This window comes from Neofelis nebulosa, chromosome 13, assembly GCF_028018385.1.
Source record: "Neofelis nebulosa isolate mNeoNeb1 chromosome 13, mNeoNeb1.pri, whole genome shotgun sequence".
Taxonomy (NCBI): domain Eukaryota; kingdom Metazoa; phylum Chordata; class Mammalia; order Carnivora; family Felidae; genus Neofelis; species Neofelis nebulosa.
In genome coordinates, this window is record NC_080794.1 from 75,912,948 (window position 1) to 76,015,401 (window position 102,454).

Genomic DNA, 102,454 nt, shown 5'->3' on the forward strand with positions numbered 1-102,454 from the left:
TCTAGGGAAGGTACCATTGAATAGTTCAACCCTCTCAGCATCCCAATAGTGGCAGAGAGAATTCCTATCTTATTGCCTAACCAGCCAAGACTTTTTCTTTCTTTTAAAAGAAACTGGCCTTGGGGCGCCTGGGTGGCGCAGTCGGTTGGGCGTCCGACTTCAGCCAGGTCGCGATCTCGCGGTCCGTGAGTTCGAGCCCCGCGTCGGGCTCTGGGCTGATGGCTCGGAGCCTGGAGCCTGTTTCCGGTTCTGTGTCTCCCTCTCTCTCTGCCCCTCCCCCGTTCATGCTATGTCTCTCTCTGTCCCAAAAATAAAAAAAAAAAAAAAAAAGAAACTGGCCTTTTTTAACTAACTAGATTTTTTTTTAATTTAACGTTTATTCATTTTGAGAGACAGACACACACACACACACACAGTGAGCAGGGGAGGGGCAGAGAGAGAGGGAGACACAGAATCTGAAGCAGGCTCCAGGCTCCGAGCTGTCAGCACAGAGCCCGACGTGGGGCTCGAACTCACAAGCTGTGATATCATGATGTGAGCCGAAGTCAGACACTTAACCTCCTGAGCCACTCAGTCATCCCTAACTAACTAGAATTTAAATAAAAACTTGAAGCTAGTGGCTCAGTTGGTTAAATGTCCGACTTTAGCTCAGGTCATGACCTTGCAGTTCGTGGGTTCGAACCCTGCGTCGGGCTCTGTGCTGACAGCTCAGAGCCTGGCTCCTGCCTCGGATTCTGTGTCTCCCTCTCTCTCTGCCCCTCCCCCCGCTCACCCTCTGTCTCTTAAAAATAGAACATAAAAAAAAAATGTTCTCCTTGGAAAAATTAAAACAGTGCAAATAGGTCATAAATTTTATTTTCTGAATGATCCTGATTGCAGCCACCTTGCTAGACGCTCTACTCCTGTTGTTAATTTGCTTTTCTGGAAAGGTATTTGTAAATAATCAGTCTTATTTCTTCCTTTTGATATTTGTGCTAGTACTTTGGCATGTCGTTTTGCATTGTCTAGGGACGTCCAGAATAATGTTTTAAAGAGTAGTGGTATCTGTTTCTGGACCCGAAACAATCTCCCATCATGATGTGTTATTTTTGTGGATTACTTTATCAGGTTAGGAATACTTCTTTCTATTCCTGGATTACTAAGAGTGTTTATTAGGAGTATTGAGATTTGTGGTATGCTCTTCTGTTTCCTTTGAGATGATGTTCTTTTTCACATTTAATCTGTTCATATCATAAATGGCCCATCAGTATAGTTTTAATCGTTGAACCACCGTTGCTTCCGTGGATAAACATGACCCGGTCATGCTGCATGATTCTTTAAACACTGTTGAATTTCACTTGCCAATATTCAGGGTTTTTTTCATTTTTGTCCCCCAAAATGAGATTTGGTTTTTCTTTGGTGATTTGTGTTGGATTTTTGGTATCAGAACTACGCTAAAACTTTATAAAACGGAAAAGACATACTCCTGAAACTTAAGGGCCTTTTATGTTGTCTTTTTATTAGTGATTTCAACGAGCCAGATTTTGTCCTTTTTGAAATAAGCGCATTCACGCATGGAACTTTTTGCTCCTTAGGCAACCTTCCAAGTATCGGTCCGTTTCTTTGCCCCAAGAATGATTTAGGAGTGTGTTTAACTTCCGGGCGTATTGATTTTCGGTCATGTATCTGCAGAAACGATCATACAGGTTTCCTTTGCGTTCTGTACACAGTTACACTGCGAAAATCCTTTTCAGCCTTACTGACGCTGGGATCACACTGCCACCAGTTTTTACTGGACGTATTTTCAAGTGTAGTAGGTAAATAACCAAGACGTTGCCCCCTTGAGGCAGAAGTCACCAGGTACTGCCCCAAATAATTCCGTGAAATAACAAGGAAAAACCCAAAATACAATTAACGTTTTATTAAAAAAAAAAAAAAAAAAATCGAACTCATCACTTGGTAAAGGGCACCAAGCGTATATAGCACAAAGAAAATAAATGCCCTGGGATTAGAAAGACTGTAGAAATCAGAAGAATTTTAGTTCTCAGGAACCAGTGTTAGAGAACTCTGATTGATCACCGCCCCCCACCCTGCCCCCGAAACGAGGCAGAAATGACAGATGAAATGTTTCAATCTTTGTTAACAACAGACGCATCAGAAGAGAAGACACAGAAGAACAGCACTGCCAATTTTAAGAGGAGAGAGAGTCACCCCGAAACAAAATTCGCCACCTTCTTCACGGAAGGGGCCTGGACATTATGCAGAACTTAAATAACTTTTCCCTTAAAAATGGCCTGGCCACAGGACGGAATCTGTAAACGCTGGGTCATCTTTTCTCCTATGGTAACGTAAAAAGTCCGATCTCAAAAAGATACTTTCAAATCTCAAAAAGACACTTTGCGCTGTTCTAAATTACAGGATTTTAAACATTTTTTCCCCCTATATAATACAGCATCACTTAACATTTTATTTAAAAGCAATTGATTCAGGCCTGCTTGAGGCTGGAAAAAAAAAAAAAAAAGTCCTGAACTTAGTGGGGACCTCACCTCAGCTTGGTCCCAAATATTCTCCCCTGTTCCTGTTTTTTCAAAAAGCATGTCATGGATGGCTTTACACAGGTGATATTGAGGCTGTTCAAAACCACGGAAGACTGAGTAGGACTTGCTAATGTTGGAGAGAACACACTTGGATGAGAGGTGACAGTCCAGAGTACAGGTCTTCTCGGTCACCAAAGCCACACGACCAGTGGGTCAGGGTCCTGCTACCTTGATTTCTTTCCCACCAAAGTCTCACCATCAGAAGCTTTTCGCTACTTACAAAGCTCGATACAGCAGTTGGTGAAAACTTCAAAGCAGAAACACAGAATACACCTGAATACAACAATGGATTATTTCCACTCAGTAGACTTAGGTCTCCAGAGAAGCCCTCTTTTTGTTGTTATATATTATTTCCTTTGGCTCTGAAGACAGAGCCTCCTCTTAGTCAGTGTTCTCCACCTGTAGTACCATAGTCCTTTTTTCTTCTGAACAAAGACTTTAATGAAGCAGGATTGTCACCAAGGTCCACGATGGCAGGAAAAGTCTTTAGATGAAACTCGTTTCCTAACTTGTTCCTTTCTTCTCCCATTCCTAGGGTGGCAAATACCAGCACCACCACCCGCCCCCCCGCCAAAGAAGAGAGTTAGTTAACATTGTTCTGTGTATATGGAGGTTGCTACGGAGGGTAAGAAGTATTTTTTTTGAAGCTTAGAGGCATTGGAGATGGTAATTGTTGTCTGTTCACAGTTTGGGGCACACGTTAAGAGATTCGGAGACTGTGGCACAGCGGAGCATGCTGGGAGTGAGGGAGCAGAGCCTCACGTGCTCATGTGGATTTAGGAGTTAGTCATCGGTGCATGTGCCCCCGAATCTCTCTGGCGGGTAATCAGGACAGAAATAAGGAACTGAGTTTGCCACCAACAAAGGCAGCTCGGGGCATGTTCTTTCGTAGGCGGAAGAGACTGCTAACACTTTAGCCCTCAGGGAGAAACACAGCAAGGGCACTCTGTCCTTGCTTACACCTTACCAAGCCCTTGGCCACCAGCTGGCTGGGGGGCTTTAGGCAAAGCCTATCACCTGTCCCTTCGGTTTTAGTGGCAGAAGGCCTTTAAGAATCACTGACTTTCTGACTTGGAAACTCGCCCGTCACAGCTTGTCTCTGAACTCAGGCTATCACCCTGGAATCTACTGGATAACCAACGGGTGGACAGTTGCAGGATCAAGGGTCCTCAGGCTGTGACCGGTAAGAACGTTTGGACCAAGTGCCCGAGCCTTTCTGGTTGCTCAGGGCCGAAGACGGAGCCAAAGGCACAAGGAAGCCTCAGCCCCTGCGTGAGAGCCAAGGGCTCAGAGCTGGCGCCCAAAGCGGGGACGTGCTACCCTAGGCAGACGAGGGACCCCGCCTTAGTGACAGTTCTGCCGTCCACGGTGGCCCCGCAGGAGGCTGGGCGTGACCGCCGCTTACCTTCGCTTTCTGGAGGACCGTGCCTTTGCCCGTGACCATGACCGAAAGAGGCCTGTTCTTGAGCGCGGTGGCAGAGTTGACCGGGGTGCAGTCTGGGGCAGGGGTGGGGGTGGCAGCCTTGGGCTGTGGTGGCGAGAGGAGAGCGAGGCCTGAGCCAAGGCGGGGCACGTGACCCGCCTCCCCCAGCCCCAGCCGCGGAGGTCGTGCAGGCGGCCGAGAGGAACCCCGCCGCTCACCCGGGGGCTCACGTTCTCCAGGTGGGTGGTGTCCACAGTGGTGCCCAGCGTCACAGGCCCGGCCTCCGCCTTCTTCAGGTTGTCCTTCACCTCCACGATGTTGAGCTCGAGGTCCACACGCCTGCTCTCCTCGATCCTGCACTCCTCGTCGATTTCCTTCAGCTTCTGCTCCAGGCTGGCCAGGACTCCCTTGTCTGCAGAGAATTTATCCGGCTTCAGGGGACAGAACCCCAGTGGAGACAGAACCCCGGTGGATGTGGCCCACAGTTCTGGCTCCACCACTCAGGGTTGGGGCCTGCGTGAGCATTCCGCAGAGGCTGGGGAAAGCTCTGGGGGGCAGAGAGCTCTGCCTTCATAACAGGGCATAAGTCAGAGGCCAAGGTCCCTTCTGGTAGGTTCTTAGCAGGTATCAAAACTGAGGGCCCCTATTGTTATAGCCACTGCCCAGGGAGGGAGAGAGCAGCTTTATTACTGACTCTTGGAGGATGCCTGTGCTGTTCCCACCTGCCCCACACAGTCCCCTCAATCCTGCTGGCACTCAGGGCTTCTCTAAGCCGAACGGAGTGGTGGTCCTCAGCCCTGCTACTTTCTCAGTCCTGTTTTATTGTCACCCTAGAGTTCTCAGATTGGTGCGGCAGCACCAAGAAATGCTGGCCTAGGAGCTCACCGCCAGGGGGAACGACGGTGCCATGTGTGTTCAATAGAGAGTCCTGAGCCAGCAGCCACTGGAATAACTTGGCCCTGTTTCCAAGTCTAGGGTAAGCGGCCACCTGTCAGCCCTTGTCAGAGGACAAGCAGTCACAGGGGCCACTGTTTAAGAAAAAATTCACGGAGAAAAAGCTGACAAAATGTTAAAGATGTTTTTGGAACCGGAGTCCTCGTTAGCAGTCAGTATCGCTATTTTGAGAATTACTTTCTTCAGGTCTGTGACTTACTAGCCTAAGATCTTCAGGGGTTACTTGCCAGAATACAGTAAAAGTTTTCTCCTACCCAGAAAATCCCCCTAGAAGAGAAAGGGCGGGGGATCCCCGGTTCTGCACCCCCAGCCCGGCTTGCTCTCCAGGTTTACAAGGACTGTGGCCAGTGCGCCTCTGGTCACGCTTGTTAGCGCACGTCCCAGCTCCGTAGGAAAGCCAGCTACTGTCTCCTTACCCCTGTGCGCTGGCAGCCAAGACCACTGGACCTTTGAAACCAGTAGTGCAAATTGATAGGTTAGGGGCTGCCTAGGGTTGGGGGGGGAGATAGGGAGTGACTGCTAATGAGTGTGGGTGGTAAAAATGTACAGATCTGTACAGATACTAAAAATCACTGACTTGTACACTGTAAATGGGTCCACTGTATGCTCTGTGAGTTGTAGCTCAGTAACGCTATTCTAGAACAAAGACAGTGGATGACTTTGGTGGAGGAGGGTCATGGGGGCACAGTCACATGCTAAGCTTCCCAGGAGTCTCTGGGTTTGTCCCCAGATCTGCTCAGGCCAGTTGTGTTGGTTGGTGCAAGTCTGCAATTTAAATAGCAAATAAGCACAAAGATGGACTCTATGAAAATGACGTAAGTGCTTCGGAAAGGTCCTATAAAAGGCAAGTTTCTAGGAAATGGCTGCTGACTGGTGGGAGGAGGATCTAGAAAATCATCTACAAGGAGATTTCCTGGCAAGTGTCTTAAGTGTGTGTTCACTGTAAGGAAACGAAGTCTGGGGGCGCCTGGGGGGCTAAGCGTCTGACTCCGGCTCAGGTGACGATCTCACGGTTTCTGAGTTCACACCCCACGTCGGGTTCCGCCCGCTCAGCCCAGCGCCTGCTTCCCAATCCTCTGTCTCCCTCCCCTGCTCGCCGGCTCTTTCTCTCAAAAAATGCAATAAAGAACTAAAGAGATCAAGCCTGGACATGATGGGTGCCGCGGTGCAGGTGTGGTTAACACAGGAAAGGTGACCTGGGACTCCCGTTGGCTGGCCTACACCTCGGCCAGAGGCTTTGGCACTCCATTACAAGAGGGAACTTTTTTTAGTGGCTATTCCTGAGAGCGAGACAGAGCACAAGCGGGGAGGGGCAGAGAGAGAGGGAGACACAGAATCCGAAACAGGCTCCAGGCTCTGAGCTGTCAGCACAGAGTCTGACACGGGGCTCGAACTCAAAAACTGTGAGATCATGACATACAGCCGGTCACTTAACTGACTGATCCACCTGGGCACCCCAAGACCGAATGTGCTTTCAGTGAAAACAAAACATGGCGGCCTAAATATGTAGTTTTTAGAGATTTCCTCCTCCCACCGGGTTTTTCCACTACCTCCTGGTCCTGGTGACGGCAGATCGGAGGGTCTCTGGACAGAATAGCAACACTTCAGACAGGATGGGGGAAGGGCCCGGCAGGGGAGCACCCGCCTGCACCAAACACCGATGTGGCGAAGGCTCACGGGCCCGCAGGCCCGGTGCACGGATCCAGATTCTTCCCCCGGAAGCCCACACCCCTCCACCTGGGAGGCCCCTTACCTGTGCATTTTAACAGGGTCTCTCTCAGCTCCCGTTTCTCTTTCCGGAGCTGAGCCAGGTGCCCCCGGATTTCTTCCTTCTTCTTCTCGAGCCTCTCCTTCTCCTCTGTGTACCGCTTCACCTCGGCTTCTGTCCTATTCTTGCCCAGTTTGATCTCTACAGACCCACAGAGGAGAACCCCCAGGTCAGCCAGGCTGGGACACAAGGGCCAGCCCAACCCACTGTGCAGGCTCAGACACAACCCGGCCTGGCAGGGACAGACAAGAAAATTGGGCCCACGCTTTCTTTGCGGTGTGACTTTGGGCAAGTCCCTTCACCTCTCTGAACCTCTCCTTCCTCGTCTGAAAGGGAAGGAACTGGACTAACTTCTGCAAGCCACTTCCAGAACATTCCACGCTAATCTAGCACAGGCACCTGCAGTGGTCACCCTCAGCTTGTCCTTCACAGGCAGGCTGGCCCCCGCTGGGGGGACGGCCGTAGTGTCGGGGCAGCTCGATGGGAAGGAGATCTTCTGCTGTTCAGTCTGGATTTTGACTGTCGTGAGTCTCACGGAAGGCTCTTCAGACTCCGGACTCTCCTGCCGCGCCTGCTTTGGGAGAAGGCGAACACGGCTCAGCCGGCCCAGGGGCCGCGAAGGCGAGGCCGGCCCACCTGCTAGAGGACAGGCTTACCTGCAGCTTGGGGTTCTCTGGAGGCTCTCCGAGGGGCTCATCTGGGGCAGGGCCCGGGTCTGCAGGGAGAGCCTCGGCTGGGGGGTCCAGCTGGGATGGCAGTGGGGAGTGGGCCCGGGTCTGCGCACTGCTGGGGCTGTGCAGAAAGGACTTGACAGGTGTGAGGTCCAGGTATACTCGGTCTGGCGGGGGCTCGCTCAGAGCGTCTGTCACAGGGGCGGCTTCAAGCGTTTCCACCTGCAGAGGAGAGACAGGTGGCTTTCACCACGGCCTCTGCTCCCCGGGGCTGTGGAGGGGGCACCGGACCCGCCTCCTGTCCCTGTCCCTGCCCCGCGCTGAGTTCACAGAGACCCGCCTCCTGGGGAAGTTTCCACTGAGCTGGACTTACAAGGCCAGGGTTTGAGCCCTGGATTTGCTGTTCAGGAGGTGGGAGACCCAGGACATAGTACCTACTGCTCCTGAATCTCCTTTCTGTAGAGAAAGGGACTAGCGGTGCCTCTGACCAGGCGGTTAGGATTCAGTGACAGAATCCGCAGAAGCCCTTAGCACAGCACAGAGTTCAATGCCCAGGAACTGGAACCTGCTGTCACTATGACTATTCACCATCAGTGTGGGCCTCAGCGGTTAATGGTGTCGCTGCTCCTGATCCCGACGCCACACGTCCCACCCCTCATGCTGACCGGCGTGGTTGACCAGCTATGTTAGCTGGACCAGTCCCCAAGCCAGGTACGCTGCACAAAAGATGGCCTGATTGCACTAGGTTCCTGCACACTGCAGGTGACTGGGAACCTGCCAGTCTTAGGGACAACCTGCCGATCTCTGACACTGAGGTTTGGTGGGAGGAGGAGGGGAGAGCCCAGCCTGTGTCCTTACCATGGCCGTCAGCTCCGACACTTCCACGTCGTCATACAGCATCTCCTGGCGGTCCTGGCTGGGCAGGCCATCGATGTAAGTGTTTGGCTCTGAGAACTTCCTCTGCATCAGTCTGGAAGACCCGGCAAGATACAGCAAGGGGAAGATCAGGGCAGGGTGGCCCAAAGCCACCCATCTCAAAGGACTTACGACAGCAGCCCAGGCCAGCTACGTCCCCCTCTCGGTGCCCAGGAAAACGGATCCCGTTGCAGCGGCTGGGCCGGCTCCCGCCAGAGCCACCTCGGCATCCTGACCCGGGACCGCTTCTCCCTGAGCCCAGTCTGCTTGTCTGGAAAGCAGAAGAACGAACCCTGCATACTGCGGAGCGAGCCTATCCCAGCAGGGGAGCCAGGACGAAGTGCTGAATCCACAACAAGGAAAGGGGACGGTCAGGAGAGGCTCCGACTCTGCCCCGAGGAGCTGGAGAGCGTCCATCCAGGCCAAGGGCACGTGGCTGCCCCCGGCCCAAGGCCTGGCTCAGCTCCTAGCTCTCAGCTGCTCCCGGGGCCCGGGGCTTCCTGCTGCTGGACAGAACGGGGCTGACCCGGAGTCCTCAGCTGCCGCCCTGCCCGGCGGAACAGGCCACCGGAGGCCAGTCTGGGCCCCAGTCTTGAAGCGTGGCTGGGAATGGGAAAGCGTGAAGCAGAAGGCCCCTTAATACTCACAGCAGAGAGGTTTTGGCCGCACTCACGATACAGGACACCCTGTCGGCATCCACGTAGTCGTAGGTGAATTCCTCCGGGTCTGTCTTGGAGCCTGACTCAGAGAGCAGGAGGCCTAGCCAGTGGCCCATTTCCTCGGACGACTTGGCCTGCGGGGGAGGCCGAGAGGCACGTGAGCAGCGCTGGAGTGTGTCGTCCGGTGCCCAGCCCTCCCGGCCCCGATGCCTGGCCGGGCAGGGCCCCGGAGAGAGCCTGGGGCCATGCTCCCCCACTGCCACTAGCTTCTCTCATCCCTGTGAGTCCAAATAACATTTCCTGCCACTGGGGATAATGCCACCTCAGTGACGCTGTGGACATTTGTCCCGAGTATCAGATGTGATTCACACATGTGTATTTCTAGAAGGCCAAGGAGCCCAGAGAGAACGATTAACACCATATGCATTTAAGGTCGACACCTCTATTTTATCAACGGTTTGTCAACCTAATCCACACATACAAGACTGAATCCCTAAGACATAACAAAATTTGCATTTCATTTCCAGTTTTACTACAGTCTTCCCAGAAAGGTTCTCTTAAATACCTTTCTTTATACCAGGTCGGCTGGCTCTAATAAATAACTAAATAAATGCCGGTGAAGTTGGAGCCTGTTTTTTTTTTCCCCCCCCCAGGGGACAATGCATTCTAATCAAATATGTACACTGGGTATCTTTTAAAATGCCAACATTGCTTCTTGCCTTCCCCTTCTGTCCTTCCCCGACCCAGCAGCTGGAGGAGGCATCTCGAAATCCGAACCCGAGCCCGCCCCCCTCCCCTGAACGCTTTTGTTCAGGGCCTCCCTTTGTATGCCAGTGGTTGTACCTCTGAGGGTCAACCCTCCCTCCCTCCCAGCCTCCCAACCCCGGCCTCCCCGCCACATGCAGGCTTCTGCACACATCACAGCACCCCCCACCACGGCTTTCCAGCAACTGTAAGTAATCCACTGGGTAATTCGTTGAATAACACCCCAGTCTCACGCTAGAATCCAAGTTCTGTGACAGCCTGTCTTGTTCACGATGTAACTGTACTGAGTAGATACCCGTCAACAGGACAGACGGGTGGATACAGACACGCTTGTCCCTGGGAAACAACCGGCGGAGCTTTTAGCCACCAGAGGGCAGTATTGGAGCACAATCTGGACGAAGACCCCGGCGTAAAGGACTAGGTGACCAGGGGTGAACCACGGGATGTTTCTTTGCGTGTTAAGAAGTCTGGCTCGGACCTGCCCCTGCTCAGTGCAAGGCATGAGGTCACCTCTTATTTTTGTAAATGTAACAGCACATCACACAGAGGGTGGGGAGTGGGAGAAAAGGTATCACAAACCTCGTTCTTGCCCCAGATAAGCCCTAACAATCGTCCCCTCTATGTACGGGGCCCCATCTGGTGATACACAAACCAAACCCACTGCGAATCCCCAGAAGGTTTTTCAAGCAGCTCAGGGAGTTATAAATACTCCTCCTGCCCTCAGGGCAGGAAGTAACTCATTGTCCCTTTCCTATAACACAACCACTCTGAGGTCAGAAAGGGAGTAGACAATTTTTTTTTTTTTTTTTTTAAGCGCAAAGAAGTAAAATGCAAGGGAGTAAAAATAACGCAGGGCTAGGCTGCATCTCCGAACAGGATGACGGTCCGCAGAGCACAGCAAACAGCCCGGAGCCCCGCACCCCATCGCCCACCCCCGCGGGCCAGTGGTACCTCGAGCTTGGCCAGCTCCTCGCCGTGGTGCAGGATGCGGAAGGAGTAGAGGTGGTCGGGGCTCGGGTCTGGGACCACCTCACAGCCCAGCAGGCTGACGGGCTGCTGGGCCACCTTGCTCCGGTTCCGGTCCAGGTAGAAGTGCAGGTGACTGTCCCTGACGGAGCACCAGCGGGACTTCCACTGGCTGTTGACCAGCACGTTCAGGTAGCCTGCCGGAGGGGACAAGGGTGTCCGTAGCTGCCACCACCTCTGGGCCTCCTAGAAGCTCCCCCAGAACCTCAGTTCCAAGACCTGTCGCGCCTCGCAATAGGTCTGTCCCGAGGGCAGCGAGCCGTGTCGTTGACTAGAGCAGGCGGGCGGCGCGGGGGTACAGGACGGGGCCCCCTCACCCTCCTACCCCCACTGGCAGCCGCCCTCCTCACCGCCTCTGGTCACTCAGGCCACGTGCAGGAGGGTCCCCGGCCAGGGCCGCCTCGCTGCAGGTGCCGTCACGCGCTGACCTCCACAGCCCTAGTTCCGTCACCATCCCCGACGGACAACCTTCCCATCACTGGGCCTCGGCTGCCAGGTCCTCCTCCCTTCTCATCCTCCCCAGTGCGGCTGGCCTTGCTGGGCCCTGCCCCGGTCCTGCACTCTCTGCGAGGCCTGCAGAACCCCTGGATCCCAGAGCAGTGAAACCTGTTTCCGCGTCAGCCTCCCCAAGCGGACCCTGGGCTTCTCGAGGGCACGCAGTCTGCCACCTTCACCTCCAGCGCCCCGGGCGCGTGCCCTGTGGCCTCCCCACCAGGGAGCCCCTCTCTCCGTGGGCCAGCAGAGGCGGCCGGCGCTGGGGTGCATCCGTCATGCAATCCTTTATTGTTCTCAAATGGTTGCAAGTATTGGGTTCCGCTTCCCGAGGACACGCCTTCCCCCTGCCTTCCACTTGGACATATACGGAGCTGACACCATGGGCCAAGCACGGCCTTGTCCCCGGGGCTATAGAGATGAGTAAAATCCAGTCCTCAGGACCCCCTGCACAGCCCGTGGACCTCTCTCTGGGCTGCTCACCTTCCCAGAGGGACCGGCTTACAAAGCGGATACCTCCTCCATTCTAGAGGATTGGAAGCTGTTCTGAGCCCTAACTGGGCTGAACTAAGCCACGCGGCAGGTCACGGAGCCTGGCCACCCTCCGGCCCACCCAGTGCGGGGCATACAGTGGGGATCATGAGTCCCTCAAGGCCACGTGGACATAGCCACAAGGACACCTGCAAAGTAGAGGAATCCAAGGCCAAGCCCTAGGAATTCTGGCTCATCCAGGCGGTGCCCCCACTTGTCTATCACAGTTCTCTGGACCACAGAGAACTCTGGGTCAAGAGAGCAGGGAGCCCAGATGCCACATCTTGAGGAAGGGAACAGCTATGTGCTCTGGCACCCTTCCCTAGCCACAGGGGACAGGAGCGTGCTTCCCTGCTGAAGGGACTTCCAGCAATAATCCAGTCACACCTCCCAGTGGCTCAGTGAGACCAGGCTTTTGGGCCAAACACTGTGCCCCCTGAGGCTGCAGGGGCTGCAGAGCTGGGCCACTACCCGGTGCCCTGGCCAGAGAAACAAGAGGCTCCAAAGGTGAGGGCCCCTCTGCTGATTTCCTGCCCCACCCGTCTACTCCGCCAGCCTCAAAAACCACAACTCAACTGGGACTCAGGAAAGGAGCCCAGCGCTGGGACATGGGTTCCATGAGGAAGAGGAAAAGGCCTAAAGGTGGATCATAATGGCCTTCAGGCTCCGGAGTGATCGCAAGGAGTCCCAGGTTGGGAGCCAGGACAGAGGCCAGGATGTTTTCTGGGAAAGGCCTCAGTTTCCTCAAGGCTGAGAGGGGAGGAGAGATGACGTCTATGAGCCTAGCAGCACCCATAACATCCTCTGTACCCTTCTGTCTCTCCCTTAATGGGGTCTCACTGTCCCCATCTCAGAATCCTTGCTCGTGCCCAAGGATGCCACCTCACCCTGTTTAGCTCCTGCCCGACCTTCAGGGCTCGGGCCTGATCTTGGAGTGGGAGAGGTTCTTTCCCTGGGTCCTTACAGCTATGACAATGACACAGCGTGTGGCTTAGGGGTACGAAGCCACCATCACTCCTGCGCCGTGAGTCGTCAGGGCTGTGTCCTCCCCCTGCCCGGTCCCCTTCCCCTAGCCCTGCTTGCCACGCTCCTTCAATACTGATCAAATAAAAAGAGCACTGGGGAGACAGCAATCAATTACCAGCACTTCTGCAAAGGACCCAGCACTGCAGCAAAGACAGAGTCTGGTCAGGCATAAGGAACGGCCTGCAGCAAAGGTAAACAGAAGCCAGGAGCGACAGGTTCGCCATCGCCCAGAAAGGTTTAAAGCAAGACCGAAAATCTCTGCCTGGGCCGTGACAGCGGCCTTCGGCTACGGTTCTTACTGGATGTCTCGAGGGACCTGTCCGGAGGCTCCAGCGAGGTAGACTTCTTCCTGCCCAGATTCATTAGGTTGCTCAATTTGAGGCCAGTAGAACATTTCTTCTTGACTGTCAAGATGAGAGAGAAACCCATCAGCACGGCACACGGCCCACCGAGGCGTCCCGATGAAAGACAGAAAGAAGACCAGACCCGTTCCCGCTCCCTCTGCCCCTCCCTGCGTTCGGGCACACACGGGTTTGCACTCACACGCGCGCCTGCCCCCCCAAACCAGGATGCACGGCCCAAAGTCAGGTGCCCCTAGAATCGCACATTCATGAGGGGCCCCCCCCCAGCTCCTCTCACAGAACATGTCAGCCCTCGAGAATCTCCGCGGACTCTTGGCTCAGAGAGATTGGGTCCGGGGTTAGCAAACGAGAAGACATACAAGAATATTCCAACCCCAGCAAATTCATAAAACGTGACCTCAACGAGGTCGTCTCTCTCTTTTTCCCGGATTTGTCAGCTGTGTTATTTCCAGGCAGTTTATAAGCTGGAGGCACGTTGGCAGCAGCTGTCCCAACCCGTTAGGGTTGAGCCACACAGCCACGTCTCACGGCGTGGGGTCCCATCCCCCCTCCCAGGGCTCGGCTGAGGGCTACAAGCGTTGTTACCATCTTTGGCCTCTGGGACCTCAGGGTGGCCATCTACGGAGCTCCCATATTCCGGGGCTGACCCGTACTTCTCCGTTACATCTGGCTGTGGAAAAGAGGGAGACAGGTGAGCCATCTTGTCTGGGAACGGTTACCTCAGGGATCGCGGTTTAAGGGAAACCAATAGATAGCTTTTGGGTGTCGGCTAGAGGTTCCTGTGGAGTCTGGGTCACCGATGGGACACTGGCCACACTTCCCTTGGGCCTTCTGGGGGACATGCCTTCACCTTCCCTTTTGCTGCCCCATCCCAGAGACCCTCCTCTACTTCAAGGCCACCACACATTCAAGTTTACAAGTTCTCAAAATGCTATTCGGCCTGATGCAACAGCGGCCCCGTAGCCAGCGTGAAAGGCAGGTGGCCAGCTCTGGGGCATCAGAGTTGACGTCCCGGCCGAAGCCTGCTGTCAGGCTGGGAACTATCCAGACAGGAGCGTGAGCAAGGCTTTTAAGAACTGACTGTGCGGGGGCGCCGGGGTGCCTCAGTCCGTTGAGCGTCCGACTTCGGCTCAGGTCATGATCTCGTGGTTCGTGAGTTCAAGCCCCACATCGGGCCCCGTGCTGACAGTGTGGAGCCTGTTGGGAATTCTCTCTCTCTCTCCCTCTCTGCTCTTCCCCTGCTCACTCTCTCACTCTCAAAAAAAACTAAAAAAAAAAAAAAAAAAGAAGGGACTGTGCCACTAACACATCACTAACACATCAGGCTTCAGAGAAGGGCCAGCTTGCCTGCACAAGTTCAGACCACGATTTGAACCCTGGCTGGAACGCTCTCCATCCAGTGCTGGTGCTTGACTTACAAGCCTCTCTGGGCCCTGCGGTACATGTGTTTCAAGAGGGATAACATCCCCATCTACAGCCCTAGGGCTGCTAGGGGACTAGAGACTTTCCAGAAGGGTGTGCTGGCCGCCGCTGCTGTTAGAATGTGAAGCACTCAGAATATTCCAACCAAGCTTCTCCCAGAGAACCACTTCCTCCAGACCCCTGGGTAACAAGCTGAGGGTCTCCCAACCAACGGGACTGGCCTCAGGCGGTGGCTCGAGGACTGACATACGTGACCGGGTTACTCCATGAGGAATGGCCGGTGCCTTCCCGATGAACGGAGCGCCTCCTCCCTACTCGAGCCATCCACGTACCCTCTGCCCTCTCCCCTGCCGGGGCAGGGCCCAGGGTGAGACCCAGCAACGCCGCTCTGTGCACACCCGGGCTCCGGGGCACCTACCTGCAGATTCTTGGGGACACGGAATGGGAAGCCTCAGGCGACGGCCCTCCCCTCGGCCAGCACTTGGCCCTTAAACTGGGGCCCCACAGCTCCGTGCGAATGAGCAACAGAGCCCCTCTGGCTGGAATCAACCCAGGACGGTTCTCCCAGCCCGGAAGCTCTACTGAAAGTAAGTGCAAAACAAGGGCCTCATACCACGAATTTCCCTGATTAAGAATGGAGGGCACGCTGACCTTTGTTCCAATCGGCTTCCTGCGCCCAAGCAAGAAAACATTTCGGGTTTGTATCAACTTCCTCAGTTTTCCTGCCAACCTGGGAACCACTGCCCTTATCCCAGCATCGTACGTTTCCCACTCATGGGGCTGAGGTGCGAAAGCAAAGGTCTGTTTCATGCTTGTAACGTTCACGGAGGAGAAACAGGACTGCACTCTCCTCCAGGCAGGACAGAGGCTTACTTTCGGGCCGCTCAGGCGCTGGGCGTCTGGGGTGTACTGATTTCCCTCGGGTGCTCCTTCTGCAGGCAGGCCACTCACCTCCTGGATGACCTGAAGGAAGAGAAAGCCGTCAGCGGAGTCGCCTGCTGGCCGGTACTCACAGCCAGACGGCAGCTGGAGCCCCTGGAGGCGACAGGCGACGCACAGTTTCCAAGGGACGGAGACCCTGCCTCTCACCCCTGGCACCTGGCCCGTGACCGGACAGCCTGCGGTGGGGGCCGCCCGTTCCGTGGGCCCACTCCCCTGCAGACCCCCCCCCCCCACCACGTTCCGCTGGTGGCCGCTTTATCGCAAAGCCTAAAGATGCCCCAAGCCGCCAGCCCTCAGCTCTGCCAGCCCCCTTCCTGCCCTCATCTTGGGCAAGATGGGCCGTTCAGCCACGGGTCTGATGAAGAACTGCCCACCCCCCCCACCCACCCCCGGCTTTTCGGGAGCCATGGAGCTTGCTGCAGAGAGCCTCCACGCTGCTCAGGAAGCAGGCCTGCCAATGGCCTTGGTTCGGCACTGGCTGTCCATCCAGACTCACCTGTCACAGTCCACCCCCGCCCCCCGGAAGAAGCCTTTTAACTGGGGGCGAGGGGGGGTGCTGGGCTGGGGGAACCAGGGTCAGAGGCGGCTCTGGCCACTCTCAGAACCGCTGTTCTGAGCCCGGAGCCACCTGGGGGATTTCCAGAGGGTCAGCGCCCCGGGCAGCCACCAACAGCCCTCTGGGCTCAGCAAGAGTACATTCAGAGACCCTCCCTTTTCGGTGGCTGCTTAGAGCAGTTTATAGAGACAAGTTCAAAATGAGAAAAGCCGAAGAACAAAAGGAAGAAGGGCAGTGGGGACGGGGGAATACACAGCATTTCTCGCCTCTCCCATGGACTCCAGTTCGGGACGCTGGTCCACACGGCAGACCAAACGTGCAACGTGGTGCCGTGGGAAGAGGGCAGCACCGGAATCGGCCCGCCAGCTGCGTGATCACGGGCCTAAGCTGCAGTCACCACGTCTGTGGGATGGGACGACACCGACACCACCGGGCGGCTGTGAGGACTCGGTAAAGGACTCGGCACAGGCCAGGCACGTTCATTACCATCCTCATTAGCTGGGGCCTGGATATGCGGACCCCTTCGCAGGGGAAGCATGCTAAGCCTGGAGTCCAGACTCGAGGGCTTCTCTGGGGGAGCCCTGCCTTGTGCTTTCCTTTTCTGGGGTTCTCATCCCACATCTGCATTTCCCGTTCACCGCCACCTACTGTCCCTACAGCCAGGCCCATCTCTGTGCTCACCTGACCAGGGAGGAGAAGGGCCTCTGTGAAGGCCCACAGAGAGGCTGTGCCTTCTGAAAGTATTCTTGTCTTTGAAACCACCGGCAGGGGTCTCGAGATGAGGGCATGAGAGTTGGGAAGGGAGGCTGGGGTCAGAGGAAGAGCAGGTGAGTGTGAGCAGTCAGAGGAACAGCACTGGGAGCAGGAGTAGCATGTGTGTGTGTGTGTGTGTGTGTATCTGCAAGTGTGTGTGCATGTAAGTATTTGTATGTACATGTGTGGATGGGGTAGAAGGCACCTATGCTGAGTGCCCCTACACTGGACATGCATCAGTGTGGCTGTGATAGAGGAGGTGGGGAGGGAAGGAAAGAGGAAGGGAGGGAGGGAGGGAGGAAGGGGAGAAGGGGGGAAGGAGGGAAAGATGGAAGGAAGAAAGGAAGGAAGGGGAGAAGAAGGGAAAGGAAGTGGGAGGAAGGGGTGAGTAAGGGGGGAAGGAGGGAAAGAGGGAGGGAAGGAAGGAGAGGGAAAGGGTAAGGAGGGAGGCAGGGGGAAGAGGGGAAGGAAGGAAGGGGGAAAGGAGGGGGGAAGGAGGGAAGGAAGTAGTGAAGGAAAGGGGAATGAAGGGAGGGAGGGAAGGAAGTTTGGAAGGAAGGGGGAAGGAGGGAAGGAAGGAAGGAAGGAAGGAAGGAAGGAAGGAAGGAAGGAAGGAAGGAAAGGAAGGAAGGAAGGAAGGAAAGAAGGAAGGGGAGAAGAAGGGAAAGAAGGAAGGGGGAAGAGGGGGGTAAGGGGGGAAGGAGGGAAAGAGGGAAGGAGGGAAGGAAGGAGAGGGAAAGGGGATAAGGAGGGAGGTAGGGGGAAGAGGGGAAGGAAGGAAGGGAGAAAGGAGAGGGGAAGGAGGGAAGGAAGTGGTGAAGGAAGGGGGAAGGAAGGGAGGGAAGGAAGGAAGTTTGGAAGGAGGGGGGAAGAAGGGAAGGGAAGGGGGAAGGAGGGAAGGAAGGAGGGAGGGAAGGAAGGGGGGAGGGAAGAGGGAAGGAGGGAAGGAAGGAAGGAAGGAAGGAAGGAGGGAGGGAGGGAGGGAGGAAGTTTGGAAGGGGGGGAAGAAGGGAAGGAGGGAAGGAAGGGGGGGGAAGGAAGGAAGGAAGGAAGGAAGGAGGGACCTCTCTGGCTCTGGTCTCACCAGGGGTCCTGCTGGGTCTGGAGATCCCTCTGCAGCTGTGGGCCCCTTCTTGGTGCAAACCTCATACCTTCTGGAATTGTCATGCTTATTTTTCATATGGGGCAAACCAGGCTTCATCATCACTAGGAGCTGTACCGTGTATCTGTAGGCAGAACTGACCAAGGCCATTTGTGATGGTAGAATACAGGGCTGCGGTCACACAGCACCAGGTTTGAGACCGAATCCTGCCACTCACTGGCCAGGTGACCTCGACTGGTCATCTCCCTCTGAGCCTTAATCACCACCCCTGTAAAATGGCAGTATTAACATCGCCCAGCACCCCCCGCCCCCCCAGTGTGGTTAGGTGGGTTAAGTTTGCCAAGAGCACATGGCCCATGGTAAGTGCTTTACACGTGGCTGTGCTGTTGATTCTTGCTTAATAAGGAGGCTCCTGGTGCCTCTCTAGAGGCCAAAAGGCAAACGAATGTCCCCGAGGGCCCAGCTCCAGGCCCGGCAGCAGGGTGCCGTGATCCCTTCGTTCCGAATGATGGCTACCACCTGGAACACGGAAGCCCTGGGAGTTTGAAGGACTGTAGATCCTTTACCCTTGACAATGGCCATCCCTTGTAGAAAAAGTCAGGGAGGCAGAACTGAGGAGCCCCCGGGGAGCCCGCAGGGGAACAGGCCCGTGTCTCCCCAGCCCAGTGCCACCCTCACCCTGAGCCACTGCTCTGCTTGGTCCCTGCTCTGCAGGCCGAGCACGATCACATCGGCATTCATGGGCGTGATCTTTAGCTTGTGCTCCTTCTTCCGCACTTGCTTCTCCTTGTGGATGACGCTGCTGCCCACCAAGTTCACGTCCAGCTGCGGGCTGTGGTCCTTGGAGGATTTGTAGCACTAGAAGGGAAGAGAGACGCCCTGAGGCTCTGCCAGGCCTGGCGGGGTTCCGCAGCGGAGGGGCCGCAGGCACAGCAGGACCCCCGGGACCTGGGCGCTGCCCAGCAAAACCAAAGGTGCGGACCCGTGGCCTCGAATATCAGCAGCTCTTGTTCTCGGCACCAGAGTGACCAGGCTGATTGTCTCCCCTCCCACACCCCTCCTCCTTGCCAGTCTCGCCCAGGGATGCCCCAGACCCCGCTTATCCATGCTGCTCGAAGGTCCTTGTAGGCCTCAGCTTGCTCCTAAAAACATCCTCTGTAGCCAACTCTCATACTTCTGGCTGGACTCACTCACTTCCCCGCCTGTCTACATTTCTTGCTTAGCGCCCTCAGGAAGGGGGCCGTAGGGAACCGAGACTAAGCTTCGTATCTGCTTAGTTCAGAAAATGATGTGTTAGTGAAAAAACACGGGGACTTGCTTCCCCTCCCAAAATACTTGGCCCCTCAATTTGTCACAGGTATAAAGGGCATCCTCACGGGGCTGCTGAACAGGCTTACCAGAAAGAACATCTGCACAGAATCGGGCATGTTGTGAGTGGTGAATTAAGGGCACTTATAACGATTCCAAGGAACTGCAAATTAGGACATAAAACTGTGAATTTTAATTTAGAATCACAGGAAATAGGGCTGTGGTCAGAGTAACAGCTTCTGATTTCTTTAGGGGTTTTGTCTTATAATCAGTAATTCAAAATACTGTGACTTCTGAGACGATGCCTCTCATTCTAGTGCCGCACAGGTGAGTGCAGTAGCCAGAACTGGGGCTGGGGGAGTCCTGACCGTGCAGCAGGGTGGGGTCAGGATGTGAGGAAGGAGCCCTCAGGCCGAGGGGACAAGATTCCTGGAAACCGTCTACGGGATGGGACTGGGGGCAGGGAGTGGTAACCCCAGCCCCCTCTGAATGACAGATGAAGGCTACTAGACCCTTTTAGTTGAGATAAGGCACTTTCGTTCACGCAAAGTTCTGCACACAATTTTGGGTTAGGAAGCGGAGAAAGCCTCCAGACATAAAAGGCTCTGACCGCCTAGTACCGGGGTCCATCTCCCCAACTCCCCCAAAGAGAAAAGACCGGAACACAATGAGAGACCCACTGACCAGGAGCCTGGTGTCCTTGACGACGCATAGCTGCTTGGCCCACTGTCCCAGCCACTTCTTGCGCCACAGGAAGGCACAGATGCGGGCGTCGCGCATCAGCTCGATGCCGGCCTCAGGCGACGGCCACTGATAGGGGGCCGACTTGCCCTTGCTGTTTTCCTCTTCGTCGTAGGACTCGTAGGAGCTGCTCACTGCCTCTCCGTCCTCTGCAAGGAAGAGCCACGGGGTCACGGACCCATCGGGCAGGGGCCATTCCAAACGTGCTCCGTCCAGGAGGGAGGGCAGCAGGCAGGGGCGGCCAGCGGCCTCCAGGCCGCAACGCACCTGCCTCTCTGTGCCCTTGAGCCAGCCTGACAGCCACCGACCACAGACCTGGGCAGGCCTGGCCCCCAGATGTCCTCAGTGAAGCTTCCTGGATGCTGCTTCTGGCCACAGACACGTAACTAAAACCAGGAGTCTCTCCCTTTTCCTCCTCAAATCTGTCACCCCAGACTCCGCAGAAACCTCCAACAAGACACTGCCCACAGGCAACTGTTCGCACTTCACAAGGCCAGTGCCCCCCCCCCTCCACCCCCCAGGGCCTGTTTCTTCACGTAAAGGAAGAAGCAGGGGGTGAGTCTAGCAGCAGGCATTCTATGGGCCACAGGAAGGGCTCACCATCTGAGCCCAGGCTGGGCACATGCTGAGCCTCCCACAGCCACCTGCCCAGCGGGGCCTGCTCTGTCCCTGGTCTTGTCCTGGGATTGGGGGGGGGGGGGGGAGGGGGAGGTGGGCTATAGCTTCTTAGGGTGAAAGAAACCGCAGTCGGAAATGGCTCTGTGGGGAAGGCCGGCCGGCCCCCTCAGTCACAGCCCTTTCCCAAACCCACTTCCAGCCTCCCCAGACTCTGCTCGCTCTCCCCCACCCACTGCACACCTCCCTGCACAGACAGCCCCTTCTGCTGGCTTCCATTCCTACCCTTCCTCCGCCTCTGGCGACCAGCCCACCTCACACGTGTGTTCCGTTCAAGAGAATCCCCAAGCTCACCAAGCACAAACTGTTCGATTCTGTACACGCTCCACGTGCCTCAGTTTCTGTCCTCCCCCCGGACCCTGTGAGAGTTGCTCTGTTCTCTAGGCCTCGCTGTGCTATTCAAGATCAACAAAAACTAGGTGAAGGACAAAGTCAGTAAAACCCCAAAAAGCAGGACACGGAGAAAAGAGAATCTCAGGATCTCTGGTGCAATCCCTGCCTCGGCACGCAAATCCTGTCTGTTGGAATCTTGGTGCTGCGCTGGCCTCTGCTTGATTTCCCCCCTGGATGGATACCTCCTTCTATTACTGGGTAGTGATAACAGAAAGTCAGGCCGCTATCTACTCCCCCGGGACTTCTACAGACATGCTCTGGCCCTTTGCGTCGCAGTGAATACACCTCCTCTACCCTCCCCCTGATCCCCTTTGGAAAAAAGTCAGCCTGTGGGCCCATAGCCTTCCCTTCTGCAGAAGCCCCTTCTACTCTCTGCACAGCCGGGGTCCTACGTACTAGGAAAACAGCACCACCTCTGAATTAAAACATAGAAAAACGGAATGAGGCCACGGCCACAGTTATTCCAGCTCCAATGCCAATGAAAATGTGCTTTACTATTCCTAAAAACAACACCGTCAGTATTTTAACACCAGTCTTCTTTAAAAGCAGTGTGGTACTACTCCCTTTCACATCGTCATAAAAACGTGGCACAGTTCATAATTTCACACCTATTAAAGAAGCAAAGATTGAAAGCCGTGGCGTAGCCAATGGGAGAGCCGAACTCTCCCACTGCCGGTAGGAACATACAGGAACGCAGGCCTCTCAGAAGACTACCCAGCAGCTTGTTGTTTTGTTTCAAGAGCCGTAAAAACACCCATGCCCTTTGACCCCCACAATCCCAGTCCTGGGAGTTGATCCTAGGAAACTAGTTTTTTTTTTGTTTTTTTTTTTTAAATAAAGAAGCGGAGGGTGGGGGAGGTTACATGCGCCAAGATATTAAATCCAGGGCCATTTACAGTCAGCAGAAGGAGAGCAGGGAGGTGGGGAAGCATGACTGCATCCACTCTGGAGCATGCCCTGCGACAATAATCAAGGAGAACTCTGAAGGCCAGTCCTCAGCCCAGTAAATAGGATCTAAGTAAGAAGGCCCAATTAAACTGATATGTGCGAGATTTTATACCCACAGCTCGGTACTGAAGGGCAACAGGGAGAACTCAAGATAGCTGCTTTGACCAGGTGGGAGGAGCAGGGTGATTTTACTTGAAAAAAAAAAAAAAATGTCCTCATGGTCACTGCGGCATTATCTGTACAATAAGTGAAGTAAGAACGATACAATGTCACTGGGATGCCTCCTTCAGTAGCAAAACTTAATAGAGGGAGGCCTCCGAGTTTAGCATGAAGAAGCGGGCCGAACCCCCTCACTGGCTGTGCTTCTGGGGTCCCCCAGGTGTTCCGTGGAAAATTCTAACACCTGTCCATCCACTCCGGGGCGGTCTGCGGAAGCTGAGAACAAACAGCAAATCACAGTAGCTCAAACTACCTGCAGCCGCACCGGGGGAGCTTGGGGCAAATGCACCGTAACTTCCTTTATCTCTAAGAGCGATCATAACACGGCCGTGAACGTAGGGCAGTCTTAAAGGAGGTACTTGGCTTCCAGGGGTCACGGGACGAACAGGAGTGACAGGCAGGATGCTCGGACGATTCCATCCCATTTCTGCACCCCTGGGGGGACCGCGCCCCAGCATGTGCTGCTGGAGGTTTTGGGGAACAGAGGGCAGAACCACCACGCGACGTTCTGGTCCTTCGCCCACGCATGCGGATGCCAGCTGTGGAAGGCCGAGTAAGTCTCTCCTTCCGGAAGGACGACACATGCCGTGCACATGCAGGACCCATGCACAAGGCCCATGCGCAGGGCCACCCTCGGGGCATGCATCCTATTCCCTGAGAGCCAGGCAGCAGGCACCAAATCACTGGCATTCAGCTCCGGGGACAGGCAGTACCCAAGGTGATGGTGGCGTAAATGACTCCGTCGGGCACCTGGACCCATCTGGGGATTCCAGTGGGCGAGAATCCACCACAGTGACCTGTATGAGATCCAGAAGCACAGAGAAAGGCAAGGTGGAGAGACACAAGCTGAAGAGAGGGACAGACCCAAGCGCAGAGGGTGACACAGAGAGACCCAGTTGTCCACCACAAGCCAGTACTTCCCCACTGGAGGGGTGGGTTCTCAGGAGAGGCCCTGGCCCAACCCAGGACATCTTTCCTCAGCACCTTCTCACCCAGAGATGACCACGTAAGTACTCGTCACCAGTGGGAGGTGCGTAGAAGGCCCCTCTGGCTGGTACTTTTAAGAAGCACGTAGGAATTCTCTGCTGTCTCTTTGCAGAGGATTCTCTGGCCTTAGAGGGTGGCTGAGCCCACACTGGAAGGCGGCTAAACTACCTGGTGAGCAGTGATCCCCACATAGGACAGTTCACGAGAAACAGACGTGTACTGTGTCACCATAACCGGGAAGGGAGGTTATCTGCTCCAGCAGCGGCCAGGTCCCCCACACGAGACATTACAGGCCAACTAGCTGATGTCTCGGGCAAGGAGGCCTGACCCTCGTATCTCCTGCACAGGCCATCAGGGCGCTTACTAAGCTGTTACTCGGAGAGAGGCACCTGCCTCATCAGAGCCGTGTGCAGACAGTGCTGATGAAGCAGGACAAGAGCCCAAGCAACCGCTCTCTTGAAGGAAGTCCGCAAAATGGCTGGTGGCCAATGAACCAGGGCAGGGGGGCAGGGGGCCAGAGGTCACTCCTCCCGGTGTGACCAGCACGTCTCACCGCTCAAACAGGTGCAGGGGACAACAAGCAGGAAGTGAGGGCAGGCCGGCTTTCGTATGCCGGTGACGCCCTCCCTTCGCGGCCCGTGTGACCAGTTCTCCCCAGGTCATCCCCGGTCCTTGTCCCGGCACGAGAAGGACAGGCCGTCGGCATTCTTCCTGTGCACCTTGCTGTGTTCACACTGTCCCCACAGGGACGCCCCGGTCCCGGCTAAGACCAACCTGAATTCACAGTCGAGACACAAACCCCGACAAGCTCGAGCCCACTTGTTGATGACGAGGTGTGTGTCTGCCCCGCAGACAGGCCCCCGCGAGTGTCTGGGAGGCAGGCCCCGGCTGGCACGGGCCACACCCCGGAGAGCCAGGCTTGCGAGGCTAGAGGTGCTCGTCACGGTGAGTCACAGCTTCCTCCTTCCACACGCATGGGGATGGCCGTGCCGCACCGTCGGCTTTGCTCTGGAATCACAGCCCCGCCGGAGACGTGGCAACACCCCACACGCTCAGCGGGTTCAAGCTAAGTGATGTCCGCCCACAAACCAGGAGAACAAAATAACCTCCATCCAAACAGGCCCTCACCTCCCACACAGTTCCTGGGACCGGAGGCAGTAGGTGAAGTGTGGAGAAGGATCCGACGCGGCTCCAAGGGACCCGTCCCATGTGATCTCTGGTCCTGTTCCTTACGGAGCCGACAACACCCCTCTCCAGCCAAGTTCATTCCCACCACCAGGGACCCTTGCCTCTTACATCCGCAAACTGCTTTGTGCTCTCAAAGACCTTTCACTTATCAAGGAAAGGAGCAGATTGAGGTAAGAGGGGGGAGCGAGAGGGCCAGAGTCCAGCTGCTCAAGTGAGCAGGCCCATGATATTCTTCCTTCTGGAACTTTTGGGGCCTTTCTGTGCTAGCGAATCCCTACGCCAAGAGCACTTTTTTTTTTTAAGTTTATTTATTTATTTTGAGAGAGTGAGAGAGAGCATAAGCAGGGGAGAGGCAGAGAGAGAGAGAAGGGGACAGAGAATCCCAAGCAGGCTCTGCACTGTCAGCGTGCAGCCCTACGTGGGGCCTGAACTCACAAAACCATGAGATCAGACCCGAGCCAAAACCAAGAGTTGGACACTTAACCAACTGAGCCACCCGGGCGCCTACCCCCTCCAGAGCATTTCTGATCTGAATCTCCCAGAATGAGAACCACTGGCCAAGGCCAGAGGGCTCCAGTGTGAGTCCTGCCCCTATGGCACAGGTCACCTTAATTCCTAAGTTAGGTCAGTCACTAAGTAACCCTCCAAAGGCTTGCAGTCTCATCAGAGAGAAGCCAAAGTCCTCACCATGACTGGCTGACTTCTTTACCCTTGTTCCAGCCACACAGGTCTCCTTGCTGTTCCTTAAACATGCTGAGCCGCCCCCCCCCCCCGCCCGCCTCAGGGCCTTTGCATGTGCTACATGGTCTGGAAAGTTCTTCCTGGAGGTCTCTGCCTTCCCCACATTCTATTTCATTCAGGAATCAGCTCCAGGTCATGCTGTCAGAGAGGCCTTCCCTGTTTAAAATAACACCTTCTCCTGCCCCAATCCAGCCCCTATGCTTTCCATCCTAACACTGTATTGTCACCTGACATGCCCCATGTTTATTTGTTGTCTGTCTTCCCTCACAGAATCTAAGGGCTGTGACTCTGGACTGTCCTGAGCTCTGCTGAGCTCCTGACTCCCAAAAGCATGTTTGGCACACAGAGTGAGCACAGTTAACTATCAGGCCAACGAAGAGCCCCAGAAACAGCTCTGGCTCGGCCAGACCACATTCCCGTTGCTTACACGTGTGCCTGGACCGACCCACCTCTCCTCCATCACATTTCTGTGCCAAAGCCAGCACCACCCAGATGGGAACGGCATCAGACACAGGAAACCAGCTCACCGTGGACCATCCCACGCCTCCTCGCAGGCGGCCTGGGTCTGCTGGGAGCTCTCAGCTCCCCACCAGAGCAGAGGCCCAATGCTCTGTGGCCAGTTCTCAATTCAGGCCACGCTCTCTGGGAACAGCAGCCCAGGCTGCCCGCGGCTTCCAGCACCGGCATCTGTGCAGGAAGTGACTGGACCCCCTCCGAGTCCCAGCCCTGGCCCCGGGGTGTACCGTTGAGTGATGTGTCGTACGGCTCGGCCTCTTCATAGTAACCCTCTGGAGACTCAATCTTGGGGACGGAGAGTTGCTTCCGCTCTGGAATCTGTGGTATGAACAAACAAAATAAACATACTCAGATATGATACACTGAGAACAACTTGGAATTAACCCTCTGGGTGGAAGGAGGGGATTCCAGAAGAAGAAGAAAACCGTCTGGTTGGACTTCAAGTCAGCTGGGAGGGAGAACGTGCAATGAATGCCATGGCTCCCGACAGCCACCACGTCCGCTGGTCTGCTCCCAGAGAAGGGCTGTGGGCGCGTGGCTGAACCCCGCGGAGCCTCAGCTTTCTCCTCTGCAAAATGAGGCTCAAATCCGCCCCCGCCCCAACACACACACAAAATGGCCTTGTGTACGTGATATGGAATGCATACAAACATCCAGATCGTGTCAGGCCGCTGTGGCTTCTAAATAGCATCTACTTTCGAAAACGACAAGGGCTAATCAAGTACACACGGAGGAAGGTGACCTGGGTTCTAAATCCTGAACTTTCACCATAATAAGTCCGACCACTCGGATGGATATTGGGTGGCTCCTGTGTCCAAGCTGCAAGGGAGACGTCCGGATGTCCCGGAGTCACTCCTGACAAAGACTTCGCCAGGTGGTGGATGTTCAGGGCTCCCGCTCACGTGTACGGTGAGTCATGTCCTCATAGACATGAGGGCATGAGGGCGTGAGGAGCATTTACCACCACCGGGAGGACACGAGCTTTGAGTGGAGTCTCAAAGATGACCCTGAGCTTCTTATGTGGCACGAGCACGACTGGGGAGGAATAAAGAATATACCCAAACGTGCAGAAACGTGGAGCGTGCAATTCTGTACTCCTCCATTATTCTGTACTGTAAATGGTTTGGGAAAGCCCTTGTGCTGGGCATTTGGGGAACTCCGAATGAAAGCAGTAGAAAGGGGTGGGGGGAGACGGAAGGAGGGCGGCCAATGGAAAGACCCCACACGGCCCTGGGAGATGGGCCTCTGGACCTCGGAGGACTCCCTGTCCTGCCGGCAGGAGAAGGGGAGATCTAGAAACCCCTGCCTCTGAAATGAGCTCATGAAAACGAGGGACTTATCGCAGAGATGGCTCCCCAAGTCTTGGCCCCGGAGATGGTGGGAGAGCGGTCAGCCTGGGCCGGGGTCCCCATGGTACGGGACTTGGCGTGGGCTGCGAGAGGGTCCACCCCCCGCCTCCTCCAGGGCAGAGCAATGATCCTGCGGCTGCTTCACCAAAAGCAGCATTCCAGAGCCAGGTCCGGTGTGGCCTGGCACCTCATATGGACTCTGGAGTGAATGTAACTTGGTTGCAGTCAGGGCTTTAGGACTCTGTAGATTCAACTGACGGGATGTGATGGCCTCTCCCTCACCTTGCCTCCCTATAAACGAGAATAAACCCAGGGTTGTCTTGAGACAAACCGTGACGGTGTTTCCACAATGCTTAGCCCCGTATCAAACATGAGGAGGCTGTCACCGTCATTGTCTGGGGGCCGTCCACGCCCTGGGGGGGCTGCAGGAGCCGGGTCACCGAATCACCATCCAACAAGCTGAGGCAGGTCTGCACGCAGAGGGTTGGCGAGGCCAGGCCAGAGTGTGGGTCCAACTCTGAATCCTAAATTCATCCGGCCTCACATCAAGAGAGCGGATACAAGATCCAGAGGTAGGCCTCGAGCAGCTTCCAGCACCCCCACGGGTGCAAGAGGCAGAAAGGTACAGAGCATGAAAAGAACAGAACGTGCTCTTTTCCGAAGCAGATCGGCTGCTGCCCTGGGCCCGCAGATGCGGCTGTGAGTGGCACCGAGTCAGGCTCCTTCCCGAGGGCAGGCCAGGCACGCTGCACCCGGTAGCTGCCAGCGGATGACCTCTCGGGTCTGCTGCCACAGCCTGGTGAGTTGTCTCTGCTCGTCTCGGCCGTTCCTGGCCCCTTGGTCAGTTTGAGAAAGGGCTGCCCGAGACCCAGCCGTGGTCCTCGAGAGCCAGCTTCCTGGGGTCCGAGGGGAGAGCATCGCCTCCCCTGAGAAGCAGCAAGGTCCCTGCAGATGGGTCCTGGAGCTTATGTTTCCTAAGCTGGCCTGGCCCCCGGCTCCAGCCTCCAAGAAGCCCCATCCCCATCAGGTGATGCTGGGACCCTTCGCACAGGGAGGGGGTGGGTCCCATTTACGGGACAATGCCCGGGGGGGGGGGGGGGGGGGGACGAACCTTTCTTCAGAAGCCCCTCAGGGGTCATTCTCACCACGTGGGTCCTACTGTCCTATCTGGGGGCGGACTACTAGGGAGTGTCTCCTGAGAGTCTCCCAAGCCTCTCCCTGTAAAATCCCCTGTAAATGGATCTATGGGGAGAGGCAGGAGAGGGAGGTGGTAGGAATCCAACCTCCAGGGCTAGGGTTTGAAACCTGACATGGCGCACCCCAGCTGTGTGTCCCTGGGCAACTTACTTGACCTTTCTGTGCCTCAGTTCCTCCACTGCAAAATGGGGAGAGTAGAAGTACCTGTTACATGGGGCCACTGCAAGGATTAAACTGTGCCCAGCACTATTATCCAATACGTATGCATTTTTACCAACCTAAAAAATACAAACGTATCAGTGAAGAGAGAAAAGTTGTCAGCATACACGTTCAACAGAGGAAGAACGGCCGTATCCTAAGGAGACAGAGGAGACCTCTGGGGTTGCCCAGGCTTATGCCCAAGCTCAGCCCTCATTAAAGAAGATGGTCCCTGCCCTCAAGGCTGCTGGGGCAAAATATAAGCCCTTGAGTCAAGTTACAGGTTAAAATGATTTGCACAAAAATTCAGAAGAGAGTCACATAATTACACAAGTATAATGACCCATTTTCTGAAGTCAGAGGAGCAAGGGAGGCTGATTTCTCAGGGGAAGAATAGAGAATGAGAATAAAGGGATAAAGATAAGGGACCGTTAAAGTTCATCATCATCATCATCATTGTGATGGTGCAGGTTTTAGACACTAAACTCAGGCGCAGAAGAGAGGTGACTTCACAACCTTCAGAAGGCTCTGAGAATTCACAGGAAGGGACAGGAAAGAAAGCCACCCGGCTCAGCCAGATTTGCCAGAGGTCTACAAACTTCTCTGTAAAAGGCCAATAATACATTCCTAATGGATCGGCAGGTCACTTGAGGGTCGCTGATCTCAGCTGTTCAACTCCGCCGTCGCAGAGCGAAAGCATCCAGAGATAATACATAACTGAGAAAGCGTGGCTATGTTCCAATAAAACTTTATTTACAGTAGCAGGTGGCTGTGGATTTGGCCTGGGGGCCAGAGTCTGCCAGTCCTGATTTAGAGTAGACACGAGAGCTGAACGTGAGCAGGGGCCCGGATGAGCTGAGGTGTCGGTCTCTGTGCTGATGAGCAACCTGCCCCAGCGGGCACTGTCGAACATTCCCGGGACAGGACTAGCAGATCCGGCCAGCCCCGGCTCCCCAGACCGACCGTGGCAACGTCCTTGTGTGGAGTAAGCTGCTTCCCCCGTAGAGTAACCCACTTAAGACCAGCGCCAATGCATGCTCAGGCCTCAAAGGGTGGCTGGGGTAGGGATGGCTGTGCTGGCCGGGAGCATCAACGAGGCCAGCACACGCTTCTCCTACGGTGACCGCAGCACCTGTCTGGGCGCAGAGCAGCGGGAAGTGCCACGGCTGCCTGAGTCACTGGCCGCACCCACGAGGTGTCCCCGGACCCCTGGCTGCCTTTTCCCTTGCTATCCACGGACTCTGCGGGGGTGGAGGGGGGGACCCAGGCCACCAGAGAGGGAATCAGGGCGTCCTGAGCCTGCGACAGAGGCCACGCTCCCGGCCCAGCCACAGGCACTGAGGACCACAGGCAGACGTCCCGTCTCTGTCTCAGCCATCGGCAAGCCTGCGGGACTTGCCGCAGCTGTTGGGACGAGTGCGGCCTGACTAGTTTCTCCCAACAACCTGGTCCCAGACGCTGCGTCTCCCGGCCCACCGCCATGTCTCCAAGGCACAGATTTCCAGAACAAGGCAGCACCACCCAGTACTTGCCTGTGAGGCGCTGACTGCTGACAGCCTCTCCCACCCGGTGTTGGGCCACAAACTGCTGCCCCAAGAATGGCAGAGCCCAAGGCCCTGGCCAGAGTCGGGCGCTGAATTCCGGAGAGGAAAGTTCCAGCGCCAAGCAGCCACCTCCCCTCCCCCCACCCGGCGAGCAGTGCCTGGAGCACCCCAGAACACCACCGCATCTCCCACTGGTTAGACTGGCGGCAGCCGGTCAGGAGCAGAGGCCCCCCCTTCTCCCGAGCACTGTGGCGGAAAGTGAGGAGAGCCCGCAGCTGGAAGGACCAGAGACTACAGCCTCACTCTGCTGGAAAGACGAGCTTAAGTCAGGCGGGCCTGCAGAGTGGCCTGGAAACCAAGAACCCTCATTCAGGTCTTGGCCCCGCTACCTCCCAGAGGTGGGCCCTTGGCCGATTACTTTAACTGAGCCTCTGTTTCTTCATAGGAAAACAGTGACCAAAAATACGCATCTGTAGATGGATGGTGGGGAGGCCCCAGTTTGTGTCCATCAGGGCGCCAACGGCCCAGGTGTGGCAGTCACCCACTTCGCAGCGTAGTGGGGACAGCAGGGACTCAGGCTCAGGCCATCAAGTCTCACTCAGCCTGAGATGAAGAGTCCCTGCCAGTTGGTGACGGGCGGGGGGGGAGGGGGGGGGGGTTGGGCAGGGGGGGTGCTTCATGTACAGGGAGACTGACCCAGGTATTCCGGACATCCTCAGGAAGGCACGAATGGAGAGGGCCAGGCTGCGGTCCGGACGCCCTTAGCGGTGACCTGGGCCCACAGATCTGTCCCTGGATAGCACCCTGGGAGCTCAGTGACCATGGGAGTCACACAGCTTCCTGCTGGCACTGAACCCAGGACCCCACTGTCCCCCAAACCCTTCCCACTTCTTGACCCCATGACCCTGCTACACATAGAAATCCTTCCCGTTTCTCACCTCACACCTCTCTAGAAAGCCTCCCTGACCAGGCCCTAGACAGGGAAGAACTTGGGTTCAAATTCTGGCTCCACCATTTCTGTGTGTGGGACGTTCAGACGCTATTAACCTGCAAATTCTTGGTTTCCTCACCCGTAAGATATGAACACCGCTACTTAACCTCCCTGAACACCAACGCAGTGTGCCACGCGTAGCCTTAGCCCATCAAATAAGACAATCTCAGGAGACAGAGATTCACATTCTTTTAAACACCGGGAAACAGAGGGCCAGAGAGCTTAAACAACTTGCTCAAGACCGAAGAGCCAGGACCTGGTAGATCTGGGATCTGAACCCAGGTCTGTAGGGTTCCATGATTCATTCCACTCATTCATGTGGCCTACTGTGTGCACGTGCCGGGCAGGAAGCAATAAATGAGAGACGCTGTCCCTGTCCTACGAAGCTTACGTCTGGTCGGGGAGGCAAACAGTACAAAGACCACTTCAGTGGTGGCAAGGGCCACGGAGGGGTAATTGGCCCTGGGGTAGACGGTGACTGGGGTGGGACAGAGTTGGGGTGCCTCATGCAGCAGGTCGGGGCAAGTCTGTCTGTGAATGTCTGGGAGATGAGAAGGCAGCCACTGGACAGCCAGGATCCAGACAGTACAAAGTCCCTGAGGCAGCACTAAGCCCGTGGTATAATCCAACGGCAGAAGGGAGACCCGTGAACAGCAGGTGCAACGGGGCTGGAGATGCAGCTGGGCCAGGCTGTGTAGACCGTGTAGGCCGGGGGGCCGGGCTAAGGAACACGGATGTTTTTTGCCTAAGCTCAATGAAAGCGTTTGGCCGGTCTGAGGCAGGAAGTGCAAGGCGATATGATTTACATTTCCAAAAGTTCGCTGTGGCCTGAGCCGGTGACCACAGCTCTACAGGGCCCCACTCACATGGTGCTGGGCAGAGCCCGGTGGAGCCTCAAACACTTGGTGGCATCCAATAAAGGCAACGCCCTGCATCTCCCACTCCCTTTACCCTTAGCGTCCTGAGTACCGTGGCCCTGGGCAAATGATGCCACCCGCAGGCAGGCGTGCTTTTGTTCTGTCTCTGTGTCCCAGTGCGTCGCCCCGTGTCCTGCACACGGTAGGCGCTCAGAAAACACCAGATGTTTGGTGAACTTGACCCCTGTGAGAGCAAGTGGAATTTCATGGGGCCCCAGTCAGGAAATCAGGGGTGTTGGACAAACACTTACGATCTTGGGTGGCGGGAGGTCTGGAAGGCTCTTCTGAGGGGCCAGGGAGTGCTGGCCAGGCTCCCCGTTGGGCAGTGGGTTCTGCTCCTCAGGTGCTGTGGGCGGCAAGCAGGGGGAGGCTTCAGTGAGGGGTGCCCAGTGTCATAGCAGGTGCGTTATCCGGGAATGTCTGGTCACATGTGCCATGAGATCTATTTGAGCAGGGGCTAATTACCCACGAGGAGGTCCCAGCAGCCAATGTTGTTGTTTTCCTTCAAGAATAGGGTGCAGTGGTGTCCCAGCCACGGGCAGATTCCTCAGAAGGAACTGGTCTGGGGCTTCTGGCAGCCTCCACACCCTCTCTACTACCTGCCCTGTGCCAAAAATGGCCTAGCCACAGAGATTTAGCCAGTCGAGAAGCTGCCCTGTGGTCATTATACGGAGCAGCTCTCAGCACCAACCCTGTGATTATGGCTCTTTCCACCCCAGTTTCCCCAGAAGGCAAATGACCCTGGGCACTGTGGCAGCCTGCGTGTGGATAGTTTCTGCTGAGCCCCAGGCTTGGCGGTGAAAACATGAGGCGGAAAAGCCACAGTGGAGAACTTGGCCACCAACTGTGTGTGCTTTTAAGGATAAGGATCCAAGGGCCCTTCTGAGCCTGGCCATTTCAGCCAGGGGCCCAGCTAAGTCCAGGACAGGCAGGCTCAGGCAGATCTGACCTCGGGGCTTCGGTGGCTGGCACCTTGAAGCCCAATCTTTAACCGGACTGAATGCTTTGGAGCACTGCGTCCCGACCTCTTGCTAAGCCTCTGCATTTCAGTCACAGGCTTGGGAGTTGAGGGATGGGGCTTTTAATCTCCTCTCCTCTGCAACGAGGCAGCTCTACAAACCTCTGGACCTCCCTAGGGTCCTGCCAGACCCACTCCTCAAGGTTTTCAGAGCAAAGGAGAGAGCAGAAGAGTAAGATACCATGGAAGACATACTATGGCCTTCCCATGTAAGATATAAAGTTCTGCCAAGAGAGCACCTTTGAGCAAAACTTTTGAAGGTTAAGGCAGCTGCAGACATCAGCATTTCCATTCTCTACCATCCACCCCCCCCCCCCCCCATCAAGTCCAGACTGCGGGGCACCTAGGTGGTTGAGTCGGTTAAGCGACCAACTCTTGGTTTCGGCTCAAGTCCTGATCTCACGACTCATGAGTTTGAGCCCTGCATCGGGCTCCATGCTGACGGCGCCTGCCTGGGATCCTCTGTCTCCCTCTCTCTCTGCCACCCCCCCCACTCACTCTCTCTGTCTCTCTCAAAAAGAAATAAACTAACATTAAAACCAATCCGGACTTCTATCAAAGATATAAAGCTGGGGTGTGGAATCAGCACCAAGGCTGCTTTCCTAGAGCATCGGTCTGTGACTTCCTGTTTCTTGGGATGCTGTTGGGGAAAAGCTGAGAGACTTCAGGGGCCAGATTCCTTGTCCACGAATGGGACATGGGACCTTTAAGATTCAAGGAGGTGGCCTGATGAAATATCCCAAAATACATCAACCCAAAATACCATCAACTAAAATGTGACTGCCAGAAATAACTCCACTGGGCTGTCTGGTGCTGGCTGGGAGGAAGGAGGGGCGGGACGGGACCACAGCTTGTGCGCCCCCCTCCCGGAAGCTGGCCGCACCACCAGTGGGCTTAGCCTGTACCTTTGTCTTGGGACTCCGCATTCTGTGGCCTGTTGACGGTCACTTTGTTCATATAAATGTACTCCTCATCGGAACCTGCAGCAGGAGGGTAGAAGACAAAGGTTTCATGTGATTCCACGATGGGAAATGGCTTCTGGAGAGAAAGAGCGTCCCCCGAGAGACACTGTCATTAGCCTGGGTTCCAGGAAAAGCATACAACATTCCGAGTTGATTGAAAGAGTCCATTATAGAGTTGACAGATTTCCAAAAACAGAAAGGCCAAGTTGCTGACTGTTAGGTTTTCAGCCTGGGGGTGGGGTGGTGGGGGTGGGGGAGGGAAAAGATGGGTCCAGAAAGATAGCTTCAGGAATAAAAGTCTGAAGTGCAAGGGTACCCGCACCTCAAAGATCTGCCCCGTATTTCACCAGGCAGATTTCTCTGGGTTTCCTAGCATTTCATTTAAACTAAAAAATATTTCATATCCATCATTCTCACTCTAGTCTGGGTAACTCGTATGGGCTCATCAGAGTGATGTCTTTGTAAGACAGGGCACATTGAGGATCTGAACATTTAGCTCGCAGGCCTCTAGGTGGGGTACCAGTGTGGGGCCGAGACCCCCAAATCGCGAGCTCTGGGTTTGGAGGGGTGGGTGTGCTGGGAATTGAAAGTGGAGCCCTGCCAGGCACCTGCTCTACCCTGTAGATTGTACCCTGCAACAGCTCGGCCCTTCCCTCTTTTAAAATCATTTCTGTGTAGGCGACCTTCCCAGTGCCTGTCTGGACAGAGAAATGTCAGTCTCCTGACACCTGCTTAGTTTCTTGTGCCCCGAAGACCCTTTCTTCAGAAGACTGCACAGGAAGCTCATTCTAGTGCTTCTCCTCCTAGAATTCCACCTGCATTTCTCTTTTGCCCCTTAATTTGCATTTCCTAGAAACCCGTGGCTCCGGTAGTTGGAGACGGCGTTACCCAGCCAAGGGACCCAATTCAAACCCCTGGCGAAGGAGGCAGTTCCGTGTCAGATCCGCCCAGCCTCCAGCCAAGAGGCCTGTGAAAACCCAGAGGAACATGGGGAGGATACAGCCAGCGGGGTCTTTTGCCATCAGCCTGCCGGGTCGCCATCCTGGTGCCCAGCCCTGCCAGGACCCGTCAGCAACATCACCCCCCACCGCGGCAGGTTATGGGAGGGCACTATGAGATCTAAAAGTAGTCAGCCACAACCAGTATACTTCCACTGACTGCGACCCAGAGGGGCCGGGTCAGGACCTTTTCCAGAGAAAAGCACCCAAGAAGAGTGTTCTGCAGGGGCAGGCGGCAAAGCTCTGCCGTGAATGGTGCCATTCTGAGCAACGCAGCTAACGCGTGTGCCTTGGTTTTCTTGTCTGCTTGGGATACTATGGAAAACAACTGTGATAAATATCACTTGTTTTTACCTAACTCTGAACGCTTCCAAGAGTACACAACTCTAATATTAGGGAACTTGAAAAAGTGAGCCCTATAACTAACAAAGATTACACATGACAAGCCTAGGGGCGCCCGGGTGGCTTGGTTGGTTAAGAATCTGACTTCGGCTCAGGTCATGATCTCGCAGTTCGTGAGTTCGAGCCCCGTGTGGGGCTCTGTGCTGACAGCATAGAGCCTGCTTGGAATTCTCTCTCTGCCCCTCTCCCACTCACATGGATTTGTCCACTCTCTCTCTCTCAAAATGGATCAATAAACTTAAAAAAAAAATCAAAATGAATGAATTACTAGAGAGTGTGTAAACTGGCACAGCCGTTTTGGAAGCAATTTTAGAGGATAATTTAAAGTGTTTGTATTCTTGGGGCACCTGGGTGGCTCTGTCAGTTAAGCATCCAACTCTTGGTTTCAGCTCAGGTTGTGATCTCACAGTTCATAAGTTTGAGCCCCAAGTTGGGCTCTGTACTGAACAGTGCAGAGCTTGCTTGGGATTCTCTCTTTCCCTCCTCTCTCTCTCTCTCTCTCTCTCTCTCTCTCTCTCTCTCTCTCAAAATAAATAAACTTAAAAAAAATAGTGTTCATATTTTTTTCCTTAAAGTGTTCATATTCTTTAACCCAGCATTTTTCCACTGCCAAAAATTTGTCCTGTAGATACACTCTAGCATGTAAACAAAATCTGACTTGAGGATGTTCACTGCAATATTGTAGAAGTTTTTGTTTTTTTTTTTAAATTACGAAATGTAAATGTCACTAATGGGAGGCTGGTTGAACATCACTGTTCATCTATCAGTGGACACCTACCCAACTGTGAAAAATGACAAAGCAGCTCTATGTCTGCTGTTTACAAAGATATCCAAGACTTACAGTTAAAGGATCATGTTTCAGAATAGCAAAAAGAGAAAAAGTATGTGAACTGTCAGCACATGGAAATGTGCACAGGCAACGATTCTAAGTATAAAAATAACGTAAAGCAGAATACAGAGGCAAACCACAACTACATAAAAAAATTCAGATGACGCTGATAACGATCAAAATAGGAATCGAAAGAATGTAAATAGCTAAATGTTCATTTTATGTTCATTCCTTTTTTCTTACTGTTGACTAAGCCCACACTCCTGTTAAAAAAAAAAAAAAAAAAAGGCAAGATATTGCTGTCATTGTTTTAACTGTTAGATTCTGGGCAGGTGCTTTCTCCGCAAGATCGTGACTTGTGCACTGCAGAGAAAACTCGCACTGGCCTCTTCCCGAGGCCGTGTCTCCTACCCTGGGCACTCTGCTGCGAGCCATGGTTGGCTATGGTTTGATGTTCCAGGGTTGCCAATCCAGGACCATCCAGGTAGGTAAGTAAGAGGCTCCCAGGACTGTCTGCAATCCTAGGAAATGCCCAGTGAAGCTGGCCCTGGAACGGGAGACTGCTGAGCTGTCCCATGTCTGGGAGGCAGTAGCCTTAGGTTGGAGAATTTCCTATCATTCCCTCATTCATTTGCAGAAGTGCGCTGAGCACCTGCACCGTGCTAAGTGCTGGGGACACAGCACAGAATGAAATAGAAGACACTGTCCCTCTCTTTATGAGCCCAACAATGGAGAAGGGAATAGACCCTAATGGGATAGTCAACACAAGCATGTGGGAAATGACATCAGCATAGGTAGGGCTGGAAAGGACAGCTGACTGTGCTCTGAGGAAGTGTGTAACTTGTGGGAAATGACCCCTGTGGCAGGGGGTAGTCTCTCCCAGAGAACTGGGTGGGGGTAGAGGGGAGGCACACGGACCCTCTTTGCTACCATCGGACAGATAGAACATTGGCAGCTCTTCCTATCAGAGGAGCAGCCCCCAAACTCTCCCAGAGTCTCCGAGGAGGGCACTGAGGGACCCATGACACTCTCAGGTGAAGGCAGGAATGAACAGCAGGCTCCTGATAAACAAACTTCATTCCCTGCCGTGACCTCACCATCCAGATAAAAGGTAAAGAGAGTAGAAAATTCTTATTACAGTCATACAGTAAAAGATCAGAAAACCCAAATAGACAACTTGAAAAGTGTAAACACTCTCTCTCTCTCTCTCACACTCCGTCCAAAATGTGTGGGAGTAAACAACAGCTCAGCCAGTGTAGACCACAGACTATCTCAAAATGATCAGCCTGCCTCCACCTACAAGTCTCATCAAGCTGAGCTCATTTTCTGGAACATACACAGCAAGACATGCCCGGGAGGCTGAGAAGGGAGACAAATGCTTTGATTTCAGGGGGGCTTTGGATTCTGTCCTGCGTAGCACAATTACTGTGGTGCAGATGAATCTGGAACGTGGGACAAGGAGGGGAGTAGAGCGGTTTGGTCCCTCTGCCCGGTCTCAAGCCCTGGTTCGGCCACTCACGGCCATGTGCCTTGAAGAAGTGACTCTCCGAGCCTCGGTTCCCTCGTTGAGAAGATGAGGACAACAACTCTCTCCCTGACCCGGGATGGGGACTGGGTGGCACAATCCATGTCATTTCATATATTAAGCACCGTGGTGGGGCAGAGTACGTGCACGGCAGACGTCAGCAGCTGTTATAATCACTCTGCTAGCCGAGAGAGCGCACAGACGACCAGAATGGATCTCAGCCTCGAGAGCAGGAGTGGGGAGTGGTAGCCACAGGTCCCCGTAAGGCCGTGCGCACGCTTCCGGTGGTCTGAGCGGTGCTCTGTGGGCAATTCACACTGGGCGCCTCCTGACCGGTCTCAGCAGCCCCGGCGGCCCTGCGAGCTACAGAGACCAAGGGCAGGGGGAAGGTCTGACTCTATCAGAGCAGAGCACACAAACACCTGGGGTGAAACAAAGGTCAACCTAGAGGAAGCTACACAGCACATTAAGCCACAAAGGGACCCCACCCAGGGGGCCCTGATAGAGCTATGAGAACCAAGAACCACTTGGTTCTTGGGACTAAGAAGAGGATCGGGATGATGGTGAGAGCCCGTCACAGAGGCGTCTTCCCATTCCCAACGGAGGTATCGTCTATCATTAGACACGCTCAGGTCAGAGCACATCTCGACAGTCTGGGCACTGTGCTTCTTCAAGGTTTGCATCGACGGCTCCTGCCGCGGGGTGACTCATCTCTAACTCGCCGGCTTTGTAATGTGGATTTCCCACCTACCACCTTTGATGTGCCGCTCGCCAGCACTCACGCAGGCCAGCCGACACTAGCCACGGAGCCAGGAGGAGCCTGGGAACCAAGGGTGGCCTGGAGAGTGGCAAAGGCCACACATGGGGCTCCGGGAACACACCTCTCCTGGAAGGCTAAGAGAGCTGGGGCATGCCGGCAAAAGAGAAGGCTGCTGGGCCTACAGCCACATGCCTCAGTTTTATGACTTCTCTCCCACTCAGAGCATGAAAGCCGGTTTCCACAGGGAACAAAGAAAAGGAAAAGCGACCCTGAGACGTAACCTGGCGGATCCAGGTTGGACATATGGGAGAACTTCCTGACGGTGATGGCTGTAGAGGGTGCACTTACTTCCCTTCTCCGGGGGGGTGGGGGGTGGATTTGGGCTGCTTCCTGCCCCGAGGCAGACGGTCCCTTACTGTCCCAAAATATCACTCCCAGTTCTCAAACATCCGATATAGAAATAGACTCAACTAAGCTGTTAGGACTTCACGAGAAGGCGTTTCCTGTTAAAAAAGAAAATCTGAATGTACTAGAAATGAAACCACCATCACCATTCTCGTGCAAGAATGTTAGAGCAGCCTTACTATTTGCAATAGCCCAGGCCCAACAACACAAAAGTCCAGCAACAAGTGAATGGACAAGAAGATCGTGGTACATTCACAGACTGGAGCACTACTGAGTAATGGAAGCAACAAACTACGGACACAGCTCATAGCACGGACGAATCCCCTGAGCGCAAGAGGCCAAACATAGAGTACACACCCTACGATTCCATTTATATGAAGCTCTAGGATGGGCAATGCTAATCTGTGGTGGGAGAAATCAGAACAATGGTTGCCTTGGGGTGGGGGTTCAGGAATTCACCGAAAGGGGGCAAGAAAGAACTTTCTGGAATGATAGAAATGTCCGATGACTTACTGTGGGTGGCAGGTACACAGGTGTACGCGATTGCCAAAATTCACTGAATTGAAGGCTTAACTGAGATCTATGTATTTGATTATGTATAAAATGTACCTCAGTAAAAAAGAAAAAAAAACCAACTATGTACTCAAGGTCAAGGTTCTATGATCTATAGCCTTAAAACCATGTTTTCCTCTGGGCCATATGATGCAGGGAAGGGATTTAACCTCTCTAAGCCTCAGTTTCCTCACCTGTAATAACAGCACCCACCTCAGAGGAGTGTCTTAAAGATGAAACAAGTTGATGTGTGTGCAGGTGGGTGATGTTCAACGAAGCGTTGGCTATTATTATCACAGTTTATTATCCCTTCTCTGCTTTGAATGAGTAAGGAAAAGTGCTTTGAAAACACTTTGTTTAAAACCTCACTCAGGGCCACTGTGCTGGGTGTCCGGAGATTTCTGGACTCTCGTTCACGTCACATCACTCCTATGCTATTGCTAATGGGCTGAATTACGCAACCCCCCCTTCATATATTAAGTCCTAGCCCCCAATACCTCAGAATGTAGGAGGAGAAAGTGTCGTCAAAGAGGTAACTAACATTAGGGGTGCCTGGATGGCTCAGCAGGTTAAGTGTCTGACTTCAGCTCGGCTCATGATCTCGCAGCTTGTGAGTTCGGTCCCCGCATCAGGCTCTCTGCTGTCAGCTCGGAGCCCGCTTCAGATCCTCTGTTTCCCTCTCTCTCTCCCCCTCCCACCCCCTCTCCAAAAATAAATAAACATAAAAAAAAAAAAAGAGGTAATTAACATTAAATGAGGTCACTAGGACGGGCCCGAAACCAATATAACTGGTATTCTTTCTTGTATGAAGAAATTTGGACACGGCCATGCACACAGAGGGAAGATGGTGTGACGGCCCAGAGAGAAGACGGCCATCTGCAAGGCAGAGAGGGAGGCCTCGGAAGGAACCGACCCTTCCCGACACCTTGAGCTCAGGTTCCCGGCCTCCCGAACTCTGAGAAAACATTTCTGTTGCTTAAGCCACAGAGTTGGTGGCTTAGGCCCAACTCCAAGGCCCCCGGGCCACACTTACTGCTGTTTTTGGTGTAAAGCCGGAGGAGCTCAGCCAGGCCACTCTTCTTGACCACAGCGGTGCTGCTCAGGTTCTCTTGGTCGAGAATCTTGAGGAAGTCATCCAGCTCTGTCAACAGCTGCTCCAGGGCTAGAGACAGGAAGGAGAAGAATCTGTTACAGCAGTTGCCTTCTCTCCAAAGGCCCGGCTCAGAGGGGCACCTCCAGATCCTGCATCACCTCGACATGCGCCCTGTGGTCCTGAGGGGGAGGGGCTTGGGGTAAGGCCTGGAAGCACCTGGCGTGGGGGGGTGGGGGGTGGCAGCCAAAAGGTGGTCCTGGGGAGAGGAAAACAGGCCCTTGGCTTTGAGATGGATAACCTTGGCTGAAGCTGCAGGCCTACCGTTTGCTGGATTGACAGCGGCCAAGACGGCCCAGACAAGCCCATCGGGCCATGTGAGTCTGGAAACAGGATTTGCTTCCTTGAGAAAAGTTCAATCAGGACGGTCCAGGGCCTGGGGAACTTGAATGCAGGTCAAACCCATAACCATCAAAAGAAATGCTGTGGTTGGCCCAGTTGTTGATCCCTTCCCCAAGGACAGGGAAGCAGAGTCACCCCGAGGAGACGAAACCGTGAGTACGCTGTCCCCACGGAATTACGGGTGATCCCTCAAAAGCCACGGTTGTTGGGCAAACAGAAAAACAAAACCTTCCTGAGTTTCTTCAGTAACTAAGTCACCTCAGCATTGAAATGGAGTCCAGCATCACTCCCAAGCTGGCTGAGGGCTCTGGTCCCACAGATCAAGGTATCAAATAGGCTCCCACAAGGACCCCCAGGGTAGAGACACTTGTCATTTCTAGCTGGAACCACCTTGCAGAGATGACAGTGCAGAGGACAACAGTGTAGGAACAGGGCATTCACCATTGTTGCTATTATTGCTATTTGTGATCTAATTTCTATTAAGAATAGGATGCTGCGTTTGCTGATGGGGTCGTCACCTTGGCTCTCCTGCCCGGCTGGCTCTCCAGAACATGCTCAGGAATGACAGCCAGTTCCTTTTTTTTTTTTTTTTTTTTTTAATATTTATTTATTTTTGAGAGAGAGACAGCATGTGAGCAGGGGAAGAGCAGAGAGAGAGGGAGAGACAGAATCCAAAGCAGGCTCCAGGCTCCGAGCTGTCAGCACAGAGCCCGACGTGGGGCTCGAACTCACAAACTGTGATATCATGACCTGAGCCGAAGTCGGACGCTCCACCGACTGAGCCGCCCAGGCGCCCCGACAGCCAGCTCCCTAAGGCTCTACTCTCTGCTTTCCAAACCTGGCTGCACTGGGTCCCCTGGAGGGCTTTAAACAGTCCTGATACCTGCGGTAGCTGGGTGGCTCAGTCGGTTGAGCGTCTGACTCTTGATTTTGGCCCAGGTCATGGATCTCACAGTTCGTGAGTTCAAGACCCAAGTTGGGCTCTGTGCGGACAGCGTGGAGCCTGCTTGGGATTCGCCCCTCCCCTGCTTTCTCTTTCTCTCTCTCCAAAATAAATAAACATTTTTAAAAAGTTTTAAAAAATCCTGATACTTAAGGCACACCTCAGATCGATGATATCAGAATCTCTGGGAGTAGCACCCAGGGGTCAGCAGTTCTAAAACTTGCTAAGGTGATCCCGATGTGCAGCCGACGTGGAGAACCGCGGGTCTACTGGCAGTGACAGGGGCTCCACCTGAGGGCCCTGCTCCCAAACACAGAAGCCAAGAAGCACTACTTGTCTTTTGTCACCTGCTGTGGGAACTCCGAGCAGTCACGCAATCTCTCCCAGCTCCTGTCCTCATCTGGAAAGTGGAGAAGACCACACAGGCCCTACCCATTTCACAGAGTTGTTGGAAGTGACAAAACCTGTGAGCTCAATGAGAGGACTACATCTGTCTTACGTCTTTGGCACCTAGCACTGTTGTAACTGTTGAATGAATGTTTATGGAATGAATGAATGAATGAATGAATGAATGAGTTCACTAGGTACCTACTAGTTCACAACAAGTTGAAGAGATAAGCATCATTATGCCCATGTTGTACAGGTGGGCCCGAGGGCCCAGAGAAGGCCCATAAGGTCCCACGTGGCCCACGGCAGAGAGCTCATTTGCTGTCTGATTCTTAAGACTGAGCTCTTGGCAACGCTCGACTGGATGTTTCTATCCACGTAGCGCGTTCTTCCAGCATCCCCCAAAGGCCTAGCTCCCCAGAAGTGAATAAGAGCCGAAGATTATCCCCTCACCCCTTTCACTAGAAAAAGAAGCCGTCGTGCTCTCCCGGTTCTAAGGGAGAGACACGCAGTCTCTTTCTGGTCCGACACCCGCACGGATCTCAGTGGGGTAGTAGCCTCCGAAACCCATCCCTGCAAAACCAAATTCCCTGGAATGAGCGTTGCTATCGCCCGTGGGAGAGCCGGAGGAAGGGAAGGGGGGGGTGAGGATTTGCTTGTTTCAGGGAGCGGCAGTGACAGCAGTGCCGGCGTGTGTGGCTGTCACATCAAACACGGGGGTCAGCCAGCTCGCCCACGCGGGTGTGCACCGCCTGGCAAAATCAGAGACCTCTCTTCCCGGCAGGGGTACTCGCAAAGGAAAGTCCACCTTGCCAAAGCCGGAGAAGAAAAAGCAGAGAAACCTTCACTCTCCCTCTCAGGGTCCTGGTAAAGGATGAAGAACCGAGCAAGAACCACAGAGGTCCCCACGTCCACTCCTCTCTGGCTTGGCAAGAGCCGAGTGAAGGTAAAACACAGCCAGCGGCCCCGATGCCGCATGTGGTCAATGATGGCTCAGCTCATATGCTTAGAGGCGAGCTGGAAGGTGGCCCTCATCTCTGCCAGTGGCGCCGTGGGTACCTGGTGAGCGCCAAGATGAGGCAAGAGGGAAGCCATGTTTGGGTGGTCCTGTCTGGGAAAGAGCCCTCGGCCAACAGCAGAATCTCTTGCCCCATTCCTGGGTATTGGGAAGACCACCACAGTGGGTCTCCAAGAGGCCAGAGGCTTTTGTCCGGGTCACTTAAAACCGATTAGACTCTCAGCGGAGCAGAATTTGAAAGGGCAGCAGCAAGGGCCCCCAGAGTCCACCAATCAGTAAGGATCAGGTGAGACCCCAGGGTGAGCCCAGCACTGAGCTGGGCCCTTGGCCTAAACTACCCAGGAAATTAAGATGGAGGCCAGGACAGTGTGGTTCTTGCCTTCTGCAAGCTCACAGGCAGAACAAGGCCAGCCCCAAGACTTCCAGACCAAGGCACACCACCAAAACTCCTCGACAAAAAGTGCGAGAGCAGGTCAGACAAGAGTCCTAGGCCTGGAAGGCTCCTGGGAAGACGTACAGTAGGGTAAGGCCTTAGGTTGTTTTTTGTTTGGTTTTGAGTGCTTTCTGAACAGCTATTCATAACTTTCCTGTTGGCTGCAGGAACTCAACAGGCCAAAAAGCAGTGAATTTGAAGAAGTCCAGACTGAGAGAACAAAGGGCAAATCTGAGGAAATGACACCGAGCCTTGAACTCAGCTACAGTGGTTGTGGAAAAGCCAAGGGGCCATGCAAGGCAGTCAGCATCTTGAGTTGTGCTTTTCCTGACCTTCTGAACCCTTCCAGGCTGTGCCTGCCGCTACTTCCGCTACAGAAAAGAAAAAGGCACTAAAACTCAAGCATGGCTTTGGTTTCACATCCTCAGCTATTCCCCAAAGCTGCCCGATTCCTGGAAAACAGCTTTAGTTTGTTTCCAAGCAAGCAAACATGTACGGGGCCAAAGGGTAAGAAGGTCGTGCCTGCTTCTGAGGAGACAGAGTTGACTTGAAAGGGGTCCCCAGCCTTTCCAGGAGCTCCATGTCTGGAGAGGGGGTGCCCAGGGAGTATACCAGGGGAGAAGAGAAGAGACTCGGGAGAGTCCCCGAGGATCAAGACACAGACTCTAGGGTTATCTGCAGGAAGAATATAGAAGCGGGTCACTGAGGATGCAGAGGAGTTCACGGGGAAGAGGCAGAGGCATTTTAGGAAAAGGGAAAGAAGTGCTCAGAAGAGCCAAGTGCTGGGGGCGCCTGGGTGGCTCAGTTGTTTAAGTGTCCGACCTCAGCTCAGGTCATGATCTCCCAGTTCGTGAGGTCGAGCCCTGGGATGGGCTCTGTGCTGCTGACATCTCAGAGCCTGGAGCCTGCTTCGGATTCTGTGTCTCCCTCTCTCTCTGTCCCTCCCTCACTCATGCTCTTGCTCGCTCGCGCGCTCTCTCTCTCTCTCTCTCTCAAAAATAAAGATTAAAAAAGAAGAAGACCCAAGTGCTGAAAGCACATGGAGTAGTTGAGAAAGCACAAGTCTGTCTGTACACCAGGGCACAAGGAGCACGGGAGCAGGGGGCGATGGCAGGCTCCGAGGCCAGAACTGCCGAGTTCGATCATGCATGCACACCATAAAGCCTTGATCTGCTTCCCTAAGGAGTCAGTGCCTTACCCTGCAGGGCCTCTGGAAAATGCAGCGGGAAGGCCATGCACATTGTTCTTCCAACAGGCCAGAGACAGAATAACCCCACAGACAGCGGGGAGGACGGGGGACCGCGGGAGGAGGCACTGAGAACGACAAGGGTGTGATGACCTAATCACAGCATCCAGGGGCCATGCAGGACGCCGCACCCCGCCACCTCCAATTCTCCCAGCTACCCCACGAGTGCACAGCATGGGCTCCTGAGGCCCGTATCTATAGTTAGAGGTGGCACGGGGGCTCAAATTCAAGTACGTCTTAAGCCCAAAGCGCATGCTGTCTGTCGTCCCTTGGCTGTAGCCATTCCTAAGTCAGGGAGGTTTATGTAGGTCATGACCTCTGCATCCTGTTCCATCATACTGGGCAAAGGGGACGGGGGGAGGGGGGCAGGGGACTCTAGATAATATGTAGAGGCAATGGGACCCGGTGATAATTCCATTAGATGAGGGACTTAAGAGGCCCTGAGTGACTGAGAGTCAGACACACAGAATGCCATCAGACACACAGACTTGAGGACACTGTAGTGAGACACGCAGTGTGGTCTCTGCCACAGGAGAACACACAGGCACGGCTGATGGGTGGTGGGGCACCAAGAAAGCATTCTCCTCGAAAATGGCTATGCTAGGTGAAGGGCAAGCACCAGGGTTGAAGAAACGCAGGACCAGGAACCCGAGTCACAAAGCCCAGGATGTCATTTCTGTCTCTCTCGGCATCAGCCTTCAAGGTCCATCCAGGTCCCTTCTCTACACAGCAGCCCGTGACCAAGAGCAATCAGCTTCTGCCTCCTTGGACTCCTCACCATCAAAGCCAGTTGTTCATGGTCATCTCCTTGTATGCCCAGTCGGTATCCCAGGCGACGCACGAGCTCTTCCTGGTTGAGGGTCAGCCTTTGCAGGTTCAGGGCTCTGAAGAGGTGCTAAGCACAGCAGAGGCCAGGGATTCTCCTGTGAGCCTACCCTTTCAGGCCCAGCTCCTGGCTCTTAGAAATAACAATCAACAAAAGCAGGGCCCTAATTTGTGCCAACCCTGCTGACATTTTTCAGCCCTCAGAGCTGGGAGGAATGTGGCCATTTCATTGAGGCTCTGGAAGGCACCCATCCCGTTTCCCTCCCCGTTCCCCCCGCCCTCCCCCCCCCCCCCCCCACTCCTCAACACTTCTCACTTTGGTCTCTCTCGTCCTCCAGCGGAGGGAGGGGAAAAAATAAGTGTGTTGTTCATTCTGGAAACTGTAGGCCCTTGTGCAGGCTTTCCATCCTGGCTCTGTTAAAGTTCAGAGTTGTCTGCTCAGGGTCTGACAAATCATCAATAAGATTCTTGTTCAGGGCTTCGAAGGCCCACGCAGAGCTGGGAGGTTCAACTGCTCGATTCATTGCCCTCGGCCATGGCCAAGCTCTGCCTCCAGATGACCTCCTCCCCCGGTTTTTCTCATCTTGAGGCAGTCTTGCCTTTTGGTCACTAGGTTCCCAACCATAAATATCTTCCCAACACACCGAAAGAGCTGCTCCTCATGGTTCCCCTGCTGTTTCATGCACACATTTTTATTTATTCAGCTGCATTTGCCGAAGACCCATGATTGAGCACGATTTTCCTTCCAAACATGAAACGAAACAAACCTATTCTTTAAGTAAAAAGACATGCATCCCACTCTCTACCCTGAACAGTTCCCAAGATGAAGCCACTGGGCATATTATCTGCATGAACCCAACTGCTAAGAACGTGGAAGACGTTTCTGTGATGAGAGAGAACACCATGTCATTGCAGCAGAGGGCAGACAATGGCAGGTCAATTCCTCCTGATCCCAGAGAATCCTCAAGTTCTCAAGAAGGAGGTTTTGGAAAATGTTCCCTTTCGTTCCACCTAAGAAGGGACACATCAGGCCAACGTCTCCTGCCTTCAGAAGAGCCAGCCTTTGCCAAGTACCTGCTGTGCTTTTCTTTTTTATGGTGGCAAGAGACACATGACATAAAATTGACCATTTTAATCACTCTGAAGTGTACAAATTAGTGGCATTAGGTACATTGACAATGCTATCCCTATGGATTTGCCAATTCTAGACATTTCAAATATACACAGTCAAGGAACATGGGGCCTTTTGTTGAATGGCTTCTTTCACTGTGCACGAACAATTTCAAGGTTCATCCGTGTTGTAGCCCCTGTCAATATTTCATTCCTTCTTTTCCCCGGAAACCTGCGTAGCCTTTGAGGTCTGAGTCCTTTTCCTTAATGGAAGGCATTTGAGATTTGTCTATGTTGTTGCATGTATGAGAAGCTTGCCCCTTTTGATTGCCGTGTGATATTCCACTTTATAGACGTCGGAAGCCCGAATATCTCCCTCCATGTGTCCATAGGTCTCCTCTGCTGCGTGCTTCTGCACAGACATGGCAAGTTCCTGTCTCCTGACACCAATGTGTGCTCTTGAAAGCACCTTCCTGCTGGCTTGAAAGGGTATGCCTGCTTTCGGTACACTTCACAGACGACCACTCAGGGACTCAGATACAAAAGGAAAAGCAGTGATTGTCAGCAATAGCGGGACAATGGAATCACCTGGGGAGTTAAAAAAAAATTCCTGATGCCTGCATCCACCTCCAGAGATCCTGCTGGAATTGCTCTGAGTGTAGTCTGGGCCCCAGGAGTTTTTAAAGCTTCCCAGGAGATTCTAATGTGCAGCTAAGGTGATAAACCACTGAGATGGAAAAAAAAATGTGATTAATGCTTCATAAAAAGTCTTTTTACATTATATGTTTGGATAAAAACACACTTCAATAGTGTTTCTATAGGACTCGATTCTGATTTTACATGTAGAACTTTGCAGAACTTTCTAGGTTGATTCCTGGTATATAGTCAGAGATGTTTGAAAATACCTTCCCCCCCCAAAAGTCTTTTCCCTCCTGGACAGTAAGGATGTGGAAGGCAAGGACCACCATGCCTATGTGTTTACCCATTGTTGAACTCAGTTGTTTATCACTGAGGACCAGCACCCAAAAGATTCACAGGCCACCCCCGTCATGGAACAGCGTCATGGAGCAGCGTCATGGACCACAGTTTCTCCAGTGTAAGAAATACTCCAGGAGTTCTTATCTCCATCTTTAAGAAACGGTGGGGAGCGGCAGGCACCTGGGTGACTCAGTCAGTTAAGCACCAACTCCGGCTTGGGTCACGATCTTGCAGTTCATGGGTTTGGGCCCCATGTCGGTCTCTGTGCTGACAGCTCAGAGCCTGGAGCCTGCTTCGGATTCTGTGTCTCCTCCCTCTCTGCCCCTCCCCCGCTCTCTCTCTCTCTCTCTCTCAAAAATAAACATTAAAAAAATTTTTTTTAAAGAAACGGCAAGGAGGAGAGAACTTTGCTTCGTTTACTAGCAGTGTGCAAGAGCTGCCCCTTGCTGGGCCTGATGTTCCAGGTCAGCTTGTGACCATTTTTGTACGATCTGCTTTTTCTCGCCTATCTTGGAGTCTCATCACTTAGAACACTTTCCCCGAGAAGAGGCCGCCCTCTGCGTTCCCGGGTTAGTTGGGCGGGCTGGAGACACGGGACACATGGTCTGCTGCAGCTTGCGTTACTGGAAAAACAACGCGAGTTGCTTGCTCACCGGTGACCTCTCAAATGGAACGAGCCTCCCCAAGAGCAGAATTCCAGCCCCAGCCATGGAGCCAGCTGGAACCGGAGCTGCTTAGTTAGGGCCCTTCAGAAATTCACACAGTAACAGCCGAAGACATCAAACAGGGCAGAGCAAAGCAGAGACGCCCGGGGCCTGCTGAGGGCCACTCCCCCCCCCCCCCCCACTCTACCTCAGTCTACCCAAAGCACCACCTGTCCCGTGAGCCCGGCAGCACATGGCCGGTTGGCCATTGTCCTTTCTTATTTTCTATTTGTCCCATGAAGGCAAGTCCTCTGTCTCCAGTGAAAATGAAAGCCCTCTGTAGTAGCAGCTACCTGGCTTGGTAATGCTTTACTCAAAGTCAGTGCTTGGAAAACATCAGCTGAGCACAAGGAAAGACAGACACAGACAGACGTACACACACGTGCATATGCAAGCTAACGAAAACTCCTAAGTTGCCTCCTGCAAAAGGGTCTGGGCTGGTCTGTCCAGGAGGCCAGGGCAGAGGGCTCTCCGATCCCTGGCCGTAATTGCAGTCCCTGCCCCGGGTCACATAACATCTCTGGAATGACCACCCAGAGGCGGCCCCTGGCAGGTGATGGGCTGGGAGCATATAAGGTGTCTCAGTCCCAGATGGCGCCGTGGAGGGAACACTTCCTCAAGGGTGCGGGTAGGAAGGACATGGAGGCATCCGGGCCCCCCCAGGGACCAGGAACCCGGAACCCGAGCTGGGTCCCCAGGGCACTGCAGCAGCTCAAGAGGGCAGGGGCGAGACTCGCCAGGTTCTAGCAGCCACCAGGGTCCGGGCCAGACAAAGAGGCTTTGGGGCCCGGGGAGGGCTTTGTTCCCCAACCCAGTCAGGACATTCCTTAAATGCAATCTGCCAGAAGAGTGGCTTCATTCAGACTTGGCGGAGGCCAGTTGTGTGGGTGGGGCGCAAAGGTTCAGGGGGGGTGGCTCTCTGCGTGGCAGGTCCCACAGCTGGTACAAACCACTCCAGTCTCTGAACAAGAGGCTGTCAGGGGTCACCCAAGGTCACACTGGAAGTTTGGGAAGTACTGTCTGACAGAAAAAGAAGAAGGCTGGAAAGGAACAGTGGTTATCTGTCAGTGGAGGGGTTATGGGAAGGTTCGCGTTCTTCCTTTCCATCCCCCTGTTCGGCAAAGCCGAAGAAGGAGTTGTCACCCGGAGAGAAGCCACGGCTACGGCAGCTGCCGTGCTTTTGGTTCACTTGCTATTTGTATGAGAGAGAAAGGACACAAACTAAACATGTAGAGAAAGAAAAAAAAGATTATCCTCCATCCCGATTTCCTGTTTCTTTCCAGCATTTGGCAGAAGCAATCAAACACCATCGGACTGATATGTTGAGAAGAAGCTGTATCCTGTTCAGGCCTCTGCCTCCAAGGAGGTCAAAATCAGCCCCAGCAACCCCAAACCACCACCATCCCGGCCTTGGACTTGGCAGGAGGCTGCTCCCCCCGCTTCCCCCCCCCCCCACCCCCCAGCCGATTCAGGCCCATCGGCCCACACAGACAAGAGCCCTGCCTCGAGCTCCAGGCAGCTGGGCTGGGGAACAAAGGCCTCCCAGCCCCTCAAGTTTCTTTGTCTGGTGGCTCCCAGAATCTGGAGTGTCTCACCCTTGCCCTCATGCTCCTGTGGATTCTCTGGGCTCCTTCCTGGTCCAGAGGCAAGCAAGTCCTTCCGGCCCCTCCCACCCAAACCATGTTCCAGATTCAAACTGCCCAAGTCTTAGCTCCAAATCTGGGTTCATTCCTGGCTTCACTATACACTGGCTATGTGGCCTTGGGGGGCTTAAGTAACTTCTTTGGGCCTCAGTTTCCTCATTTATAAAGTGGGGTTAATAATAGTACCTACTTAACAGGATTTGTGTAAAGATCACAAGTAATCCCATCAAGTGTGTATACTAAGTTCAACATCAGCTGCTTAATAAAATCTAAATTCCACCAATAAGATGGATACAGAAAGCCTCCATAAACATATCCCCCCAAACCCCCCACACGGACATACACACATGTTATAATTTTAGTAGAGTGGCTTCAAAAAGGTGATTGGAAATGTCCCTGATTTTGCGGGACTACTAAGCCATGTCCTCACGGAAGGTCAGCAGGGGCTTCTGGAAGGTGGAATTTGGGTTAAGCCCCTCTGGAGAATGACCTCCCTCAAAACACACACTGCTGAAAATAAACAAGTGAATGTTTTCAAAGCTCCTACGGCTGCCCAGCCCAGGTCTCAACAAGTTCAAATTGATCCCAGTAGCATACAGGGAGGAGAGTCAGTGCCAGGCTGTGATTTGAGAGGTAGCTGTCAGGTCCTTCCTTCCACTCTCGGTCTGTTTTCTAACCCCTCCCCCACCCCCCCACGGGCTGCCATCTGCCTGCCTAGACAGCCAACCCAGTTTCCTTTGGGCAAAGGAAAACAAAAACACTGCCTGGGGAGGGATAAACCATGAGCCTGTGAGGTGCGTATCTATTGCACTCCCCCGTTCCCTAGCATCCACCTGCCCTTCTTATTTGTACCCAGTTCTCCTTTTGGAAACCCCCTCACCCAACTGTATTTGTGGCTTGGGTAAGACCAGAACCCCCACCTCTACTCCATGGGTAGCCATATGACCCTGGACCCAGCCAATCAAAGCACTTCCTGCCCCCAGCCAGTGACTGACTTCAGGATGGCCTCATGACCAGAGACAAGCCAATGGGCATCAGCCTTGGGGCTCTCCCTAGGCAGTGCCCATCTCCCTCCTCAGGCTCCCTGATCTGCTAGAATGTCAACCCCAGGCCCCAGTGGCCACCTCTGGGAACAAGCCACCTGAGAAGGAAAACAGGGACTGGAGATTCTGAAGAGAACCTTTCAGCCCAGACTCAAACTAACCTTCCCCTTGTAACACTCGGTTATGTGTGGCAAGGCCATCCCATTTTTTCATTAAGCCAGATCAAGCGGGGGCGGGGGGGGGGGGGGGGGGGCGGGGTGGTCTCCTTTGCTGTCAGACGGAGAGTAGACTACCGCAGCACATATCTGGATGCTGGAACCTGGGCCAGGCAGAGGAGATCTCAGGCCAAAGCTGGGTCACACAGTAAATACCAGAGCTCAGAATCAACAGGTCCTTCTGGCCCCAAGCCTGGAGTTTATCCGGAGTCATCTGAATCTACTTCGCATTGGTAAAGATTTGCTTATTAAAGCAGACTGTCCAGAAAGTGAAATTCAAAAACATTCTAATGAAAGCAAAGCATGGAGAAAGACCCAGGAAAAACAAAAAAAACCAAACACCTGGAGAAACCTGAGATAAAGTGTCACCGAGGCCTAGGGGGAGGGCAGAGGGCAGTGAACACAGCTTCTGATGGCCTTAGGAACAAGCTGGAGTGGAAACCTCCACGCCTCACTCCCCAGTGCCAGGGGCCAGACCCAGAGGATCAAACAGCTAATGAAATGGGTGTGGTGCGATTAAGTTATGAGAGAGCCAGGAAAAAAGAGTCTGCCTAAAATGGTCCTTAATATTAGGAAGAATGGAAGAGCAAAAGTTCCACACAAAGGAGCAACTTTAACAAAGCCAGCAGATCTGAATGGCTGTCTAGCTAGGCTAACATCTCCAATGGACAAGAACCGACAGTCACACAGAGAGCTGTACGTAATACGTGAACCCCGTCGACTCGGAAGCAGTCCCTTGCAGGGGTTAGGAATCAATAAGGAAGGAAAATTAATTCTTTTGGCCCACTTAATATTCTTCCTCCCTTCTTTTGGTAATGGGAGGACCTATTCCATACGGTTCGGATTTGGCTGACCCCACCTTAGCCACAGGGGGTAGGCATGTGCCTGAGGACTGGCCATCCTTCAGGCCACTGTGATGGATTCAAGCAAGGCCAGAATTTTCCTCAGGATTTGCTCTACGGGCTTTGAGAGCAAGAGGCCTTTCTTTTCTTTGGATTACAAGCCATGAGGATATATACTGGGAGCTGTAGGAGACCACTCCCCTTTCCAGTCTGAGGGTAAAGCCAGTGTCCAGAAGGGAACAAAGCTGACCACCAGAGAAAGATACAGGGCCCTACCCACTTTGCTAGAGTCCCTAGGTCCAGCCGTGCCCGAAGCTAACTTTGCACCTGCTGACTACAACTGCATGAACCAATAAATTCCCTTTTCCACCTAGGCTGGTGTTTACTCATTGCTGACCAAAAGGTCCTCATTAATATGCAAGTGAAGTTTGAACAAATGGTGGCTCCATGTAAACCACCCCTTTTATAAGGCACACCTCAATTCCCCAAAGCCGTAATTGTATGGCTCCCTTTGAAAGATCCAAGCACAAAGCCTACTGGGCCAGGTAATTTTCTTGCATGACCCACATGGTGCCCAAACCACCAGAAAAACTGCTGACAATGACCAACAAGACACTGAGGGCATGGCTGTGACGGTCCTGGTAAAACCACAGAGGAGAACAGCCAACAGTGAGGATAGAGGGTGGGAGGGGGGTGCTGCCACCCCGCCAGGAGCCCATCTCCCCTCTCTTTTCTGACTGGCACTTATGTCCTTGTGCTGGTCTCCATGGTCCCCGGTACGAGGCCCACAGTGGTGCTTTTCAAACTGTAGGCATGACACTTTAGCGGACTTTGCTGTCAACTCAGTGATTTAGGACATATAGCTTAAAAAAAAAAAAGTAGTATAAAATATCAAAATGCATTGCATCAAGTAAAGGAGTGAAATCTTTCATAAAACCTTTGATTTAGGGGTCTGTGTGTGTGTGTGTGTGTGTGTGTGTGTGTGTGTATTCCGGGATACACATTTCTTACCATGGTCACAATAAAAAAGTTTGAAAAACACGACTACAGACCCACGATCTCTTACCTGAAACCTGCAAAGCTAGAGGTGTTTTGAAATTCGGTGTATTTCAGGGGCACCTGGGTGGCTCAGTCGGTTAAGCAGCCAACTTAGGCTCAGGTCATGATCTCATGGTTTGTAGGTTTGAGCCCCGCATGGGGCTCTGTGCTGATAGCTCAGAGCTTGGAGCCTGCTGTGGATTCTATCTCCTTCTCTCTGCCCCTCCCTGGCTCATGCTCTGTCTCTGTCTCTTAAAAGGGAATAAAACATTAAAAAAGAAGAAGAAGAAAGAAAGAAAGGAAGAAAGAAAGAAAAATTAATTCAGTGTATTTCAGACTCTAGAAAAGGAACATGCCACATATGCCCCAGCAGGGTCCAGACAAACACTCAGGAATAAAACACATTGATATTTCTACGGCAAAATGCACAAATACTCATACTAAGTGGGCTTGATAGATTATAAATCGTCTCACATCATTTTGGATCCCTCCAAATTAATTTGTGTCAACCTCACACACAAAAAAATTTCTGCCTTTCCAAGTTTGGGGATTTGGGAATTGAGGAGAAACGGTGGAACTTTCTTGGGATTCCTAGGATCCTTTTCCTTCTGTGGCCTCAAAACTGGCTTTTAATTGTCTGGGGTTGTGTGTGTGTGTGTGTGTGTGTGTGTGTGTGTGTGTGTGTGTGTGTTTAAAAAGACCTCACGGACAGTGGCAAACCCACACTAGCCGTTTAATGAATTAATGCAAAGCTGCAGGGTCTAAGAAACCACAGGGCTGTGGGCAGGTAGGTCTTTTAACCAAATTAACTGTGCTTCTACACAGAACTCACTGACTTTTGGTCTAAAATGGTACTGCTCATTCTTTGCTACAAGCCATATGTGGCTACAGAGCATGTGAGATGTGGTTAGTCTGAACTGAGATGTGCTCTAAGTGACCGAGTGTTACTTCCCCCCACCCACCAAAAAGAATGTAAAATATCTCAAGAGCGTTTCTTCTTTAAATATTGATTGCATGTTGAAATGATGGTATTTTGGATGTACTGGGTTAAAAAATATTCTGGAAATTAACTTCGCCTGTTTTTTTGTTAAAAACTTTAAAAATGTAGTTTAAAATTATGTATGTACCTTGCTTTCTATTTCCTTCTTTTTTTTAATACTTTTCTTTAATGTTTATTTATCATTTACTTTTGAGAGAGAGAGGGAGCATGAGCAGGGGAAGGGTAGAGAGAAGGGTGGAGGGGGAGGGGGGAGGGGGAGGGGGGGAGAGAGAGAGAGAGAGAGAGAGAGAGAGAGAGAGAGAGAGAGAATCCCAAGCAGGCTCTATGCCGTCAGCACAGAGCCCAACGCGGAGCTCGAACCCATGAACTGTGAGACCAGACCTGAGCTGAAATCAAGAATCAGACACTTAACTGACTAAGCCACCCAGGTGCCCCTTGCTTTCTATTTCTGTTGGACAGCACTGGTCTGACCCATCTGTCACAGACTCAGAGCTTATAAACTCATGAAACAACTCGTCCTCTGGATGGACACAAAATTCGCCCAAGTCACACAGTGAGTTTGTGGAAGGCTCGATTTCCTGTGTCTGCCCAAGGCTTTCTGAAACCTAAATTGAAGCGGTTTTGCATCCTGAAGAACACAGGAAGGAATACGGGTCACTCTTTAATGAGAGTTCCAGGGAGCCGTGGCAAAGGGCTTGGAAAAGGTGGAGCCCTTCTCCGTGTGCTGGTTGTGACTGATTAAGGTGAGAGGGGCAGCGAGAGAGAAGTCCTCTCTCAGGAAAACAGCCATGACCTGGACGAAACAGATTTGGATACTCGGTGCAGGCTGTCCTGTGTTTACCCGAACAAGGGCCAGTTATTCATCACACAAATGTTCTGAACGGAACCCTTGAAGCTCTGTTCTACAAACAACGTAAAGGCATCACCGAGTGTTGAGTTGGATCACTCTTTTCACGTAATATTTCAGCCAACATTTGTCAAAAGAAACTGCTGATGTAGGATTTCCGACCCTTCCAGGGCATTTCAGTTTTTGAGAACATTGTAGGTTTGCATTTGGCTCCTTACTCCAATCTCCCTCCCCACCCGCCCCCCCCCACCAAGCCGATCTCAAAGGGACCCCCCTCAGCTCCTCTCCTCCCTGCCCCACCTCCTCTCCCTACACCAACTTCTCCAACATTGTGGCCCCCGTCCTGAACACTCCGGAAACTATCTTCAGCCACTTTTTCTCTGGCATGACCGAGTTCTCTAATGCAAGAGCCATGCACACCACTCTCTCTCCCTGAACTAGTATCCCCTTGACCCTCACACCAGGCTTTCAGGGCACCCCAGTCATGGTCACTATTTCAGCCCATCGATGTGCCCTGCCTCATCCCACCACGACCCTGGCTCTGTCTACCCATAACAACTGTTCAAAAATATTTTCCTGGTGCTAGCTAGACATCTATCCTCTTTTTAAAGATGTACTGAGCACCGACTCTGCTAGGGTCATGCTAGGCAAAGCAGTGCAGAAGACAAGCAGTTAGATCCCTATTTCCAATTTGAATGTATCCACCAAACTCATAAAATAAGAATGCATGTTGCAACTGTTTGCAAGTTAATGCGGAAGCATTTCCTTTTTTCCCCCTCAGCTATGGTGTTCCTAATGGAGGATGCTTCTTATAACCCACGGCATCTCAGAATCAACCTCCTTCCAATCATGGTGATGTTTACATCTCCTCATAGGGAGGGGGCTGTTTGCACCACGTTATGTTTCTTTGGACGACGGCTTACTTACTCATTTTTCAAGTCCCTTGCATGCTAAAATTCCAGCTGTTCAAACCTCATACCAGATTTCTAAGAGCACAAGCATTGCATCTTGGAGTTCATTCTGGGCACCCCCTCCTGTACCTGGTACGGCACCCAGCCTGGCACAGGGGCTCACAGATTTGACCAATGCACACGGGGTTGGGGTGCGGGGGGACGGGTAAAGAACTCCCCTCTTCCAGCCCACGGTTCTGAAAATCTCTGCCCTTTCCATTCAGAATTGGTTGTTGGGATCCCATTTGGAATCTCCAGAACAATCCCAGCTCTGAATCCCAAACTTGGTTCAGGAGTGGCTCACCTAGAAGTGAGGCTTAATTAGAAAAAGCTGGAAATAAAGGAGTTTTGCCTTCCCATTGTTCTGAATGTCATTTGGCATAAAGTAAAGCAAAAGTACAATGAACTCTAAATTCAGCAACAAGGATTAATAAATATTATGGTGGGTCATTTTCTACTGAAACTTAAAACTATGAAGATAGAATTACAGTTAAATAAAGAACACAAAATGCTATTAATAACAAACCAGTAAAAGAGAAAGAATACACACCAAAAGAGGGAAACTGCTTTTATTACGAATAAAGTCAGCCAGATGACTGACAAAGTTTATCACGGTGAGCTCTTATAACAAGCCTATAGGGTAGATACAATCATCTCTTAGATTAGAAGAAACAGACTCAGGGAAGTTAAATAACTTGGCCAAAGTCACACAGCTAGTAAATTCAAATCTGAATTCAAATCACTCTGACCCTCCCCCCGAATACCTTGCTTGGCCTCTCTTACAATTTCTTCTTTCACGTCTGAAAGTTTTTAAGTAAAAACTTAAGTAGTTTAAAGAGTTTTTAAGTCAAACTTCAAAAAAAAAAAAAAGGAAAAATCCAGTCATTTGGCAACAGAGCCTAGCAGAGAGAAGACTTATCTAAAACAGTACTATTTGCCTAGTTTTATATATGAATACGGAAAACTCTGCGAGCCCATTTCCACCCTGATTGTTATCAATACAAGTTGCCAGTGACCAAATCATATCCTAGGAGAACAGTAACACAGTAAAAGAGAACAGTAAAAGACGCAGGAAATACATTTAACCTACAGCAGGTACGGAGAGCACTATGTTCAAGTCTCTGGTGTGTGACACTTAGTTGTCCGACGCTTGACAAGTTCACCAGTAAACCCTGCACCAGCAATTATTTTGCTATTGCAATCAAGCATGGGTGGCCAAGTTGCAAAATGCACCAGCTTTATTACCGGGTCTCCCGTGACTTTTGGTTTTACAAAGACTAAATGCTTTTGAATCAAGTTAGGCGACAGAAAATCATCTGCCGCTCGAATGTATTTTATGAATCCTGTGTATAAACATGCCTTACACAGCTCATCGCCAACAGCCGGGAAATGAACGGTGGCAGAAAAGGGACCAAATGGACATCCGTGGGCCAGCACCTCGGAGGGTGGTCACAAGTCCTCTAGAAATGAATCCACTTTCCTGGTCCCTCAGGGTTCATGGGGAGAGTTACACCTGTTAATGGAAGGGTCAAGGAAGGGGTTTGGCTGGCAAATGATGTTTTAATCAAAGCCTTCCTCTGGCTATCAGAAGTAAGTTTCAAACAAGTGATCTGTTGGCTGAGCGTGGACTTGGTCAAAGAAACCCAAACAGCTCTCCCTGCACTGTAATGAAGTATTTTCCCCATCCTTTCTTTCGTTCATTTTTTAAAAAAGGTACAGACATGCTCAGGGCAAGAGGCAAAGGTAGCCAACTGAAATTCAGAAACAGAAAACAACCGTCTCACCCGTCTCTTTCTGGTTTTCATCCTTGGACTTTTCACTCTGTTTCCACTGAGAATGCCTTTGCCAAGGATACCAAAAAAGGATCATATATGTGACACCTGCTACCTTACTGAGCTAGGAATGAGCAAATGCCACAGAGATTATACAATGGTTAGTTTTAGGTGTCAACCTGATGGGCATATCAGATGATCCTTTCTAATAAATTTCTTCCTATGGATACGGACAGACAGACAGACAGACACATCCTATTCGTTTTGTTTTTTGGGAGAATGCAGACGAGGACACAGAGCTTTTGCAAAACCAGGGAGATATCCTGCTCCATTTGAAAGACATTTAGAAAAGGGCAAGAAAAATGTTATGTGTTTGGGAATTAAAACATTTAACACTACTGTCCTGAAACCTAAAACCTCCTAGGTACTTTCCTAACCCAAACTTATTCCAACAAACAGAGTTCAAAACCCCACAGATCTGGACAGTCTCATCGGTGTTGAGGCTCAAAACTCCTCAGAACTTTGGACGTGCATTTCCTTTTCCAAGCAAAATTTCTCCAACAGTAAACATTTCTTCCATTTACACGTATTCTATTCCTGCAAAATCACAGGACCAAGTGTCAGGAAATGAACCCAGACAGAAAATGGTACTGATCCCAGTCCAGAAAGATCAGTGAGACAATGAGATTATTCCCAAGCTCCTGATACCTGACGTTTAATACAGATGCCTACCCTCAAGGAATTCTGTCAAACATTCAGCTGAAGGCCCACGGACAGCAGCCACCCGAGAAAAGCACTCCCCTCTGACACATGATATCTGAACACAGAGACTCGGACAGCTCTGGTGCAGAGTCTGCGGACTAATGGAGCCACCTTGACTTCCCTCCGGCTCCTAAGAGGTCACATCCTAGGGTGGGGTATTGCCTCAAGCCAACCCTGGCACCGTGCCTCCCATCTGCCTTTCTTTACCAAATATTTACGGAGCACCTTCTTTACCTTAGACCCTTAGACCTGACCACTAAATAAAATGGGAAAAATGGGTACCACTAAATAAAATGGCCCTCTTAGAATACAGATCAACACGCCTCGCTGTAAGTTTATAGTGATGTTAGCTTTTCTGTACCTTTTGGATGAACCAAAACAAAATTCTTGGTATTCTTTTTTTTTTTTTTCATGTTTATTTATTTATTTTGAGAGAGAGAGAGAGAGAGAGAGAGAGAGAATGAGAGAGCATGAGCAGGGGAAGGGCAGAGAGAGAGGGAGAGGGAGAATTCCAAGCAGGCTCCACACTGTCAGCACAGAGCCTGACATGGGGCTGGAACCCACAAACCCTTAGATCATGACCTGAGCTGAAATCAACAGTCAAGACACTTAACTGACTGGGTCACCCAGTGACCCAGGTGAATACCAAATTCCCTGGTATTCTTAATGTTCTAGTATACTGTGGTTCTCCATGTATGAATGGATGGGAAAACAAAAAAACCCTATGCTTTTCTACAGCTGTTTTCTTATAACATTTTTCTTCCACTTATGATGGCGGGAAGGGGAGCAGACTAGGCTACCTCAAAATAAGCCACTTTGGCATATGGATGATTTTCAGTTAAAGTTACTTAAGAAAATGGCAGGTGCAAGAAGGACACTCTGACCTCCTTTGTCCCCCGCCTCCCCCAAAACAGGAAATAAATCTCCCGTGTGAAGGCACCTTCCCTATGCCATCAGGGTATAAAGCATCCTTATCAAAAAAGATAGGGGAATTCAAGGCCGAGAAGGCTGCAAAAACAAACTTTGTTACTTCTTCATTAATTTGCTGCCCCAAGCCCAGCCCCTTTGTCTTGTCACAGGCTCACAAGTAACCGCTTCTTTGTCTACAAGGTAGGAGAGCTGCCTGCTCACTTCTTTGAGCCTCATGTTTCTATAGGCTCCTGTTCATATGACATTAGATTTGTTTGTCCTAACCCCTGGTTCCTGTGAATTGACCTTATTTGGAACTGGATCTCTGAAGATGCAATTAAAGACCTTGACATGAAATTATACTGGATTTAGGGTGGGCTGTAAATGCAATGATTGGTATCCTTCTAGGAGAAAGGAGGGGGAGGGGCGCCTGGGTGGCGCAGTCGGTGAAGCGTCCGACTTCAGCCAGGTCACGATCTCGCGGTCCGTGGGTTCGAGCCCCGCGTCAGGCTCTGGGCCGATGGCTCGGAGCCTGGAGCCTGTTTCCGATTCTGTGTCTCCCTCTCTCTCTGCCCCTCCCCCGTTCATGCTCTGTCTCTCTCTGTCCCAAAAATAAATAAAAAAAGGTTGAAAAAAAAAAATTAAAAAAAAAAAAAAAAAGAGAAAGGAGGGGGAGCTGTGAGATACAGAAACACAGGGGAAAGGGTCGTGTGGGGACAGACAGAGGCTGCAGTTCATGCTGTCACAGCCAGGGAAAGCCAAGTGCTACCAGGAGCTGGAAGAGGCGAGGACGCTTCTCCCCTAGGGTCATTAGAGGGAGTGCCCGCTTTGCCGACACCTTGATTTTGGAACTTCTGACCTCCAGAACAGTGAGGGAATAAGTTTCTGTTGTCTTAAACCATCTGGCTGGTAGTAATTTGTTACAGCAACCCTAGGAAGCTAAGACAGCCCCCCAAAACTCATGGATCGAGAGACTATTTGTACACAGCTTTAGGAAAAAAACAAAGAGCCAGGAAGGAACAGACTTCTAAAAGATTAACCTGGTTGGAAAAAGTTTGATTTTTCCACCGGACTGCAAGAATCTGATTAGATTTAAAATCAGCCAGGATAAAAACTTCTTCATTTAAGAACATTCATTCTGGCAAAAGAGAGCCTTACTTTTTGCCATAAATAATTGCGAACAACTTTCACGAAAAGCTGAGCGGATTGTGGGCCCAGGGCCCAGGGCTTCTAGGCGGGGACCAGACAGGTGCAGCGAGGACAGCTGCACAGAGCCCATGGGAGGGGAACATGCCCAGGCTGCCCTCTGCCAGGCTCCGCCCCCCTCACCTGGTGACAGTGGCACTTGAGCCTCTCACACACTGGGAGCGGTCTTGTGGGAGTAGGTTCTAGACACAGGAGCAGCAAATTGGGAAAACGGGTTTCTGGGAGTCAGGGCGAGGCAACCCTGGGAACACACACCAGACACAGAAACTTCCAAGTTGCCTCTCTTGGAAGGTCCCTTGGGCCCACCAGCTTCCACCCGGCGTGCAGCCTGCTGCGGATACACCGCACGCGTCCCAGAGGCCAGTCAGGCCTGCTGTCTACTGCGCCACTTTATGGGAGGCAGCGCCCCGGGCCACCAACGGCCCCACGCCATACACACGAGGCTGACCTCCTGTTCGTTCTGAGTCCTGGCCCTTCCGGACCCGTACTCGCCACACGAGCCTCCGACCAGCACCGCTAAGCGCAAGGCACTAGCGGGGCCCTTGCCGAACTTCGCTGCGTTTCACTGAAGCCTCCACAATCTTACCAAAAGAGAGGTCATTAACCAATATGTGAAGTGAAGTCACTTTACGAAGCTTACAGAAAGAACCGGAAGCAGCATGAAACCAAAGCCCAGCGCTTGGGCCTGGCGTCCAGGGCTTTCTTCCCCACAGCAGGGAGGCCTTCCGTGCTTCGTCCAGAGCGGGGTCTAGGCCTCCAGGGCTCAGCCTGTGCCGTCCACACGCTGAACTGACAGGGCTGTCCCGTGCTGGCCTGCTACTCAAGGCATTCTACCCATGCCCTTTCCCCAAGCAGAACCCAGGCCACGCCACTGACTTGATAATGAAGCCCTTTCTGAGCAGCAGCTGTTGCTGTGGGCCTAATTAAAGGTTAGGGAGTGAGAACCAAGCTGTCAACTTCCATTCCGTTCTTTGAGACCCTCTCCCCTCGCTGACATCTCCCGTGCAGGCTGCTGCTTTGTGAAACGCTCAGTCAGGTCACAGCTGTGACAGCTGCTGAGGGTTTGCCTCGGGGCTCCTGCTGGTGCCCAAGTCGGGGCCTGGGGGAGATCCTGGCATCACCGTTCATGTGGCCAAGACCCTCGGGGCCTGTATTAGTGTCCTAGAGAGGCCATAACAAAATACCATGGACTGAGGTGCCTAAAGCAACAGGAATGGAGTCTCTCCCAGTCCTGGAGTCTAGAAGGCTGAAATCAGGTGTCAACGGGGCCATGCTTCCTGGCCTCTTCCTGGTTTCAGTGGCCTTCCTGGTTTGCAGCTACAGCACTTCAGTCTCTGCCTCTGTCGTCACAGGCATCATCCCTGTGTGTCTCCGTATTCAAACCGCCCTCTTCTTATGAGGACCCCCTACCTTTACTGGCTGATAGCCCACCTTAATCCAGTAGGACCTCATCTTAACCAGATGACGATCCGCAAAGACCCGATTTCCAAATAAAGTCGCAGTCGGGGGATTAGGACTTGACCGTATCTTTTTAGGGGCCACAGTTCAACCCCCAAGAGGGCACATGGCAGGCCACACAAATAAATCCTCTTCTCTGAGCCCTCACACCTGTGGCCCCAGCACTGAACAAGACCCTCGCTCCGCCCGTGCAAGGGGTTGAGCTGACCTACCGGGCCGCCTACAGAGCGGCGGGGTGGGGGGTGTCCCGCTGGGTCCCCTGGCTCGCGCGTGGGTCGTGAGTTTTGTTATCTATTCCCCAGACCAAATAAATCAGACCGTCTCTTGGGTGAGGCAGGGGGTCCACATTCATGGAGGTTCTGCAGCTGATTCAAATGAGCAGACAGGATTAAGAGCTGGAGTCCTGGAGTGCAAACTAATCGAGTCATTGGTGCAAGAGAGGTGATGAGTCCCATACAACCAATGGCTGACACTTCTCTGCAGTGTGTGTCCTGAGGTTCCCTGACTCTTCTCCTGCCAGTCCTGAGCCATCAAGACTTGTTTGAGACCTTCCTCTCCTTCCCCCCAACTTCTCCCTATCTCCCCAGCCCGGAAGGTTCATGAGGAATATTCCTTTGTGTCTGTCTTGATCACCATTTCCTCAACGTGCTGAGTCCTGCCAGCACACAACAGGTGCTCAACACGGGTTTGTTAAATGGAGGAGCGACTGAATGAATGGACGTAGGCACCGAGAAGTACATTTTGGAAGGAGACAAAGCCACATCAGGAGGGTAAGTTGAATCCTGCCATCTACCCAGGAGTTCATAGTCCAGAAGGTGGGACAGGCTCCTCCAACTCACCACCCCACGACTCAAGTGACAGCACATTAAGTCTACATAATGCCATTGTTTGGGGGCAGAAAGGGGAGTGACAAGTGACCAGGGTAATTAGAGAAGGCAAGATGGTATCTGGACTGGACTTCGGAGGGTCTGGAAACAAGGAGATGGGACAAAGACAGTGTCCCAGGGGGACGTGAGAGCCGGGAGGCCGCCAAGAGGGAGGGGTGGCTAGGGCACAAGCTGCAGCAGCAAACACCCAGGATGTGACTCCTCCAGGGTGAGCAGGGCGGGCCTGAGAGAGCCCTGCCAACCAGGGGAAGAATCCCCAGGTGAAGTCATCCAGTTGGCACTAGGGAGTCATGGACGGCTTAGAGCAGGAGTGATGACAAAAACAGAATTACAGAAAAGTTAGCTGCCTGGGGTGTGTGTGATGACCCAGAAGGAGGGAGACCAGCCATGTGAGCCTACCTGTTCTAGCCCAGACACACATTCAAGTTCACAGCTCTGACACAGAGGCTGGGCATTGGGGATCGTCTGGTGAGCCCTGAGTACTATCCAGAAACTCCTAACAACGTATTTTACAAGGCTAATGGCCTCAAATCATGACCTCAACACTGTGGGCTCTCAACAGGAAGGAATTCCCTCCTCCCTTTTTCGGTACAGATACCTATTAAATCGCTGACCATTTTGGCCAAGAAATTTACTGACTTCGAGCCCTGCTTGACTCTCAGTAACCTAACAAGGCAATGTCATACAAGTAAAATGTGCAGAAGTATCTAGGCATATATATTGTTCTCTTCCATTCCCAAGCTAATATACAATCCAGGAACCTCCCCCCCACCCCACCCCCTGACCACCAGCATAGCCATGTAGAACTGCCAGGGAGTCTAGCTGGCACTGGTATTTTCGTTATCTCTGGGCACCAATCTAATAGCGAATATAAATGAGGCAACAAATGCAGAGTCATAAGGTAGCCATCTAGACGATTCAGGATAGGCTCAAAATAGTTTTCAAAACTAATACTAAAATGAAAATATAAAATGTAAAATCCTCATCGGGAAACAAATGATATCTAGGGCCCAGTCTGCGGAACATAACCCTTACGTGTGATTTAGAAAAGCCTCTACAATAGGCTTCCAAGGAAATGGTCTCCATCGCCTGCCACGCTCCCCGCAGAGCTTATGACCCTCACAAATGCTTTCCAACCAGGTCCATCCAAACCCAGCTACCATGATCAGCGTAAGGGGAAACCTGTCCTTGAGCATCCTCAATTTTCTGGATGCTGATCTCTATCTTTGGGGCTGAAACTGATGAGACAGGTGAGCGGGTTCCCAGCAGGAATGTTAAGTGAGCAGATTCGTGAATTACCATGAAGAGCAGAGGGTCTCAATTCCCAGTAAGAAGACCCAAACTGTTAGCAAAAAGGGAAGGTACTCAGATGCTCGTGAAAAACACAAACGGAGACGTCTGGGTGAGGATTCTGTCGAGAGGAAGCACACAGTCCTCGAGTGGGGAGGACTGTACAGGGTCCTCAACTCCCAAGGACAGAGTGATCAGCAGTGGAAAGGCAGTGCAGCCTTTGAACAGGTCACTTCTTGGTGCCCTGTATATCACCTAAAGGATTTCTGAAAATGTTCACAGAAAACCAAAACCCAAGCGGAGAGAAGGGGAAAGAAAATACACCCCCCCCCCCCATCCAGGCTAACATTGTAAAGGATGTGAAATATGAGCTCTGTCTTTCAAGGGAGTCCAAAAAAGTGAAGGGAGCGGGTGGGGGAGGGGAGAGGCAATTCTTCTTATCTGATCAAAGGGAAGATATCAGTTCTTCAGAAGGGACAAGCCCTTTCCAGATATTAACCTGTAAGAGGAATCCCTCACATGTGACAGATCAAGGCTGCTTCGGTGTTCTTTCACACGAACATTTATCAGCGCGGCTACGTAGGTCAGCTTAGATGGTCAGGCCACACCGTGCCCGTGAACACGGTGTGTGAGGTGACGGCCCACACATCACTTTCTGGCTGAGCCAAAAGGGAAACAGAGCTTTGGGTGACTTCCCATCTGTAACAGGAGTCTTCTTGACAAAAGGCAAGAAGGCAGGACACCTGGTCTGTGCCAGGGTAGGACACCGTCAGCTGTTTGCAGACAGACACTTGGGGATTTAGACTCGTCTCACGCCAACCTCGTGTTCTCTGGGAACATGTTACAGACAGCAAATTTCGGAGTCCGTTCCATCTCCAAAACGCCAGGAGAAAAATTACCCTGTGATTCGATCCATCTGTCTATGGCGGCTGTCTACAGGGCACAGCCCTCCCCGACTTGAGTATGGGCCGCCCATACAGTACTAAAGGACAGGATGTGGCTGTGGGCAAGAGCTAAATGTGAAAGGGGTTGTTTGCAGGACAGCCAGGAACCGACCAATAAAGAGGCCAGTCCCCGAAGCAGCTGATAACAGAAGGGCAGAGGCCACGCTAGAATGTAACCTCCAGTAAATCACTGTTAATTGCCAGGGAGAGCGGAATGAAGGCTCTGCCTGAACTTGCAAGTTTATTTCAGGTTATTCCAAAGCCTTCCCGGCTCCTTGGCAAGGAGGCGGAGACGGGCAGAGGGGGTGGAAGAAAGACTGCTCTCCACCCTTCTCTAACTGTGGGATAATGTTTTGCAACATCCAAGACAGCAGCGGACAGCTATGGGAATGCACACACGCTTAATGCAAACAGTAAGTTAACTCCATCTTCCCTCCCTTGCAGGCCAGGCCCAAGCACCGCATGTGGGATAATCAACTACAGGGCCACGTAAATGTACTCCCGCGTGCAGACGTGGAGCAGGGATGATAAGAAGTGAGTCACCAGGAGGAGATTCTGCGAATGGCTGCTGAGAGGTGGGATCGCTGATAAGAGGACCGGGAGGCTTCACCTGCCCCGAGGGGTCGACCGCTGGGTCACTGATACCAAGATTTCCTGACCAGCCCAGATGGAACAGGGACAAAATCCTATCTTTCATGAAACTGATTACGGTGGCTGGCAACTGTAGGCGGGCAACTAAAGGCGTTTCTTGGCTGGGTGTGAAAAATCACTCTGATTTTTTTAAAAACTTCTTGTGAAAAACTTTAAATGGAAAATTGCAAACGTAAAAAGTAGAGAAGAGTAAAAAGAAACCCTCTCCCCCATGAACCTACTGCAGAGCACCATTGGTTATCAGATGGTCTGCCATTCTCTTTCATCTCTGCACCCCCCCCCTTCTGAAGTACTCAAAACAAATCCATTGGAAATACAGTAAGTTTATATACTGCAATATTCATAAATGCCTCAAAGTGTCTCTAGCTGATAAAACCTTTTCACACTAATGCAAAACCGATGATCATACCCAACAGAATTAACACCCCAAACCACACTGTCCGCTTATTTGGGGGAGCCTCCTGCCTAGTTGTAGTAAGAGGGGGTAGTAAGAGGAAGAGGAAATACTGTCTTCTTTTGCGGCCACCAAGCAGGGTGACCCCGGGCAAGCTGATCAACCTCCCTGACCCTTAGCCTTCTCACTACTAATAGAAAATCAGAGACGTCAGTTTCTCAAGTTTTATCTAAACTCCAAACACTTCTATTCTCAGGTCTCCAAGAGTCTACGCAGGTTAGCTATAATATTGCCTATAAGTCACTTTAGTGCTCTTCTTTGAATAGTGTTAAGAGATATGTGCACGTAGGTTAATTTAAATCCACACTCCAGGGTGGGAGCTAATGTTTAAAGTAATCAGATTCTGGGGCGCCTGGGTGGCTTGGTCGGTTAAGCGTCCAACTTCAGCTCAGGTCATGATCTCACGGTCCGTGAGTTGGAGCTCCACGTCGGGCTCTGTGCTGACAGCTCAGAGCCTGGAGCCTGTTTCGGATTCTGTGTCTCCCTCTCTCTCTGAGCCTCCCCCGTTCATGCTCTGTCTCTCTCTGTTCCAAAAATAAATAAGCATTCAGAAAAAAGATTTAAAGTAATCAGATTCTATACACCACAGGCTACTGGTTAGTTGAAAGACTCCAATCAGAAGTCCACACCCCAGAGGCAGCGACTGCCAGGCTTCGGATATGTTTATGGATGCTAAAATAATTTCACTGCTGAAATCAGTGGTGTTCAGGACAAATGGAGTGGCTGGAAATCTTGTTCCAGCACCTGTACCCTGGCATGGGGATGTGAGAATCTAGGTAAACCCAGAAGCCTCTATTACCATCGAGAGTCATACCCCGAGCCCAGAAATGCAGCATAGTGCTCACACACGTTATTGGAAAATTCTGTGGCCTGACCCACTATGGTAGCTAAACACTGCCGCTGGTATTCTCTTGTGCCTGCCTTCAGTCAGGTGCCCGCTGGGGCAGGACACCTGAACGCCAGAGAGCTGCGGCATCATCAGGCCCAGGAAACAGACGGTAAGATTGTCCTTGTGTCTGCTTGCTCACAGATGTCTGGGGTGCCGCTGAATTCAGTCAGAGACTTGCTTTCACTTTAACATGAAAATGGGGAGGAAACTGCAGGGAAGAGGCCTGTGGCCACTTCTGTATCTTATCATTGGAAGCCTCCAAGTTTGCAAAAGCACCCTTGGGGTGGGTATCTTCCCACTGCAAAACTTTTACGTGCATTATTTCCCTCCATCTAGAACTCCCTTTTTGTCCACCCCCCCCCCCCTTCACTGTAAATCCTTTCCATCTCTGAAAGCCAGGTTCAAGTCCTGCTTCCTCCAAAGAGCCTCCTCTAGCCACGGAGACTTAGGTGGCAGCGGGTGATATAGAACGAGTCTTCACATTTCCCAGGACCATGAAATATATTTTGGAGTATATTTGGAATATTCAGGAATACTGGGAGTATTCCTGTGGTGGGCTGGTGTCTCCTCCAGGGAGAGGATACTCTAAGTACATGGCCACTAGCCACTGGCCGGTTCTGCCTCATCTTTCCCCATTTGCTACTGGGCAGAGTAGCCAGAATAATGCTAAAAACTTTTCTCAGTCTGGCTGTCAACACACTCAGTTCTCAAAGAAGAAAGCCAGGTGGGTTTGTGCTGAGGAAGAAAAGGGAAGAAAAAGGGCAAGGATTTGGCCACCATCTTGGAAAGAAGCAATTCAGCTCCGTGGGGAATAAGCAGATCGCAGGATAAAAGGGCTTCTGGTGTGGGTAGTTGTAAATGCTGATTCTGAAGAAAGCAGACCGGCAGGGCAAGACCCTTCATCAATCAGGGGAAAACAAACAAAAAAATATGATTTACCAAGGTCAGAATTTGGGCCACGGAAAATTCTCTTGTGTTTACTTCATTTTTTTTTTTTTTTTTAACAGCACAAGAACAGAGGGAAGATGGTTTTGGGGGGGGGTGGGGTGGGGGGAGGCCCTATTATAGCTCATAAACCTAGTGAATTAAACAGAATGCCAGCATGAGAGTAATATTGGTGAGTTCTACTATATTTAATCAGGGGAGAGAAAGATAAGATGGAATGCCTCTCCCCATGAGAACCACTACATTAACTTCTCCCCAGCAAGTCACATCCTGTAGAGAAAGTTACAACAAAGATTTCTTGCCTTTAATTAGGATAAAACAACAAAATTCTTGACTAATTTGTTCCAAATTGAAGTTTCTCCTTGGGCTCAAGGAGTAATGTTTTAAGAGTGTATAAAAGCTGTTCTGTGGAGAATCTCAGGACAGCTGGAGAGTGAAACCCTCAGAATGACCACTGGGCTTCTCCTTACGACGCTGGACAGTCACGTGGGCAGGCCCCAGCGCCTCCTGTGACCCTCCCTCCCAGCCCAGAAGCCTCGGGCGCCATTTTTCATTCCAGTGGGTTCCCAGATTTTCCCTCTGTAAACACCAAGCCCAGCCCCAGGCTGACTTGCCATTGTTTGTCCCAGAATTTATGGCTCAGATAAGGGAAGCCGCACAGGGCTGGGTGGGGTGGGAGGGGCAGGGGTTGCCATAAGTGAAATACCCCAGTATTTTCTTTTGCTTTACTCTCCATATCTCCACGTCCAGAACAGGCCGAGGGTGACCAGCTCCGGAAGCTTTCATGATGCCAAATACCTTCTCAATGACTTCTTTTGTGCATTTCCTTCTATTTTTATTAACTTAAACTTTTACTGGGAAAATAGCATACGTGCACATGGTAAAAATATACCTATATGTGGACATATGTATCAATCGATCAAACAAACAGCAGTACAAACAGGCAATGAAAAATTTCCCTCCTGGGACGCCTGGGTAGCTCAGTCGGTAAGTGTCCAACTCTTGATCTCCACTCAGGTCATGATCTCACCATTCGTGAGAACGGGCCCTGGGTAAGGCTCCGGGCTGACGGCGTGGAGCCTGCTTGGGATTCTCTCTTTCGCTCTCTTTCTGCCCCTCTCTTGCTTGTACACGCATGTGCTCACTCTCTCTCAAAATAAATAAATAAGCGTTAAAAATATAAAAACAAAAGTCTCCCTCCAGTCTCAGAACCCCCAGCATCAGCCCCTTCCTCCTACTGTCAATGGATTGTGTAGCCTTCCAGGAATTTCCTATGCATAATATTCTATATAAAAATAGAGAGAGAAAAACACAGATTAAATCTTACACAAGTAAGCTCATGTGTCTTATAGCCTTCTGAACCTTGTTATTTTCACTTGTCCCTTGGAGATACACTTTGGGCACCATATGGATGTGCCACATTCTTTTCACCAGCTACCTAGTGTTCCACTGAATGGACGCAATAGACCTTTAAAAAGATATCTTGTTTATAAGATGTGACATAGTCCTTATTTTGCAAAACTACATTACAGGAGAGGCATAGTAATGAGGAAAGCCTCATTAACTCTCCCTCCCCACCCCCCCTCTTAAACTTTCAATCCTAGCATACTTCGAAGTCTCCCTGCCCCACAGGCTGCCCGAAAGGACAACGCTGGGACATTCACTCTGGCGGAGACATCAGAGACTGGAAAGGTAAAGGCCAGGCTCCCAGAGCTCTGCCTCCACTCCCCAGTCTCCCTCTTAGAAGGCTCCAGGCCTTAGGGGCGCCTGGGTGGCTCAGTCGGTTGAGCATCCGACTTCGGCTCAGGTCATGATCTCGCGGTCTGTGAGTTAAGCCCCACGTCGGGCTCTGTGCTGACAGCTCGGAGCCTGAATCCTGCTTCGGATTCTGTGTCTCCCTGTCTCTCTGCCCCTCCCCCGCTCATGCTCTGACTCTCTCTGTCGAAAATAAATAAACATTAAAAAAAAAAAAAAAAGAAGGCTCCAGGCCTTTGTTACCGTGGTTACCTGCCAACAACATGCCTCCCCCACCCCCGTGGCCAAGAGGCGAGATGATCTGGCCCCTTCTCTGCTGGTCACGCAAGACTTGGGTCCACAATAGGCAGAGATGCTGACTGGGACCCAAGACCACACCTGCTTAGTGTTGTAGAAGATTCAAAAGGCAGGAGCCCCTGCCCTCATGGCGATCACCTATCGTGTCCAAGAGTAACACAACACAGTCCCATCGATGAGGACCAGGTCGCACAAACACCACATCCGCAATCCCCTCTCGCCGGCCTCTCTGTTGCCTCAGCATTCCGGGCTCCAGAGGACATTTTGTTGGCTATTTCACAGACCTTAACATGCCCTCCCCTAAATCTCCCAGGCAACATGACCCTAAACATCCCAGCTAACGTTACAGATTTGAAACGGCTGCACATTATCATTGGATTTTTCTGAAACTTGGTCATTCGAGCAGAAAGGGAAAAAGCGTTTCTGGAAACTTTCTCCATGAGACAACAGCACAGCTGGCTGACCCTCTAGCACGAGCCATGATGCCGCTGGCAAACAGGATGACAGTCGGGACAGTGGTCTCGTTTGGGGAGCTGCAGATGTGCTTGCTTCCCCAGGGGGTCTCCACAGACACCCAGCTGAGCGAGGGAGAGTCCCAGTGGGTCTCACGAGACCCTGTGTGAGGCTCCCTTTCCCCAGCCCTGGCCTCGAAATAAAGGCGGATGCTGCAAGCCTTGGCTTTGGTGAGGCCGCTCTCCCTGTTTTAGGAGCAGCAGGATTTGCTCCAGATTTGTTCCCAGATTTGTCTTCAACTGCTCAGCATTTACACGGGAGCTGCCAGAGTCCTGAACTCACCCCCTCACTGGATGATTCTAGAAGAAAAAAAATCCTGCAGCTGTTTCAGCTTCGCTATCCTTGGAAAGACCTTCCAAATAGGAGCTGGAAGGGGCCCAGGGCTGACATTGCATCCTGAAGGAACTCTTTCCTAGACAGATTTTAAAGAACTAGGTCTGTGGGATTGGGGGGGGGGGGGCGGTGGAAGGGGGTTTGAGCAGGGGTGTAGGGTGGGTGGAGGCAGGGTTGAGGGGAGGCGGGTGGGTTTAAATCCCTCAGACCCAAGGTGTGGCACGTGGGGAACAGGAGCACGCCTCGTGCTGTGGTTACATGGGAGTCTGTCGCGAGACCAGGCATTACTTTGTCCGGTGTTATTTCAGGTTCACTAGAGTCTCTGAGTTAACCTAGTCACTCCAGGCATTACTAGAGGCTGCTGTCTCATCCTGTAGGACAGGAGTCAGCAAAGCGAACCACTGGCCAGACTGAACCCACCACCTGTTCGTAGACGGTTCTCGAGCTAAGAATGGCGTTTACGGTTTTAAGTGGCTGAAAGAAAAGCCAAAGAATAACATTTCATGACACATGAACATTCTATGGGATTCAAATTTCAGTGTCCATAAATAAAGTTTTACTGGAACACAGCCAGGCCCGTTTGTTTACATACTGTCTATGGCTGCTTACACGCTACAGTAGCAAAGGTGAGTCACTGCCACACAGACCATATGGCCACAAACCCTAAAATATTTACTATTCGCTCCTGACAAGTTTTCCGGCCCTCATACTAGAGCAGACCAATAGGCAAACGTGAGGATATAATGTAGGTACTTCGGTAACAAGAGAAAACACACACGTCCACAAATTTTCTTTTGACAAAATTCAATAGGATTAAGAATAAACTGGAAAGTTTTAGAGGCGAATAACATTTTTGCTTCACCGGGGTTCAAAGTGAGTGTTCCCTGTCATCCAATTACTTGCAAATGTCCATCTATTAAAAACCATTCTTAGCTTGAAGGTCACTGGCCTGTACAAAAAGGGAGGGGACTTCAACTTTCTGATGTCATATTTCAGTCCCATAAGAGTTTAATTGGGGACAAATAGAAAATGTTTAAGTTGGGTTTGGGAGCACGAAATGTCACATGGCCAAACGTATGGCTCCTCCCCACACCCCTACGAAAGTCCCCCTCTTAAAGGAGGCCCCCACACGAAACCCTCCGAAAGGCTGTGAGATCGTCTAGAGGAAAGCTCGTGTGTTCACTGCATCACAAGCACCCTCTGACTTGTGAAAGCAACCAACTCACAGAGAGCATCAACCGCGAACCAGGCCTGCGCTCAGATCTGGTGAAAATGGGGTAAGGGTGGCGAGTGCCATACAGACATGTGAAAGCTCGTCTACGCTTACGGGCTTTCAGCTTAGAGCGTCTGACGAGCATCTCAACGGTCTTCACTGGATCCCACAGATGCAAATTTCTTTCAATGTAGGGTAGAGACGGTTCAGTTTCCCTTACTCAGAACTGAAGAACCTCTATGATCATTGCTCCTCTTGGAAGAGGATTACAGCAATTACCTAACCCAAAAACCGCAAGGACGAACATTTTGAAACAACCACACAGGCTAAAACAACACCGCACATTCAGACCGATAAGGCGGTTGCCGGCCTTGTTATACCCAGAACTGTCGACACTCAATTAAAAACACACACAACAACTTCAATACTATCCAAGGGGGTAGAAATACTGAGGACTTAAGAACAGAGAAGCATGGGAAGAATAAAAGACCACCCAGAGAGAATTAGCCAGGGACTGAGAAGCCAGTGGAGCTTTCAGGCCTCCCCAGAAGTCACCACCCACACAGCCAGGAGCAGTGGGAAGGAGATGGTGGGGAGACCCCAGGGGACTGGGCTTGGCACATCCTTCACCTGCTTTCCCAATGCAGGGAAGGCAGAGGGCCGTGTAGTACTTTGTTGTCTCAAATCCAGCTGAAAACTTGGTGTTTTCAAACATCACTAGGGGGCATTCTACAAGTCAAGGTCATAATACACATATAAAATGTCCTTTGGCCTGCAGTTTACTAATTCACACTTACCTCCCTCCATCCTACCCTCAGACTTTCCAAATCAAAAAACATCTCCAAACAACCAAATGTGAAATGTTGGGAACTCCATCTTAACTAGTACATAAAGAACTATCACACCAGTTTATTTTTTTTATTTTTTTTTTTTTTAAAACGTTTTTTATTTATTTTTTGGGGACAGAGAGAGACAGAGCATGAACGGGGGAGGCGCAGAGAGAGAGGGAGACACAGAATCGGAAACAGGCTCCAGGCTCCCAGCCATCAGCCCAGAGCCCGACGCGGGGCTCGAACTCACGGACCGCGAGATCGTGACCTGGCTGAAGTCGGACGCTTAACCGACTGCGCCACCCAGGCGCCCCAACACCAGTTTAGCAGATAGAATATTTTACCAGGTTATGAAATACCTAGCAGAGACACTCCCTTTTCTAAGACTCTTCAAAGAGACCAGTATCAAGGCAAAGATCAAATGGGGCACAATACACAATTTGTTGCTTTCGTTGTTATCGATGTTTAAAGTTTATTTTTTTATTTATTTTGAGAGTGAGTGAGTGAGAGAGAGAGAGAGAGAGAGAGAGAGACTGTGTGTGTGTGTGTGTGTGTGTGTGTGTGTGAGCAGGGGAGGGGGAGAGAGAGAGGGAGAGAGAGAATCCCAAGCAGGCTCCACACTGTCAGCGCAGAGCCTCACGGTTTGTGAGATCGTGACCTGAGCCGAAATCAAGAATTGGGCGCTTAACCAATGGAGCCACCCAGGCACGCCACAAAGCACAATGTGTAAACTAGATTACCCTGGGTGAAGTCCAACCAAAGACAAGGACATGCTTTTCAGAAAGAAGCCATCACTATGCCCATCAAGGTGTGGCAGATGGGAAAGACACAAACATCTACTGGTTGCTGTATCAGACACTGTAACATACACTACAGGTAGTTAATCAAGAGAATACAACTTCTACATCAGTGACCCATGCGGTCTACAGAACCAACATGTTGGCAAAATAACAGTTAATGGATAGAATGGTGATTGGTATCGCTTCTCGGCCTTTTGGCTTAGATCAAGTGTAGAATGGTGATTGGTTCTCCCCCATGTGATGGTGGGATTATTCAGTAATTAGTGAGCTCCCATAGTCCTCTGATACAAAAGTGAATAATGTGCATTTCTCCCCTCAAATGCCTTAATTTCAATTCTGTGAGACAGCGATGAACCAAGGGCTGGAAGAGCGCAGAGAAAGGTGCACCTCTCAGCCGAAGAGGCTTAAAGGCACAGCTGGACGGAATACGGAAAAGACTGGAACACCTACGAAAATCAGAGCCCTTTCCAGGGGAAGCTGAGAAGGCTTCTATGAATAAATATTAGAAGTGTTGTCACTGTCTTCACTGTATCCCTAGAGCTCAGGAGATTTAGGATGTAAATGAATGCCTTCTAATACAATAGACTATAATTTCTACACGAGAAACAGTCTCTCTCACAAAGCAGTGTTGTCTTGCTTTTCCTGAAAATGTACCATCTTCCGGACTGTCAGAGACCTCTGCTTCTAAGATGATGCCTGAAATTAAATTAGCCCCCAAAGACCAAAGCTAAGGGCCTGTGGGAGGAGAAGGAGAAGTCATCCATTTCCTAGCTTCCCTAGACCCTACCACTCAAGAAGTCCCTAAAAGGACTGATGGAGTAAAAAGTTTGGTCTCCAGGCCTTGCCTGAGACATTGAGGGTGTCTGGACCAAAGAGCCCCAGACACAGCGACCATGAAGATGCACCTGACCCTGGCGTGTCCTGGGCCAAGATACGCACCAGATGGAGAAGGACTACCCCAGCGCCTCTGCAACGGTGATGCCTGAAACAATACCCGCAAAACCAGAATCTCCAAAACCAGGTCATACTGACCCAGTCTAAACATCCTATTTTCCCACATTAAAAAGTGAAGAACAACTACCCACCTACCCACTGGAAATAGTTACAATTTTACAAAGGGATTCCCATAAAACGAATGTCTTTGGGAGATGACAGAAGGAAGAAGAGACAGACAGACGTTTTCTCCTTTGGTGGAAGTTTTGAGATATTGAGGCAACTTTGCATTTTGATTGCCATTTCCAGGCAAAATCCTTTTGAGATTTCTTGTTCCTCAGGGGTTTACTCCACATTCCTACAAGCCAACACTTCCAGGGTATCGCATCATGCTCTCTTAATCCCATAACCCCCAAACCCCAAGTGTTTGATGAAATCTGACAAAGTGAAAGTTAAGTAGGTCTCTTCCTTGAGTAAATCGGTTCCCTTGCCTTACAACTCCCTGGAGGGTGGCAATCAGCCAAGGTCAGGAGAGTGAGTCTGCCTGAGAAAAGATGATGATTTCATTGGTTGAGACTTTATGAGGCTTTGTATGTTTTATGTGGCAAATACTTTTGCTATCCTTTTGCAACGGGGGGAAAACAAAGCAAAACAAAACTCCATCCCTGGCAGGGATCTTGAGTCACACAATCTGGGAAGAGAACACAGCCAAAGTCCAACTCCATTTCCCCACTGTCTGGATTCTCAATGGCAAGTTAATGCTGGGGGATGACCACATTTATGTGCAAGAGGCTTCCACTCCCAAGTGTGGGGCTCTCCTCAGAGGGCTCACTGATCATGGTCATTCTACTGTGAGGGAGCAGACACCGGCTGTAGGGGAGACCCTAGGCGGACTTTCCCACCACATTGCCTTGGACACTCTGTCCACTGACACACACCCAAAAGCACCTGACCCAGAACTTTCTGAAAGACAAGCTGGTCTGTCTTCTTTCTGTCTTAGGGTTGTCCATCTCAGAGACTTGGTTTCCTCGTGTCTACAATGGGGATGAAAAACTCTATTTACCCTCACAGAATTAAGAATGAGGTAACATGTCACAAAACTACAAAAATTAAAGCAGTCATGTGAGCAGGCAATGTCATGTGAGTGGGCAAGTAGATCAACAGAAAAGACTATATAGAATAGGACCTAGCATATACAATGATTATGATAAAGACATTGAGAAGAAAAGATTGAAAAACACTGTTGCTATAATCGTATAGCCATCTGGAGAAATACACACTTACTCCCTATGTCATACCTTATGAAGAATTACAGATTGTTCAAAAACTGAAAACATGAAAAACACGATCACAAAAGCACTAGATGAAAATATAGCTGATGGGAATGTAAAAGGATGCAGCTGCTTTGGAAAACAGTCTGGCAGGACTTCAAATCATTAAATATCAAGTTACCACATGACGCAGAAATCCTACACCTAAGTATATACCCAAGAGAAACAAAAACACGTCCACACAAAAATTTGTATACAAATGTTTATGGTAGCATTATTTGTAACAGCCAAAAAGTAAAACAACACAAATGTCCATCCACAGATAAATGGATAAACAAGTTGGGAATGCAAGCTGGTGCAGCCACTCTGGAAAACAGTATGGAGGTTCCTCAAAAAACTAAAAATAGAACTACCCTAAGACCCAGCAATTGCACTACTAGGCATTTATCCACGGGATACGGGTGTGCTGTTTCGAAGGGACACATGCACCCCCATGTTTATAGCAGCACTATCGACAATAGCTAAAGTATGGAAAGAGCCCAAATGTCCATCGATGGATGAATGGATAAAGATGTGGTATATATATACAATGGAGTATTACTCGGCAATCAAAAAGAACGAAATCTTGCCATTTGCAACTATGTGGATGGAACTGGAGGGTATTATGCTAAGTGAAATTAGTCAGAGAAAGACAAAAATCATATGACTTCACTCATATGAGGACTTTAAGGGACAAAACAGATGAACATAAGGGAAGGGAAACAAAAATAATATAAAAACAGGGAGGGGGGACAAAACAGAAGAGACTCATAAATATGGAGAACAAACTGAGGGTTACCGGAGGGGGTGTGGGAGGGGGGATGGGCTAAATGGGGAAGGGGCACGAAGGAATCTACTCCTGAGAACATTGTTGCACGATATGCTAACTAATTTGGATGTAAATTTTTAAAAATAAAAATTTTAAAAAATGGATAAACAAGATATGTTATATCTATACCTATACATACAATCAGATATTATTTGGCCAACTTAGAACCTTGAACATATTATGTCAAGTTAAAGAAGCCAATCACAAGAGTCTGCATATTATGGGATTCCACCACAGGAAAGTCCAGAAGAGAGAAATCTATAGAAACAGAAAGTAGATTAGTTTAGTGTTTGCTCAGGGTTGAGGGGGGAGGGGAGCTCTAAAATTAACTGTGGTGACAGTTGCACATATCTGTGAATACACTAGAAACCAATGAATTACCCACTTTAAATGGTGACCTGTATGGTATGCGAATGAGATCTCAGCAAAGCTGTTTTTTCAGAAAAAGGAAAAGGATTTTTAAAGTATAATTTCAGAGAGAGACTTTCTAAGTCTAAGCAAAATTTAGGGCCATAAAAGGAGATAAATTTGACCACACACGTACAAAAATTCTACTTTGGAAAAGTAAACATAAAAGCAATTCAAGAGACAAGAAACTGGAGGGGGTGGGGTGGGATTTGCAACTCATATCCTAAGGGTTAATTTCCTTAACACAGAAAAAGACCAACAACACAACAGAAAAAAAAAATGCATTATCGTATGAACACAGATGGCTTTTAAACATACAAAAGGGGGCGCCTGGGTGGCTCAGTCGGTTAAGTGTCCGACTTCGGCTCAGGTCACGATCTCACGGTCCGTGGGTTCGAGCCCCGCATCGGGCTCTGTGCTGACAGCTCAGAGCCTGGAGCCTGTTTCCGATTCCGTGTCTCCCTCTCTCTGACCCTCCCTTGTTCATGCTCTGTCTCTCTCTGTCTCAAAAATAAATAAACATTAAAAAAAAATTTTTTTTTAAATAAATAAAAAAATAAACATACGAAAGGATGCCCAACTTCATTTATAGTCAAAGAGAGAGAGAGAGAGAAACTTTGCAAAGATACCTTCGCCCATTCTGATGGACAAAGATGACAAGGTATAACCACATTAGATTGACGAGGGGGGAGGGAAACAGACACCCTGAAACTCTGCTAATAAGGGTAAAAAGAACACAACTTTTGGGGGGACATTTTGGCACTAACTAATCAGACTGCAAACGCACGTGCCCCTTCAACCCAGGGATTCTACGTGCAGAGATTTTATGCCGCAGACCTCCTTCGTGTGTCTGAAATGAGCTCCGTGTAAGGAAATTCATGGTGGCGTGGTTTGTTACAGCAAAGGCCTGGGAAACACGGAATGTTCGGCGATTATACAAGTCGCGCCAGCTCCACACACAGGAAATGCTAAGCAGCATCATGGAGAAGGCAGCAGGTCTATCAGGAATGAGCTCCAAGAAACATCCTGAACTTAAATAAGAAGGTTACCAGTGACTGCATTGCGTCTGGGGAAAGGGGGGGGGGGGGGGGAATTGCAGACACACACGGGGGCTTGCAAATGGGCTCTTTCTGAAGGCTACTTGAGCAACTGGGGCTTTTCTTCCCCCTAAAACTTGATACCATTGGGGCTGGAAAGGAGGAGAGGGAAAGGAACAGGAGGGGAGGGGAGGGGAGAGGAAGAAGGAACGGAAGGAATGGAAGGAAGGGAGGGAAGGACAGGAGAGAGGGAGGAAAAGGGCAGAATCACCGCAGAGGAAGAAAAATATTTGGATGAATATATCTTTGACAGATATTATCACCAAGGATGGAATTCTAGGGATTTTCACATTCCAGGTTATAAATTTCTGCCACAGATGCATATTTTATAATAAGCATGTACGGCTTTTGCCATAAAAAATACATATAAAATTACTACATTGAACTCCTTACAGAGTGAAATAGCAACGTGTAGCTGTTGTTTACGCTATTTTAAAGGATTTAAAGGAACTCCCCTGGGAGAAACCAAAAATAGCCAAAAGGAGAGAGAAAAACACTTTGCCCAGTTGACCCAGGCCAGCTTGGAATGTTGACCTTTTATCTTTGTCCTAGAAAGTCCGCAGGGACACAGAGAGGGAGAACGGACCCGGGACTTGGTGGAAAGAGGGGATTGCGGCTGCTCAGCCTGAGGCCAACGGCACAGAGACACCTCTCCCAGCTGTAGCCTAGCCCTGGGGCCAGAAGTCCTCACCGGCTCTCCTGACCACCCCTGCTCACCTTCTCTTTTTCTCCATCGGTCCCTCATCTCCCTGAGCCATTCAACAACACAGGTGTGGCAACCGTGCTCCTATAATGACTGCAGAGGGTTTTGCAAATGTATCAAGGAGAAGGGCCGTCATGCCGTAAGTCAACTTCTAGAAGACGGTATCTGAAAGGTGGACTCATTCACTCTGCTTATTCAAGGCCTGTCCCGGCAGCCGTGAATCCCATCCTTATCGCTGCTTCTTGCTGCCTTCAGCCTCTCTAACTCCACGGCCATTTAGGGCCTTCCTTGCTGAATCAATGGCATCTTGTCTATGATCTTGACTCCGCTCCAAGTGATGAACCAACTTCACTGGGAGCGTCTGCTGAGAGCTCTCTGAGAAGGGCCATTGTTCCCTTTGCACTTGTCCAAAGCCTCCATTTAGGGACGGCTGTGACTGTGGACGGAGGACATTCATCACTGGGAACATTTGCCAGCAAATGAGAGACAGCTGTTGGGCACGAACGGCGTGTGGCCGAATGTTGCCCGCGGTGAGATTTATTTCCCAAGGGAGGACCCCCTCACTTATCTTTTCTTCCAGACTGTGAGAAATGGGGAAAACGCTCACCTTCCCCCTCCCACCCGAGAGTCCACATTCGTGCCACTACTCGCGCGGTGCGCACGGTGGCACGGGGGGCACACGGCAAACAAGGCCCCCTGTTTGCTGGGGAAGCGCCCGTCTCCGGGCCCGCGGAGAGGAGCGCTGGTCATGCAAGCCACGCCCGTGTGGCTGGGGACTGCGCCTCGCCTCTCTCGAGCCTCCACGTGCCCCCCAGCAGCCCTGGGTCCACACTCCCCGCGGAGACTTCTGGACGCTCAAGGCCCGGCGGAAAGGAGGCAGCTGGGAAACCGGGCAGAAACTCCTGGGGATCGCCAGGAACGAAGCGAAGGGCCACCCGCGTGGCACACGCCGCCCCGCCGTGCACTTTCGGAGCTATGAAACCAGCCGTGGGGACCAGACAGAAATACGGGAAACAGAGACCCTTGCGTCCCGCATGGGGGATGAACGGCTGGGGCCGGAAGTGATCAATGAACGCGGGCTTCCGGGATGAGGTGGGTGTGACCGGAAGGGCAGAGGGAAAGAGCGCCCGTTTCCCGTCATAATGAACCGGGTGAGCAAAGGCCCGGCCGGCCCAGCAGGGAACACGCTAGGGAGGCAGAACACCTGCAGCCCAGGCACCCAGAAAAGCTCCCTTTCAGGGAAGTCTGTTTCATCAGGCTGGGGCTCCGAGACAGCCGAGCGTCAGCCGTGAGCAAGGCCGGGGAATCTTCCTCCCCGTTCCAAAGGGCCACGCCAAGACAGCCGGACTGCAGCCTGCAGACCCACACTGCACGTAACATTAGATCAGGCATGGCTGCGGGTCCCATCTGAAGCCATCTGAGGATGGCGATCATGTCTACTGCCATCGGGCTAGACCACGCAGCAGAATGTGCTCCAGAGTCCAGCGGAGCTGGGTTTGGGTCCCACCGCATTGGCGGTGAACTCGTGCTTGGGCTGCCTCTGGCCTCGAAGTCTGGCTTCCATTTCCTCCATCCACAGAATGAGAATAACATTTACTGCTGGATTCCTGCCTCCCCGCCCCCACACCCAGTGCTGATTCTGCAGGCCTGGAATAAGATGAAAGTGTCTGATGGAAAAGCTCTGGGAAGCCTTTTATTAACATTCTTAGCTCAGCCTAGCTCAGGGGAACGAGTCCCTGCATTCCAGGGGACTTCTCCCCCCCCCCCCCCCCCCCCCCCCCGGGGAAGCAATGCCAAGAATGTCACTGCAAGATTCTAAGAGGGTTTTCCAGTCAGAACCCTCCCAGGTATTCAGCCACCCCAGGAAGGCTACAGGTGCCTGGTGGAGGGTGAGAGCTGGTACCCACAAGTTCTTTAGGGATGAAGAAGTCTTCAGGGACCCCGGAGTCTCTAGGGATTGAGTCGGATGGTGAGAATAAAATGCCCAGGGAGGGATGCTGCAGCTGGGCCCAGAACACAGTCACTATCAAACACGGGCAGCAAAGCTTACCCTTGGCTCAGAGTCTGAAAACCCACCTTCCGGGAGAAACAACTTCCTACTCGGTGGCTGTGTGACAGTTACATTCATAGGCTCAGGCCCTCAGTCACCCCAGGAGGAGAAGGGCTGTCGCGACGCTTCTGGAAACACGACTCTCCGGGATATTTGCAAAGGTAAAAAAAAATGGCACATATGTTGAAATAAAAAGTAAAAGGTAGCAGCATTACTGTTGTTAATAATCACTCTTGATTCATGACGATCCACGTAATATCAGGCAGACAGCAGCTCAGGGCAGGGAAGATGAAGAGAGTCAGGGTACGTGAGTTGCGGGGGGCGGGGGGTGGGGGTGGGTCTCTTCCCCAAACAGAGGTAGTGCAGGAAACCAGGAGAGGGAAGACGAGTATGGCCCAAGCAGCCCAGCCCTTGCCAGGCAGCAGCTCCCCAGAGGCTAGGACGTCCTTGGGCCCGCGGGGACCCCACTGTACTGGGGCGTAGCAGCCCGGGATGATTCAGCTAAACACACCTAGCAGCGAGTGTCTCTGAATAGATGTTCTACAGGCCGTGTGGGCACTGGTCCTGGGACACAGAGGGCTTACCATCCTCTGCATGTTGGGGTGGGCACTCTGGAGTGGAAGGGTCCACCGCCTGCAGGGGTGAAATGAACTTCACCAGCCCGACCGAATCTCTTCCTGGGACTTCCGTTGACTGCGACCCTGCATCTAATTGCTCACCTCATCAGCTACGTTCAGACATGATTCCACCCAACTCTGGGTTCCCATGGCCGACAGAGCCTGCCTTCCGGCCATGAGTACCTCTGCATTGAAAATTAAGAACAGCAACGACGAGGGGAGCACTGTGGCCTTCCCTTCATCTGCGATGCGATTCCCAACCCAACACTGAAACGATCACCTTTTACACATGTCCACTTGTCTGCCTAGCTTTTCACCGATTCTCCCAACAAGCGGGGGACGTGCGTAGAGCAGGGACTATTCTAGATGCGGACGGCTGAGGTGACCGAGGACTCACGAGGCACGGTGTTCTCACACTAACGGGTTCAGAAACAGGAAACAGCCCTTCACGAATTGGCTTCCCCTCCCCACGCAGCCTTCGTGGCGGTAGGAACGAAAGTGAAGGTTTAAGGCCTTGGAAATCAACACGGCAGACCGCGTGGCAAACTCAATGTCTTGTCTCACGACTACCTACCTCCAATCACTAGCACTGCTACTGAGAAACGAGATTTCCCTTGACCCTTACAAACCTCCCAGGAAGAGGGTAATGAGCCCCTTTCAGACGAAGAAACAGATACCCGGAAACAGCGATTGCCCAAGGTCACAGGTATCCAAGCCCGATATGAACCGGTTCTTCGTAAACCCTACAACTTTCACCATTACATTCCTTATAGTCCGAACAGTGAGGGAGGAAAATACTCAGTCCCTCTTGAAGGAAGGAGCAATTCAGAGACACCGGGTGGTTCAAAAGTCCTTCCCTGCCTTTGCCCGGTGGGAAAGAGGTGGGACCATCATTCGGGATCCTCAGGCTATTATCCTACCCCTTCCCCTCCATGAGCTAAGGGTCTGCGGGCTTGCCCCACGCCCGATCCCACCCTCAGAACCCTGTAAAGTGTGGAAAACTCCAGTAGGCCTGTACCTTCAACCTCTTCAGAAAAGTGCGAGGGAGAATATTCTTTTAGGATGTGTTTGGTTTTTTCCTATGGACAAGAGACTGGAACCCAAAGTAGTCCACATGGTGGTAAACCACTCATCTGGAAGAGGCTGTGGTCACTTGGCCGGGTCCCTGGGAAGCAAGATGTCCCTGCGTGTGAAGTGCTCAGGGAGTAAGACCCAAACTCCCAGGCACAACCCAGGTCTCCCACCCCATCTCTCCCCACCCCTCCCCATCTCTGGCTTCACCTTTGCACTTGCTGGTGCCTTGGCCTGGAGCTCCCAACCTCGGTTCTCCACTCAGCAGGCTCCTTCTCTTCATTAGGGTCTCAACTCCAATATCATCTCCTCAGACAGACTCTTCATGAGCACCTGGCTAATACGGGGACCACACCCGCCTCTGAATTACTCTCACAACATCCTGTGTTTTTCATGTTACTTACAACTACCTGAAATTATCCTTTTTTTTTTTTTTTTTTTTTTAGAACTATCATTGCTTACTTGTGGTCTGCTTCCCTCCTCTGGAATGGGAGATCCATTAGGACAGCAGTCGCAGGAATAGTGCACCCAGCTTGATCTCAACACCTAGGCAATACCTAACACATGGCGAAGCTGAAGAAAGCACTTATTGTGTGAGTATTTGGAAATTCTCCCATGCCGAGGGGCTATTGAAGGATGTGAGCAAGTTCACTGCAAAATCACAAATCCTTTGAACTAGAAAGGACCCTGGGGGTGATGCTTGAACTTCACAGAAATGAAGATCTTTATTGTTCCATCACCCAGGTGTCAACATTCCAGTGGACCCAGGAATTGAGAAGGCAGGTCTGGAGATGTGGGGCAGAAACTGACCAGTCAGTACACGGACAGGTGGGATAAAGAAAGAGAGGTCAGTAGTAACTGAGTCTAAGCACGAGAAACAACAGTGAGGAAACAGTCAAAACCAGCCGAGCCAACCTCAGGGTTTTTTCCATTTTCTGAAAACCTTTAGTTCTTGGCTTTACACACAGTCGGATTTGCTGCCCACCCGCTGAGCCACGAGGGAAAGAGTTCGCCCTTCTGCCCACGCCGACAAGACCCCGGGCAGCTCTGGGTCCTGCCTCCTGGCCCAGCAGCTTCACAGAACATACCACTGGGCAAAGCGAAAACAGGTGGCGCGCTATTCCTGGTCCAAACGGCTCTTTACCGCATAAACCCTTGAATCTCAAAAAGACAAACAAACAAACAAAAACCACAACCATTATTTCAAGCAGAAATAGAGATGGAACAAACAATGTTAGAGGCCAACTCTACCCAGATCAAACGGCCCCAGGGTGGGACAGGCACTTTATCGTCTTCGGATGCACCTATTTGGAGTGAATATTCCCATCTCCTGGGTGGAGAGGAGCAAAACTGAACTGCTGCACAGATCTAGTAACTTCATTTCCAACCCATCAGGTCCTAGATGGAAAAACCCAATTCCAAAGCATTCTACTCAATCTGCTAAACCTCTGGCCATAAGCTCTTGGCCGTGACCTGTACTCAGCAGCAAGGACCCAAAGGTGACTCCAGGTGTTCAGTCGCTGGAGACGGCTAGAAAACTACTCAACTATCAGAAGCCAGCTCTACTGCCCCACGCTTCTGTGGGGGTGGGTTACAAGCATCCCCGCCCCTCACGACAATGGCAAGTTGCTAATTACCACGACAGTTCTGATCAAAGGTAAGCTTTGGAGTCAAACGTAAGGGTGGCTGTTGTGACAACCTCGGGGGCAAAGGATCTTGAACAACCCAACAATCAATAAGGAAAATGACTTCCCCATTGACTCCTCCACATGGGGTGGGTACGGCGGAGAGAAGTTCCTGTCCCCTCTTTCCAGAGGACACCGACTGACGCTCCGGTGTGGTCCTGGCAATGCCACGTTCTGCTCCAACTCAGATTTGTAGGCTTCTGGTATCAATAACACGCCAGAAGCAAACTCTTACAAATTCCCTTTCATGCCGATATCCCATTCTTCACTCCCCAAGATGCACTTTCTCGTATGTATCTTTCTGCTTGTGTGTGTTCCTGCTTAATGCATACGGCTGTGTGAATGTTTACTGGCTGTCAATGCGACTGTCAGATGACCTATTCTGCTTCTTACCTTTCACTTAGCGCTAGGTCTTTTTTTTTTTTTTAATTTTTTTTTTTTCAACGTTTTTTATTTATTTTTGGGACAGAGAGAGACAGAGCATGAACGGGGGAGGGGCAGAGAGAGAGGGAGACACAGAATCGGAAACAGGCTCCAGGCTCCGAGCCATCAGCCCAGAGCCTGACGCGGGGCTCGAACTCACGGACCGCGAGATCGTGACCTGGCTGAAGTCGGACGCTTAACCGACTGCGCCACCCAGGCGCCCCAGCGCTAGGTCTTAAAGATACATCTACGGTGCCGGATCGACATCTAATCCACTGCTTCTACCGCTGGGTAATTTCTCTAGGGTTCCTGCCCTCATCATTCGCCTGTTCATTCTCCCCAGAGACACTGAGACTGCTTCCCATTCTCCACCGGCACAAATAATGCTGCAAAGATCACCTTCAGACCCTCCCTGTGTGGACCCGCTCGGAAATTCCTGCGTGTTCTGAGAACCCTAGGTAGCCTGCAGCCTCACACTCCTGCCAGTTTCCCGGGTGGTCATGTGGGCTGTCCCTGACGACTCAAGGAGCCCAAGCACTCCTTCAGATGCGCGTCTGCTTTGTGGAGGCTCCTTCACCCGCAACCTGCCATTCGTAGCCTTTACTTGTCTTGATTTCCATTGCAGTGTCTGCCTTTTTCTGGTTGATCTGCAGGAGTTCGTTGTATGTTCTAAATGTTAGCCCCTGGCAGGTTTTAGACACTGTCCATCTCTCTCTCCTCTTTGCCAGCTGCATTAACTTTGTCCAGGATGTCCACTAAGGAACAGAAGCCCTTAACTTCGATGTAATCAAAACTCTCACAGGGGCGCCTGGGGGGGCTCAGCTGATTAAGCGTCCGACTTCAGCTCAGGTCATGATCTCACAGTTCGTGAGTCAAGCCCCACATCGGGCTCTGTGCTGACAGCTCGGAGCCTGGAGCCTGCTTCCGATTCTGTGTCTCCCTCTCTCTCTCTCCGCCCCACCCCCACTCTCTCTCCTTCGAGAATAAACATCAAACAAAAATCTTAAAACAAAAAAAAAAAAAAAAAAAGAGGGGGAAAAAAACTCTCCGAAAACTTGAGGACAGCAGCCATTTCTCAATCACACAATTCCAGTTTCTTGAACACTCACAGTAAACCACCCATGGGGTGAGGTGCTGTGGACACAAAGAGGAACAATGGCTTTGACCCTTATAGAGTGTAGAGCCTCCCGGTAATATAGACTTCCCGTCAACTATAGCATGGACACAAGGACGATGGCAGGTGGTACAGGTGCAGTGAGCAGTTAAAGTCTTCAGGGGGTAAAGGCTGAGCGAGCCTTGACAGATAAGCTTGGCAGGCAGCCCTGAGGGGAGGACATCCAGGCCAACAGAACAGCAAAAGCACGAGTCCAATTTGGAAAACTACAAGGAATTCAGGAAGGGGTGAGGGGCGGCGGGGGGAGGGGGCACACGACAAAGTGAGAATGGCCACAGAGGCTAGACAAACAGGAAGAGCCATGAAAAGAAGGAGCTCGGATTCTCTCCAGGGCAGTACAGGGGACAGCACCTCTCTCTCTCCCCACAGCCGGTGACAGAGTGCCTTAGACACCATCTGCACTCAAAAGGGCATGGTTCAGGGGCCTTAAGGAATCTGGGCCCACCTTCGCTACAGCAGCAATGTACTGAAATCTCAGAGAAACCCAAAGGCGGAATATTCTAGGAAGAAAAGCGTTCGTGAGCACCCAAGTTAAACTACCAAGGCGGACAAGAGACATCCACAGGACAGGTCTGGACCGTCCCGGATGGACTGAGGCCTTCCCTCCCTGGCCTCAGTTGGAAGCTGCTCCCGCTGCTGTTCTTGCCTTGACGAAAGTTCTCAGCCACGAAATTCCCCAACTGCCAAGTGTCCTTGTGCCGGAAATGTACCACGTAAAGTCATTAGTGACACAGCGGAATCTTACCCAAGACCCCGCCAGGACCTCTGCCAGCCAGCTGTTTCCTCTTGAATCTAAACCATTTTCACACTCAGTGATGGTAAATTTTTTAAGGGGGAAAAAAAAGCCATTTGTGGGGAATATTTTGCTCCAAGCTATGTAACTGCCCTTATTTTTTCCAGCCGGGGGAGAAATCTATACGCACAGACACATGGCAGCCGAGTATGAAGGCAGAGAAGGGTTGTTGTGTGAGGTACAGTGAGGGAAGGGGTTAAAGGCATGGGGGTGGGGGGAGCAAGGTCAAGGTGTCAGGGCTGAATGAGCCTTGACAGATAAGCTTGGAGTCTAGAAATCACTCCACCCTAACAGTCTCTTGGCACTCTTGCTTTCTCTCTCCTGGCTGCCTCAGCCTCCCCAGGGCAGAAAAATACATCCTATTGGAAACCAGCAATCTTACCCTTGGAGGGCTTTAATAGCTTTAGGAAATGACAAGAAAATGGGGCTGATTGTCACTTGACATCCCCTCTCTGCTGACACAAAGACACACACGCACATCCCTCTCATGTCTGCTGTTTGTGAAGGGAAGGCACTTATTAGCTTCCTCCCCCTTCACCATGGCCCTACCAGCTACAAATATCTCGGACCATAAGGATGTAAGGGGCAGAGGAAGCCAGACCCCAAGATCAGGGTCCCCTACCTTCCTCCAACCCACCAAAGGGGTCCTCCAACACCACCCGTGAGACCGCTTTTGCTCCGAGACGACTCCCAACCCTGTTGTTACGGAAAGATAATCAAGTGCCTAAAGCCATCTACACACTCTAGAGGTCCGCTGCTTAGGACAAGAGGCCCCTGCCTGCCAGCTGCTATGCCCATGTCAGGAGTCCAGCCACACTGGAGAACTGAGGCAGAGAGTGACCTGTGCACAGACTCACGCCTGATCCCCACAGAGTGTGGGCTGCTGTCACAGTCAACATCTAGGTACCTCTCTGCAAACTTGAATGCACCGGGGCCCTTACCTTGGGGTCAGAGGAGGAAAAAACCCCACACACCAAGAGATCCACCAATCAACCAGAGTCCCAAAGTCTCTTTCAGCCCAAGTGGAGACGTGGAGGGTGAGGGCACGGGAGGGAGCTGTGCCTCAGAGGTATCCGATCTCAACGGCCGTAGACTAAATTCTCTGAGAACAAGACGGCCTTTCCCCACTCTCAAGGGAACCAGTGCGTGGCCAGCCGGGAGCGACACCTGGATCCCATAACTCTTGGGTATGTGCTCCCAGCCTGAACTGTTTACAATTACACACACCAAACCAACATCAGCTGGGTGGGGAATGGACGCCTGCCCACGGAGAAGCCAGGAGGTCAATGGGAAAAAATGATTGTAGTCAATGCTGAGCCTTCATGTTTGGATCCTGTATCCAAACTGCCACGATGTTCTCATGCCCCCGCCCTGTGCAGACACCAGGGCCTCCTCTGATCCTCATTTCCAGGGAGCTTGGGGTGGCAGTGGGAGGAGCCCCCACCCCTTGGAGGTTAGCCGAACACAGGGCTATTTAAGGACCCACAGAGGGAGGATAAGAATGTTCTTTCCCGGGAATCCTAGTCACCATGACGCTAACGTGCACTCGGCCAGGTGGGATGGCTGGCAAGATCCCAGGGTTAGCAAATGGCTTGGAGAAGGTGGCCTTCTTTGCATCAGGCCATATGGAATGACACTTCCTAGGGCCTGATGAAACACCAGGGGCTATGCTGAACAGCTTTTCACTCTGGCTTCCTTGTCCAGGAAGGAATGAGATGCTCTTTGGCAGAGAGCAAGCCCCACTTTCCCTATCCTGACTCTGAGGTCATCAGCTCCCCCTGGGGAAGCCCAGGATTCTAGCCACGGCTACTTGAAAAGCCCGACACTACTAGAGACCTGGGGTCAAGGGGAGGCTCGTTCTTTCTGGGTCTTTCTGGCCTCAGGTTCTCAGGGGGAATCCCTTTTCTAAACTCAAGACTCAGGAGACCTGAACGGAATTGTCAGGGAAAAAAAGAAAGAAAGTGGCAGAAAGTCAAGAGGAGAGAATGCGGGTATGAAAGAAGATGGCGGGGCGGGAGGGGGGCGGGAGGTGAAGAGAGAGAGAGAGAGAGAGAGAAGGCTGCATGTACAGGTGCAGGAGCAAGCCTGAGTGCAGCACCCAAGACGAGCACCTCGGAGCACCAAACACTCACACTTGCCCTTGATGGTTCTGTCATTAACCCGACCCACTCTGTCACAGGCTGACTTCCAGGGCATCTGGGATACACAGACCTGAACTTCAATGGGCTTCCATGGTCGCCAGTGGCACACGCGCCTCACCTAGCTCAAGTGCCTGCAGTGGCTCTCTCGGGAGATCCTCGAGAGCTCCAGACACCAGGAGATGTCACAGTCCAGCTATACTGCAGACAACTGTACTCGACCCTCACATATGCCATGATCCTCAGCCGCAATCCCAGAGGTACCGACTATAGGGACCCCACCTCTAAAACCTGCTAGAAGACACACAATCCAACTCTACCATGACTATCATGGACCAGCCGCACCGCATTAGGCATTCGAGCAGCAGGGGTGAGGTTGTCAGGGGCTTGCCATTTTAACCCAAGATCTGGCACGTCAACACCTTTTAGTCCCTCCCGCTTGTACTAGAGAGGATGCCATAAAAGGCCGGACAATACAAAAGGCAGTAGGGTGGTGACCATCTCAAGCTCATACGGAGCTTGGGATTGTAACTGAGAACATTCACCCGTTGTGGACCCAACACCATAGAGATGAAGAGTTGTCCCTTACTAACTACCACCCAATAGGTCTAACTTACCACCCAATAGGTCCCAACCTCCATATCAAGGATCCCAAGCACCCCAGCAGAGTTCCTTCCAAAAGGACCATATTTGAATTTTAGTAAATCAGCTCAGTATGTTCCAGGACTGTGGGTATTAAATAAGTCAGTGAAATCTCCAAACAATAAGCTCATTCAACACAATCTCTTTTTCTCCCCCCATCTGGGGACTTGAATATAGTCAACATGAATAAATCCTGTTGTGTAAAAACTGGGGGAGAAAAAAAAAAAAAACAACGAGGGTGGAGGATGGAAGGAAATGGCAGGATTCCCACTTGCTGGTCTAACAGGGAGGCTAAGAGAGTCCCCACAACCCAAAAGGATGCTAGCGTGCCGGGGGAGCCCTGGGGAGATGGCAGTTAACAGTCTGCAGTCCAGGTAAGGAAGTTATCTGGGATTTCCCCACCCATGCATTCCCAGGTTCTCCTGTGCAGCCTTCCCATCCGTGTACTCAAACTAGAAGTGAGCCCTTCGGCTGCCCCAAATCTAGCTCCTTCCTAGACGGACCCGCCATAAGCCAGGCCTGACCCTGTATCAGGGATGTTTCACTTCAAATATGTACAAAACATATTTCCTGCCTCTTCCCCTCCCCCTCCAGTGTCCCCCAACAAAGTCAAGACAATTAGAACTAAGGACTGCCCCCCAAATTCTTCCTGAATACCCCAAGAACAGGTGGGAACAGAACTCCCTTTGCACAGGCCGAGTGGCTTGGATAGATTTATGAGAAAGAGTTGCACGTGTGAAGTTCTCCTGTGTAATTCATGGTTGAAAGTGATCTACCCCCATATGGTCCTTGCGGATGGAAGTTCTATAGCCTTTCAACACACTGTACTTAAGAAAGATGAGAAGACACGAGTTCAGCTACCCAAGTCCTAGATCCAGACACAGTTCACCTGAAGAACAAGCCAATTCACATTTTTGATTAAAAAAAAAAAAAAAGGCAACCACCACAATCTTCAGATTCCATTAGGACCCCCAGAGTAATAGTCTTCCACTGTTGTGGTATTCCGCACCCCATCTCGTGGACTGGGGCAGGAAGGGCTGGTGACACCTGCTCTTCCTATAGGAGGCTTTCCCCTGTCTGGAATCATCTGGGACTAGGTGCATTATTTTGTTAAATCATGGGTTCTCCCTGCCTCAAAATCATCCCTCGCTAGCATGGCAAGCAGGGCTTCCAAAACCAAAAAGTCAGCCAGGAAGTAATTATGGTGCAGACTTGGGTACTCCAATTCCAATTCAATAACTTTACTGGTGAGGGACGGAAAAAAAAAAAAAAAAAAAAAAAAGACTTTCAGAAAGGGTGCCCAATTCAATACATTAGATCCATGTGTGTAGCAACAGAGTTCCCAGGGTGGAAGCCTGGAGCTAATGCTTCACTATTCCATGACCCTCTTGGGCTCGTCTGCTGCCTGGGTTTTAGGAAAACTGCTTTTCCTTTTCGCTAACTAGAGGGAGATCCCCCACCCTCGCACTGTCTGCGCCTGATGGAAAAGTCTCTTGCATTTAGGATGCTGTCAAGCAGTCCATCCTTTTTGTTTTCTACCAAAATTCTTCACCCCTTCTGCTGTACCTCCCTCCAGATTGCTGCGGCCATGAAAACACGGAGACCTCGGATTCTGTTTACCACCCGTGATGGCCCAGGGGGCACTCAACAGAGTCTCTGTCTCGCACCACAGCATCGTGAACCACTAGGGTTTGTTTTAAAGTTGGCTTCCGGAAGGTGTCATTTGCACACGGGGGGAAAAAAAAATTGTCCCGCTAACTGCACAGGTCTGAGTTTTCACAAACGCCTGGAGCTGTGGACTCTCTACCACTGTAAAGATTTGAAACGTAAAGATTTCTACCATTCCAAAAATTTCCCACATACCCCTTTGCGGTCAACCCCTCCCCCCTCCCCCGGCCACTACGGACGGGTTTTCTTTCCCGGCAATTTTGCCTTTTCCAGAAAGTCACATACATGGAATCATACAGCGCGCAAGACTTTTGAGTCTGGCTTCTTTCACTTAGCACACGGGTATGTACCTTAGGTACGAACTGCTGGGTTTTTAAGCTTTGGACTTTTGCTTCTTGCCAAAGACATGGAATGATTGGCTGTAGCTTATCTTTGCCACGGAGGAACCAAATTCTGGATTCAGGGCCTTTTAATAAAGCAGAGGGGCGCCTGGGTGGCGCAGTCGGTTAAGCGTCCGACTTCAGCCAGGTCACGATCTCGCGGTCCGTGAGTTCGAGCCCCGCGTCGGGCTCTGGGCTGATGGCTCGGAGCCTGGAGCCTGTTTCCGATTCTGTGTCTCCCTCTCTCTCTGCCCCTCCCCCGTTCATGCTCTGTCTCTCTCTGTCCCAAAAATAAATTAAAAACGTTGAAAAGGGGTGCCTGGGTGGCTCAGTCGGTTGAGCATCCGACTTCAGCTCAGGTCACGATCTTGTGGTCCGTGAGTTCGAGCCCCGCGTCCGGCTCTGGGCTGATGGCTCGGAGCCTGGAGCCTGTTTCCGATTCTGTGTCTCCCTCTCTCTCTGCCCCTCCCCCGTTCATGCTCTGTCTCTCTCTGTCTCAAAAATAAATAAATGTTAAAAAAAAAATTAAAAAAAAAAAAGTTGAAAAAAAATTAAAAAAAAATAAAAAATAAAGCAGAAGCCTGGGAACTGGGTGACCTCCCAGCTCCATCCACCCAGAACGGAGGGGTTTCCTGGGACTTGGGGCTTTCAGTGGCAAAACCAGGCAAGTCGCACGCGAACCAGGAGAGTTAGTCCCTCTCCTTGGGACAGCCACCGCCGAAGGCAGGGCCGCACATACGCCCCGCTCAGAGGCCTCGGCCAGCAGGTTGGTCTCTCTGACGTGACAGCTGACCGACTGTCCTTCTTCGGTTTAATCGCAAGCAGAAGGCCAATTTGCAATCTGCTGGGCTGAGCCCCTGCACAGGGCTCCCGCTCCCACAGGCCTGCAGCTGTCTTTGAAGTCTCCGCAAGGGCTCAAGGAAGTGGGAAGAGAACTCAGCGGTCTGTTCAGAAGACAGCAGAGCCCCGTGGCTGTTGGTGCTGCACCCTCCCCACGCCTCCCTGGAACGTGTGATGCTCACAGAGACATGGGACTTGAAGGTGCTCTGGGCTCGTTCTCCTCCTGCTCCAGGCCAGTGCAATGCGCCCAGGGTAATGCCGGCTCCTACTTTTTCTACACATTCTCCCTGCTCCTCCCTCGCAGCGGGGGTTTTTTTGTTCGTTGTGAGACTGACCAGGGAGGAGGTGAGAGAGCCAAGGCATAGAAAACTAGTATAAAAAGCTTGAAGTATCTAAAGGTTTCTTCTAACGTAAACTGAGACATCAGAGGAAAGTCAGGCACGGCCGTGATGTGGCTCCACGCACGAAGCTTAAGGAGGCGCAATTCCGTGCCCACCGCCTTGCCAGCCGGTTCGAGAGAAATACACAGATGGTCCTCTCGAAGCAGCTAGGCTCCCTGGGCACCGGTTGAGCATCCCCAACTCAGAGCTCCCAGGAGCTTGGGAAAGCCTGTGATGGGCAGAGCCGGCTGTGAGGAACCCCCAACACACGCACAAGAAGGCAGGAATTGGTGGCGTCACAACCATGCCACAGAGGTCTTCGGGTGGCTACTCCCCCAGACTTATTTAACGTTGCCTCTTCTCAAAACGCTTCCCAGCAGCTCTTACAATTCATTCCACCAAGCAGCCTGTGAGGCAGGTTAGTGATCATTATCCTCACTCGTACAGACGAGGGAACAAGGCCCAGAGAGAGGGATTAAGTGACTTGCCCAAGGTCACGCAGCGAGTTAGTGGCAAAGGCCGGGTTAGAATCCCGAGCCCCAGAGCGCCCAGGCCAGAGCTCAGCTCCACAAGACCCCTCGGCCATCGGTCCAGAGCATGGGCAAAGCTAGGTCTGCGCCCTCGGGAGCCCTGGAGGCCAGGTGAGCGGCTGCAGCGGGCACAGGCAGACTCATACTCACAAGCAGAAACCTGCAGGATCCTTCTCTGTACCACCAGACAGCAACACCCCTGTGCTGGAACAGACAGAAATAAGGCTCAAGTCGGGAAAGCCAAGGGCCACCAGGGTGGGCTTATGTCTCCGCTGCTGGAATGCGGCTTTGAGATTTTGCTTCGTAACATGGAAGAATGCGTGTTCCTGTTGCCTGGAATTCATTCATTCACCCACTCCCCAGTTATGCCCCAGGCACCTGTGCGCTGGCCGTGCACCAGGGGCTGGGGGGAGGGATGCTGGGAGGGGAAAGATAAGATCCCTGTCTTGAAGGTGTTCAGTCTAATAGACGAAACAGGCATATAAGACAACATGACATTAATTCACCAAATATTTGCTGGGTGCCTATGATGTACCAGGTGCTAATACGGCTATCCCTCAAGTCATTCAGGAACACAGAGGGAATCAAGGGAGGCTTCCCGGAAGAGGAGGCATGTGGATGAGGTCCCGAAGATTGAGGAGAGTTTCACTGAGCAACTCGTCCCTTCCGGGCTAAAGGGACACAGATAAGGAAGGGGTCTGAAATGGCGTTCAGTACTTCTTTCTTTTTGTTTTCTGCCAAGATTTTATTTAAAGTTAAGTTAGTTAACATATAGTGTAGTATTGGTCTCGGGAGGAGAATTTAGTGATTCATCACTTACACATAACACCCAGTGCTCATCCCAACAAGTGCCCTCCTTCATGCCTACCACCCACTTAGCCCATCCCCCCCACCCATCTCCCCTCCGGAGTACTTCTAGATAAACCCTTGCTGTTCGTAGAACAGGAATTCCACCCTTTTGAAACTCCGTTCCCAGGGATGTTGTATCCTGCTTGACTTTGAATGGTTGCTTAAGGTCTTTAGACCTCAGTTGACCTGTCTGTCAAATGGGAGTGAAGAATCCTCTGTTTGAGAGGGTGGCCCCGGCCTTCCCTAACAATCTCTGGTGAAGCGTTCTCACAAAAGTCCTTGAGAAACAAATTCCTCACGTGGCCAATGGCATTCTCTTTCCCACTGTCTGCTGCTCTCGGCTCTTGCCAGGAAATTGATTTTATTTATAAGAATCACAACCCTACGCTGACCTTTGTTGGGCTACCCACAGTCCCTCCCTCGTTTCCCTCTCCTAAAGACACATCCTCCCTCCAAAGATTCCTCAGTGACCACAGAGCAACTAGGACTGAAGAGCACTCGGAAAGGCAGATGGACAAACACTGGACCCTATTTTCTAGATGGGGAAACTGAGGCCTGGAGAGCTCAGTGACTCATCCAAGGAACCAGAATGCATGGGTCTCCCCATTCCCAAGCCACTGCTTTCTACATGGCACCATGACCACTTCCTGCCTCTGCCTGGACAGACACGCCACCCTGCCTCAGCTGCGGGGGGGGGGGGGGGGGGGGGGGGGCACGGGGAGTCTCCCTTCTCTGAATGGCAGAAGCCTTTAGAGAAACATTTCCCGCCATTAAAGGGATTTGCAAGAAAACTGGCACAGCTTCCTTAGCTTTGAAGCTTCTTGGCCCCTCCTGGCCCTTTAATTGTGCTTGGATCCAGCCCAGTTCCCAGAGCTCCTACCCCTTCAGAAGAGGGGAAGGGCCCACAGCAGAATTCCCGCCACCCAGCCTGGCCCGTCAGCACCACAGGTGACCCCTCAGTATTTCTGTTTCAGACCATTTCATTGCCAAAGCATCAAGGGCTCCCACACAAAGAGCTTCAAAGTCACAAGGGCTCAGGGTCAAGTGCTACCACGAGCAAACCCCAAGCTTAGGACTGTGCGGTATCACTTGTGAGACTGTTTTGAAGCAGTGTTCCCACCGCCTTTTGAGCCTATAATAGCTTAAGGTGAATTACGTTAGATTTCTGGAGGTATCACAGATTTGGCGAAAGCACATCACATCAGTATGGAGGGTGTATCAGTCTTATTCCCTACGTGCTTTTAATTTTCCAGGTGAAGAAGGGCTATGTATACAATGTACGTATAACTACTTATCTTTTTTCAGTGATTCTCAATTTTGGCCGCGCGTCAGAATCCCCTGAAGACCTGAGCTGCACGCCTAGATCAACTGAATCAGAGTATCTTGAGTGGGGCCTACATATCCCTTTTTTTTTTTTTTTTTAAGGTCCTCTGATGGTTCCTAAGGTTAAGAACCACTGTTTTACGCAAAGCTTCAACAGGGAAAAACCTGAGTTCCTAGGCATAAAAAAAAAAAAAAAAGAAAAAAAGAAAAAAAAAAAAAAGACATCCAGATGATTCCTCTGAAAGCGACATGAATATTATCAATCCGTCCACCTCTCTTAACTGATTTTTCTTTCTCAGACCTTCCCTGACCACAGATCCCAGTTTAAGCTTTCATGTGTTTTTATTTTTTCTTTAATGTTTTTATTTATTTTTGAGACAGAGAGAGACAGAGCATGAGCAGGGGAGGGGCAGAGAGAGGGGGAAGACACAGAATCTGAAGCGGGCTCCAGGAGCTGAGCTGTCAGCACAGAGCCCGACGCGGGGCTCGAACTCACAGAGTGTGAGATCATGACCTGAGCTGAAGTCAGACCCTTAACCGACTGAGCCACCGAGGTGCCCCAAGTTTTGTGTGGTTTTACTGGCTTGACTCTTCACTGCTCATCTCTACCTTGCAGTACCTCCTGGGAATCAGGTGATCTGACTCAGAAGCAAAACAAACAAAAACAGAAAAAGAGTGATTACACCTTCAACCAATGACTGTGATCCAAATTAAAGTGAATAGCTCAAGCGTGACAGCTTGGATCCAAGTATGATGCAAATTCAGGAAGCTTCCTCGGGACGGTTCCAAGTGCAATCCACAGATAGTAGGTCAGTCACATTTGGCCCTGGACACGCTCACCAGCTGGAAGAGCAGTAGAAACCAGAATTCTTGACCACATGCTGTGAGTTCAGCCAATGCCCTCCCCACCCCCCCCCCCAGCACAGTGATCCAAGGGTGCCCTTATGAGAGTCATAAATATGGAAACATCCAAGGATGGGAGCCTTTTCAAGGGACCCTGTGGATGCTGGCACTGCTTACACAACACCAAAGAGATTCATATACAAGAAACAGCAACTCTACCAACATTTTTTATGAGAACTCTTATAAAAGCTCCATCTCTGGGAGACACCCCTGCAGAGTCTTCTCACAATCCCTTCCCTTTGCTTTTGCTGGAGAGAGCCATGGCTATCTAAACAAAATGGCTTAGATGGGATGGGGGAAAAGTTTGGAAATGTTTCTGTAAGAGAGGCTGACATTCCAACAACTCGTCAGCTCCAGACTGCCCTTTACATCCTACAAAACAATGGAAAATCAGCCCCGAGTCTAAAAATGACAGGCTAGGGTTGGAGGACGTACAATAGGTAACACACACACTAGGGAAGACGGAGAACAATTTCTCCTAAGTCAACTGCTTTGTAAGACTTAACAAATGAAAGAAAACACTTTGAGAATCTGGCCACAGCAACGAGGCATTCTGCCTATTTGGGAGAGCTCAAAATTGGGAAGTCAGAAACACAGAATGAGGCATTTCAGTGACAAAATTTGAAAGTGTCGCGAGAATTCTTCTTTATAATGTTTATATATTTCAAGAACCCACGTAAATCTTGCTTTTCCATTTAACTTTGTTGTTAAAAAGATACCTAGTCATCCCACAATGATTCAATCTTACCTTAAAGACAAAAACTGCCCTCAATGTCTGATGAGCATGAGACAACTATGGAATCCCGTTAGAGCTGCCCTGGTTAATCTGAGATTTGGCCCACACGCGTCATTTTTCAGTAAGAGTTCAAAGCACAGGTTAAAAGAACAGGGATTTCTACATCCCTGGGGTGGGGGGTGGGGGGGGGGAATCCCTAAATTCTGCAGCTGAAAGGTGTAGTTAGTAAACATATCCGCATTCACTGGTGAGGCCTGAAGACTTTCTCCAGAGTGGAACACTCAAAGATGAGTTGGATTAGCCTATGCAATCCAGATAATTCTCAAATGTTTCCATCCACTTACCACTCTCTGAGTTACTGCAAAATAAGGCAGATACATGTGTTACCAAAAACATAAACACTCTGAACTGGAAACTAAGTGTCCTTCAGTTGGCAAAAACCCCTGATACTCCAGGGTGGGAGCTCCAGGATTTTAAGCTCCCAAGAGAACTAAGCTCCCAAGTAACTAAGAAGACTTTCTTAGGTCAAGGGCCAAGTCAAAAGCTATTAATGCAAAAAGCTTCTGATTATAACGGGGCATTTAGAAAGAAGACCCCAAATGTTATAATATGCCCTCACTTAGGTTACTATGCTAATTTGAGGAAGCAGCTTGCTCCAGGGACCTTCATCCTGCAGCTGGCAACCCTTCATTTCACAATCCAGATACGGCACATGTTGAAGTAAGAGGAACCTCAGAGGCCCAACACTTCCAGCTCAAGCCCTGAATTCTCTGTGAGGGTCCCTCCCAAAGGGCCGAGGGGAGGGGGGTGGCAGAGTGGGAGAGGGAGTAGCAAACTTCCATTTTACAAAGAGAGGGGCCGTGGCTTCAAGTGTTCTGAGAGTGCATAAGGACGCATTCAGTCATCTCGGCATAAAACTGACGTGATCTCAGCAGAATTTGGGAGAAAAAAACAAAAAAACAAAAAAACCCCCAAAAAACCCACCAGTCGGTTAGAAATGTGATAGAGGCTCCAGGGAGGGTTCACAGACAGAAACCAAAGGTTGCCGACTAATTTAACCCTATCCCCTCCCCCCCTCCCCCCCCCCCCCCCCCCCCCCCCCCCGCCAGCCGGCTTCCCGTGGCCTTGGCAAAGACCCTTTCTTTCTTCATGGGGTGCAGCCTAGAATTTAAATCTTTTACCCCCACCTGTAACCAGGTGACCCAGATTGAGAAAAAAGCAGTGGGAAAAATCAAAAGCTAGGCACGACTAGCGGAGGGAACTAAAGCCGGTCCCAGGAGGTTCCTTTATGTCATGTCAGAAATGAGAAACCACTGGGAATGAGATTCCTTGGGAATCTGAGCATTTTCCTTTATTACCCTTTCCCAGGGGGAAATAAATATAGAAACAGTATTTCCTCTCGCAGGTTTGGCAGGGACGAGTCCAGGACTGGGAGGTGCAAGAGGCTGAAATGAAAGGCGGGGGGTGTAAGGGGCGTCCGCGGCGTCCCGCTTAAGGGGTAACTCTTTAAGAAAAGCTCTTTAATCCTTGGCTTCTAGACTCCAGCCTCGGGGTTCCGAGCACTGGTGCGAGCCGGGCTGCGGGCACGACCCGGGCCGTCCCGCCCACCAGGGTTTGGCCAAGATCCCCGCCCTCGGCCAAATCCAAAACATGCCCAGCTGCGCGCTGGGCTAAACCCTCTCAGGCCCGGACGCCTCCGCGCGCTCCACCTGCCGGGCATCCCGTGCGCCCCCCACCCCCAGCCCCGCACTTCCCCCGACCCCTGGCTGGGGATGGAAACGGCTCGGAGACAGACGGTTACCTGGGCGGCCGAAGGACGGGGAGGGAGTGGAGCTGCGAGCCCACCCCACCGCCCAAGCGCATCCCCGCGCAGGCTCCTCGCTGGGGTCCTCGGGCAGCCCTCCACTCCGGCAGGCGCCCGGGCGAGACGACCCAACGACTTGCTCCTCTGCCCCCAAGCCGCGCGGCGCCGTTGCCAATTCACTCGGGGCCTCCTTGGCCCCGGCATCTTTCCCGGGCGGCCGGGACTTGAGAGGTGGGTCGCCAGGCGCACCCTCGCTCCTCCAGCAGGTGAAAGGCCTCGCCACGCCGACCCCGCCCTCCGCGCCGGGGAGGGTCCGAGAGCCCCGGCCGCGGCCACCGCCTAGGAGGCCCCTCTCGGGGCCCGCGGCGCCGCCGTCGCCCGGGTCTCCGGCCCAGGTTCGGGCTGGACGGACGCAGCCGGCTCTGCCCACCTGAGTCCCGGCGGGAAGCGAGGCGCCAGCGGCGCGGCCCCACCACCCTCCCCAGCCCTCCTCGCGGCGCGACAGTGGAGTGCGTGCGCGCCGCGCCGGGACCCGCGCCCTCACCTTTGTACCGCTCCATCGGGGCCCCGGCGTGCGCTCCCGGCCGCTGGGCTCCGGCGCTGCGCTGTCGGCGCTCGGCTCCGCGCCCGGGCCGCCGCGCTGGCCCCTCCCCGTGAGGTCACGCTCGCCGCCGGACCTCCTGGCGCTCGGACCCCGTCCCCGCCCGGCGCGCCGCCCCCGCGGGGGAACTCCGCCGCCGAGCCCCCGCAGCGCCCAGGTCCGTGCGCGCCCCGGGCCCTGCTCCCCGCCCGCGGCCGCCCGGCAGTTCCTTCTCGTCCGGGACCCGGGGGCGGCGGCAGGGCGCAAGACTCGGCTGTGCCCAAACCCTGGGAGAGGTTCTGGCGAGCCCGAGGGGCGGGCTGGGGCGGGCCTACGAGAGCCGTTCTTCCAACCGCGGGGCTGCAAACCCACTGCCCGGAGGAGGAGACCGAGGTCGAACCCCGGAGGCAGAGGCGTGCCTAGAGCGCCTCGCTCTTGACCGCGGGGCCAGCGCGCTAAAGCCTCGGCTTCCTCGAGGGGCGACCGGCGCATGGGGGTGGGGACACCCGAGCCGTGTCCCCGCGCCTGTCCCCCCCGGTTCTTGGAGAATCGCTTCAACCCTCTAGCAACCTCCCCGGGCAGCCGCTGCCGGTCGCGCACACAGGAGGGCGTCTGAAAATGCCTACTTGCCGCCTTCTACCCGGGGCCCAGGTTTCCCCGGAGCAGTTGTTCCAGACTCTCGTGAGGACTAGAATTCCTAGAGCCGCCTGGACAAGTCCGGGAACACCTGACTGCCCGGGAGGGATGGTATCTGTTGCACAGGCGCTCGTCCACCCGTGGCTCTACCCTGAGCCGCTGCCACCGGGCGCCACACTGCTATCCCTCCAGTCTCTCAACCTCATCTGCACCCAAAGGAGAGCCATGTTCTTTAAACTTCTCGATTTTCTCTTTAAAATCTCAATCACTGTATACGCAGGATGCCTGGAGTTTCAACCTGTCTCCCCCCACTTTCCTGAAGGAACATTAAAAACTATTTGTTGTGGGGGCGCCTGGGTGGCTCAGTTGGTTAAGTGTCCGACTTTTGCTCAGGTCATGATCTCACGGTTAGTGGGTTCGAGCCCTGCGTCCGCTTCTGTTGTCAGTGCAGAGCCTGCTTCGGATCCTTTGTCCCCCACCTTTCTCTCTCTGCCCCTCCCCTGCTCATGCTCTCTCTCTCTCTCTCAAAAATAAATAAATAAATGTTAAAAATAATTGTTATTATTTTTGAAAAGATTCCTTAAATCTCAGAACAGAAGATTCAGCTCTGATTTTTGGAGACCTTTTGTCCCCAGCAGTCTTAGAAATATTTTTCTTAGTTGCATTAGCTGCTAACATCCACGGAGCCCTCCCCAGAAGCCCGGCATGCCCCTTGGGGCTGTACAGGCACTGCCTTTAATTCTCCCAATAATTCTGTGATGTGGGGATTATTATTATTTATATCATGTAGTTGAGGAAACTGAAGTTTACAGAGGTTAAACAACTTGCCCAAGGTCACACAGAACAAACAAAAAAAGAACAGAGCAGGGTTTAAACCCGGGTCCGCTGCTTCCAGATAGCTGTTCACCAAGCTTTCCTGGCACTCATAGGAAGGGCCAGGCCGTCTTTACCAGCTTGTGGAGCACCCAGCCAGGTGAACAGGGTCAATACCGGGCCAGGTAGATGCTCTGATAAGGCACAAGGGATTCTGGGAACCCTAGTGGAGGGAGCTGAACCAGCCTGGAGAAGACTTGCAGGTCCTAGGAGGGGGAGATGGCTGCGTGGAACTTCAAAGATGGATTGGAGCTAGTGAGGTGACAGGAGAGGAAGAGTGAGTGCAGCCTTCCAGGCAGAAAGGACAGTGAGGACAAAGGCAGGGAAGTGAGCCACTTCAGGACCACAGTTCTCTGTCGCTGAAGCCACAAAGGCGAAGCCAGGAGTGGAAACTGACTGGAGAGGTGGGCACAGACCTGCTTGAGGGCCCCAAAGACAGAGTAATCTGAAAACCAAAGGCCTGGGCAGCACTGACAAGTGACGGTGCCCCAGGGGCCGTGGGAGGCTGAGCGGAAAGTGGCGTGCAGGAGGCGGTTGCACCAGCCCGCTGCTAAGTCACTGGGACGCTGCAAACCCGGCTGAGGAGGAGAGGACCAAGGGCAGAAATATGCAGGAAGTGTGATGCCAGGGCTCTGGGCCTGAGCACAGGGTGTGAGGGAACAGGAAGCACCAAGATGGACCAGGGTTTCCGGGCGGGTGGACAGTGTCAGCACTCAGGCACTCGGCCAGTCCTCAGACACCACCCGAGGCCCTGTTAGGCGCCAGGTGCCGCCAGGCCCTGCACAGAGCCTGAGCAAGGTGGGCCAGGGACTCTCAATGGACTGGGGGTGGGAGGACAACGAGCAGGACAAAAGATGAGTGTCCCTCAGTTGGACACAGAAATAGCAGCAGGTTGGGGTGTTGGGGCAGAAAGTGAAGGGCCCCTGGTGCCCGCAGGGGAGTTAGAGCCCGGGGTCTGAGCTCTCAGATTCATCCATTAGTTTACTCAGTTCTCTCAGCCACTCTTCCAGGTGGGCTGGGCCCTTGGGGAGTCAAGAGATAGAAAAAGGGGAGGTGGAGGCAAGAATTTGGACATCGCAGGGCATCACAGGCCAGATGATAGTGTTCAGCGGGCCACCCGCAAGCTGGAAATGCATCTGTCTCAGGATGGG

The 102,454-nt window shown here is 51.9% G+C and overlaps 1 protein-coding gene across 7 annotated transcripts; it reads right to left on the reverse strand.

Annotated features, from left to right (window-relative positions):
• Window positions 1–839: 839 nt before the first annotated feature.
• Window positions 840–100,025, reverse strand: AFAP1L2 (actin filament associated protein 1 like 2). Of its 7 annotated transcripts, none has more exons than XM_058697858.1 (21): window positions 99,759–100,025; window positions 93,750–93,803; window positions 40,340–40,468; window positions 33,779–33,853; window positions 32,107–32,201; window positions 25,887–25,977; window positions 22,941–23,024; window positions 19,936–20,141; window positions 18,622–18,801; window positions 15,464–15,553; window positions 13,754–13,838; window positions 13,106–13,210; window positions 10,683–10,894; window positions 8,955–9,100; window positions 8,251–8,362; window positions 7,378–7,614; window positions 7,121–7,292; window positions 6,707–6,862; window positions 4,218–4,411; window positions 3,982–4,104; window positions 840–3,107 (listed from the first exon to the last, which is right to left on the reverse strand). In XM_058697858.1, exons 1-21 carry the CDS (start codon window positions 99,772–99,774, stop codon window positions 3,081–3,083), a joined length of 2,589 nt encoding a protein of 862 aa, XP_058553841.1. In that variant the 5' UTR covers window positions 99,775–100,025; the 3' UTR covers window positions 840–3,080. The 7 variants fall into 7 exon arrangements, with proteins under 7 accessions (XP_058553841.1, XP_058553842.1, XP_058553840.1 ...); XM_058697859.1 differs by having other exon boundaries at window positions 4,230–4,411; window positions 7,121–7,295; XM_058697857.1 differs by having other exon boundaries at window positions 7,121–7,295.
• Between the last annotated feature and the right edge of the window lie 2,429 nt (window positions 100,026–102,454).

What these genes read in the sequence shown, in the direction of transcription:
- AFAP1L2 (XM_058697857.1), bottom strand. An exon ending in GATCCTGCAGGTTTCTGCTT is followed by an intron (nt 40,469 to 93,749) that starts GTGAGTATGAGT and finishes TCCTGTCTCTAG; the next exon opens with CCCTGGAGCAGCTGTTGACA. An exon ending in GCTGAGGGTGACCACTGCAG is followed by an intron (nt 6,863 to 7,120) that starts GTGCCTGTGCTA and finishes GTGGGTCTGTAG; the next exon opens with AGATCAAACTGGGCAAGAAT.